Source organism: Mesoplodon mirus, assembly GCF_964341445.2.
Source record: "Mesoplodon mirus genome assembly, chromosome: 6".
NCBI classification, from domain to species: domain Eukaryota; kingdom Metazoa; phylum Chordata; class Mammalia; order Artiodactyla; family Ziphiidae; genus Mesoplodon; species Mesoplodon mirus.
Window position 1 is genome coordinate 50,927,254 of NC_138982.1, and position 118,641 is coordinate 51,045,894.

The window sequence follows — 118,641 nt, forward strand, 5'->3', positions numbered from 1 at the left end:
ACGCTCTGTCTTCCAGATGAGACTTCTCACAAGCTATCCCTTCTTTCTCCTTATTTTCTTCAAGTTTCAGCTTAAATGTTACTTCCCGATCCCTGAGACTAGGTTAGACATTGTTTGCCTTATGCACTTGTACCTGGCCACTAAAACAATACTGAGAGGTAAGCAAGTTAGGTTGTTCTCAACCTCATTTTATGGTTGAGAGACAGAGATAAGGAAACTGAGGCACAGAGTGGTGACATGATTTACCTGTGATCACACAACTAGTGAGTGACAGAACTTGATGAAATGTCTTCTGATGGTATATAGCAAGTCTTTTAAGTGAGCTAAATGGCTCTTATCCTAAACAATATTTCCTAAATAAGGTTCACTAAACTTCCAAAAGCAAACAAATCTAAGGAATTGTAAGAGTTTGATTTGCCATCTTATATTTGGGTTGAGACCAAAATATGATATAATAACTGTATAACTGAAATATAAGTTTTCCAAAGAGTAGGAGTAGTTTTCCCAGCACCACTTATTGAAGAGGCTGTCTTTTCTCATTGTATGTTCTTGCCTACTTTGTCATAAATAGGTGACCATATGTGCATGGGTTTATCTCTGGGCTTGCTATCCTGTACCATTGATCTATATTTCTGTTTTTGTGTCAGTACCATACTGTCTTGATTACTGTAGCTTTGTAGTATAGTCTGAAGCCCGGGAGCCTGATTCCTCCAGCTCTGTTTTTCTTTCTCAAGATTGCTTTGGCTATTCGGGGTCTTTTGTGTTTCCATACAAAAAGAATGAAATTAGAACACTACCAAACACCATACACAAAAATAAACTCAAAATGGATTAAAGGCCTAAATGTAAGACTGGACACTATAAAACTCTTAGAGGAAAACATAGGGAAAACATTCTTTGACATAAAGCACAGCAAGATCTTTCTTGACCCACCTCCTAGAGTAATGAAAATAAAAACAAAAATAAACAAAAGGGACCTAATTAAACTTAAAAGCTTTTGCACAGCAAAGGAAACCATAAACAAGATGAAAAGACAACCCTCAGAATGGGAGATAATATTTGCAAATGAAGCAACGGACAAAGGATTAATCTCCAAAATATACAAACAGCTCATGGAGCTCAATATAAAAAAAAAAAACCCAGTTAAAAAATGGGCAGAAGACCTAAATAGACATTTCACCAAAGAAGACATACAGATGGCCAAGAGGCACATGAAAAGATGCTCAACATCACTAATTATTAGAGAAATGCAAATCAAAAATACAGTGAGGTATCACCTCACACCGGTCAGAATGGCCATCATCAAAAAATCTACAAACAATAAATGCTGGAGAGAGTGTGGAGAAAAGGGAACACTTTTACCCTGTTGGTGGGAATGTAAATTGATATAGCCACTGTGGAGAACAGTATGAAGGTTCCTTAAAAAACTAAAAATAGAACTACCATATGACCCAGCAATCCCACTACTGGGCATATACCCTGAGAAAACCATAATTCAAAAGGGCACATGTACCTCAATGTTCATTGCAGCACTATTTACAATAGCCAGGATGTGGAAACAACCTAAATGTCCAACGACAGATGAATGATAAGGAAGATGTGGTACATATTACAATCGAATACTACTCAGTCATAAAAAGGAATGAAATTGGGTCATTTGTAGAGATATGGGTGGACCTAGAGTCTGTCATACAGTGTGAAGTAAGCCAGAAAGAGAAAAACAAATACCGTATGCTAATGCATATATGTGGAATCTAGAAAAATGGTACAGATGAACCTATTTTCAGGGCAGGAATAGAGACGTAGATGTTGAGAACAGACATGTAGACCCGGGGGTGAAGGGGAGGGTGGGACGAATTGGGAGATTAGGATTGACATATATACACTACCATGTGTAAAATAGATAGCTAGTTGGAGCATGCTATAAAGCACAGGAAGCTCAGCTCGGTGCTCTGTGATGACCTAGATGGGAGGGATGGGGGGCAGTGGGAGGGAGGTCCAATAGAGAGGGGATATAAGTATACATATAGCTGATTCACTTCATTGTACAGCAGAAACTAACACAACATTGTAAAGCAATTATACTCCAATAAATATATATATATATATAAAATTTTAAAAACAAAACAAAACAAAAAGAGTAGGAATAGCAGAAAGGGATTTAAGAGTCAGTGAGTAACAGCTTAAATATGAATTTAAAGTGATGATGTTTAAAGCACAGGAGACTGCATTTTATATGTTGGAAGACAATGCATTTCTGGAGTTAGAAGGGGGAAAAGGCACTCCACATGGTACTCATCAAAATGTTAGTGGAGAAGTATGTCCTGCTTTGTGTTTCACAGTTTCAGAAAAGAGCAGAGAACTCTAGTGGTGTCAAGGCATTTTACAAAGCTAATTAAATATTACTAGAAATATTATCTGAAATTTGGAAATAAGGGAAAGAGTTATCACATGTTCTTGCCGTCCAGTGCTGGTTTGACTTTCTATTTCCAGGCCTATTTTATAATTCTGCAGAGATTAACTTACAGATACAGTTGAGTCTCAGTACTCCCGGTAGTGTTCTATAAAGTCGCCATGAACACTGAATTAGCACTGCTTCTATGGGAAATACAACGTTAAGTTCCTGAGAGCTTCGGATCACATTTTCATTAACTGAGCAATATAGAACCTTGTTTTACGTGTGTTTCTGTTTGAAATACCTTATTTAATATATACATATGTAGTGTTTATTCATTAGCATTGAACTCATGGCCGATAGCATTATAACTCATGCCTGAACAAAGCTTATCTAATACACACCACACGCAAGGCACACCACCTCCTGCTTGCACTAGGAACACTAGACAGCACTTCAGCACTATGCCATTTTAAACAGTGAAATCACCAACAGAAAACCACAAAAATGTAAAAAACATGGCACTCAATAGACCACAAAAAAAGACACTTGTTTACAATGTGAGAGCTTCAAGAAGAAGGCAGAGTATCATTTTGTTTGACCTCAGCTGGGAACATGCACATCAGGCAACTCAAATTTTTCGCTGCTCTGTGCATGTTCTCGAACGACCACAAAAGCGTAGTGAGTATTAATCTGGGGGTTACAAATAAGTTTTAATGAGCAGAATTTCGCAGATAAGGACTCCGCAAATAATGAAGATAGAATTTCTTCATCCTGCAGAGATGCAAATAATTTCTAACCAGTGAAAAGAAACCAATAGTTCGTGGTGTATGGCACTGCTGGAGGGTTACCCAATTTTATACCTAAGACAGAAATCAATTAGTCTGCCTTTGTCAGTCCAGTTTCTCATTTGCTCTTTGAACTGATTTTAATATCTTCTGGTTCCTTTTTTTTTTGGCCGCGCTGTACTGCTTGCGACATCTTCGTTGCCGGCCCATGGATTGAACCCAAGCAACGACAGTGAAAGCGCAGGTCCTAATGAGTCCTAACCACTGGACTTCCAGGGAATTCCCTGGTTCCTTTATTAATTAACAAGTTGAATAAAATCTTTGACACGTGTTCATTTTTTATTTACCTGAGAGTCACTTTTTTTTACAGTTTGGAAATTGTACTTTATACATTTTCAGAGACTAAGACACTGAGAAAATATGCCCATAACTGCTGAATGAGGAGACAGAACAAGAGAAGTTCTAACGTCCTTTCTTTGGGGCCTGAATTCCACAATTTTGAGAGACTGAAGAGGCTTAAGAAGGAACAGGTGAGGGATAATTCAAAATTATTTAAACTATATTGATTGTAATAAAACTCGTTAAATATTTTTTACTTTAGTTAACATTTTCTAACCCTAATCTTTATTAGGACACTCTCAGAAAAGAAAAGAATTCTCTTAAAGTGAAAATGGAAATAAGCTATCTAAATAATGTACAGAGAATATCAAAAGATTATTTAAACCATTATCTGGTAAAAGGTAACAATTTTTTTAGTCTTAATAATAGAGGTTATATTTAGTATCATGAGAAACCATTGTCTGTTTGTCACAGGTTTTCTGCCATTTGTGATGTCAATAATTGCTTTATCATATAAATCTACCATAGAGTCCCCCACCGAATTAACGAAGGAAAATGAAATTATGCTGATTATTTCTTTCTTTTAGCTTTAATTGCCAGGCAGCTTAGAGTGAAATTTGAAGCTCCACAATAACAACTATATAGTTTTTCAAGACTTGTGCCTTTATGAGCCTTTTCTTCTTCCTAATCCTATTTGTAACTTATACTACTTACTTATAAATTGACTAAAAATATGTTTATAATATAGTATATATATGTTAATTAATTACAAATGTATTACTATTTATTTATAATTTTCTCAATCCTTGACTTTTTAACTCCTATTTCTATTTTACTCTTTCATTTTACGGGTCTTTTGTTGTCAGCCATACAACTCTGGCATTAGAAGGGAAAAAGTATTCTCTGTTGTGGAAAGAGACAGAGCATACACAGGACAACAGACAAATAAAGGAAATAAATAAATAAAAGAAAACATTAAATTGTCTTTGGGATAGAAAGAGGGTGAGCCCTTGTTTTCCAGCTGGCAGAACTATGTCTATGGCTTCTTATATATGTGGGCATCATGGTTTTATGATCATGAACCAGGGTTGGCCTTAACACACCACTGGCCCATTAGCTGATTGTTGCTAGAAGAAGGGCTTCAGGGTAAAGACTTCCTACACTTGACATGATAAAGGGTAAAAATCATAAAAGGCTCATTATCTTTTAGGGGGAGGAAGATAAGATACTTTATTTCTCAGGACTAACTTTACATCCCAAGGCCAGAAAAGTCAGACAAAAAATGAAGAGATTTCCACCTGTCAGATGTTACCTATACCACCTCCCTTGCTTGAAAAAGGAGGGTCATGAAAAGCTTTAGAATAATTGCAAACTTACTCAGAAACATAGATTATTTTAAGTTTGAATTGCAAAACTGAAGATTAACTGCATCGATGACAGGCAGTAGAAGTGGTTCTACCCTTGAAAACAGCAGGAATAATTAGTGTCTTAGTAGAAAGAAGAACTGCAGCCTCAATGCTTCAGGTTCTTGGTGGGAGTGGGGGCTTATGAGGAGATGGAGTGGAAAGAGAATTCAGTCTTTTTAAAAGTAAGTATTTTCATATTTCAAGAGCAGGGTGTGTTTATTTTTTAGAAAATTTTGAAAAATTTAGAAAAAGTCACAGAAGAACACAAAAATCACTTGCCACACTACCACTCCAGAGATGACCTATTTTGTACTAAGATTTTACTCTGTCTTTCTAGTCTTCTAATCTTTGTTTATGTATGCATACATTCCCTCTCTGAGGAGCTATGGCGTTACAAAAAGATCACTTAAAGAAGGGGACCATACTTTTACAGCAGATAATAAATAAATATTTGATTGAAACTTGATATTTAAAAGGAGCAAATTATGAAAATAAATTCAATTTATCTTATATTGAACAAAATTTAGGTTGGAGTTGAGACTATGCCCAAAGTCTTAGAATGAATCAAGTCTTAACTTTGTTTTGGAGCAATTGATTGAACAAAATATATTTGATACTTGTAGCATAATTTAAAAGACGGTTCATTGATTTTTAAATTAAATCATTCTTTTAAAAAATGCCTCTTGTGGTATGATTCTTGTCTACTTCTTTTGTTTAATTAACAAGTTTAATCTTCTTAAACTGTGTCAGGTCATCACTATCAATGACATTAGCTGTCTTTGAAAAATTAGAAGGAGAGAAGTAAGAAACTCTGTTTCTTAGGACTGATTTTAAAGCTACACACCTCATGGAATTATGGCAACTTTAACAAGATTTACAACTTCAGTTTTCAGTCAGTTTGCACTGTATTCCCATTCTTTTAGCAGATGTTGACCATATCTAAAAATCAGGTAGAGATGACTGACTGACCAAGTTGTAGATGCCATGGACAAGAAAAGACCAGTGTTAAAGATGTTGGAATTTGATCAGTGATTTCATTAGTGAGTATTTTCATGTAATAGTAAATTCTGCTTCTTTACACTATATCTCATCCGTATGGACTTGGATAATAAACACAAACCCCTCTGTACTTAATGACAGTATCAAGTAGTGGGTGGGATTGTGCATGGTATGAGAAAAGGGCTGTGAAGGAGACAAGCTGTTTCCCAGGCTTCTCCTAGAGGATACCAGGACCTTGGGAATGACAGGCTGGCTTATGATGGAGAGAAGGAAAAATAAAGACAGTGAGAGTTAAAGAGAGCTAGCATAAGGAAAGGTGTTCAGAGCTGTGCACCAGAAAATTGTTACTGCTGTCATTACAGGGGGTCAGAATATTTGGGTTCAGCTGCTAGTTGTATCCAATGCACTTAAGCAAGTCAATTCCACTGGGGCACTTGTTATCCTTTGTAAAATGAAGGGTTGGGCTGCACCATCCTTAGGATTTCTCATGTTTCTAAAATTCTGTTATTCTATGACCTGAGAACAATATTTCTAAGGGATGCTGGAGCACTTAAGAAGACTTGAAGACTGTAATAATCTGATACTTGCTACTTAAGAAGAGTTTGTAGCTATTTGAGTATTTTTTCTAACATGCGCTCTTATACATTGTGCACTTCAATGTTTCTTCTACTTTTTTTTTTTTGCGGTATGAGAGCCTCTCACTATTGTGGCCTCTCTCGTTGTGGAGCACAGGCTCCGGACGCGCAGGCTCAGCGGCCATGGCTCATGGGCCCAGCCTCTCCACGGCATGTGGGATCTTCCTGGACCGGGGCACGAACCCGTGTCCCCTGCATCGGCAGCCGGACTCTCAACCACTGTGCCACCAGGGAAGCCCTCTTCTACTTTTAATTGAGCTAATTAATTAGCTCATAGGATGCCTTTATGTGGATTAGGGAAATACTCCTCCATTAGCTTCGCAAAATGACAGGGATTTTTTATTTGTTTTTCAATTTTGGTACTCCTTCACTGGATAGACAAAGCCAAATTATCCCTGTCCTGGTCTCTTGGCCTGAAAAGTGGTGGCTTTCTGGTTAATAATCTCATTTGATTTTCTCGCAAATAATTTTTCAATTTCTACATAAAATGAACATAAAAATGTTAGGATGCCTGAATGTTTATGGGAGACAAACACAATTGTAGACAGGAAATTTGTTCAACTGGGCACCTGGAGATGTGTGTTGAGAGAAAAGAATTCCAGCCATTTAAAAACAAGTGGGTGGGGGGCTTCCCTGGTGGCACAGTGGTTAAGAATCTGCCTGCCAATGCAGGGGACACGGGTTTGAGCCCTGGTCCGGGAAGATCCCAAATGCCACGGAGCAACTAAGCCCACGTGCTACAGCTCAGTAGCCCACAGCTACTGAGCCTGCACTCTAGAGCCCGCAAGCCACAACTACTGAGCCCGTACTCCACAACTACTGAGCCTGCGCTCTAGAGCCCGTGCTCTGCAACAAGAGAAGCCACCGCAATGAGCCCGCGCACCACAACAAAGAGTAACCCCCACTCACCGCAACTAGAGAAAGCCCGTGCACAGCATCAAAGACCCAACACAGCCCCCCCGCCAAAAAAAAAACCAAACAAGTGGGGGAACTTCTATGGTGGTGCAGTGGTTAAGAATCCACAGGGGACATGGGTTTGATCCCTGTTCCGGGAAGATCCTACATCCCGCAGATCAACTAAGCCCGTGTGTCACAACTACAGAGCCTGCACCCTAGAGCCTGTGAGCAACAACTGTTGAGCCCGAGCACCACAACTACTGAAGCCTGCATGCCCTAGAGCCCGTGTGCCACATCTACTAAGATGAGTGCTGCAAGTACTGAAGCCTGCGTGCCCAGAGCCAGTGCTTTGCAACAAGAGAAGCCTCTGCAAATGAGAAGCCCTTGCACCACAACGAAGAGTAGCCCCTGCTCACCACAACTAGAGAGAAAGCCCATGCACAGCAAGGAAGACCCAGTGCAGCCAAAACGGCAATAATAAAATAAATAAATAAATAAATAAATAAATAAATAAAACAAGTGGGGACTTCCCTGGCTGTCCAGTGGTTAAGACTCTGCGTTTCCAATGAGGGGGGCATGCAGGTTCGATCCCTGGTCGGGGAACCAGTATCCCACATGCCACACGGTGTGGCCAAAAAATTAAAAAATAAATTAAATTAAAAACAAGTAGACACGTGATATTATATAGAATCACTTGCTAAAGGCGAAAATTGAATTGTGTCTTAGTGTCCTGTAAATCAACATTATCGCAGTACATATGCAACTTTATACTGGTTTTAAAGATTTCTTGATTCCTAGAAACATACAACCTACTAAGACTGAATCATGAAGAAATAGAATATCTGAACAGACTGATTCTTAGTAAGGAGATTGAGTCAGTAATCAGAAACCTCCCAACAAATAAAAGTCCAGGACCAGATGGTTTCACTGGTGAAATTTATCAAACTTTTAAAGAAGAATTAATACCAATTCTACTCAAACTCTAAAAAAAAAAAGGAAAGATTTCTTGAATAATGTGATTAAAGTGGGGTTGGTAATCCCAAAGAATGTGAATTCACTATTTATAATTTCTACAACAGGAATGATAGCTAATACTTCTTGAGTGCCTACTACGGGCCAGGAAGATAAAGAAATTGAGGAATAAGAAATTGCCCAGGGCCACGCAGCTCATAAGCGGCAGAGCCACAATTTAAATCTGGGCAGTGACTCCAGAGTGCCCACTTAACCATTGACTCCTGCCATCTCTGAGCCTCCGTGATTTTACCATTAACAATGGTTAAGAAAAGTAGTCAGATTTTGTCACTTTGTTTGGTTTGGTTTGGTTTTAATCTCATCATCAAGCAGATGTCTTTTAATAGGGTACTATTTTTTTCAATCCTCAATTTTTAAAAATTTATTTAATTAATTTTTTGGCTGCATTGCATCTTCATTGCTGCACGTGGGCTTTCTCTAGTTGCTGCAAGTGGGGGCTACTCTTCTTTGCGGTGTGACGGCTTCTCATTGCGATGGCTTCTTTTGTGGAGCACGGGCTCTAGGCACGTGGGTTTCAGTAGTTGTGGCATGCGGGCTTCAGTAGTTGTGCCTCATGGGCTTCAGTAGTTGTGACTCGCGGGTTTTAGAGCGCAGGCTCAGTAGTTGTGGCGCACAGGCTTAGTTGTTCTGTGGCATGTGGGATCTCACCAGACCAGGGCTCGAACCGGTGTCCCCTGTGTTAGCAGGCAGATTCTTAACCACTGCACCACCACCACCAGGGAAGCTCAATCCTCAATGCTTTAAGTTTCAGTTATGTTGAAGCCTCAACACATTAAAAACAATAGAGAAGTTTATATCAGTCAAGACTATTTTTTCCATTCTCTTTCTCTGCATCCATTACATCAATTTAGCCGAACAGAGTACCAGCAGTACCTGGTAATTCCCTATAAAGAGAGAAGCTCAGCGCAAATGCACTCTTGAACTGAAACTGCAACTAAGAGGTTACATTTACACATGGATTTGGCAGAAGAAATGATACAATATAACAGGCTGAGATTTCTTTGTAAACATCTATGACTCAGAGTCACCGTGGGAAGTTAAGAAAAAAGTTATTTCCCCGTTTTCAAAATAGAGAAACTGAAAGGACTGGACTTGCCTTAGAACTGACGACACAGCTGCTCAGCACTAGTCTCATGCTATAAGGATAAAGAAATGAAATCCAGCAAATAATTCATGTTTAAACGTTGCTTCAAGAGGGAATTGGGTGAAGGGCACAACACACCTCTCTGTATTATCCTTACTACTATATAGTAAGGATATATATTCCATCTATATTTATTCCAAAGTAAAACTTTTTTTAAAGTTCCTTCACTATGAGTAATGGACTTTTAACCTTGGATAAAATTACTGCTATATTCTTGAATTTAGTAGAAGAATAAAGGAAGGGATGTCTGTAGTCAGACCTTTGTCATTTTCAAAGGGTATATTTGTTGTCTGTGGAGGGTCATTTTCCAAATATATGGGCAGTAAGTAGAAAAATGATAGAATATTCCTTCAAAAATACACTTTCTTTTCCAACTCAAGACTTGAAATCAGAAGCACTAATCAAGGAGTACCGACTATACATTTTGTTGTTATTTAATTTTTTTCCTAATGATAGAAATAACACACTGTAAAAATTTTGGTAAATATTACAAATAATAAATACATAAATAAATAAAATATTCCCACAATTTAAAACTGAGCAATAACTACTGTTGATATTTTGATATATTTCTTTTCTACGTGTAAGTACTTTGTATAAAATTTGGATCATACTCCATTTTTATTTGGTGAGCTTACCTTTACATTTAAAATATTGTGAGCTTTTCCCAAATCAAAAATAAAATTTTATTAGCTGCATATTAATTCATCATGTGGCTACATCATCATCTAATTAATCATTCCATTATTGGGTTGAATATCTAAGTGACATAACTTTCACTAACATAAATAATGGCACATACAAAATTTTCAATCATTAATCGTTGTGTGCATCTTTGATTATGTATTTTAGCTAAATTCTTAGAAGTGGTATCACTGGGTCAAAGAGATTTAGTTTTCTTAATACCTATTGGCAAATTGTCCTACAGAAAGGGTATACTGACAATTATCCACCTGAATCTGAAATTCTGCTACAAGTGGTCTCTCCATTTGATTTCCTCAAAGTCTATTTTCACCTGTTCAACCCACAGCTCTTTTATGTGAGACTAATACTAACTCTCCTGAAAAGGTCAGGTATAGATGACTAGAAAAGAATTTCTGATTATTGACTGCATTTCCCTGGCCTCAGTATAGTCAAGGTGGAAAAGATGCCATCACTTTCAGAACCTTCTTGCAACCATATTAACATTAGTATGTTTTTGCATTTTTCAAACCCATATTAGTCCAAATCATAGTGGACACTAAAGAACCTCAAGTGACTAAGACAGAGGTGGAAAGAGAGAGGAAAAAACTGTTTCGTAATGTTAAGGATCTTAGAATCCTCATGGAAAGGACTTTATCGGTGCTTCACAAACTGTAGTGTACTTATGAGTTACCTGGGGATATTTTAAGGTATAATTGACATTCAACATTACATTAGTTTCAGATGTACAACGTAATGATTCAATATTTGTATGTATTACAAAATGATCGCCACAATAAGTCTAGTTAATGACCATCACCATAAGTAGCTAGAGAATTTTTTCCTTGTGATGAGAGCTTTTAAGATCTACTCTCTTAGCAACTTTCAAATATGCAATACAGTATTAACTATAGTTGTCATGCTGTACATACATCCCCATGACTTATTTATCTTAGAACTAGGAGCTTGTTCCTTTTGACTCCCTTTACCCATTTCACCACCACCACCACACCTCTGGCAACCACTAATCTGTTCTCTGTATCTATGAGGTTGGTTTTTTGGTTTTTTTTTTTTTTTTTTTTTTTTGCGGTATGTGGACCTCTCACTGTTGTGGCCTCTCCTGTTGCGGAGCACAGGCTCCGGACGCGCAGGCTCAGCGGCCATGGCTCATGGGCCCAGCCGCTCCGCGGCATGTGGGATCTTTCCAGACCAGGGCACAAACCCCTGTCCCCTGCATCGGCAGGCAGACTCTCAACCACTGCGCCACCAGGGAATCCCTGGGTTTTTTTTTTTAAGATTCCACATATAAGTAAGATAATACAGTATTTGTGTTTCTCTGTATGACTTATTTCACTTTAGCATAATGCCCTCGAGTTCCATCTATGTTGTAGTAAATCGCAAGATTTCATTCTTTTTTATGGCTGAATAATATTTTATTATATATACATACCACAACTATATGTATACATATACCACAACTTCTTTATCTGTTCATCCACTAATGGACACTTAGGTTGTTTCCATATCTTGGCTATTGTAGATAGTGCTGCAATAAACATGGTGGTGCATATATCCTTTCCAGTTAGTGTTTTAATTTTCTTTGAATAAATATCCAGAAGTGGACTTGTTGGATCACGTTGTAGCTCTATTTTTAATTTTTTGAGGAACCTCCACACTGTGTTTCACAGTGGCTATACCAATTTACATTCCCAGTAACAGTGCACTAGTGTTCCTTTTCTCCACATCCTTGCCAACACTCGTTAATTCTTGTCTTTTTGATGACAGTCGTTCTGACAGGCGTGAAGTAATATCTCATTATGATTCGTGATGTTTAGCATCTTTTTTTGTGCTTGTTGGCCATCTGCATATCTTCTTTGGAAAAATGCCCATTTTTAAACCACAATTTTTTTTTTTTTGCTGTTGAGTTGTATGAGTTCTTTATGTATTTTGGTTATTACCCCTTATCAGTATATGATTTGCAAATATTTTCTCCCACTCAGTATGTTGTCTTTTTATTCTGTTGGTGGTTTCTTGGGAATATTTTTAAAATGTAGATTCTATTCTATAGGTTGAATATGAGGAGCAGGACCTGTAATTCTGCATTTGTTACAAGCTCCATGGACCACTCTTTGAGTAGCAAAATTATTGGACTATTAAGCAAGACAACAGTTTTGGATACCAATTACTTAACGGGCTCATAATAAACACCTGACAAATGTTTAGGATTATTATTTTTACTATTATTATTAATGTGTATATTAATTCTTTTCCTCTCCTGCAGAAACAATGGCAAATTTATTTCAGGAAATTGTCCTTTATAATATGATAAATTTCTTCTGTTTTGTGAGACAAAGTATCTGATCTCCCAATATATGCCAGATGGCACTGTTTCTTTTCAATGTCTTGTTTCTGAAAGACATAGTAGAGGAATGACAGATTCAGAGAGAAATGAGTTTGACTTCTTTTTGATTTCCAGGGGCTTCTTTGCTTTGAGTGACTGCAGGTATTGCTCCCTGACTCAGTGAATGTAAAGACCGCTAATAAAATTTCTCAAAGAAATTGAAAAATACAGTCTGTCCTTCTGTTCTTTCTTTTCTCAGCTAAACACCCTTAATTATTTTTTTTTCAAACCTCCTTAGACTTTCTGTACAAGCTTTCTGTCTCTTTTTATTCATTAGCCTGTTTACTCCCTTTTATCTTTATCACTTTTTATTTTGGTACTGACAAATGGGGTTGGGTAAGGTGGAAAGAATCTTCTTTTTACTCACAATAATTTTGTGATAACTCAGAGCATGAGAAGGCAAGTGATTCAATGACTTTTCTATAAGTGAAAAAAAAAAAAGCTCAGAAGTGATAGAGGCACTATATGAATTTAGATTTTTTCCAACGTCATAGCTCGTGTTCTCTGCAGCATGCCATGCCTAATCTCAAATCTGGGAGATAAAATAAGCACACAGATGATTATAATTTAAGCCAAAGTGGGCAGTAGTGACAGAAGTACACAAGAGTAGTACAAACCAAGTGCTGCCGAGATCAGAAACAAGGAGAGATGTGTTCAGTTGGGAGGATCGGATGTGGCTTTGTGGATAGGTTCCTATATGAAGCCCTCTAGTTAGTGAGAATAGCACAAGAAATGTGGGAAATCCCAGGACCTCTTCTCAGAAGTAGGAAGAGCCAAGTTTCAATGGAAAATACCATAGAGAAAAAGCTGGAAAGGACAGGTTAGGGCTAGGTAATGGCAGGCTATGAGTGCCAGGTGTGACAGGGGCATTTAATTCAGTAAACAACATGAAAATGTTGTAGATTCTTATCCAAAAAGTTACTTAAGCAAAGCTCAACATCAGGAAAATGAATTTAACAGTAGTATATTGGATGGATTGGGGCCCAGAAAGTCAGAAAACTCTGTTTGGTGCCATAAGGGATACAAAGGTGGTTCAGACTTGATTTATATCTCTAAGACTCTTATTACACAATCACTTTTTACACAGTTATACAAATAACTTCAATAAAAGGCAGATTTTAATAAATGTCACTGGAATGTGTAAAATACCATCATAGTTGTAGGTTGAGGAAGAAAAAGATCTGGAAAGTTGTCATGTTTTAGTTGGCCTAGGTTAGACTTATTAGGCAATCATTGTCAATGTGGAAAAAAAAAAACTATGTCTGATTTCATGGAAAATAATTAAATTGGGGACATTTAAACTTTCTTGAAATTTGTATTTCAGCTCACATGTGGACCCAAGCAATTAGCACGCCATCTCCAAACCAAGAAATTCCTTCCAACTACTAATTCTTGGAGTCATTTTGTTAAATTATATATTCGTTAGGTATGACAAAGGGCAAAGTTAAGAGTTTTAAAAGAGAGAAAAAAGAACAAATGTACAGAAAGTTTTATTTTTAGAGCTGCTGCTTTATCAACTAAACCAAGATGAAACAGTTACTCATTAGATGACAAAGTTTCTTTTTTTTTCTCCTTAAGTTCATTTTTGAGTTAATACAAATCTGACTCATTGTCACCAAAGAAGAGGAACCTTCTTGCAGAGACTTGTGCAGCTGCCCTAGGGTTGATCTCTACAGAAACTATACTTAAATTTGGACATTGCTAATAATGTAAACACTAGTTAATTAAATTCTGGGTTTGGGTGTAACTAAATCAGATTTTGAAAAAATTGATAAATTGGACTAGAATTTTCTTTAAAAAATGAGATTTAAAAAATGAGGCAGCCTACTTGTTACTTGGGAAGATGCAAATTCCAAATCACTGACTCATTTGCAATGAGAAAGTCCATGAAATTCTCAGAAAGTAAGAAGGAGCAGTACAAGTATCTGTAATGAACAAAAATGCCACATGGCAGGAAAAGTAGGATTAATGTCATTCTGATTCAGAGCTTTTAAGCAGGAAATCCAAACAGCAGAAGGGATAAGAGCTCAAATTCATTTCAGTTAAAGCAAAACGGGAAGAGCAGTAAGTAGCTATCCTGATAAAGGGGCAGGGGTGGGGGGCAAACAAGAGCAAAGAAGTTGATGTTCTCTGACTGAAAGAATTTGTGAAGTCTCTTAGATTTGGGTGAGTGTTGGGGCAAGTCAAACTGGATGAGGGTGGAGTGGTTAAATTCTCTACCTGCCTGATTTTTATTTATGTAATACAACTGAAGAGATAGAAAAACTTCTGAGGCATTCATTAACAAGAGGTTTTGACCTAATTTATTTAGAAGGAAATACAATATCCAAAATGAAACCTAAGTGAGGGCAGTTGTGTTACTGCTGGTGAGTAGGCTTCAAAGAGCAGGGACGGGAACACACCCAAGCATCGGGTCAGAAAGTTCTGGCTCCATTTGAAAGCTCTATCATGTATTAGGTGTTTGATTCGGTACAGGAGAGGCTCAAGGGGTAGGGAACTGCTGAGGGAGGGGCAGGTTTTGCATAAAATTTGCATAACCCTTTCCTTAGGTAGTATAGTTATTGGGGTAGCCAGGAGGGCTGTTGGAGATGGAGGTTAGAGAGAGATAAGAAGGATGGGAGCCTGAACCCTTCCTACTCATCCCCTGGCACTACCTCAGGACATTGAGCAAGAGTTTACTGTCTCTGAGCCTAAATCTCCTCCTTTGCACAATAAGAATAATAATATCTCCTTTTAAGTCTGTTGTAGATAGTAAATGAGGTAAATAATGTGAAGTGCTGATTCCTAAATATTCAATAAATGTATATAAACCTAAAAGATACCAAAGGGGACATACTAACTTAGGATATCTGTTCCAAAGAAGATTGTTTCTGTTTTGAAAAAACCTTAACTCTGCCGTGTTTCTAGAGCATTTTAAATATTTATTTTCAGACATTTAGTCCTATTTGTTGATTTTTTTTCCTCTAAAGGTACTTTAAAGAAGAGAAAAGCAGCCCTGTTTAAACCATTATTACCCCCACTAATAGTCTGTCTCAAATGCAAAGGAGCTGGGCTTTCCCATAGAGCACTTAAAAACAGGTGATGATATCACACCCATTAGTGCACTCAGCACACCCTATGAGAACAGAAGCTGGCTTCTGCCCAGTAGTTTTCTCCCATCCTTGGTCCCTGAGGAGAGTGAATTGCTCCAGAAACCCTTATTAGCTGCTGTCCTTTGGATGACAAAAGTGTGAGAGCAGTCCCCTGCCCCTCCCCACATCACATTAAGAACTTAAAATGACAATAAGAGGGCTGAGTGAAGGAAAAGTGTAAAACTGTCCCAAGCCTTAGACCTTGTGCTCTGCTTCCACCTCAGCTTGACCACCCATCTGCCAGGAGAAGACTCCACTCCTAGAAGCATTAATGTTGAATCAAGCATTTTGTTAGTCTGATTCTATTCATTCCTAAATAGCTATGAAGGTACATTTTTGTGTGAGAACTTATTAAATGCTTGCAAATGAATGAATAAATGAGTGGATGTATGTATGAATGAATGAGTGAAACTCCCAGCAACCTCTCCTTAGATCTCTGTATTGTTTCATTCATTGAGCAAACATGAGAGATCCCTGCTATATGCAGGTACTGTGCTAAGACTAAAGATACAGTGGTAAGATGTGAGTCCCAGGAGTGAGATTGTGGCATGGAATAGTCATATAATTGTAAACCTCTAGCTCATACAAAATAATATATTATGCTCTAGACACTATAATTATGGGCATAATTATAGAAGAGGGAAGTTATGTAGAATGTAACTTGAATACATCTTACTCTTGACCTGAACTGAATTTGCTATCATTAACAATTTCACTTAACTTTCTTAGAATTTATATAGGCTTTTGAAAACATGATTTAGATGTCCTGGTCCACTTAGAGAATATGGTGAAGGGAGTCTCAACACCTAACTCTTTTTCTCTTAAATAATCCTTGGAGCAAGCGAAGGCTTTCAAAATCATTCCTTTAATCTTAGAGGTTTGTTCGAAAGAGCAGGTTCATTAATATTTGTTGTTACTGAGAATGGTGTCTCTTCAACATTCAGATAAAAATGTTTAGCGTAATAGTTGATTTATATATCATCTTTTCACTTTTTTTTTAACTTCCTAGGTAGAGTTTGAAGTCCAGGCTAAGTGACTTGGTATCAGACCAAAGCAATTGTTTCTATCAGGAAACAATTAATGTTATTAAATTATTCTTTCTCAGCTTTCATTGCTGAAGGGAAGTGATATATTGTTGACAGCTATCAGAGCTCTTCATGCTTTATGGCAAAGTCAGTTGAAAAATTACCATATCATTAATCTCAAATCTCAAAATTGGTTCAAAAACCTCTCAGAGAACTGGTAAGATAGGCATGAGATAATATCATTATTTCCAAGTAGAATCACTTGGAAAGTAGTTGGTCTGTATCAGCAAAGGAGACTCATTCCCCAGCTGGATACCTGCCCGGTCCTGGATTTTCTGACCTGCCCAGGAGGGTGCTCGAAGAGCCTGGGAAGAGTGTCTGGGTTAGATTGCATGGTATTACATGGTGGTATTCCAGGCACAGAGGGGCAAGGACAGTCCCCTCAAGTTCTTGGTTCTTGAGAGATACAGAGAGAAGGACAGAGGAGACAGTTTGGGGAACAACACTGACAAAGATGAGAAGGCTACTCTCAGAAGAGCAAAAAGGCTAGGTGGAGAGAAAAATAAAGGAGTAAAAGATGAACCTGGAAATGTAGGTTGGAGTCAGATTATGTAAGGCCTTGAAAGCCAGTGCAAGGCAGATATATTCAATTCAGTAAGTAATTGGAAATTGTTGCAGGTTCTCTGAGCCAAAAGTGAATCTAATCACTATTGTGTTTTAGGAAAATTAATTTGACAGAAATGCATAGACTGGATCAGGGTAGGGGAAGGCAGGAGTTAACATGTATATGTGATGCTGAAGAAGATACAATAATAAACCACCATTGTGAGATACCACTACACATCTATCTGAAAGGCAAAAATTAACAAACAAACATTGACAATATCAAGTGCTGACAAGGACTCAGAGCAACTGGAACTCCCATACATTGCTGGTGAGAATGAAAAATGGAGTAGCCAGTCCAGAAAATGATTTGGCAGTTTCTCATAAGGTTAAACATACACTAACCATATAACACTACACTCCCACTCATGGTTACCTGCCCTAGAAAAATGAGAACATACATTAACATAAAAACCTGTACATGAGTGTTTATAGAAACTATGTTCATAATTGCCCCAAACTGGAAAACATCCCAAATGTCATCGAGTGGGAGAATGGGTAAACAAATTGTGGTACCTCCATACCATGGAATACTACTCGGTTATAAGAAGGAACAAGGTACAATGTTGACTGAAAGAAGCCAGTCTCAAAATGTTTCATATGATATGATTCCATTTATATAATATTCTCGAAAAGACAAAGCTGTAGGGATGGAGGACAGATCAATGATTGCTAGGGCATAGGGAGGGAGGTGAGATAATAATAATAATAATAATAGGATAGCATGAGAAATTTTGGGGGGATGATAGGACTGTTCTGTATCCTGATTGTAGTGATGGTTACATGGATCTGTACATGTGTTTAAAATCATAGAACCATACACCAAAAGAAAAATATCAATTTCACAGTATGATAATTTTAAAAATGAAAAAAAGCCAAAAAAACCAAATTAGTAAGGAAAGCAAGATATTTTCCATTGTTTGAAATATCTGTTAGACAGAGCACATTAGCATAAATAAATAAAACAATGCTAAATGGGAAAAAGGAATGGAAAAACAGAATCTTAGATCATTAGACTCATAGATTAACCCAGGGCCAGCAAATATGCTTGTGGCAGCTTGTATTTCCAAAAATGGCTGCAGAAATAGGTGTCAGCCTACATGCTCTTCTAGAACCTTGCTACTCCTCCATCAAGAGTTTTATGTCCCTATGACTTGAATTTGTGACTGTCTAGACCAAGAGAGGATGCTGGAAGCTACAGTATGTGCTTCCCCAAGTTAAGTGATGAAAATGCTATGCACCTCCTCCCTGTTGTCTTCGAGCACTTGCTCTTGGAACTCAGCCACCATAGTGTGAGGAATTCCAAGTAGCCCATGGAAAGGCCAAGTGAAGAGGAACAGAGGTCTCTGTCCACAGCCCTGGCTGGTCTTCCAACAAATAGCCAGCACCACCTTGCCAGCCATATGACAGAGCCATCTTAAAAGTAGAATCAAACTAGCTGACACGGCCCAGAGCAGAGCAGAGTGTGTTAGCCAAGCCCTGCCTAAGTAGGTTATAATGAGCAACATAAACGATTGCTGTTGTGCTAATCCATTAAGTTTGGGGGAGGCTTGTCCCACAGCAACAGATAGCCAATTACAATGTTTTTACTCACTTATCAAACCAATAGATCAGAATGCCTTCCTGGAGTGTGGTATAGGTTTCCCCTGCTATCCAAAAGTAGAACCTTCCTAGGAAACAATTTGTAAGCTGAAATGGCCTAAAGTGAAGAAGTAATTACCTTAGGACCCATCTTCCTAATGGAAGCACAAAATAAATCGAGATAAAGCCCAGATGCTCACAGACATAGTTCAAAGATATGGCGGCTGGATGCTGAGATGCTGAGTGCATTTCCCAGGGAAGGAGCTGGGTAGTGCTGCTCTCCTTGCTGCTCTGGGTGTGCAATGCCTCTGTAAGGGCTGTTAAAAAACAAATGCTGAATGCTATTCTCGCTTTTGGTCTTTTTGCTTTTCCATAAAAGTAAAATCCTCTTTAGATTTCTTTCAGTTAGTAAAAACAGGTTCTAATGTAGGTCCTTCATAAATGTGAAGTGGTGTAAAGTGAACTGCTGAAGCAGGGGGAGGATACCTGTGTTCAGAAGAATTTGGGGGATGGTAATGAGGCTTAGAGGGGAAGAGTGCATTTCTGATTAGTGAAGTTATACATTGGGCATAGTACTGAGGGATGACATCAGTGCTATTTGCCAATCCTGTTAAGATCCAGCACTCCAATTGTATATATTGAACAAGACAGAATGTAGGCAGGTTGTGATCTGCTCACACAGATATTTAGTACCAGAGCCAAAGCTCTAAATCACGTCTTCTGATGTGTAGTTTAGTATTCTTTCCACTTTGCCTGTCCCTTCCCAATAACAGATTCCAGAGAAATGAACCACAGGACCTAGAGAGGCAAATATATATTCCCCTCCTATGCCTGAGACAGACATCATTAGTCAAGTACAGTGCTCTCCTAAGGTCACTGATGTGCATGTAGGTGACGGACCCAAATTGCCGTTAGAGAACCTGAGCAGAAAGGTGTAAGAGCTATAACTGATATGTATTAGGAGTGTCACAAGAACACAGCAAAGGCGGGCTCAAAATATAAGCTGTAGAAAAAGCTTGTATCTAAATGCAATGTGCATAAGCAAGAGGGAAGTGTTTGGACATGACTTCTTGGGATTAAGGATGTCTGAAACAACACATAAACTCAATTCTTAGAGTCTACTAAGGAATCGTTTCCCACATCCTTAAGGAACTCTGCTGCATATCCGATTAGAAAATTTCCGTTTAATATTTTTGAACTATTTTGTTGTAGTTGGAAGAAAACCTGTTACTTTAGTTCTATAAAGTATATTCCATGTATGTAATTTGGTCTCATCCTGAATACAATAGAATTGGAATGTATACAACTTATTCTATATGTATAGTTCTATAAAGTATATTCCATGAATGTTCTATAAAGTATATTCCATGTATGTAATTTGGTCTCATCCTGAATACAATAGAATTGGAATGTATACAACATATACAACAAGGTAGTACTGGAATACTGTACACTTTGACGGTTCTGTTCTTCATAACGCACTTGGTGTTGTCTGACAGCAAAGCAGGCTCAGAAAAAAAATAGACTATTTCTAGGGTATGAGTTATTTATTTTATTTTATTTTTAATTTATTTTTGGCTGCTTTGGGTCTTTGTTGCTGCGCGTGGGCTTTCTCTAGTTGTGGCGAGTGGGGGCTTCTCTTCGTTGTGGTGCACGGGCTTCTCATTGCGGTGGCTTCTCTTGTTGCGAAGCATGGGCTCTAGGTGCACAGGGTTCAGTAGTTGTGGCTCCCGGGCTATAGAGCACAGGCTCCGTAGTTGTGGCGCACTGGCTTAGTTGCTCCACGGCATGTGGGATCTTCCCAGACCAGGGCTCGAACCTGTGCCCCCGCATTGGCAGGTGGATTCTTAATCACTGTGCCACCAGGGAAGCCCTGGGGTATGATTTAAAAGCAGAGGTTATGAACCTGTGGCACTGTGGATTTTAGGGTAGCTTGCTGAGAACAGGATTCAGATTCATCCAATAGAGGACCGAGAGCAGAGCTTCTCTGAACTTGGTCATAAGAGAGCAAAACACCTTGTAGAAGCAACTACAACTGAGTCCCAGAAAAATAATGATCACTCTTCTCCTTTCTATGATTCTGAGTAGGGCCTGAGGGTGGTTGGTATGAAGGTTATTTGAGTAAAACAAGTAGCCAGGTACCTTTATTCATTCATCTGCTCACTGAATAATTAGTAGGTGCAAGGTATTCTGTTAAACACCACAAAGAACACAAGGATGAAACAGGGATTTTGTCTTCAAAGTTTCTCTAGCAGGGACCCCACCATCCTCTTTTTTTTTTTTTTTGCAGTATGCGGGCCTCTCACTGTTGTGGCCTCTCCCGTTGCGGAGCACAGGCTCCGGATGCACAGGCTCAGCGGCCATGGCTCACGGGCCCAGCCACTCCGCGGCATGTGGGATCTTCCCGGACTGGGGCACGAACCCATGTCCCCTGCATTGGCAGGCGGACTCTCAACCACTGCACCACCAGGGAAGCCCCCCATCCTCTTTTAATAGAATAGGATTTGACAACATGGGTGTAATGAGTTAGAAATCTAAATATCAGCCAGTGGCATCCAAACACATGAACACTGGGTTTAAATATTAGAAGCAGGCAGGATACATCATTACAATTGTCTACACAAATCTATGGGCTTCGAGAATATTAATAACACTTTCTTTCTTTCTCTTTCTTTTCTTTTTCTTCCTTCCTTTCTTCCTTCCCTCCCTCCTTCCTTCCTTCCTTCCTCTCTTTCTTTTTCTTTCTTTCTTTCCTTCTCTCTTTTTCTTTCTCCATGGATTATGCTATCACTTGAAAAATTACTAATTGCTGGGTCACTTATATGCATCACTGTGCTTTTAGGAAATTATTCCTGCTAATGAAATTCTTTTCATCAGCTCTACTTTCAGATTTACAACACAGGCTTGTCCTTTAACAAGTAAGTGTTCCTTCCAGAAAAATGTGCAGCAGATGTGGCAAAACAGAAATATAATATTCTTGGAAGTGAACTAGTTTGGATAATAAACTTTCCTTTCTTGTACTTTGACTTTATTCTTCTAGTCCACATCAAATTTTCAGGAAGGTTGAAGTGATCATTTTGTGTAATTTATTCTCAAGTCTTCAAATAATGGTCAGTAAAATTCTTGTAAACTATTTTCAGGTTTTTGTGTTTAGAAGCTGTTGATTTATATTTCCCCGAATCCTTTGTGGAATAGAATAACACAGTACTTTCCACTGGGTTTTCCTAAATACCAGCAACTTGTTTTTCAGCTAATAATCTTAACCCAACCACCTCTCAAAGACCTGTACAAGTGCCAGTGCACAAGAACAAGACAGAAAAGAATCTAAAAGAAAGTGGGCTTTGGAGTCAATCCAATCTAGATTCCATGTAAGGCTGAGACACTTACTGTGTATTCTATGTAAATTACTTAATCTCACTGAGCCTCAGTTTCTTTATCTGTAAAATGGAGGTAGAATGCACACTGTAAAGTTAGGATGAGAATTAAGTACAATATAAGAAAGCAGGGAGCCTGGTACGTAATAGGAGTTCCTTAAATAATAATTTCCCTTTGCTTCCTCCTAAAAATGACAATGATAAAGTTCAGGCTTTAATCATTAAAACATATAAATAGTTACAGCTGTAAACTATTCAGGTCCCAATCAACTTTTCAGACACTGATATGTAGAAGATTTGGCATTTCTCCTCTTTCTTCTTAATGGAAACAAGCACCCCACATTAAGGAAAATGAAAATTTTGGGGAAAAAAACACCTATAATTTCATCACCCTAGCACCACAGCTGTTTCCATCTTTGTCATGGTCTGGCTTTTAAACAAAACGGTCACATTTTTCCACAGCTGCAGTCAGGGTGTGCTCATCATGAAGGTACTAAAAGATTTATTCCAGGTGATGGTGGGACGCTGCTGAAGAAGAAATGGAAGGCTGCGGAGGTGTTAAAGTTCTCTTAAGATATTGTTCAAACGTTTCTCCAGCACAAAAACTCCACAAAGAACTCCTCTGCAGTTGTCGTTACCCAGGGCTGTTTCTTTAAATTGTTTGACGTCAGAGCAGGAATGCTATAGCAACAGTCTGTCAAACTGGAATTAACTCAGAAGAAAGATGGGGGTGGGGAGAGGAAAATTGCTCCCGGGCGGTACTGACTTCAGAGGAAGCAAATTGGGTAGATGCATTCATTTTATGACATTTTAAACATAAAACACCCCTAGAAATCTAGAAAAATTCGGTTGCATGTGATGTTTAACTCATGCAGAGATGAGCAACTTGACAGGGTTATCTGGAAGGCCCGGTTTCATCAGTGACAACAGTAACGATAACTTCCAAGCATTGATCATTTATTTAGAGGCAGGCTCTGTGCAAATGTTACCGCAGCTAAAATTTTCGCACCTTTTTGAGGCAGGTACAGTATCCTTATTTTGCCCATGATGAAACTGAGGCCCTGAGATGGTACACGGTCATACAACTAGGGACGGTAGAGCTGGGATTGCAATGCAGTTTTGTAAGACCCTGGGCTTCAGATTACTCTCTTACATTTAGAATTCCAGAATGTTAAACCTAAATGGGACCTTGAGGTCTTCTAAATCAGCCCCTCTATCCTGCCCACGAGCAAGCTGAGGCCTGTGCGGTGGCAGGAAGGAAACCGGCCACACCACTTGGGCGCTACTCAGAAGTGTGCTCCGGCGTCCAGGCGCCGAACCAAGAAAACGAAACTGCCCGGGAATAAATGTTTTTCTTCTTCTAGCAGGAAACGAGAGAGAAAATAGGAAGCAGACGCTCCGCTCCGCGCCAGCTGCTTTCGCCCCCCGCCCGGGCCGCGCACGCTCCAGGGTCTGCGCGCGTCCACGGCGCGTCCCCGCGGGCTCGCGCGCCTCGTGCCTCGCGCCTCGCGCCTCGCGCCTCGAGCCACGTCCCCGCCCCGGCCCCGCGCCCGGCGGAGTTGGCTGCTAGGAGGCGCGGGCCTGGGTGTGGTCGGCGGATCTCGGCGGCGCTGGTCTCGGCGGTACTCTGCGCTCTGCAAGCCGGCTCCGCGCGCCAGGGGCTGCTGAGCGCCCAGCTGACCTCCGCACGCCAGTCCACGCGGGCCCAAGCTCCCTCCAGGTAGGCGGCGGCCGAGCTAGCTGCGGCTTGTCGGTGCGCCCCGCGGGGGCATCCCGGGCTTCCCGCAGGGGACGTGAGGCGCGGCCGGCGGGGTCCTCCTGACTTGGGGACTGGGGACTCCGGGAGACGGACCCTGCCCGGGAGGGACGGGGCGGGCGCGCCTCGGTGGCGCTCCGCTCCGGTGCGGGGACCAGCCGCTCGGCCGCCGCTTCGGGCACTTCCTGGGCAGCGAGGAGGCGGTCTATGGTCCTTAGCCTCCAGACCCCCAGGTTCCTCTCCGCGCCCCGAGGCGCCTCCGGGGCACTGGAACGCGAGCTTGCGTTTGTCCCGAGAATAGCGGTTATTCAGGGCTTCCCAGAAGGGTTATTGGGTGGTGAGCGCTAGGAGAGATAAAAGTTCTCCACCGAGTGCTAAAAATGAGTCCAGTGGTTTCGTGTTAAATTTATTTTGTAAAGGATATGATGCCCAATATTTGGCGGGGGGAAGGAATTAAGGATTTTGAATACTTGTAAGTTCAGTACATGATAAAATGTTTTCCTTTTCTCTCCGCATTCTTTTTCTGCTTCAAAACACAAATGATTGCCTTGTATTGTATTTTGATATTTATTGCTCTTCGGCAGAGGAAGAATTTCCCAAAGTTTAAAAACAGACTTTCATTTGGTTATAGAAGCAGTGTTGTTATTTTGCATCTCTCTCCCCTTTTCTCCCACTCCTTTTCTCTTTTAGTAAAGGGTGTGGATGCATCTTTCCCCTTCCACAAGCAAAATAGCTCGGTCTGTGGATTAGCACCCTACTGGAAAGTTTTCTTAAGACGTTCGGCATTGAATTGTTGATGAATTCTAATCGTCTTGGTATTGCATACTGAGATTGTGACCTCTAAGTGCGTCTTCTAGAACAGAGGTAGAGCACACACTGCTTATTTAAGATGAAAGAGAAGTCATTTCTAGTCGGCGAGGAAAACGACGGGTAAAATTGTATGCTTTGTGTCTCATTGCCATTGCGCATTTTAAGGCTCTTCAGTGTGGGGCTTTGGCGTTATTACTGATTGTAGGCTCTGAAAGTTTATTGTATATTTCAGTATTTAGTTAAAGATCATTTTAAGACTTTCCATGTTGCATTTTGGTTTGTAGATTAATTTGAAAGTGAAATAGAAACTTTTAAAACATTGCTTTATTGAACGTCCTTAATTCTCTTGTGTATACACATTTATAAAATTATAAAATTGGTTAGTATGGCTTTTGATACATTTATGTTCATCTCTTTGTGAGCCATAGGCATTACTTAGGAGGTTATTCAGAGTCGTTGGTATTGCTTCTTTTATTATTTTCTCCAGTTTTATTGAGACGTAATTGGCATATAACATTGTGTAAGTTTAAGGTGTACAACGTGATGATTTGTTAGATATATAAATTGCAAAATGATTACCACAGTTAAAGTTAGTTAATACATCCATCACCTTTGTGTGTATGTGTGTGTGTGACATTTAAGATTATTCTTTTAGCAACTTTCAAGTGTGCAGTACAGTATTGTTAACTGTAGTCACCATGTTGTACATTAAACCCCCAGAATTTATTCATCTTATAAATAAATTAATTAATTTTTGGCTGCTTTGGGTCTTCGTTGCGGTGGCTTCTCTTGTTTCGGAGCATGGGCTCTAGGCGTGCGGGCTTCAGTAGTTGTAGCACGTGGGCTCAGTAGTTGTGACGCACAGGCTTAGTTGCTCTGCAGCATGTGGAAGCTTCCTAGACCAGGGCTCGAACCCATGTCCCCTGCATTGGCAGGAGGATTCTTAACCACTGCACCACCAGGGAAGTCCCTAACTGGAAGTTTTTAACATTTGATCAACATCTCAGAATTGTTTCTTTTAAATCATTGGCACTTTAGTATGTCAGCACATATTTTTACACTTTAAAAATAGACTCTGGGACATTTTGAAAATTGAGAATTGGAACTACGTGTTGGACATTATTTTTGCCCTTACCAAATACTGCCTGAGATGGTGTGATTTCACTTATTTCTTTTAGGCATGTTATTGAAACACACTGTATAATTTCTTTACCTTGTTAATCTGCATTTATTATAGGAACTACTTATTAAGCATATGTTCTGGGCCAGGGGCAATTCTATACATTATTCTGTTTATATTCTACATTAACTTGGCAAAAGAGACATATCCAGCTCTACAGGTAAGAAAATTGTGGCTCTGAGATGTTAAGTAACTTGCCAGTGGTTATGTAGCTGTTAGGTAACTCAGTTGGGATTTAAGGCCAGACTGCTTTGTCTCTAAAGTTCACGTTCTTCCCTCTGCCACACTGACTTAGTGCCAGGACATGAGGAATAACCCTCAGTTACTCAATAGCATATTTGTAAATTTTCCAAGACGTGCCAGAGATGTGGGTTTGATTTTCTAACACGATCATTACTATCCATCTGTGTTACTACACAGATCCTCGTGTCAGCCATTCCTTTCTCACCTCTCTATTCCTGCTTAAATGTCTAGCTCAAAGTTCAAAACCTCCCTCTTGCCAGGGCAGAATTTCTTCTACTAATATTAATAGGTAGTGATAGCTTAATTATCCTTCCAAAATAATAACCCCGTTTTATGTGGGTTCTCTAGAGCCATAGGTATAACTAATTTGGAAGGTTACAAACAGGATGGCAGTCTATTTTGGAATATGGGAACCTTTTGATAGCCCTCAAATTTAAACCAGAAGTTATTTTGATAGATATTTCTTTCTGCAGGTATCCCATCCCTTCTCCACCTTCAATTTCAGTTTCTGTGGAATCATTTACATTATAATACAAACATTCTGTTATGTCTTCCATCTTAAAATTCTTTCTTGATCCAGTATGCTGTCCCATTTCTCTGTTCCACATTGAGAAAGCATAATCTTTTGATAGAACAAAAATAGAGAAGAGGTAACCAGAAACTAATTAGCTACCTGTAGGGGGTGGGTAGGAACTGAGTAAAAGGGATGGTGGAGGGAATGGCATTGCTCTGATTATACCTTTTTGTGTAGTTATGAGCTTTGGAAACTTGGTAATGTTTTATATGTTCAAAAATGAAATTAACAGAGTTGGGAGAAAAAAGCCTCCAAAATTGAATACAAACAGCAACAGATGAACTAACTGTATTTTAGTGAATAACGTAAACTCTCAGAAGAAAAAAAATGAATCCAAGTAAGTTTTTAACACAGGACTTTGACCTAAAGGTGAAAGGACTGTCAACAACAAAAACAAAAAACCTTGAATCATGTGTAGTAGGCTGTTATCTATAGTGTAGAGATATAGCAGTTCTGAAACTATTTTGTGTGTATTGTAGGATTGAACAAATGAGTAAATTCATTGCTATTTTGAGAGATAGGGTTTTCACTGTGGGAGAAGGGAAATAAAAAATATGAAACAGAAGAAGGCAATGAAGACCTCTATGGTGTTGGATTGGAATTAGAGTTATACATATGAACTCATGATTAAAATGTACCTACATTCATACAGACATGCATATAATTCCTAGCTCTGTCTGATGAAAGGGCTAGAAGTAATGACACCCTAGTAGCAGTGAACACAACCAGTGCACAGACCTAAATGGCTGGTTTGAGAGCTGGGGAAGGGAAAGTATAAGATGAGCCTAGAACACAAAGTAAGGAAGGGTTCAAAAAAATAAGGGGGGCATGTCAAAGGGATGTAGGAACTAGCTTGAACAGCCAAATCTGGGAAAATTTGAGCATCAAAATGAATAATAATAGTAGTGTCTTATAACCCATTGAATGAAATCAGAATCCACAAGTCCATAATAAATAAATAAAATAAGAAAAAGGGAAAAACTGTTCCTGGTAGACCACCAATAAAAACTGTAGAAGGAACAATAGAGTTAGAAAAGTCACTAGTTTGCAACCATCATGATAATACTGATTCAGGCAAGTGTTACTAATAGAGAAAGGTCTATGAGGAAAAGGGTATTACTACCATTTCCAGTGATCTCTCTGGAGATTAACAACCAAGGGGAAGACAGTAACTTCACAGTGGAGAAATCTGGCAGATACCACTTCAGTCAAGTGATCAAAATTAACATCACCAGTAGTGGGATAAACATGTTCCTTTTAACCCTCTTGCCCTGTTGGTGGGAATGTACATTGATACAGCTACTATGGAGAACAGTATGGAGGTTCCTTAAAAAACTAAAAATAGAATTACCATACGATCCAGCAATCCCACTACTGGGCATATACCCTGAGAAAACCATAATTCAAAAAGAGTCATGTACCACAGTGTTCACTGCAGCTCTATTTACAGTAGCCAGGACATGGAAGCAACCTAAGTGTCCATCGACAGGTGAATGGATAAAGATGTGGCACATATATACAATGGAATATTACTCAGCCATAAAAAGAAACAAAACTGAGCTATTTGTAGTGAGGTAGATGGACCTAGAGTCTGTCATACAGAGTGAAGTAAGTCAGAAAGAAAAACAAATACCGTATGCTAACACATATATATGGATTCTAAAAAAAAAAATCGTTCTGAAGAACCTAGGGGCAGGACAGGAATAAAGATGCAGACATAGAGAATGCACTTGAGGACGCGGGGAGGGGGAAGGGTAAGCTGGGACAAAGTGAGAGAGTGGCATGGACATATATACACTACCAAACGTAAAATAGATAGCTAGTGGGAAGCAGCTGCATAGCACAGGGAGATCAGCTTGGTGCTTTGTGACCACCTAGAGGGGTGGGATAGGGAGAGTGCGAGGGAGACACAAGAGGGAGGAGATATGAGGGTATATGTATATGTATAGCTGATTCACTCTGTTATAAAGCAGAAACTAACACACTATTGTAAAGCAATTATACTCCAATAAAGATGTTAGAAAAAAAATGTTCCTTTTGACATGCTTGAAATAGGGATGTCATTACTTTTCTGTGGTATTTCTAAAATGCGTAACCAAAATCTAATCACAAGGAAACAGTTGAGGGACCTTAACTGAGGATTGTTCTACCAAGTAACTGGCTTGTACTCTTCCAACATGTTACTGTCATGAAAGACAAAGAAAGGCAAAGGAACTGTTCCAGATTAAAGGAAGTTCAGGAGACCTGTCAGTTAAATGCAATGCATAATCCTGGATTGGATCTTGGGTTTTGGGAAATCCAGTTACTTTAAGAACATTATGGGGACGTTGGCAAAACTTGAATATTAAATATTAAACTTGAATATGTACTGAATATTAAATAATATTGTATCAAATTTAACATGTTAAATTTCCTGAATTTGATAATTGTACTGTAGTTATGTAGGAAAATGCCCTTGTTCTTAGAAGATACACAGTGAATTATTTAGGAGTAAAGGGTCAAAATATCTTCAATTTACTCTCAAATGGATAAGCAATAATAATTATTACATACAGAGAGAGCAATAAAGCAAATGTGGCAAATGTTAACAACTGGTGAATCTAGGTAAAGGGAATAAGAGTATTCACTATATTAAAATTTTCAACTTTAAGTTTGAAATTCCAAAAACATGGGAAGTTAAAACTTCAAAAACTAATAAAGCTACTTAGTGTCCAAAAATCTTGGAAAGATTCCATGTAGGCTGTATCTACTTCTCAACTCCTCCTCTCCCTCTTCTTCTGAACCTACTCCAGGGACTTTATCCTTCCTATGCCACAAAACCATTCAAGGTCACCAGGGATGTCAGTCTTGCCAAGTTAGATCTCTCAGCCACGTTTGACACAAGTGATAGATAACTCCTTCCTTATTGAAGACATTTTTTCCCTTGACTTCCAGGACACTAACTCTGATTTTCATCCTGCCTCACTGGCTGTGGCTTCTTATTCTTTTCCAACTCAGTAAATGGTATCACTATCCACCCAGTTGCTCAGTTTAAAACTCCTTACAGTTATCCTGATTGACTCATCCTATATCTGTTCCTCCATTGGCAAGTATTAGGGCCTCTAACTTAAGAATGATTCCAAATTTGTCTGTTTTTCATCACCTCCACTGCCACTACCCTTGTGTCAAACCACCATCTTTCCTGGTCCAGACTACTGTAGTAGTACCTAGCTGGTCTTTCAGCTTTCAGTGTCTGTGTCCCCTAGCAGCCAGCATGAACTTTAAAAGGTATGAATCAAATCAGATTTTATCTCCCAGTCATCAGAACACATTACTGTTAGACGAAAACTGAAGTTTTTATTATGGTCAGGAGGTCTACATGATCACATGGTTGGGCTCTTGCCCACCTCTATTATATCTTCTGCTTTGCTTACTCCCCTCCAGCCTTACTCTACTCTCTCCCGTTGATTCAGTTTGCCAGGTTAATTTCTGCCTCAGGGCCTTTGCATTTATCAATACTATTTCTTGTACCTGGAATGCTCTTCTCCATTTAAGGCATGGCTCATTCCCTCATTTCATTCAGGTCTTTACTTAGATTAATTTATTTAAAAATAGCCTTCCTGGTCACCCTCTAACTTCTTGCAGGGTTTTTTTCCCCCTGCATAGTACTTATCTGTACTTGAAATTGTTATTTATTCACGAGCTTTATAATCTCCTCCTAGACAAATATAGAATAAAGCTCCATGACCACGGGAAACTCTGTTTTGTTTACTGCTGAAACCCTGGAGCCTGGAATGTGCCAGGCATGTGGTTGGAATTCAGATATTTGTTGAATGAATGAATAAATGCATGAATTAATATTTGCCAACTTTCTGGCTGTATTTTATTTAACGCTATTGCAATTGGAGAAGACTGTCTCAGAGAATCCCATAACATCGGTGCTGTTTTTTGGTGACACTGCTCCAGGTTTTCTGGAAGCTAACAAGTTATCAGCTTTGTGTTTCACGACTTCATCTTTCTTTTGTCTGCCCTCTGGTGGAGGGAGTACTACTAAGCAGGAGATAGTAGAGTAGGTCAGTAGGAAGAAATAAAAGTGGATGAGTCTTGATCACAAACTGGATAATTAACTTTTAAATTACAAAGATTTGAAAATTTAAATTTTAGGTAAGCCTCAAAATTAACCATAATAAGGTTGGAAATAATGAAAAGAAAACTGGCAGTAATTAGATTTAAAGAACTATCTGGCTTAGGATGAAAAATAAAACTAGCTCCAAAATGTTTTGATTACTTAAAATAATTTCTGCTTAAATATAATTCTTCTCTTAAAATATTTTTAACATGTTTCCATCTTTAGTTCAAAGACATCTTTTTCTCAACTGTACTAATAATTTCAGCTAACCTTTGTTGACTTTTCCAGTTGTCAGTTAACATATGCCAGGGGAAAAGCCAGTATTCAAACCCCAACAGTTGGGTACTAGAGGCAGCACTCTTAACTACTGTGCTTCACTACAGCCTTCCTACTAATGTCCTGTGAATGGTACAGGCACCAAAGAATTTCCTTTGGTGTAATAGTTATGAATAACGACAACAAAAATGCTTGATAAGGGGAATTCTCTGGCAGTCCAGTGGTTAGGACTCCGGTGCTTCCACTGCAGGGGGCACGGGTTCAATCCCTGGTCGGGCAGCACAGCCAAAAAAAGAAAAAAAAAAAGCTTGATAAGTTCACAGCATGTGTTCCTCAATACCACTTTCCTAGTGTGCATTATGGAGAGCTTTTTCTTACAGAATTTCTGACAACTATATCTTATTTAATCTGTTTTGAAGTAGAAATCACATTAAATGATTTCAACACTTGTGTACTATTGACTTGCTAAAATAATATAAAGTTTCTCTTAATGTTCATATTTAACATTTAAGGCAATATACAGTTTTAAAATTTATTCCCCAGTTTTGCCTTTAGCTCTCCAGTTGATTTATTTATTTATTAAAAAAATTTTTTTTTAATTAGTTTCTGCTTTATAACAAAGTGAATCAGTCATACATATACATCCGTTCCCACATCCCTTCCCTCATGCATCTCCCTCCCTCCCACCCTCCCCATCCCACCCCTCCAGGCGGTCACAAAGCACCGAGCTGATCTCCCTGTGCTCTGCGGCTGCTTCCCACTATCTATCTACCTCACGGTTTGGTAGTGTATACATGTCCATGCCTCTCTTTCGCTTTGTCACAGCTTACACTTCCCCCTCCCCATATCCTCAAGTCCATTCTCAAGTAGGTCTGTGTCTTTATTCCCGTTTTACCCCTAGGTTCTTCATGACATTTTTTTTTTTAATTCCATATATATGTGTTCTCTAGTTGTGGAGAGCAGGGGCTATTTGTTGCGGTGCACAGGCTTCTCATTGCTGTGGCTTCTCTTGTTGTGGAGCACAGGTCCTAGGCACGCAGGCTTCAGTAGTTGCGGCACGTGGTCTCAGTAGTTGTGGCTCACAGGCTCTAGAGCACAGGCTCAGTAGTTATGGCACACAGGCTTAGTTGCTCCATGGCATGTGGGATCTTCCCAGACCAGGGCTTGAACCCGGGTCCTCTGCATTGGCAGGCGGATTCTTAACCACTGCGCCACCAGGGAAGCCCCAGTTGATTTATTTTTATAATTTTTGGTTATATAAACAATTGGGTAATGACTGTCTTTAAACATTCATTCTTACCTCTTCAAAAATACCATGTTTTTATTATTTATTTATTTATTTATTTATTTTTTAAATTTATTTTTGGCTGTGTTGGGTCTTCGTTGCTGCACGCGGGCTTTCTCTAGCTGCATCGAGCGGGGGCTACTCTTCGTTGTGGTGCGCGTGCTTCTCATTGTGGTGGCTCCTCTTGTTGTGGAGCACAGGCTCTAGGCGCACGGGCTTCAGTAGTTGTGGCAGGTGGGCTCAGTAGTTGTGGCTCGCGGGCTCTAGAGCTCAGGCTCAGTAGTTGTGGCGTACGGGCTTAGTTGCTCCGTGGCAGGTGAGATCTTCCCGGACCAGGGCTCGAACCCGTGTCCCCTGCATTGGCAGGTGGATTATTAACCACTGCGTCACCAGGGAAGTCCTACCATGTTTTTAGAAGCCTTACTTTCTCTTCTTCATCATCTAATTTGTAATACATTTCTAGCTATAGAGAAATTTATAGAATCTGTATCATAAAGTGAGAACACTACTTTGGTAGGGACAAAGATGAGGACAGTGGTTCCTGTGCTCAAAGTGCTAATAACCTCTGGGCTCTTACATAGGAAGTTTTGGTATTTTTGTTATGATGACATTTACCAATGGCTTGACTCCATTTTTTTCCCCTTCAATTTTTATGAGTTCCCCACCTAAACACCGTTACTCAGGAATTGTTTAAAATATGAAAATTGGACGTTAACTCTTCAGTTTGTGAAATTAAAACCTCAGTAATACAACTTAAGCTGAATGAGGCTCTGTTGTACAACTGGCATGTGACATAGATTATATTGATACATTGTATTTAGGATAATTAACAAGGCTTATAATGACCAGTTTTATAAGGAAATAATTTGAAACATTTTTTACTTTCTAGGCTTCTGTAAATTAAATTATGTATTTAAATGGGAAAATGGTAGACAGCTAATTACTTAAGGAAATTGAAATTTGTCAACAAGGGATCTTCATTATGTGAATTGCTTACTAAATGTGCCCCTAGGGAAGTGGTTGGGAGAGAATAAACTTTTTGAAAAATGTGGTCTCCTTGTCATTTGGTGTAAAAAAGCAAAAGCAGTTAGTATTTTTAAAGTTTTAATAGATATTAGTTTTCATGGTTATATTAACCTTTACTTTTGGGAATTAAACTTTATCAACAAGGGATTTTATTATGTTTATTAATTATTAATGTGCCACTAAGGAAGATTTTGGGGGAAAATGAATTTAAAAACACACACAGGGCTTCCCTGGTGGCGCAGTGGTTGAGAGTCTGTCTGCCTGCCGACGCAGGGGACACGGGTTCGTGCCCCGGTCCGGGAAGATCCCACATGCCGCAGAGCGGCTGGGCCCGTGAGCCATGGCCGCTGAGCCTGCGTGTCCGGAGCCCGTGCTCCGCAACGGGAGAGGCCACAACAGTGAGAGCCAGCGTACCGCAAAAAAAACCCAAAAAACAAACACGCACACAAAGACTCCTCCATGCCTTAAGATATAAAAAAGGAGAGAAATGTTTGTATGTAAATTTCCCCCATGGTTATAACTAATCTTTCCATGAGGGAACATCTGTGTATAGTTTCTAGAGATGATAGAGAGACAGGTTATGAAGGGATTGTGAAGCGTCAGGAGCAGTGTGTGTTTCCTTAAGGCTGCTGAAGGGCAGTATTGGTGTATGTGATAGTGAGTGTGGCAGGATGAAAACATCAATAGGACAGTCTGAGCAGTAGACTAAAACTGTATGCAACTACAATGTAAATGTAACTAAAAGTGAGGACACTGTTCAAGCCACCTGGTGGAGATAAACTCTCTGTTGATTGATGGATTTTGAGGATATTAGTTGTAGGAGTAGGGAGCTGGGGATGGAGTGGAGTTGCAAATAGTTAGTGTAGGTTATTAATTAGCTGTTAGTCTAAACCCAAGAGAGCAATCAGATGACATTTTGGTAAAGAAAGTGTGATTCTGAAGTAGCATTGGTGGATATCTGTTCATCTCAGATCAACATCATATAAGTACACTTGCTTCTTAATTAGTAAAACTTCCAAAGTTTTACCTCATGCATAGGCATTATAGCTTTATGTTAGAAAGAATGAAATCTGCCCTGGGAGAAGGGCACTGAGTGCTATACTCTATTTCGACTTATTATTGGTAATTTTAAGATATTTTACTTTTATTAAAACTGAACATACGGAATTGTAGCTACCTTTCTATGAATATGTTAATTACACAAGTCACATTTTGTGCTATCAAGCCAACTCAGCAAATGAGTTAGATCATGATTGATGCCTGCTAGGCACTCATAAAAATTTGTTGGATGAAATTCTGATGTATCCAACATTCTATTTTCATCCTTTAGCAGTGGGATTAATTAAAAAAATTTTTTAGATATAATCAAGAGTAATATGTAATCAGGTCTGGTGAGTTTGTGTTGTTTCTGGTAAAACAAAAGCAAATTATGTGACTTTAAAGGGTATAAGACTTTGTGACTTAGTGGTACAGAGATGAACCATACATGGTCCTATCAAAAAAATCCAAGAGGTGATAACATTTGAGTGAAGTCATATGAGAAAAGACAGGCTGACAAGGATATGATCTGTGATGTACATAATCATAATTCATTTTCCTAATGTTTAGTTCACAAAGCTTTGGAAATACTAAAACTGGAGGTGTTGCAACTTAGAGAAAGTAGTTTGAGGACTAAGTAAAAGGAAATACCCTCCTATTTTACATCTCTGACAGCGAATTTATAGAACTGGTTACTTTAAGAGGTTGTACAGCTAAAAATACAAGCATACTGAAAGTGGTTTCAGTGGATTCACACAGTGGTTTTGGAATGTATTGCATTTAGTTTAAGGGAAATCCTTAGTATGTTGAGTTCAGTCACATTCTCATGAAACATTTGGTTTTGGTGACATAACACTCTAAATACGTGCAGTATTGTGGCACTTACATCCTAATGTAATTATTGTCTTTCTTGTGAGAAGATGAATTTTTCTGATTGGGATGGGTCAATTCTTGTGTCTGGTGCAGGGTAGGTATTAAATACATGTTTGGTGAGTGGAAGAATAAATCACATGATGATTTGAATTGACAGCAGTTGGAATAGTGCTCATTTATTATGTACTTCGGACTAGAGATAAAAATAATAGGAAATGCAGGAAGAAAACTCTTTTTTTGAAAGCCTTCCCAAAATGTTAAATGGAAAAAAGCTAAACCTATTCACTTAAATTTTCCATTGTATCTCTCTATATATATGTATGTGGGAATTTAAAAGGGATACACTAAAAAGAACAGAAGCATATATCCACTTTATATTTAAAACATGTACTCTGCATCAGGTTTTTATGTAGTACTTGATATTACAGTAGTTTTAGTTTTTGTTAGCTTTGCCTCAAGACTTCTTCCCCTTCTTTTCCCTTTCCTTGATTAAGGATAATTTTTTAATTAAAAATTTAATTTAATTTTAATTTAAAAATCAAACTCAAAGAACTTAGGGTTAAACACAGCTTTTTAAAATGGCAAATAGTCTTAAGACATTGCAGATGTCTCACATTTAATTTATAACACAAATGTAAAAAATGTGTAGGAATGAAACAACAAAATCCATTTGCTTTTAATTTCATGAATTTCTATTCTTTAAAAAAAATTTTATGCATGATACTTTTTGGGGTCATGGAATTTACCATCTCAGTTTAGATTTCTGCAACAATGACATGGCCTGTTCAATGATAGTGCCTCAAATTATTATCCAAGGTGTTCACCACAAGTGGATCTGTTTATGACACTTAGATAAAGAACTTGGTTTCTTGTTGATTGATTTATAACTATGTGTAGACTGCTCCTGTTATGCCTTGTTAAGAAAACTTAATCACAAGTGGGTTTTTTTTTGTTTTAAAGAAAAATATATAAAAGTCAGTTTTGGCATTTCATAATCCAAGTTCCTTTTTTAGTTAATTCCAAGGATACACGAAACACTGTTTTCTTCGGGGTATTTTCTCATATACTTTGCTACTTTAACAAAGATTAATACATTTAAGACTTGAATTTAAAAAAATTGTTTTCAAGTATCTGTCTTTTCAGGTGACATGGGTATTTCAACATAGAAGATAGCTTGGTTCTTAAGTTGTCCTTTTCAATCCTGGTGTTTATTTCATTCTTATATTTCTTAAAGAGTAAAGCAAGACCAAATACAAGTAGATTATTTTAAAGGAGGCAATGGCTGCCAAAAAAAAAAAGAAAGAAAATAAAGATTTTACCAGATGCATTGTTTCCCTTGAGGAAAGGGAAGATAACACCTGAAATACGTCAAGAAATTGTTAATGATTTCTTTGTAAAAAAATATTTTAAGGTGTGAGTGTTGAAATAGGAAATGTATATGTAAACTTCTGTTTTTTCCTGTTGCGTCTTTTCTCATTCCCAAGCTATCCTTCAGAAAAATAAAACTAAAAAATTTCATAATTCAGATATGGGAAATAGTTTTGCTCTATTATTTATTTATTTATTTATTTTTGTCTCTGTTGGGTCTTCTTTGAGGTGCGCGGGCTTCTCATTGTGGTGGCTTCTCCCGTTGCGGAGCACAGGCTCTAGGCATACAGGCTTAGCAGCTGTGGCATGTGGGCTCAGCAGCCATGGCTCGCAGGCTCAGCAGCTGTGGTGCACGGGCTTAGTTGCTCTGTGGCATGTGGGATCTTCCCGGACCAAGGCTCCAACCCATGTCCCCTACATTGGCAGGCGGATTCTTAACCACTGCGCCACCAGGGAAGTCCAGTTTTGCTCTACTTTTAAAACTAATTGGAATGGGAATGATTTCTTTCTGTAATTATGTATTCCATCTATTATCCTAATTTTTTTTAAGTATCTAGGTGTTGTGTTTGACCAGGAAGATAATATAAATGCCATTTAGTTTTTTAGGAACTTCTTAGTAAATGAACACACACCCTTGAGGTTTCCTCCAATCCAGTGGTTTTAGACAAGAGTTTAGACCTGTGGTTCTCAAACTCCAGGAGGCATCAGAATCACCTGGAGTGCTTGTTAACCACAGATTGCTGGACTCCACCTTCAGAGTCTCTGGTTCTTTAGGCCTGACAAAGGGCCTAAAAGTTTGCATTTCCAGCAAGGTCCTCAGTGATGCTGATGCTACTGGTCCCCACCTTCTGAGAACTAATGATTAGGCTATTTGGTTAAATTAGTGGTTATCAACCATGTTTCTTCCCTTACACACCTGATTGATATAACATTAATAATGCCCCAATCCAGGAGTCACGGCATTGGAGTGGGATGGGCAAGGTGCTGTTGGAGAGTCAGATATTGAGATCTTCAGGAGGTGGGTGTAGTTTGAGATAGCCCCCTTTTAAAAAAAATAATTTATTATTAATTTATTTTTGGCTGTGTTGGTTCTTCATAGCTGCACACAGGCTTTCTCTAGTTGCGGCAAGCAGGAGCTACTCTTCGTTGCGGTGCGCGGGCTTCTCATTGTGGTGGCTTCTCTTGTTGCGGAGCATGGGCTCTAGGTGCACGGGCTTCAGTAGTTGCGGCACGTGGGCCCTAGAGCACATGGGCTTCAGTAGTTGTGGAGTGCGGGCTCAGTAGTTGTGGCTCGTGGGCTCTAGAGCACAGGCTCAGTAGTTGTGGTGCACGGGCTTAGTTGCGCTGTGGCATGTGGGATCTTCCTGGACCAGGGCTCGAACCCGTGTCCCCTGCATTGACGGGCAGATTCTTAACCACTGAGCCACCAGGGAAGTCCCTGAGATAGCCCTTTAAATGATTGGATGTTTTATGTCCTATCCTCTCCCCCTCTGAATCTTCCTCCTCCACGCTCGTTAGAGAGTCCTAGTCTATAAGTAAGGGTGCAAACGGGGTAGAGGTAGTTTAGGTCCTCTCCCAGCAAACTTATACCTTCTAGAGTCAGGGAGGAAGCTTCAGTGCTTCTCAAGGAGCTGAGGAGAGAAAGAAGAGGTTACATTGCAGGAGAATTGGGATGCTGAGGCCATGAACAGAATTCTTTGTGGTAATAATTTTATTTTCCTTTTTTGTTTAAAGTATTATTGTGTTATATCTGTTGATCCATCAACAGATACAAATATTGGCCTGAGTCATGTTTATGATTATACCTTCTTCTATTTACCTTGTTGGGCCAAATTAGCTCTGACTTAAAGTTCCAAGGACGTTTTGTTAATGTGTGTTATTTAATCCCTAAAACAATCACTTGGGTGTAGACATTAGTGTCTCCACTGTACAGATGAGGGAATTGAGACTCAGAAGTTAAACAGTTTCTGGAATCACACAGTAAGTATAGTCATACTCCAACTCTCATTAGGTTGTGTGAACTTGGGTGAGGTTCATAACCTCCAAAACATGTAGTTTCCTCATCTGTAAAATGAGGATGATATTAGTACTTACCTTTTGAGGTTAATTTGAGATCGTTAAATGAGTTACTGTGAAGAGTTGTGAACAGTGCGTGACACATAATAAGTGCTTAATAAATGTCATCTCTTGGTTGGCTAAATACTAAGTATCTTTTAACATCAGGGGTCATCCAGGTAATCCTCCTCTTATATATTATAGGTCAAGAATCTCATACCAGCTTACGTGGTTCTGTGTGCCACAAGGGTTGAGAATCATGGATCAAGCTAAGTTTGTTTGGCTTTTGCAATGAGAAGGTGGAGGCTCAGAATCAGGATTGGCCGCTTATACTTGAGAAGTTGATTTGTGTTGCCATCCACATCTCTTGTAGCCATCAATTTTGTAGGAAATCATTTGTTATACCCTAGGAGATTTGCTTTAACTGTATAATGAGACAGTGATTAATCACTACATAATAGATTGTGTTTACTGGAAAAGTATTCATTTCTTGGGAATGCCTCAAACATCTTTTAGATAAACTGTTATTTGCTTAAAAAAAAAAGAAAAAGAATCTCTTATTCATAATTTGGAGATCCAGAATGCTTTGAAACTGCAATTTTTTTCATATATCATTTAGTGGCAAAACCTATGTGATTTGAACTCGTTTGGTGGCACAACCTAACTTGAACTAACGTGAAACTGTTGCTAGTCTACTTTTTCCCCACCTAGTTGTGACGACACTTACATTTTGCTGCAGAAATACTCCTTCTGGATTATGTGGATGCTGCCCCAGAGTCCAGTTGGTGTGGAATGAAATATGTGATAAATACCCCTTTTAAAATCTGAAAACTTGGGAATTCCCCAGTGGTCCAGTGGTTAAGACTCTACGCTTTCATTGCCAAGGGTGCGGGTTTGATGCCTGGTTGGGGAACTAAGATCCCACAAACCACGCGGTGCGACCAAAAATAAAAATCTGAAAAGCTTTTAAAAAATCTTTTTAAAATCTGTAGACTCCCAAATTCTGAAATGCTTTTGGCCCTTAGGGCTTAGGGTAATGGATTATATGGACTTCTGTGAATATGCCCTTAAACCTCTGTTTTCCTTCTTAGACTGTAAACCCCTGGAGAGCTGGGCCTATATCTAATTCATATGTAGCCCCGGTTCTTGGCACATAATAGGCATTCGGTAAATGTTTGGTGAGAGAATGAACTGTGCCAGAACAAACCAGTTAGGTGAAGGGAAACAGACTTGAGAGCAGCACCTTGTTTTTTCCTGGAACACAGACAAAACAGACTGCCTTCAGTTCACAAGAGGCTGAATCATGTTACTTTTGGGGCACTTAAAAATGTTCAGTGTAATGAGAAGTTTGGTAGCAAAATACAAAAGCAAAACTTAATGCCTATACTACAATGTCAGCATCTCTTCTATTTTCCTCTCTTATCCACTCACTCCATACAGCTTTAGATTTTTGGCCAACTTCTTGAGAAAGAAAGCCACATGGGAATATCTGTAATTGGAAGACTACTTGGGGTGGGTAAGCAAGTGTGTTTTTACATTCTTCTGAGAATGATCATAAAAGCTGTAAATACCTTAACTAATTCATTAAGGGTTTAGGGTTTTTTTTTATAAATAAAGTATAGAAATTATGAATCAGGATTGCAGAGAGAAAAACAGAACATTAGAGAATTTAATTATAATAATAGCAAACTTTTCTGATAGACTACTAGTAGGTAAAAGTAGTTTACATTTAAAATTTTAAAGTACAGTTTAAAATATTCTTTCATGCCTTACATGAGCTTTTCATGATCCATATGAAAATTATTAATAGTTAAGAAATACTTGTATGTCTTTGTCTTACATGGATTAAAATAACTGTTCACTAACACAGCAGTATAATTGTACAGGCTACATAATGCCTTGCTTTAGTAAAAATTCTGTGGACATTTTAAGAAGTGTAGAGAGAAGTCTATTTGAATTATGCAATTGTATTTTTTTCCATTTTATTTAATAAGTTGGCTTGGATACAATGACCCATTGATATTTTTTGATATTTGTAACTGGTACAGCTGAACTTTTTAAAGGATAATTGATATGCTGCCTTCTGCTCAACTAACAGTGCTTTCACTATATGATCAAGTTATTTAAAATGTGTTAAATGAATCAAATATTCATGTTGAGAAAGAATCTAGTCAAGAAGTTATAGTAATTAAAAGAGCACTATGCTTATATCAAACTAATTTCTGTTAAATTATTAGTTTAAAATTGCCTTAGTTAGTAATTTCAGTACAACTGCAGAGATTGTGATAAACAGCTCCAGTTGGATCTTGAGTAAAAATCACTGTTGGTGAAATTCCTTGACTGTATCCTTCTGATGATTTTTTTGTGTTTTTTCGTAAAGGAAGGTAGAGATGGCTCATATCTCATACACGTCTGTATCTTTCCTTCCTCCCAGGAGGGAAGTTTCTTAACTAGCTGATCGAAGATAGATCTGGAAAAACATAAATATTTAAGAAATGAATTGGGGGTGGGAAGGGGCGGGGGGAGGAGCCCACAATGATACGGATAAGGAATAGTCAGTGAAGTACAAGGAGGATCTAGGAAGTGAGGGGTCTGGAAAGCTACTGGAGTAAAGCTTGAATAAGAGGGAGGATCATTAGATTCAGTGGAGAGATCTAACAAAATGCCCTTCCAAGGAGGCAAAGTGGAGTGATTGAGAGACTGGGTTACAGAGTCATACACGCTTTGATTCAATTTCCCAACTCTGCTTCTAATCTTAGGCAAGTTGTTTAACCTAACCTCAGTTTATTTTTAAATTTCATTCCATTCCATTTATTTTATGGTTCCCAGTGGACTTAAGGTGTGTTAAAAGGTAAACTGAGGGACTTCCCTGGTGGCGCAGTGGTTGAGAATCTGCCCGCCAATGTTCGACCCCTGGTCTGGGAAGATCCCACATGCCACGGAGCAACTAAGCCCGTGCGCCACAACTCCTGAGCCTGCGAGCCACAACTACTGAGCCCACACACCACAACCACTGAAGCCTGCATGCCCTAGAGCCCGCATGCTGCAACTACTAAGCCCACGTGCCACAACTACTGAAGCCCGTGCTCTCTAGGGCCTGCATATCGCAACTACTGAAGCCCATGTGCCTAGAGCCCGTGCTCCATAACAAGAGAAGCCACCGCAATGACAAGCCCACACACCACAACAAAGAGTAGCCCCTGCTCGCCACAACTAGAGGGAGCCCGTGCGCAGCAACAAAGGCCCAACGCAGCCAAAAAGAAAATGAAAACAAAGGTAAACTGAGACGTATTGGATTGGCCAAAAAGTTCCTTCGGTTTTAAAGTAAAAATAAAAGACACATTTTTCATTTTCACCAAGAACTTCATTGAACAACGTATTCACAGTTTTGTTCCACTACCTTCTGTTATTTTTCAGGCAACTTCATAATTGCATCTTCCCAAACCTTTTTCTTTTTGAGCAAAGCACTGTTCCAGGTGCCTTTTACAGTCTTCCAGGGAATTGAAATTTTTTCCATTAAGAGAATTTTGTGAAGACCAAAATAAATGGAAATCTGAAGGTTCAGTGTCTGGTAATGCAGTGGATGAATCAGAACTTCCCAGACAAGCTGTAACAGTTTTTGCCTGGTCATCAAAGAAATATGCGGTTTTGAGTTATCCTGATGGAAGAGTATGCGTTTTCTGTTGACTAATTCTGGACGCTTTTCTTCGAGTGCTGCTTTCAGTTGGTCTAATTGGGAGCAGAACTTGTTGGAATGAATCATTTGATTTTCCTGAAGGAACTCATAATAGAAGACTCCCTTCCAATCCCACCATATACGCAGCATCACCTTCTTTGGATGAAGACCGGCCTTTGGTGTGGTTGTTGGTGGTTCATTTCGCTTGCCCCACAATCTCTTCTGTTGCATGTTATTGTACAGTATCCACTTTTCATCACCCGTCACAATTTGTTTTAAAAACAGAACGTTTTTGTTACATTTCAGTAGAGAATCGCACGCAGAAATACGGTCAAGAAGGTTTTTTTTCCCTTAACTTATGTGGAACCTAAACATCAAAGCGATAAACATAACCAAGCTGGTGCAAATGATTTTCATCTCTTGATTTGGATATGTTGAGCATGTCAGCTATCTCCCACGTGGTATAACATTGATCGTTCTCAATTAATGTCTCGATTTGATCGCTCTCAACTTCAATTGGTCTACCCGACCGTGGAGCATCGATTTCCAGCAAGAAATCTCCAGCATGAAACTTCACAAACCACTTTTCACGTTCGATCAGTCACAGCACCTTCTCCATACACTGCACAAATCTTTTTTTGCGTTTCACTTGGTTTTTACCTTTCTTGAAATAATAAAGCATAATATGTGGAAAATGTTGCGTTTTTCTCCCATCCTCAGCATTAAATGGCTGCACAAAAATTCACCAACTTTGATAAGTTTTTTTTAATGCACACTGATGTGACAGCTGTCACAATACAGTGTAACAAAATCGTTTCGAATGAAGTTAAAGACAGTTAAGCGCTACTAGAGCCATCTTATGGAAAAAACCGAATGAACCTTTTGGCCAACCCAATATTAAAAAGCTTAAGTTTTCTGAGCAAAAATCGATTTGGATTGGGCACTGCCAAACCAGAGTGGTTAGGAGTGTTCCCCCAGCCACCTCTGGAGGTAGGGGTAGGACTTTTATAGAGAAGAGGAGGAAGTGAAGCAAGGGAATTATTTGATTGGCTGTGGTTTATGTGATTGCCTTATTGGTTTTGTTTGTTTTGTTTTGGCCGTGCTGTGAGTCATGTGGGATCTTAGTTCCCCCATCCCTAGCCCCCTGCAGTGGAAGCGCAGAGTCATAACCACTGGACCACCAGGGAAGTCCCCATTGGTTGTCCTTAGGTTTTGACTTCTTAACCTTGAGGCATTTACAGGCTTAGGTTTTGATTTGCTTACACAGGCTGCTAAGGTATTAGAATCACCTCAGTCTAATGGCCTCCTTGTTTAACTGAACATGTGCAAGAATTGGATTAATTGTAAATATAGTGTTCATGGATCCATGTATGACTCACTGTTATATATTTATATTTGCTTGCTTATTGATAATATATAAACACCTGTAAAGCAAATATCCAACTCAGGAATTTGGAAATTAACAATTACTTGCAACTCCTTGTGTGTTCCTTCCTTCTCTTTTATCATTCTCTTGCTTCAAAAAAGTCTTATTGCATATATATGCATTCCTAAACAATATATTATTTAGTTTTAGTTGGTTTTGAGTTTTGTAAAGAGTATTATGCTGGTATGTGTCTTCTGGAACTTGCTTTTTTCCTCTTAGCAGTATTTTTCAGATTCATCTATGTTGTATACATCTGTAGCTCATTCGTTTTCACTGCGATGTAATAATTTGCTGTGAAAACACTGTAATTATCCATTTTCCTATTGGCGGGTGTTATTTGATTGCTATTACAGGTGGTGCTGTATGAATCCAGCCCTTGAGCACAAGTACTTAAGTTTCTTTTAGGGCTCATCTACCCAGAAGTGGAATTAAATTGTCAGATTGAAGATACACATATCATCACCCTTGTTAGATATTGCCAGATTGCTTCCCAAAGAACTGTCCTACCAGAATATGTTACCATTTCCCCACATCTTTGCCAGCTCCTGGATGAGAAAAAAAAATCTGTTAATCTGATAGGTATGAAATTGTTTATTTGCATTTCCCTGATTGCTGAGGTTGAGTATCTTCTCATTTGTATATTGGCCTCTTCTGGTTTTCCTGCTGTGACCTGCTATTCGTGCTATAATTTGCACATTTTTCTTTTGGGTCATCAGCCTTTTTCATTATTAGCTTGTATTTTATTATTAGCTTGTAGGAATTTTAAATTCTAGGTTCTGTAGACCTAAAACAGATAGACTGCCAGATATTTCTCCAGCAAAGGTGGGTTTATTTGGGTTTATTGCAGAGAAGTGCAATTCAGGGTCTGCAACCAGGGCAAACCAGCTGCAAGTCTCGCAGGGCAAGGGAATGAGAACTCTTTTATAGAGATGAAAATGAAGTTGGGAGGGCTCTAGTAAGCAGAGTCCATGGCTTTTCATTGGCTGAGTCCTTGCCAGGAAAGAAGAGGCATCTTTCTTTTGGGCTGTATTATGTCACAGGGTGTGAGAGCTCCCTCTTCTGACCTCCCAAGTCTATTTAATTTTCTGTTCATTAATTTTTTATAAGGCTAATCCTTTCTTTGAATTTTATTTTATTTTTTTTCTTTTTTTTAATTAGTTTCTGCTTTATAACAAAGTGAATCAGTCATACTTATACATCTGTTCCCACATCCCTTCCCTCATGCATCTCCCTCCCTCCCACCCTCCCTATCCCACCCCTCCGGGCGGTCACAAAGCACCGAGCTGATCTCCCTGTGCTCTGCGGCTGCTTCCCACTATCTATCTACCTCACGTTTGGTAGTGTATATATGTCCATGCCTCTCTTTCGCTTTGTCACAGCTTACCCTTCCCCCTCCCCATATTAGCTTGCAGCTGTCTTTTTCCGATGTGTCTTCGTTTTTTTGTTTTTTTCTTTCTTGCTCTTCTCATCATGCATACACTGTACTTCCACAGCTGAAGATACTAGCTCTTATAGCTGACCTTTCCTCCTCCCCTCCGTCTTCTTGTACATAGGGATAATTGTGAAAATCATCATCGACTGTGTGTGTGTGTGTGCGGTGGTGTGCAACAGACTGCTGGGCTGTTTAGTAAGCCTGGAGAGTGATTCTGCTCCCACATGTTGGAAGCTTTTTTAAAAAGTAGTGTGTTTGTTGCCTCTTTGTTTTCAGTTTTGGGCCAGTTACCAGGTCTGAGTCCTTAGGAGAAGTTATACTCAATTTTCTGTTATGCACATAACCAGTGTACATGGTATACTTTTATTTCTGTCTATAATCACTTCCTTTTTTGGTCAATAACTTAGGGAAAGTCTGATCAGAGACTGTTTTTTGGTTTACTCCCTTCTTAGGTTGGGATCTAGATTATTTTAAAATTTAGATAAGACTCTTCCTTATCTAAGAAGTTAATTTATACTGCACTTAGTCTGCCTGGCTACACCCACTGAGGATTTTTTCATTCGTTGGTGACTGTCTTACTGGTGTTCTCCTGTCATTATTTTCCATATTTTTCTTTTCCCCACATAGAATTTACAATGCTTTATAAAATATTTCGCCACTTCCCTGATTTCTGTCCTTTATTAACTGTGGATGCAAAGGAACTGCAGGAGGGCAAGTAGTGAGATGACTTTGTTTTCTACAAGTCAAAAGAAATGCCCATAGAGACTTCACTTCTCTGTTTTGGAGCATGCTCTTAGGTGTATCGTTTGAGGGAGCTACTTTAATAAACTATACCTCAAGCAACAATATTTTTCTCAAGAATTCAAAGCCGTATTATATACACACAGACCATGGCAAATACACAGATGGGCTACTTCTTTAAATCCTCCCCTTCAAAGCATAATTTATTAGGATTTATCATATTAGGCTTCATCTGGGGGTATCCTGTTGCTTCTTTTTACCCTAATCAGCCTCTGGGCTTGTCTGGAAGTAGTTTATAATCTACTAGTCTGTGCTGCATGTACTTTTTTTTTTTTTTTTTGGTATTCTTGGGAATACAACAATTGTCAGATGAGAAGAAACCATCAACAGAAAGTCTGGATAATCAAAATGTTCTTCCTCCATAGTGACAGGACTAATGTAAGCAGATCAGGTAGCGGGTCCCCAAGAAAGAGCATCAGGAATGGCTTTCTTGACAGAGGAGAATCCATTTTGGCCTAAGCCATTTTGTGCTCTAAACCTGGCGGCAACACTTGCCCTTGAACGAGTCTTAGTAATTAATGATCTTAAGGGAAGAAAGAACAACAGGCAAGAGATGTAACAACAGCAAAGATAATATATCAGTCATAAAGACTCCCAGTTTTATTTCTGTGGTAAAAGATTAGCCTGAAGGGCTCAATCACCAGATCAACTGGAACCTAAGGGATGATGATGTTTGTTGACCTTTTCTGACCCTGGTAACTTCAATCAACTGCAGTTTAGCCTCTGTAGACTGGCCAAGCCCCTTCTTGAGTCTGCATGTATCTTTAGCTTAAAAATTCCTAAGTTTTGCTGCTGGGAGACACTGTTTTGGGAAAGATCCCCAGTGTTCTCCTTACTTGGTGCAAGTAATAAATCCTTCCTTCTCCCAATCTTTAGCTTGGTTGTGTTTTTTGGCTTGACACCCACCAAGAGGTGAACCCAGTTTTCAGGTAACACTAATAAGTTTTCAAATAAAGAGTGAAAAGTTAGTTCCTGTTTTTAGCAACAAATATGATAGGCGGGGAAGGCTGCTTTGACATTTTTCAGACATCCAGAGAAAGTTTGTGGTATTCAGTAGCGGAAGAAAAGTAATTTTCACGCTACCCTTCTGAGTTCTTGGGTGAGACCCCATGTAATAAAAGATTAACAAGAGAAAAACACACAGAAGTTTATTAATATGTATACCTCCAGTATACATGTGAAATACCCAGGGAAAAATGAGTAACTCCCTGAGGTAACCCCAGCCACCAGCTTAAATATTGGGTTGGCCAATAACTTTGTTCAGGTTTTCCCGTAACAGCTTAAGGAAAAGCCCGAATGAACTTTCTGGCCAACCCAACACCATCTTCAGCTAAAGACAAAAGAAAGGTTGGGAGGTTAGGGGTGGAGACTAGTCTTGGGAGGATCCTAAGAAAAGCAAGGGTAGGGTTTGATATGCAGATTTGAATCCCAAGACTCTTTGTCATTTATAGTCATCCCTCACTGCTGGTACCGAGAGGGAGACACCCTTACAAATGGAGATTTGCTTTGTAAATGTCACTCTCCATTGCAAAGGGGTAATTTCTACTCTTGTTTTCAGAGTTTCTCTTGTATCTGTTGTTTCTCAAGATAATCCTCCTGCCTAAGAGGCATATTTTGGGTAGGCATATTTTGCTACCCTTCATTGGGCACAAGCATCACAAGGATTCTGATTTTGCTGCTTGGAAACGTTTCTCAGACAATCCGTTGCCTTATAATTACCCGCTTCTTTTCCATTATGCCTGCTTAAACTTAGCTGAAGTCATTGGGCATGAGACTTGAGGATTCAGAATTCCATATGAGGAAATAGGGTCATGTAAAGGCAACTGTCTTTGAAAGTTCTTAAACATAGAAAAAGGACTGTAAGTGATGGTGAAATATAGAATCAAGGAGTTTTTTTTTTTTTCTTAAAGGGAGAGACTTGAGTGTGTAACCCCTAATGGAAAGGATACAGTTGAAAGTGAAATGCTCCCCAGAGGTTGTTTGCTGAATGAAACTGAATTACAACTTTACAGTAGATGTGAATACACTGATCAATCTTAGCTTCGCTAATAACGGCATAAACATTAAGTTCATTCTGATGTATTGTAATATGAAGTCTAGTCTCACCTAGAAGTATTCTTGCCAAATACATTGAACTTGAATATCATGTAGCCTGTAGGTCTAACTTCCTTCCAGTTCATAGGCAGTATAGAGTATAGAGAAACAAGTTAAACAATACCATGGGAAGTAAACAGAATGTTTCTGCAGGACAGCTGTCTCCAATAAGTAAATTAGCATAGAGGAGAAAGCAGGAGATGGATTCTTCTGGATGGAGAGATTTAAGAGATAAAACCAAATATATTATATAGTCCTTTAATTGGATCCTAATTTGAACAAATCTGATGTAGAAGACGTTGGTGGAATAATTGGGGAAATTTGAAAATGGACTGGGTATTCGCTACTAAATAGTTGGTGTTAATTTGGGAGGTTTGTTAATGGTATTATGGTTTAGTAGGAAAATGTCTTGATATTTTTGGATATGTGTACCTGAAGTGTTTAGGGGTAAAGTTATCTTTTTTCTTTTATAAATTTATTCATTTATTGGCTGTGTTGGGGTCTTTGTTGCTGTTCACGGGCTTTCTCTAGTTGTGAGCGGGGGCTACTCTTCGTTGTGGTGCATGGGCTTCTCATTGCAGTGGCCTCTCTTGTTGTGGAGCACAGGCTCTAGGCATGTGGGCTTCAGTAGTTGCGGTGCACGGGCTCAGTAGTTGTGGTTTGCGGGCTCTAGAGCACAGGCTCAGTAGTTGCTCCGCGGCATGTGGGATCTTCCCGGACCAGGGCTGGAACCCATGTCCCCTGCAATGGCAGGCGGATTCTTAACCCCTGCGCCACCAGGGAAGCCCTAGGGGTAAGGTATCTTGATGTCTGTGATTTTTTAAAAACTTGTTTTATTGAAGTATAGTTGATTTATAATGTGTTAATTTCTGCTCTACAGCACAATGATTGTTATACACACACACACACATATATATACACATTGTTTTTCATATGCTTTTCCATTATAGTTTGTCACAGGATATTGAATATAGTTTTCTATGCCACACAGTAGGACCTTGTTGTTTATCCATTCTATATATAATAGTTTGCGTCTGCTAATCCCAAACTCCCAATACATCCCACTCCACCCCTCTCTCCTTGGCAACCACAAGTCTGTTCTCTATGTCTGTAATTCTGTTTCTGTTTTGTAGATAAGTTCATTTGTGTCATATTTTAGATTCTACATATAAGCGATATCATATAATACTGGTCTTTCTCTGTCTGACTTCACTTAGTATGATAATCTCTAGGTCCATCCATGTTGCTGCAGATGGCATTATTTAATTATTTTTTATGGCTGAGAAATATTCCATTGTGTGTGTGTGTGTGTACCTTTATCCATTGATGTCTGTGATTGACTTTAAAATACTTCAGCAAAAACAAAAGATGGAACAAATACAGTAACAGTATTAACAATTTGTAAACCTTCACGGTGGACATTATGGATGTCTGTTATATTAATTTCTCTGCCTTTCTCTGTGTTTGACATTTTTCTTAATAAAAAGACTAAAACAGTCGAGAAAGAGTGAGAGGTTGAATGTACTAGATGAAAAGGGATAATCAGAAGTGTAAGATTACTGAAAAGATAGGGAGAGATAGGATTTAAATCTCAGGAGGAGGAATTGACCCAAATGACAGAAAAGTCAGCTTCTCTATTCTAACAGAAGGGAAGGAGGAGCATATGATGAGTCAGTCCTGTATGTATCATTTTGTAAAACTAATAGTGGGAAATTGAAAGAGTTCATGTCTGGTGGCTTCTGTTTTTTCTGTGATATAGAAGGTAAGCTCACTTGCTGCAAAGAGGGGTTGTGAGAAGATCAGAGGCTGGCGAAGGATGCAAAGGAGCTGAAATCGTTGATACTGAGTGGACATGATGGGTAAAAGGCTGCATATGGTAGCCAGGTGGTTTTGAGGGCCCAGCTAGTTTGCTTATATGAACTTGTAGTAGAACTAACTTGCCCCGCTGTTTGACTTTTCAATCCGTGTTTGATAGATTGAGTGCTGGCTGAAAGAAAGTACAGAGTTGGGTTCATCGAAGTTGTGATTTTTGTCGGTTGAATGTGACCAAATAGAAGGGCAGGGGAAACTAGGGTACTGGCAGAGTTGTTGATGAAGTGCTGGACCTGAAATTCAGCCTGTATGAGAAGGGAGTGCAGCTTGCAACTAGAAGATGAATAAGTTCTGGAGATCTAATGCACAGTGAGTGTAGTCAGCCACGCTGTGTTATATACTTCAAAGCTGCTAAGAGACTAGATCTTAAATGTTCTCTCCACAAAAAAGAAATCGTAATTATGTGATGTGATAGGGGTGTTAGTTAACGCTTTGGTGGTAATCATATAGATATATAAATATCAAATCAACATGTATGTCTTAAACTTACACAATATTATATGCCAATTGTACATACCTCAATTTTAGAAAAGGGGGAATTGCCACAAACTCACTATATTTCACAATGGACCCCTTATCTTTCATATAAACCTCTCCCTGTCATGGACTGTAAAGGGTCTGGGATTTTACCTACTTATAAGCTAATAAATTAGCCTGTTAGTGTTTTGTGGATGCTGGCAGAAGACATAAGACTCTTGGGTCAGAGACCAAGGACTTTATTACTCGCAGCACCCCATGTAGCATGGCCTGACGTTGGTTTTTGCCCGTTCCCCAGGCTCCTCAGTCCCATGGAGGTGACCCAGGTGTGCCTAGATGGATGCCACATATGCATTGGGTTTGCATCGCAGTCTAGAAACACTGAGCTTAGGGAATTTACCACTTTTACAGTAAGAAGCAGCAAGGTCTCTCTTTGTCTTGGGGCAGACGTTGTCTCATCCCTCAAGGTTGCTCACTCCAAATGCAGCTTTGAGAAATGGCTTAGGTAAAAGTAACTAGGGTCTTGTATTTTTGGCATATGCAGCAAGAATGTGCAGGGATGCTCAGGGCCCCATGGCCTCTCCTAGTATTCCCCCTCCACAGAGTAGTGCTGGTGATGAGGGAACTGCTTCCTCTTTGTCATTTCTATTCGCGGTACCTCCATCCTTTTGGCACCCAAGCTGGAAAATTTCATTCACTTGGAACAACTCATAGTCTTTCCTGAATAACTCTTGTTAGCTGCAGATAGCTCTTCTTTAGAGGGTCCCTTGTGTGTGTGTGGCTTTGGGGGTGGAAAAGCAGAAGAGTTGGGTAAGAGGTGGTTTTGAATGCCCTTAAAAGTTATATGAGACTTCTTTGAGCCCCTTGATATACCTACAGAAAGTCATTCTGTAGAAAGAGAAAAACAAAGCAGGTATGAAGAGAGAAGCAGGACAGGTAGAGAAAGAATACTGCCAGCTTCCAGTCTCTGTTTTCTTCTTGAGGTCATAACATCCTTGCCTTTTACTTCTAGGATTCATGCTAAATCCTTAGAATGAATTTTCCTTTAGTTCTTAGATTATTTTCAGGTTGGTTAATTTACTGGAGAATGAAGTGTCTCAGGTGCTAGAGATGTAGCAAAGAGTGAAGTGAGCAAAGTCCCTGCCTTAAGGAGCTTACACTCTACTAGGAGGAAGCAGACAACAAATAAGCAAATACATGTTAGATGGCATTGAGTATTACAGTGAAAAATAAGACAGGGTAAGGGGCCTAGTTGGGTACATATGTGCTATCAGTGAAGGTTGCTCTGAGAAGGTAACATTTGAACCGAGGTAAGGGTGCAAGCAGTGAAGATATCAGGGGCAAGAGGGTTCCGGGCAGAGGTAAGAGCAAGTGCAAAGACTGAAGCTGGAACCTGCTTAGGGTGTTCAAGGAACATCAAGAAAGCTTTTGAGTGGCTGGAGCAGAGAGGGGTAGGGGGAGGAGAGATACGAGGTCAGAGGGGGTGTGTGTAAGAGACTGTGTAGGGCTGTGTGGGTCAAGATAAAGAGTTAGATTTTGCTCTGAGTGGAGTGAAAAGCCATTGTAGGATTTAAAGCAGAAGAGTGACTTGTGTTTTAAAAGCATCTCTGGTTACTATATTTAGAATAGACTGGAGAGTGGGCAAGGGCAGTAGAAAGGAGACCAGGTGGATGATGGTGGCTTGGACCAAGGTAGTCAAAGTGGAGGTAATCAGAGTTGGTCAAATCCTGGATATGTTTTGAAGGAATGCCTGACATGATTTGCTGATGGATTAGATGTAGGGTATGAAAGAAACAGAACAGAGCCGTTAAGGATGACTCCCAGGTTTTTGGCTTAAACAGTTGGAAGGATGGAATTGCCATTTACAGAGATGGGGAAGACTTAAGGGTGGTGTGGGGTTCAATTTTGAAATAAGTTGAGGTGTCTGTTAGGCATCCAAGTGTGGATGTCTACTGGTGCCCTTGAAACTGTTGTAAAGTATTTCTCCCTGGACTCCATTCTAGTACTGATTCTCTATAATTAAGTCTTGAATACTACAACTCAAGCTGTCTCTTCCTTCCTCTGATCCCATTCCTCCATAAAGTCCTTTAGTAAATAATCTAGGTCTATATTTACTAAGCAGTTTTAAGTTCCAGTAATAATTATCTCACTTGAGTTTCAGAGGGACCAAAAGGAAGTTACATGTCAGTATTTAAAAAGCAGATTAATATGTAAATGGGGAACTGAGTCAGTCTGTCTCTCTTTCTTTTTGAATAGTGACTTTCATTTGTTAGTTTCTGAGGTAAACAAATTCAAGGATGAGTGAGCTGGAACAGTTGAGGCAAGAAGCCGAGCAGCTGCGGAATCAGATCCAGGTAAGAGCAAACTTTTTCATTTTGAAATTTTAACATTTTTATGTAATACCAGCGATGAACAAAATTTGTGCATTAGTTTATCAGTCTACATATATTAAATAATTTGTAAGGTGAGAAATGGTCGATTTATTTTTATCATGCCTCTGAAGAACTCTCCAAAAATCATTCCTAACAAATACCTATGTGGACCAACGGCCCCTGTGTCCCTAAGAAGTTAATAGTGTACATGTAATCTCTGCTGACATGATAATTCTCTTCTACTCACACACCTGGAATCATAGTTTGATTTTTGGTATGATGAGGCATGGTGTAATATCATAATGTTACATAATATCACATAATGTAATCTATTAGAAAATTAATCTCTAAACCATTAGATTGCAGAAAAACATTAAAAATTATGTTGATGTCTCATGAAGATGTCTGTCATCTTTACTCTTGGAAATAAATTCAAAACAGTAAAGAGCATAAGGAACAAATTACAAGCTTCATCTTTAACAAAATTAAAGACACTTAGAACTTCAAAACCTAATAGAGTGGGGAAAAGTTGTCAAATGTTAGGGTGTGGAAAGGCTCTGAGAGAGGGTTTCTGTGGCTGTAAATCTCATATTCCCTCAGGGACAACATCATTCCTTTCTTTTGGAGCAGTGAAAACAGATGCTTCCCTGGACTGAGAAATATCAAGGAGGGCAGAAATAAACATGAAAGGATATAGACATGCTGTCTTTTAGGAAGCTTCTTGGTGAGAAGGTAGAGGAGAGACTGAATTGTGTATAGCCTGCTGCTGCCTACTTCTTTTCACAGGGAAAATTAAGAGCTAAACAACTTACAAATATAAATGAAAAACTTCATAACAAAGCATGGAGAATCCAAGTTATTAGTAACTTGGAACACTGCTGTGATCTCTCCAGTATGAATCTTTTGCAGTAGCGATTTCAGAATTACTTATCTAATTTAAAAGTGAAGAATAAGAAAAAAGGAACAATCATAGGATCTATGCAAAGATATTACAGGAAAGAGAGGAAAGGAACAGGAAACTCGAGGGATGGGGGAAGAACACTCAGCAGAAAAATGTTGGTTCTGAGCGGATTAAAATCATAATCATTCTGATCACCAGGAATTCAAGGAAGTTAGTGATTTAAATGTGAATGAGAACTCTGAGTGGATACCTTAGGTGTCTGAATAAACCTGTCAAAACAAAGGAGGGATTTATTTTTTCTGGGATGATTAGAGGAGGCTTCATAGGCTAATCTCTGAGTTAGATGTTGCTACCACCACCAGAATGGATTCTCCACCATCTCTACTTTGTGTCACTTGCTCCAGATGTTGAGCAGGAATGACTGATTGGCCAAGCACATTGGTCACATGGCCGTCTCATTTTTAAAAATCTTTTCTCTGTATCTGTAAGCTTGGTTTTTTGTTTTTTGTCTTTCTTTAGCTTGCACATATAAGTGAGATTATGTGGTATTTGTCTTTCTCTGTCTGACATATTTCTCTTAGTGTAATGCCCTCAAGGTCCATCCGTGTTGTCACCACAAATGGCAAGGTAGTCTTTTTTATGGCTGAATAATATTCCATTGTGTGTATGTGTGTGTGTGTGTGTGTGTGTGTGTGTGTGTGTGTGTATCTCACATTTTCTTATCCTTTCATCTGTCAACAGATACTTAGGTTGTTTCCATATCTTGATTATTATAAATAATGCTGCAGTGAACATGGGGGTGCATATATCTTTTTGAGTTAGGGTTTTTGTTTTCTTTAGATAAATACCCAGAAGTGGAACTGTTGGATCATACGGTGGTTCTTCTTTTAATTTTTGAGGAACCTACATACTGTTTTCCATAATGGCTGCACCAATTTGCAGTCCCACCATCAGTGCCCAGTGTTCCCTTTTCTCCACATCCTCGTCAACACTTGCTATTTCTTCTCTGTCTCTTTTTTTTTTTTTTTTTTTGCTGTACGTGGGCCTCTCACCGTTGTGGCCTCTCCCGTTGCGGAGCACAGGCTCCAGACGCACAGGCTCAGCGGCCATGGCTCACAGGCCCAGCCGCTCCGCAGCATGTGGGATCCTCCCGGACCGGGGCACGAACCCGTGTCCCCTGCATCGGCAGGCAGACTCTCAACCACTGCGTCACCAGGGAAGCCCCCTATGTCTTCTCTTTTTGATGATAGCCATTCTGACAGATGTGAGTTGCTCTCTCATTGTGGTTTTTATTTGCATTTCCTTGATGATTAGTGATGTTGAACACATTTTCATGTACCTGTTGGCCATCTGTATGTCTCCTTTGGAAAAATGCCAGTCAGACCCTCTGCCCATTTTATTTATTTTTATTATTTTATTATTTTATTTTTTGGCTACGTTGGGTCTTCATTGCTGTGTGCAGGCTTTCTCTAGTTGTGGAGAGTGGGGGCTGCTCTGTTGCGGTGTGCGGGCCTCTCACTGCAGTGGCTTCTCTTTGTTGCGGAGTACAGGCTCTAGGCATGCGGGCTGCAGTAGTTGTGGCTCACGGGCTCTAGAGCACAGGCTCAGTAGTTGTGGCACACAGGCTTAGTTGCTCCGTGGCATGTGGGATCTTCCTGGACCAGGGCTCAAACCCGTGTCCCCTGCATTGGCAGGCAGATTCTTAACCACTGCGCCACCAGGGAAGTCCTCTTCTGCCCATTTTAAAAATCAGATTATTTGTTTTATTTTTCTGTTGAGCTCTATGAGTTCTTTATATGTTGTGGATATTAATCCCTTATACGATATACGATTTGCAAATATTTCTCCCATTCAGTAGGTTGACTTTTCATTTTATTGATGGTTTTCTTTGCTGTCAGAAGCTTTTTAGTTTAATGTAGTCCCACTTGTTTATTTTTGCTTTTGTTATCTTTGCTTTTGTGGTCAAATCCAAAAAATCATCACGAAGACTGATGTCAGTGAGCTTACTGAATATGTTTTCTTCCAGGAGTTTTATGATTTCAGATCTTGCATTCATGTCTTTGATCCATTTTGAGTTAATTTTTGTGTATTATGTAAGATAGTGGTCCAGTTTCATTCTTTTGCACGTAGCTGTTCAGTTTTCCCAACACCACTTATTGAAGAGACTGTCTTTTCCCCGTTTTGTATTCTTGGCTCCTTTGTTGTAAATTAATTGATCATATATGTGTGGATGTATTTCTCTGCTATCTGTTCTGTTCCATTGATCTATGTATCTGTTTTTGTGCCAATATCATACTGTCTTAATTACTGTAGCTTTGTAATATAGCTTGAAATCAGGGCATGTGATGCCTCCAACTTTGTTCTTCTTTCTCAAGCTTGATTTGGCTATTTGGGGTCTTTTCTGGTTTTATACAAATTTTAGTATTGTTTGTTTTATTTTTATGGAAAATGTTATTTGGATTTTGATAGAGATTGCATCGAATCTGTAGATTGTTTGGGGTAGTAGGGACATTTTAACAGTACTCTTCCAGTCTGTAAGCACAGAATATCTTTTCATTTATTTGTGTCATCTTCAGTTTCTTTCATCAGTGTCTTAGTTTTCAGTGTACAGGTCTTTCACCTTCTTGGTTAAATTTATTTCTAGGTAATTTATCCTTTTTGATGCAATTGTAAATGGGATTGTTTTCTTAATTTCTCTTTGTGATAGTTCTTTATTAGTGTATAGAAATGCAGTTGATTTCTGTATATTTATTTTGTATCCTGCAACTTTACCAAATTCACTTACTAGTTCTCAGTTTTGATGGAGTCCTTAGTGTTTTTTGTATATAATATCATGTCATCTGCAAGTAGCAATAGTTTTACTTCTTCCTATCATATTTGGATGCCCTTTATTTATTTTATTTCTTTTCTTTGCCTAATCACTCGGGCTAGGACTTCCAATACTATGCTGAATCAAAGTGGCAAGCATGGGCATCCTTGCCTTGCTCCTGATCTTAGAGGGAAAGCTTTCAGCTTTTCACCATTGAGTATGTTATATATGTCATATATGGCCTTTATCATGTTGAGGTACATTCCCTCTATATCCACTTTGTTGAGAGTTTTTATCATAAATCGATATTGGATATTGAATTTTGTCAAAAGCTTTTTCTGCATCTGTTGAGGTGATTTTATGATATTCATCCTTCATTTTGTTAATGTGGTGTATCACATTGATTCATTTGTGGGTGTTGAACCATACTTGCATCCCTTGAATAAATCCCACTTGATCATGGTGTACGATCCTTTTGATGTGTTGAATTCTGTTTGTTAATATTTTCTTGAGGATTTTTGAATCTATGTTCATCAGGGATATTGGCCTGCAATTTTCATTTTTTGTGGTGTTCTTGTCTGGAGTGACTGGCCAATCACTTGGTCATGTGCTGATCTCATTTAATGCTTGTAATAACCCTATGAGGTAGATGGTGTTACTTCGTAGCTGAGGAGACTGAGCCTCAGTGAGATTAAGTAACTGGCGAAGGTAACATAACTATGAAGTGGTAGATCAGGACTCAAGCCAGGTGTATTTTGGTTCCAGAGCCTGTGCCATAGGTACCCCTGTGGCCCTGCCTCCCCATCATGTCTGCTAAGATCTGGCTCTGTAGCCTGTGCTATAGCCACATGAATCTGGTTGTCATTCCCTGAACATGCATTGCTCTTTTCCACTTTGTTGCCTTTTTTCAAATCGTTTCCTTCGCGTGGAATTATACTACCTCTGCTCTAATTTTGTTCCTGGGACTTCTATTCATTGAATCCTAGTCTTCCTCTAAAAAGCCTCCCAGAGTCCTGCACTTGGATTTCTTATTCTTTTGTTGGAAGGCAGCATTGCCTGGTGGAAGGGACATGGATTCCATCTTTTAATTATTTTGTGGCCAGGACATGTTTACAGCTTTTTTTGAATGCTTAATGTCTTTGCCCACTATATAGGTTTGCGGAGAGGAGTAAACAAAATGACATGTAAAGGATTTAGATCAATGCCAGTAAGTGGCAGTTCCTTACTTGTACAACCCTTTGGATTTGTGTTACAAGGCTGATTACAGCCCACCTGATATTATGGTTCCTTGTGCACATTTGTCTTTACTACCTGTACTTGGCTGGGAAATTCTGTGTTTTAATTACCTTTGTATCTCACCAGCATCCAAGCAGAATGTCATGGGCATAGTTGCTCACTGAATCATCTTCCATGATTTCAAGTAACCACGTGTATGTAAAATACCATGTACTTATCAGTTTCATCATGTCATGCTATATTTAAAGACCACTTCTTCCTTCTTTCATTTTTCCCCCTTAATTCCAGAAATATAATTTAACTATATATTTAACTATGGTATAACACATGACATAATAGAAATGTATGCTATTTGGTGCAATACCAAATTTCCTTTAAAAAGTTTATTTTATTTTATATTGGAGTAGCATTGATTATTATCATTTTAAATTAAAAAAACAGAAATAGAGAAAATGTAGATTGTCTTTTGTAATTGTTACTTGTTTGATTTGGAGTGAGAAACACCACTTTTATTTTGCACAAAGATATTAATATCAGCTTTATTTCTTAAGGTGGGCAATAAAGAATTCAGCTGTTAATTGGGACTGATTCTCTTATATTCAGTTTTATAATGGATAAAAGTGTTCATAAGTTCAGTAATTTTAACTTGCAGTGTTTTAATTGTGTTGTTAATATTAAGGTAAGCTCTATGAGGGCAGGGATTTTTGGTTTGTCTACTGCTCTATCCATGGTGTCTAGCATAGTACCTGACACAGTGTGCAACAGACATTTTTTATTGAATGACTGAATTAAGAAAGATGATCTAAACAGTGATAGTTCATTTTCATAAAGCTTAAAATCAGAGAGCTCTTTTTATAGAATTGTCTTCTACCCCAGCATTTTTGGACATGGCTCAGGCTGTCACTGTCATTTCTGGAAATTCTTTTCATTGTAGGAAAGTGGGCTAAATTATTCCTTGCCAACTGAGGTTTCTAAACCCACAGTCTGAGAATGAGAGAATCAAATCATATGTTTGTGTAACTACTTATGAACACCCTTACATAGAAATAGTCTAAGTGCTTATAAATAGGTTGAAAAGGCCGCCAAAAAGATTGCATACTTATCCAGTCTTTGTTGCAGACGGTGGCAGGCATCCCCTGGCTGAATGGAACAGGTTGTCCTTTGGGGACAGTAATTCAACATATTGTGTGTGTCTCTCTGCACAGAAGCGTGCACAGCACACTGGGGAAGAACAGAGTTGAAGACAACACTACCCTAACCTTTGGGGGAAAAAATTGGAACAAATCTAGTAGGAAAAATTAATTGTGCTTCCCATGTATATGAATCCTCTAAATTTATCATTAACTGATAAACTTGATTTAAAACATTTTGTTGCTTATTAAACATGTTCTTTGCTTGCCGTTACTTATTTTGTTACATTCATTTTTGTTTCACTGTCTTCCGTTTAATAATTCTCTTCAGTTTGTGTAAAAATTTAAGGTCTTTTTGAAAGGCTACCCTATAATACTTAGGCAAAAACACCTGATTACATGTAGGGAATTTGCTTTTAATATAAAAATATAACTCATTATATAAAAAATTATTTTCCTGACATACTGTATCTTTTTATCATGTTAGATCAAAAGTATTTTATTTCTAATAGCACCTGTATACAGTATACTTGCAAAGTATTTTAAAGAAATGTTATTTTTAAATTAAATTTTAATTGAGGTATAGTTGTACAATATTATATAAGTTTCAGATGTACAACATAGTGATTCATAATTTTTAAAGGTTATATTCCATTTATAGGTATTATAAAATATTGGCTATATTCCCTGTGTTGTGCAGTATGTCCTTATAGCTTATTTATTTTATATGTAGTAGTTTATACCTCTTAATTTCCTAAGCCTATCTTGCCCCTCCCTCTTCCCTCTTCCCACTGGTAACCAGTAGTTTGCTCTCTATATCTGTAAGTCTTTTTCTTTTTTGTTGTATTCACTAGTTTGTTTTATTCTTTAGATTCCACATCTAAGTGATATCATACAATATTTGTCTCAACTAAAAGCTGATTCTTTGAAAACATAAACAAAATTGATAAAGCTTTAGCCAGAGTCATCAAGAAAAAAGGGAGAGGGCTCAAATCAATAAAATTAGAAATGAAAAAGGAGAAGTTACAATGGACACCACAGAAATATAAAGGATCATAAGACACTACTATAAGCAACTATATGACAATAAGTTGGACAACTTAGAAGAAATGGACTAATTTTTAGAAAGGTACAACCTTCCAAGACTGAACCAGGAAGAAATAGAAAATATGAATAGCAGAATCACAAGTACTGAAATTGAAACTGTGATTAAAAAACCTCCAACAAACAAAAGTCCAGGACCAGATGGCTTCGCAGGCAAATTCTATCAAACATTTAGAGAAGAGTTAACACTTATCCTTCTGAAACTATTCCAAAAAATTTCAGAGGAAGGAACACTCCCAATCTCATTCTATGTGGCCACCATCACCCTGATACCAAAACCAGACAAAGATACCACAAAAAAAAAGAAAATTACAGGCCAGTATCACTGATGAACATAAATGCAAAAATCCTCAACAAAATACTAGCAAGCCAGATCCAATATACATTAAAAGGATCATACACCATGATCAAGTGGGATTTATTCCAAGGATGCAAGGATTTTTCAATATCCACAAATCAATCAGTGTGATACACCACATTAAGAAATTGAAGAATAAACACCATATGATCATCTCAGTAGATGCAGAAAAAGCTTTGATGCAATTCAACACCCATTTATGATAAAAAAAAACTCTCCAGAAAGTGGGCATAGAGGGAACCTACCAACATAATAAAGACCATATATGACAAACCCACAGCAAACATCATACTTAATGGTGAAAAGCTGAAAGCATTTTCTCTAACATCAGGAACAAGAATGTCCACTCTCACCACTTTTATTCAACATGGTTTTGGAAGTTCTAGCCATGGCAATCAGAGAAGAAAGAAAATATAAGTAGGACTTCCCTGGTGGTCCAGTGGTTAAGACTCTGCCCTTCCACTGCAGGGTCTTAGTTGCGGCATGTGGGATCTTTTGTTGTGGCCCACAGGCTCTTCGTTGCAGCGTGCAGGCTTCTCTCTAGTTGTGGTGCACAGGCTCCAGAACACATGGGCTCAGTAGTTGCAGTGCGTGGGCTCTCTAGTTGTGGCACACAGGCAAAGTAAGTCAGAAAGAGAAAGACAAATACCATATGATATCACTTATATGTGGAATCTAAAATATGGCACAAATGAACCTATTTGCGAAACAGAACCAGATTCGCAGAGATAGAGATCAGACTTGTGACACAGAGATCAGACTTGTGGTTGCCAAGGGGGAGGGGGGGAGAGAGAGGGATGGACTGGGAATTTGGAGTTGGTAGGTGCAAACTATTACATTTAGAATGGTTAAACAACAAGGTCCTATTGTATAGCACAGGGAACTATATCCAATCTCCTGGGATAAACCAAAATGGAAAAGAATATTTTTAAAAAAGTATATATGTGTAAAACTGAGTCAACTTGGCTGTACAGCAAAGATTGGCACAACATTGTAAATCAACTCTACTTTGATTTTAAAAAAAAGTCTAATTTGTTTGATATGAGTATTGGTACTCCGGCTTTCTTTTGATTTCTATTTGCATGGAATACCTTTTTACATCCCCTCACTTTCAGTCTGTATGTGTCCCTAGATCTGAAGTGGGTCTCTTGTAGACAGCATATGTACAGGTCTTGTTTTTGCATCCATTCAGCCAGTCTGTGTCTTTTGGTTGGAGCATTTAATCCATTTACATTTAAGGTAATTATCAATATGTTTGTTCTTATTGCCATTTTGTTAATTGTTTAGGATTTGTTTTGGTAGGTCTTTTTTCTTCCCCTTTGGTTCTCCTGTGATTTGATGACTATCTTTAGACTTGTGTTTGGATTGCTTTTTCTTTTTTTGTGTGTGTATCTATTGTAGACTTTCACTTTGCAGTTCTCATGAGGTTTTGATATAGCAGTCTATATATATACAAGATTGTTTTGATTTGCTGGTCTTTTCATTTCAAATATATTTCAAATATCCTGCATTTGCATTCTCCTCATGATTGCTGGTTTTGATATCATATTTGTTTGGGGATGATTTTCTACCTTTACTCTATGTTTGCCTTTACTGGTGAGCATTCCTTTTTGTAATTCTCTTGTTTCTAGTTGTGGCCTTTTCTTTTCTGTCTAGAGATGTTCCTTTAACATTTGTTGTAAAGCTGGTTTGGTGGTGTTGAATTCTCTTAGCTTTTGGTTATCTGTAAAGCTTTTGATTTCTCTGCCAAATCTGAACGAGAGCCTTGCTGGGTAGAGTCTTCTTGCTTGTAGGTTTTTCCCTTTCATCACTTTAAATATATTGTGCCACTTCCTTCTGGCATGTGGAGCTTCTGCTGAAAAATCAGCTGACAACCATATGGGGATTCCTTTGTTTGTTGTCTGTTGCTTTTCCCTTGTTGCTTTTAATATTTTCTCTTTGTCTTTAATTTTTATCAGTTTGATTAATATGTATCTTGGCATGTTCCTCCTTGGGTTTATCCTGTATGGGACTCTCTGTTCCTTTCGCTCTCTTCTCCTTCTGGGACCCCTATAATGCAAATGTTGGTGCATTTAATGTTGTCCCAGAGGTCTCTTGGACTGTCCTCATTTCTTTTCATTCTTTTTTTCCTTTGTTCTGTTTTGCAGCAGTGATTTCCACCAATCTGTCTTCCAGCTCACTTATTCGTTCTTCTGCTTCATTTATTCTGCTATTGATTCCTTTTAGTGTATTGTTCACTTCAGTTATTGTATTGTTCATCTCTTTGTTCTTTAAATCTTCTAGCTCTTTTTAAACATTTCTTATATCTTCTCAGTCTGTGCCTCTATTCTTTTTCCAAGATCTTGGATCATCTTTACTATCATTTCTCTGAATTCTTTTTCAAGCAGATTGCCCATCTCCACTTCACTTAGTTGTTCTTCTTGGGTTTTATCTTGTTCCTTTGTCTGGAACATAGTTCTCTGCTGTCTTATTTTGTCTAACTTTCTTTTCATTTTGTTGATGGTTTCCTTTGCTGTGCAAAGATTTTAAGTTTAATTAGATTCCATTTGTTTATTTTTGCTTTTATTTCCTTTGCTTTAGGAGACATAGCCAAAAAAATATTGGTACAGTTTATTTAAAAGAGTGTCTGCCTATGTTTTCTTCTAGGAGTTTTATGGTTTCTGGTCTTACATTTAGGTCTTTAATCCATTTTGAGTTTATTTTTGTATATGGTATTAGAGAATGTTCTAATTTCATTCTCTTACATGTAGCTGTCCAGTATTCAAATACTATGTAATTTTAAAAATATTTCTGAAATGACTTGGGTTATACTGTAAATATTCTTCCCATCACCTCAATTTCTAGTTGCCAGAACAAATAGAAGGGAACTCAGAACTCTTGCTTTTTGGTGAAGCTTATTAACAAATATAACTCTGAATATGATGGGCTTATTAAATCAGTCTAGTTCAGTTTATTTGGGGAATGCAATTAAAAATCTTTTAACCATAAACCAAAAGTATATTTGTGCAATAGAATAGAATTGTGTGTCTATATATAAAGCCATATATCTATGGCCAATTGATTTTTTAGCAGGGGTAACAAGACAATTCAATAGAGAAAGAATAGTCTTTTCAACAAATATTGCTGGGACAGCTAGATATCCACATATAAAAGAATGAGTTTGGACTCCTACCTCATACCATATATAAAAATTAACTCAAAATGACACCTAAATATAACAGCTAAAAGTGTAGAATTTTTAGAAGTAAGCCTATTTGTTAATCTCTGTGACCTTGAATTAGGCAACAGTTTAATATGACACTAAAGGACAAGCAAGAAAGAAAAAAATAGATAAATAGACAAATTGGTCTTCATCAAAACTATAAAAACTTGTGTGTCAGAGGAAACTATCAAGGAAGTGAAAACTCAACCTACAGAATGGGAGAAAATATTTGCAAATCATAATCTGATAAGGGTCTAGTATCCAGAATATATAAAGAACTCCTATAACTCAACAATAAACACATAACCCAATTTAAAAATGAGCAAAGAAGTTGATAGACATTTCTCCAAAGAAGATAAACAAATGGCTAATAAGCACATGTAAAGACACTCCACATGAAAAGATGCTTAGCATCACTAATCATTAGGGAAATGCAAATCAAAACCACACTAAGATGCCACTTGACATCCACTAAGATAGCTGTAATAATTTTTTTAAAAAAGAAGAAGAAGAAAAACACAAGAACAGTGTTGGTGAGGACATGAAGAAATTGGAACCCTCATACATTCCTTGTGGGTATGTAAAGTGGTGCACCTACTGTGAAAAACCATTTGACAGTTTCTTAAAATGTTAAACATAGTTGCCATATCACCCACCAATTCCACTTTTAAGTATATACCCAGGAGAATTGAAAATGTATGTTCAAAGCATCATTAATCATAAAACCAAAAAGTAGAAACAGCATAAATGTCCATCATATTAATTAATGGATAAACCAAATGTTATATTTTTATACAGTGGAATATTACTCAGCCATAAAAAGAAATGAAATACTGACACATGCTACAACTGAATGAACCTTGAAAACATTACTCTAAGTGAAAGAAGCCAGACACAAAAAGGTCATATATTGTATGATTCCATTTGTATGCAATGTCCAGAATGAGCGATCCATTGGAAAGTAAATTAGTGGTCACCTGGGGATGGGGGAAGAGGGAATTGGAAGGTATAGGGTTTCTTTATGGAGTGATGGAAATGTTCTGGAATTAGGTAATGGTGATGGTTGCACAGCATTGTAAATATGCTAACCAACCCAACTACACACCTTAAAATGATTAAAATGGTTAATTTTATGTTATGTGAATTTTACATTAAACCTTTAAAAATAAAGATTGTGTGGTACAGTAAGAAGTATATTTCAAATCTATATTTCCAATGAAAATATTATTTTAAATCATATCTCGGGATTTCCATATCTAAATGTATAATTATGTTTCTTTACTTCAGGATGCTAGAAAAGCATGTAATGATGCCACGCTTGTTCAGGTAAAGTTTTTATTTTTCCTCAATTCATTTTATTAATTCCCATGAAACTGCTTGATACTGATGCAAATGACGTTCAGATTCTCTTTATTAGTGTTTAATTGAAAGAAATGAGATCTCTATTTAAAAACACTTTGTAATTTGTCAGATGCTGGTAGAAGTGCTTTTTAAAGCATACCTGTTAAAATGGAAGTCTGCGAAAAAATACAATAAAAATATGTACATTCATATAGTATGTGTTTCTTTTTAGGTAGCTTCTGATTCTTTTGATATGCCCTGGTTAAGATCTTTTTTCTTATGTAAACTATTAGGAAGGTTTCATTAGTTTAATTAATATTGATAATTTTTATTAAGGAGATATTTTATGTGTTGTTTAAATGTAAAATTGGCTTTCTTTAGATAGTTAAAATTAGAAATGTTTTACTATTTGATCATCTGCTATTAGATTTTTATTTGTGGCTGTTTTTTTTACTAAGGTTGGAAGGTATGTCTGTTCTTTTTACTTAATAGTCTACAGAAGATGTTCTCACTGGAAGGTGTGCAAATAAATCATACTTTTTCTTGAACAACATATTAATCCTATAATGACTCTAGGAATTATTTGTATTAAAATACCTTCAATAGCTATAAATTTGTCTTATGTCTGCTTTTTTGCCTATTAATTGTTTCTACTTTATTTTCTGAGCTATGTCTAAGGTAAAGAATGACATTCTCATCACTTCCTATAGATCACGTCAAATATGGATTCCGTGGGTCGAATACAAATGCGAACAAGACGTACACTGAGGGGTCACCTAGCTAAAATATATGCTATGCACTGGGGATATGATTCGAGGTTTGTACCTGCCATTTTCAGACTGTGTGCAGAATTATTTTTGTTGAGTCATCATTTGCATTTTCTTTTTAGAAACAACCTATATCTATGAAGTATTTGCAGAAAATGCATCTAATGTGAACGCTTTGCTTTTAATAAAAATACTCATTGCTACTTTAAAAGTTTAGAAACCTTTAATATGGAAAACAGATTTACCTCTCAGAAATATCCTTTATCAAATGATTTAGGCAAAGGGTTTAGGATTTCTTTTCTTTGCAGTGGGGTATTATACTTTGGTTTTTTTTTTTTTTTAACATGCCAAGGCAGCTTTATTGTGTATTAACATTGAAATTTCAGTTAATAAGGAAATATTTGTTGAATATTGCTATGTACAAGTTACCAGATATTGCCGTAATTATTTATTACCTAAATTCACAAAGGATGGAATTACATAAAACAATGACATTTTTGTTGAATACATCTTTTATTCCCCTAACCCCATCATACAAGTGTGTGTGTATTGAACACACACACACACACACACACAGAGCCACCATCTGGTTGCAGTTGTGTGGTTGGTCATGATGATTTACTTTGTTCATAGGGTTACAGTGTGGCCTGTGCTTTTTTCAGAGTATCTGGCACTGCTTCCATAGTGGTTGACTTGTTCCTTTGATTTGGTTCACCTAATTGGGAAAAAGTCTTAACTAAAAAATTACTTTTTAATAGAAGTTGCATATTTTTTCTCTTCTTCCAGGAGAACCTAAAAATGTTGCTACCTGTTGCTAATGCCTGGCACATCTTGATTTAAATAAGATACTTGAATACAGTAATATAGAACTTGTGCCTCTTAAGAGGGAATAAATAAAATTATATAACTGGCAACTGGCATAAAACTAGGCCAAATGTTTTATTCTTCTTAAAGAAGTTTAAGAAGTAATCTACCTATTGAGATAGCAAATGTGTAACTCGAAATACAATCACTTGAAACAATGTTAATGGTTCTTACTTTCTTATAGTTTTCTCAAAACTATTAATCTTAATAGAGAACCAAGAGTGTCAACAGAACCTATCTCACATTGTCTTTCTACCCATTCTGATTATCAACTTGTAACTTAATGTCCTTCTCAACTCAATGCTGATGATGCCAACTGATTTTTGAAGAACTTTAGGTTCCATCCCATACCCTGTGGTTAGATCTTCCCTTTCATAAAACTTACAGTAATTGCTATGTAAGAACCTGATGTTATTTACCTACAGTGAAGGGTGATAGGGACAGGAAGGTGATTCTTTTCACTGTATATCTATCCTTTTGTAGTTTTTGAATTTTATACCATAGTGAAAAATAAAATTCCAAAACAAAACAAAAAATTCAGTGGCAGGTAACTTAGTCAAGATTTCATATTTAGCCTGGCAAACAGAGCTTTTTGTAGTTTAGGCCCAGTCCCCTTTTCTAAACAGTTTTTCCCATTTCTTACAAACTCTGTGTAACTGGGCAATTCACAATTCCTGAAACACCTGTTGTATTTTTCCACCTCTTGCCATGGAACATACCCTCCTCATAGAACACAGACTTCTCTATCTTTAGCTTTCGAAATTCCATTTTTTCAAGACTTGTTTTCTTTTGCAAGACTACTTGAGTAACCCAGTTAGCACTTATTTGTCCCTCATTTGTTTTCCTATGGCCTTTATTTTATACCACTCCTCTGACTATTTTCATTTACCTAATTTATTTTATTAAATGTCTTATCCCCACCAGATGATGGAGGGCCCCAGGGTAGGTGGTATAGCCTGTATTATATCCATAACACTGCCTTGCATTCACAGGCTCTCAATTGATATTTTTAGATTGAATGAAACGTGGTTCGTAGGCTTATATGTACTCTACTGTCATTATATTTAAGTCAGTACATACTAAACCAGTCAGCAGAATCTTGAATAAGAACTAGAATGTTGTTACCATGAAAAAGTTGTTATAACCAGAGACATTTTTAGTAAAATGTCTAAAAAAATTTAATGTTGAAATTTTTTGGCATGCAGAATATATATTTTTTAAGTTGTGAGAATATTTTCTGGTATCAAGTTTTTAATTCGAAAAATTATTTTTGTCTTTTTGAACTGTTCTACATTAATGCAATGCATAACTAACTTAAACTACTTTTTTCCTCTAAGTGTCACATTATTTCTGTGTTTGTTCCTCTAGGCTACTAGTCAGTGCTTCCCAAGATGGAAAATTAATTATTTGGGATAGCTATACAACAAATAAGGTAGAGTTTCTTAATCATCCTCTTATATAACCTTTTATTTGGTTTGATGTCCACCAATTCTTTCCTTTATTCTATTACTTCAAGCTTTAATTTCTTTCCAGGATAAAATTACTCCGTTAATTTTAACTTAGATCCTTTCTTTAGACCTAGTGTTTGCTTTTAATATTTAACCTTTTTTTTATTCCCAAGGACAACTACAGGAATATATAGTTCAGTGTGTCTTATTTGAGTCCCATATTTCATACTTGAATATTAGAAGACAGTGTGCATCAGTTTTACATATAAATGATTTTTTTTAAAAGGTCCCATTTCCTAATGTGACAGCGACCCTGCAATTTTTATTTTTAGTTGTGGATAAGCTAGAATGTTTTCTTTGGTCCACACTAGGCATTGATTTGTGTTTCTGGACTGCTCAGAAGATACAGTAGATTGGAGGCAAATTACAACTTGTTTAGATCCCTTGGTGGTAAAAGCCAGTGGGTCTTCTTAATATGTCCACTGGAAGGAACCCCTTACATAGAGGTGTTGAGTGATCATGAAGAAGCTCCAGGAAAATGCTCACAAGTCAAATACTTCTAGATTCTGTGTGCACTTATACCACTGTTTCTAGTAAAGATTTAGAAGTACTATTTTGTGAAATAAACAGTAACTTCAGCCTGGTTGAGAATTTAAAGCTAGCTAAGACACATTTGTAATATAATAGTTTTTCTGTATCAATCAGAATTGAGTGTGTCTTTCAACTATATTTTCCTAAAACAGAAAAATATTCTTTTAGGTTATGTGAGAGCATAGTAATCCCTCAATGTGTTGATTCTGTGTATGGGCCACTTAGCCTTTATGTTCCCATTCACATTAAACTTTGCTACCTGACCTGCAAATGCTTGGTGTTGGGTAATAAGGCATCATACAATGGTATGAGTAGATCAGTGCAAACTATTACCATTGTTTGAATTCGAGCCCAGAATATGTGTTATTAGAAGGTCATAGTTCTTTGTGGAAGAACCATTCTGTTCAACTCCAGTACTTGTATTATTCAGTGTTATGTTAGAGGAAATTCATCTTTTGAGCACTAATGCAAAAACAAAAAATTTTATTAAGGTCTTTAACATTTACACTTAATATTTCAAATGGCTCTGTTAGTGTTGAAATGTCCTATGTCCTTGTTCTTCTTAAAAGAATACTTCCTGAAAAGAGCACTTAAATCCAAATGATTTGATAATAATACAGAAAATATAACAGGCATTTCAGTGTGCATTAGTATTTTATTTTATTATTATTATTTTTTTTGTGGTATGCGGGCCTCTCACTGTTGTGGCCTCTCCCGTTGCGGAGCACAGGCTCCGAACGCGCAGGCTCTGTGGCCATGGCTCACGGGTCCAGCCGCTCTGCGGCATGTGGGATCTTCCTGGACCGGGGCACGAGCCCGTGTCCCCTGCATCGGCAGGCGGACTCTCAACCACTGCGCCACCAGGGAAGCCCTGGCCTATTTTTAAAGTACATTTAAATTGCAGTAATATTTGCTTCATTGTAAATAGGTTTGAAAAATTAATGACTGTTTTTGTACTCTTGATTTAGTTTTTGTACTTAGTTTTGTGTTGTATTTGTCCTATAGATGCATGCTATTCCTTTGAGGTCCTCCTGGGTGATGACCTGTGCTTATGCTCCCTCTGGTAATTATGTTGCTTGTGGAGGACTGGACAACATCTGCTCTATATATAACTTGAAAACCAGAGAGGGAAATGTGAGAGTGAGCCGAGAGTTACCGGGTCACACGGGTGAGCATCACTACATATTGTCCTTTTCTCCTAAACCTGATTCCTCCTGAAGAATGAGCTGATCAAGGAGAAGGAGTGACAAAGTGAGATCAGCTGGCCAAAGGATGCATATTAATCAAGTGAGAGTAGAAATTACCATGAATCTGGGAAACACTGACTTTTTATAATTATACAAATGATGACCATACTTCTATTTTTCTTTCAAAAATAGTATTGTTTTTAATATTGTACATCAATGAAAAAGAAAGAAAATAAATAACTCCAAAAATAGTATTGTTTTCATAAAAATTATAAATTTATTGCAAAAAATTCAAATAATGAAAAATACAAAAAGAAAACAAATATAATTTTCTGTATTCTCTGCAAACCTATAACAATTATGGGATTTTGGTTCTTAATTATGTAATTGAAAGTGTGTATCAAGATACATTTATGAAGTATTTTTCACTATGTGATAGTGCATTCAATGTGCACGCCGTAGTTCAATAATATAGTATTTGGTTAGCAGTGTTAATTAGGAATTTATCACCACTCACCAGGTTTCAGCCTCTCTGGATTCTTGGAAGTACTATTTGACTGTGCTTTTTACACAATCTCAATAACGGTATTTTTCCTGACATTTCCATATTTTGAAGCACAGGTGAATTCTGAGCATTTGAGTGCCACCTTTCCTTCCCTGAGGTTTTTAAAGTATTTCTCTAAGGTACTTAACCTAGTCTGCTATAGATTATAATAGATATTTGTATTAAGGAGTATCTTTCTCTTAGGTAATTGTAGTAGGTGGAAAGGACTGTATCTTTTACTCAAGTTTGTAACTTTCAGAGTCATCAACACAGTAAATACCTAAGAGAGTTTGTTGATAAAATTCAATTGCAGGCAGCATAGAGTTGGAAGTAATTAAAAGTAGAACTATAGATTATACTAACAAACACTTGCCCAGGTATTATATTTTTTAAAATATGTATTACTGTTTCATACAGTAATTGAATTAATCAGTGATAACCTAACATTTGTTACTCTCTGTGCTGTAGGCTACTTGTCCTGCTGTCGTTTTTTAGATGACAGCCAAATTGTTACAAGTTCAGGAGATACAACTTGGTAAGTTTATTCCAGAAGATTACTGATTTTGAGGTTGAGGATGGTAGTAGGAACTAATGTAAGAAGAGAGAACAGTCATTAATTATTTCTATTTTTAATTATAGTGCTTTATGGGACATCGAAACTGCCCAGCAGACCACTACATTCACTGGGCATTCTGGAGATGTGATGAGTCTTTCTCTGAGTCCTGACATGAGGACTTTTGTTTCTGGTGCTTGTGATGCCTCTTCAAAATTATGGGATATTCGAGATGGAATGTGTAGACAGTCTTTTACTGGCCATTTGTCGGATATTAATGCTGTCAGTGTAAGTGAAGAGCATTTCTAAGGAAAATTTATTGTGCATATAAAGTGTTGAACTCTATAGTATGATTTTAACAACAGATTCCTTTCAAGGATTCTTATAAATAGTATGCTTTTATAACATTTAACCCCCAAATAACAAGGGTTTAATTTTTAAAAAATGGAAAGGTTTTAATCCATAGGCCTAGGTCCTTATTTGCAGGTAAACAGGAATAAGTGTTTTTTTTTCCAGATTTAGAGGGATAGATCATCTTGAGCAAACAAGCAGATCATGAGTATCAACAGTGTGTTCAGAGGAGAACAAAGTCCCATATCTCTGGGGTCAAGGGAACAACCCAAAGAGAGACAGTCAGGAAGACAGAGGCAGCTGTTTAGTATAGAGAGTATACCTTTTGAAGTCAGCAAACTCTGGATCTTAGTTCTGCTGGGAACCAGCTGTGTGAGATCAGGTGGGCTACTTAACCTCTGTGAGCTACACATTCCTCAGTAGGAATAATGCTACCTACATTAAAGAATAATGTGAAGACTAAATGAAACTATAGATTGGATGCTCAATAAATGGTATAAATTATTTATAATCTCCTTCATATTGAAAAAAAAAACCCTCAAACAGGTATCCACAAATAGATTAAGCCAGACAATAAGTACTTAGTATATGCGAGAATGAACTAGTCATATGTCTTTATAAATTAAAACTAAAATGGCATTTTGAATGACAATCAAAATGATTTATCAAACAGAATTGAGGAGAGGGATATTAAGAGGAGGTGGGATACCACTTGACTTGGGTAAATTGTCCTATGCGGATCAGATGCCAAAATGTATAGATACGACTAGAATTTCCTAAAGTACTGTAATTGCAAGTGTTTATGGGTATAAGATACACTCTAATTTTGCAAGAAGATCTTTTTTGGGAAAAATTGGTTTTTATTTATCATGTGCATATTGAAAGTCAATTTTATATAATCTTTAGAGAATATCAGAGAAAGTAAAGGCTTTGTTACCCCCACCCCCTATTAGGCCAACCTGGTTTGAAGAGTGGAATTTTGGAATAGGCAAAAGCAATCCTCTCCACCTCTCATCCCCACCACCTTTATCAAGTTGATGAGCTTCTCTTCTTTTCCTAGTTTGCTACAGATTTATCAGGAATGAGTGTTGAAGTTTATCAAATGTCTTTTCTTCATCTATTGAGATGATCATGTGGTTTTTCTTTTTCAGTCTGTTAAATGGTGAATTTATGTGGATTAGTTTTCAAATATTAACCCAACCCTACATTTCCAGGACAAACCTCACTTGGTTATAATGCATAATCCTTTTTAGTTACTAGTGGATTTGATTTGTTAAAATTTTAAATTTTGCATCCATATTGATAAGTTATTATATGATTTTTCATTTCTTGAAATGTTTTCTTCTGATTTTGAAAGGGTTCCCTTTTCTCTACATCCTCTTCAGCATTTATTGTTTGTAAGATTTTTTGATGATGGCCATTCTGACCAGTGTGAGATGATACCTCATTGTAGTTTTGATTTGCATTTCTCTGATAATTAGTGATGTTGAGCCATCTGTACGTCTTCTTTAGAGAAATGTCTATTTAGATCTTCTGCTCTTTTTTTGAGTGGGTTGTTTGTTGTTTTGATATTGAGCTGCATGAGCTGTTTGTGTGTTTTGGAGATTAATCCCATGTCAGTCGCATCATTTGCAGATATTTTATGCCATTCTGTAGGTTGTCTTTTTGTTTTGTTAATATTTATTTATTTAATTTATTTATTTTCTTTATTTTTTTGGCTGCGTTGGGTCTTAGTTGAGGCATGCAGGATCTTTCATTGCTGCACAGGCTGTTTGTTGTGGTGCATGGGCTTCTCTCTAGTTGTGGCATGTGGATTTTCTCTCTCTGGTTGTGGCATGTGGGCTCCAGGGCACATGGGCTCTGTAGTTGCGGTACGTGGGCTCTCTCATCGAGGCGCATGAGATCAGTAGTTGTGGTGTGCAGGCTTAGTTGCCCTGCGGCATGTGGAATCTTACTTCCCTGGATTCTTTACCACTGGACCGCCAGGGAAGTCCTTGTCTTTTTGTTTTGTTTATGGTTTCCTTTTCTGTGCAAAAGCTTCTAAATTTTATTAGGTCTCATTTGTTTATTTTTGTTTTTATTTCCATTACTCCAGGAAAGGATCCAAAAAGATATTGCTGCAATTTATGTCAAAGGGTGTTCTGCCTATGTTTTCCTCTAAGAGTTTTACAGTATCCAGTCTTACGCTTAGGTCTTTAATCCATTTTGAGTTTATTTTTGTGTGTGGTGTTAGAGAATGTTCTACTTTCATTCTTTTCCATGTAGCTGTCCAGTTTTCCCAGCACCACTTATTGAAGAGACTGTCTTTTCTCCATTGTATATTCTTGCTTCCTTTGTTGTAGATTAATTGACCATAAGTGTGTGGGTTTATTTCTGGGCTTTCTATCCTGTTCCATTGATCTGTGGATCAATGGAATCAAGTGTGTGTTTGTTTTTGTGCCAGTAACATACTGTTTTGATTACTGTAGCTTTGTAGTATACTCTGAAGTTGGGGAGCCTGATTCCTCCAGCTTTGTTTTTCTTTCTCAAGATTGCTTTGGCTATTCAGGGTCTTTTGTGTTTCCATAGAAATTAAAATATTTTTTGTTCTGGTTCTGTGAAAAAATGCCATTGCTAGTTTGATAGGGATTGCATTGAATCTGTAGATTGCCTTGGGTAGTATACTCACTTTGACAATATTGATTCTTCCAATTCAAGAACATGGTATAAGATTTCCTTTTTTATGGCTGAGTAATATTCCATTGTGTGTATGTATATGTGTGTGTCTGTGTGTGTGTACGTGTATATCTCACATCTTCTTTATCCATTCTTCTATCGATGGACACTGAGGTTGCTTCCAGATCTTGGCTATTCTAAACAATGCTGCATTGAACAGGGTGCGTGTATATCTTCTCCAGTTAGTGTTTTTGTTTTCTTGAGGTAAATACACAGAAGTGAAATTGCTGGATCATATGGTAGTTCTATTTTTAATTTTTTGAGGAACCTACATACTGTTTTCCATAGTGGCTACACCAGTTTACATTCCCACCAACAACACGAGGGGTATTTTCTCCACATCCTTGCCAACACTTGTTTTTTGTTGTCTTTTTGATAATAACCATTTTGACAGGTGTGAGGTGCTGTCTCGTTGTGGTTTTTATTTGCATTTCCATTTTATTTGCATCCTTAGTGATGTTGAGCATCTTTTCGTGTGTCTATTTGCCATTTGTATGTCTTCTTTGGAAAAATGTCTATGCAGTTCCTCTGCTCATATTTTAATTGGGTTGTTTCTTTTTTTGATATTGACTTTTGTGAATTCTTTGTATGTTTTGGATATATTGTTTGCAAATATCTTCTCCCATTCAGTAGGCTGCCTTTTCCTTTTGTCAGTAGGTTTCTTCACTGTGTAAAAGCTTTTTCTAGTTTGATGTAGTCCCATTTGTTTGTTTTTGCTTTTCCTTGCCTGAGGAGACAGATCCAAAAAAAAATACTACTAAGACCAGTGTCAAAGAGCGTACTGCCTGGGAACTCCCCGGTGGTCTGATGGTTAGGACTTTGCACTTTCACTGCTGAGGGAGGCCTGGGTTTGATCCCTGGTCAGGGAACTAAGATCCCACAAGCTGCGCAACGTGGCCCCAAAAAAAGAAAAGAAAAAAGCATACTGCCTGTGTTTTCTTCTAGGAGTTTTATGATTTCAGGTCTTACATGTAAGTATTTAATCCATTTTGAGTTTATTTTTATATATGGTGTGAGAAAGTCATCCAGTTTGATGCTTTTGCATCTAGGTGACCAGTTTTCCTGACACCATTTATTGAAGAGGCTGTCTTTTCCTCATTTTATATTCTTGCCTCCTTTGTTGTTGACTGTGTGTGCATGGGTTTATTTCTGGGCTTTCTATTCTGTTCCATTGATCTATGTGTTTGTTTTAGTGTCAGTAACATACTGTTTTGATTACTATAGCTTTGTAGTAGTTTGAAATCAGGGAGAGTGATACCTCCAAAAAATTGCTTTATATTTTTAAAAACGTAAACAATATTAGAAGGCAAATGACAAACTATAAAATATTTGCCACAAAGAAAACAAATTTATATTCTTCATTTTATTCCTACACATCAGCAGGTACTAACAGAGTAATACAGATGACCAATAGATATATGAAGTGATTTCCTCTTTGTACAAAGTGTTGAGTAGTGCCACAGTATCTGAGAAAGGGGATTCACAAACTAATGATGCATAGTTTTCTTTACTACTAGCTTAACTTTATAACCTAGCCTAACTAGATGATTTTTGTTCTCTTTTATAAAATGTTTCCTATTTATTTCTCATAATGAGATTATTGGAACATTTAAGAGTATACATACATATATAAATTCTATAAATAGTAATATGTGATTTAAACATTTTAGTAAGACATATGGAGGACCAGAGCCAGGGTGTTTTGAGAACTTGCCTTGTGCTGAACAGTGGGTTATGGGTACTTTGCATGTTATTTCATTCAGCCCTAACCAACACACTAAATTCTGAAACTAAGACTCAAGTGTTTAAGAATCTTTAGTGCCTAACATCATTCATCTGGTAAGAAACCAAGTTGGAATTTGAATCTAGGTCTGTCTTACCCCAGAGTCTATTATTACACTGCCTCACATAATTTTTGTGTATTTTCATGGAATAAATGTTTGTTGCTTTTCTTTCTAGTTTTTCCCAAATGGATATGCCTTTGCCACTGGCTCTGATGATGCTACTTGCCGACTCTTTGACCTTCGTGCAGACCAAGAGTTATTATTGTATTCTCATGACAATATCATCTGTGGGATCACTTCCGTAGCCTTCTCAAAAAGTGGGCGTCTCCTGTTAGCTGGGTATGATGACTTCAATTGTAACGTATGGGACACACTAAAAGGAGATCGTGCAGGTTAGTAAATAAGTACACATGAGGTTTTGATTTTGTCAGGAAATGTGAAAAGGTTCCCATGGGTTGTTTCTGGGGCCCCCATGGACACCCTGGGGAATGGCAACATGGCAGTTCTCATTCATGGTCATTGTTGATCTTTGAGTGCAGTTACAGTCCATAAACCATATTTATGTTTCTGTTTTCTGAAGAGTAATATCTGATTCTATATTTTCTTGTTTGGTAAGTTTTGACATAAAGATGAATATATTTGACATAAAGATGAATATAATTTAGTATATAATTTAGTATAATTTAGTATGGTCTTTTCCAAATTACAGTTCTCTTATAACCTGACAGGAAACATGGATCTTCTTTTTGGCTCAGATCTTGTATGGGACAGGACATGGAACCACTGTCTCCCCTTAACCCCATACTCTGTGTTCTCCCCTGCAGCTTCCAGAATATTAGCATCCAGTTGTACTGGGGACTGTCATTAATAACAAATTACACAGAGTGACTTAAAATTTTTTTAGAATCAAAATTATACTCAAGGAATCAAATAGGTCTACATGGCTTGTTACCAAAACACAGCAGTCCTCTGACCCCAGCCCATGTTCTCTGCTCCCAGTGGTAGCTACTTTTAAGTATTTACTTTTATATCTTTAAAGAACATCCTGTATTGATTTTTTTTTTTTTTTTTTTTTTTTAACTTTTAGGCATTATCTGTTGAGGGTTTGGTTTCAACATCCCTCCTCCCACCACAGCTTCCATCTTCCAGTTTTTCCCATGTAGTGAATTTGGTTTAGAACATCAGTCAGTGTTTATTACACAATTATGAATTTTTAAACAGTACTTACTGCCAAGCAGTGAGGTATATGCAGTGACTTCTTTTGCTGTGCTGCTTTTGAATATTCTCTAGGGTCAAATTAATTTTTTGGCGTACATTCTTAGTTTTGATGTACTTCTCACTAATTAATCTTCAAACTTTTTGCAAGTTTTGATATGTTTGGGAGTAGATCCATTTTCATCCCTCATTTGGGGCATTCAGTGGACCTTTTCAACCTGGAAACGTATACCCTGTAGTACTGGGAAGTTTAGGAGGCTTATTTAATTGGTTGCACTTTTTTCTCCATTATCATTCTGTTTTTAGAACTCCCATTATTCATTCATTCATTCATTCATTCATTTATTTTTGGCTGCACTGGGTCTTTGTTACTGCACACAGGCTTTCTCTAGTTGTGGTGAGCGGGGGCTACTCTTCGTTGCGGTGTGCAGGCTTCTCATCGCGGTATCTTTTCTTGTTGTGGAGCACAGGCTCTAGGCATGCGGGCTTCAGTAGTTGCAGCATGCAGGCTCAGTAGTTGTGGCTCACGGGCTCTAGAGTGCAGGCTCAGTAGTTGTGGTGCAAGGGCTTAGTTGCTCCGCGGCATGTGGGATCTTCCCAGACCAGGACTTTAACCTGTGTCCCCTGCATTGGCAGGTGGATTCTTAACCACTGCACCACCAGGGAAGCCCAGAACTCCCATTATCCTGATGTTGGACTTCTTGGACTTTATTAGTTTCTCTCATATTTTCCATCTGTCTTTTTTTGCTCCATATTCTGGGAGAAATCCTTGCCTTTTCTTTCCATGAACCTTCTGTTAAGCTTTGGTTTTCCATTTTTGCTACCGTCTTTTTGAGAGTTTTTTTTTAGGGCCCCCATTCTTTTTTTCATGAATAAAAGTCTTTTGTGTTTCTGGGGTCATTAATGAAAGCCTTTTTTGAAGTTTTCTTCTGAAAGCATAATCTTTTGTTTTCCAAGTTGCCTTTTCCCCCCCTTCTTTCTTATTTTTTCAGTGTCCTATCTATTATATTTCCTTAAAACTCTGATGATTCTTAGCCTCTTATTTATCCTTAAGAGTGAGGCACTAAAAGTGTTTGAAAGCCCTCTGCACATGGTTGGGGTGTACTGACTGTAGGCCTCACTGAACAGTGATCTGGCCAGGCTTTCATTGGGGAACCTCTGATATATCTTATGGCCTTTTTTCCCTTGGGCCAGCTGTCTTCTCTGAGGTGGATTGTTCCACTTTTCTACCTGAAGTAGAAAGCTGACTGACAGTTTGGGGGCTGATTTCTGGGAAGAAGCTGGGGTGCAAGACAATTAGCAAGTAAACTTACTTATTCCCCATTTTCAGCAGTTTCACCAATCTCAACTGTGCCTATTTTCTTCTAGTTGAGACCCTCTTTTACTCTCTCTAGCAAATAAGTCTCTAGTCTTATGTTCTGGTGCAGGATGATAAATCATCTGACTCTGCAGAGTGAAGGAAGAGACCTGGGGAGTCTGTTTCCTGGACACTTTCTAATGCAGCCCCAGTTTACCCCGTCTTTGCCCGTGTCTGGCTCCAGAGATACCTGGTTCCACTAGTATCTGACCCTTTTGGAGGTTCTGCAGTTTGCTTTTGTTTCTTGGCTTATCAGACCATTTGCTTTGAACTTAGCATTTTGGGGTCCACTAACACACTTACCACCATACAGCTCACAAAATTTTGTTGCCACTGCTTGCTCTCATATCCTTGCTGTCCTTGTGGGTTTATGTCCTTGCCCTTTTAAACACCTATACAGTTGTTGAGGTTTCTGAGGGAGTGGAGGCAATGTCAACATTACCAGGAATAATTTTCTACAACCTCTCTTGAGACTGCAGAAGGGTTAGCATTTTGCAAGTAAATTTTTGGAGATACTCTGTCGTCCAAAGCCAATTACTTTTTTGAGGTATTAGGTATTTTGCTTGGATCAAATGAATTAATATCCATAACAAAATAAAAACGTGTTTGTTTTCCATATTTTTTTAAACGTATGCTTGAGTTTAGTTTTGCTTTGCTTACAGCTATTTGGTTTCAAGTTGACTCAACTGGATACTTTCACCTTAAAATTGAAATGTGACTCATGAATTGCTAATTCATTCTTCTTTCCAACATGACTTGGAGTATTTAGTCACAATGGTCATTTTTTGTTATTTCAACCCATAATGGTAAATTTGCCTGTTGCCAAACATTGCCATACTGAAGGTACTGCACAGAATATTAAGGAGTTAGACAAGATGAACTTCTGTTCCTAAGATTGGGTGAAAATGATATGTTTAATTACATATGGAGATAATGAAAACTCAAACAGTATATTAAAGAAAAAATTCTTTTTGAGAATTTGATATATTCTAATTTTTCTTTTAAATCTTTACTTTTCTCATTTTCCTCCCAAATATTTGGGAATATTTAATTTTATCCTGTGTAGTGGTCAGAAGATCAAATAGGTTAAATATACACAAGAAAACTAAGACTAGATGAGTTTGATGGTTTCAGAAAGTTATGACCAAAACATTCCAGGGTTTGGTGGTTAAAGGAATAAAGTAAATAAATTATGTTGTTATTTTTGGAAGTGGTAGTATAAGTCAGCTTCATTCTTGTGTTTTTGTTGTTCTGGTGGTAAAAATTCATTGAACTTCATTTAAAATTCTGTTTTTGTTGAAAATAGTGTAGCTTATTGGCAAAATTTAGAAGTATTGTGAACTTATTAGAGATGTAAAAGTCTACATGTTGTCGAACAGATGATTTTGAACATAAGCATAATTATAAATAATTTTTCAAAAATGAAAAACACAATTTGATGCACATGTCAGAAGTTCATGGAATACAAAGAATTTTATTTTACCTACATGCCCAGCTTACCCCTGGCACTCAGTCTCTCAACTCAGGAGAACCTGTTAGCTTTTAAGTACCCTCCCAAATCTTTTATGCATACACTTGTTTAATTCTAAAACTTGCCCACTGCTAACTTTTTACTGAACTTTTGTTTTTCAGGTGTTCTTGCTGGTCATGACAACCGTGTCAGCTGTTTAGGTGTAACTGATGATGGCATGGCTGTGGCAACAGGGTCTTGGGACAGTTTTCTTAGAATCTGGAATTAACAGCACAAATTTTCTGTTCTCCACTGATACCTGGAGAAATCAGTACTACAGCCTATAGCTGTGAAAAAGAATTTACCTTATATTTGCAGGTGAAGATTTTTCTATTAAGATTATTATATACAAAAAGAAGCTTTCAGTAAACTACAAAACAAAAAAAGGTGAAAACAAGGTAAAGGTGCTTGCTGAGATCAGGACCAGTGTATTAATTTGAGGAGTGGAGCTAATTTAACCGTGATGAATTTTTGCTTGTACTGTCTAATTCTTTTTCTTTGTGTAGAACAGAATGTACACATTATAGCAGCCTATCATGTTTGAGAGTATGTGTTTGCATTTTTTAAGAACTACATTTTTAACCTTGTATACCTTAAAAAGTGTCATAGTTTTGAGTTTTGTAGTGGAGGAACCAGGCACAGTAATAGATGGAAGTGATACTATTGATGTGTGTACTGATATTTGAAGCAAGTCTCCTTGTATTCCGACCATTTTGATCTAAAAGAGATCCTGGTTGCTTACTGTTTAAGAATGCTGACAGGCCTAGGTACCACTGAGGGGAGTCCTTGTGAATATCATTAGTTTCTGCAATATCCTCTGCCATCTTATCAATTTAAATTAGTGCTCATGTTTAGTCTTTCGAAGGGGACATAATCTGATGGCCAGGGAATAGAGATCTCACTCTGAAATTTTAGACATACATAAGAAACTCATATTAATTGGTAGATAGCAGTAATCACATGAGAATGGTTCTTGTTATTTTAAAAAGCTGGTTATGGTCAAATGACACTTAGGTAGCATTCGAAATAGCTGGGCTTTCCTATTGATTTCATATTCTAGAACTGAGTTTGTAAGGTGCACTCATTTCAGAAGATTGATGAACATTTGGACTGTCCTTGCATCTGAAGGGTTTTTCCCAGTGTTCTCCATCAATGTGTATCTAGGTAGGAAAAATAATGTGATGGCATTGTTTTTCAAAGAAGTATAAAATCTAACCAATCACCAGGTCTGACTAGTTATAATCATTAAGGTTGCTTTATGAATTTGTTCACATAATATAAAATCTGAATTGATGTTAACTCCCCGTGCCTTAAAAAATTTAAAATGCAGACATTCAAGCTTTTTGATCTTCTATAATATTTCCTCCCATTAGCACAAAATATTGGTTTCTAAGTGGTTTTGCTTCAAAGGATACCAAGATCAAAGTGACCCCCACTTTAAAGCCAAAAGAAGATTCTAAGAGCAGTTCTTGAAGGAGTCAGAGGAAAATACTAAGCAATTCCTCTGCTTGTCAGTGATATAATAATGTGTGTATTACTAGAACAGGCCCCCTTGAACTTAAACAGAGATCCTTGCCCCTTGGATTTCTCTTAAAAATAATCTAAATGATTGACAGTAGAAGATTGTTAGTCTTCTTTGATGGTAAAGTCGTGGGGTTTTTCTGATGTAGAAGTGCATTGTGTTTTGTAACAGTAAACTGTGTCTGTCAGTAACTGTTGAGATAGGTCTGTTAACTTTTGATCACCTGTAACCCTAACCTAAATACTCCCAAATTTTACTTGTAAATTTTCATTTTTATATTGTGGATGTGCTAGTAAGTGCATCAACCATAATGAAATCAGTAAATGTTTTAAGATACTAAAAAGAATAAAATGGGAAAAGGAAGATTAAGATATAGGACCAAAAAAACAGACTTGTAGATGGCAGGCATGAATGTATATTTATATACACATTCAAGATTTCTATGAACTTTAGCTGTTAATGTTTGTGGACTATTTATATCACTTCATAAAGAGAAGCTCTTTGAGATAAGGCAAGAATACTTCAAAGGGACATATTCATTTCCAAAAATAGAGAGGGGTGAGGGTTTACCAGGTAGTTCAGCAATTTATTCCAAAATCCTCTTCAAGAAAGCACTTCTACCATGTGCAAAAAACAGCCTTATATATATAAAAAGAGAGTATCTCCTCTACTTTGAAAGTGGTTCTAGTAACAAGATACTTTAGTCAGAGGCACACAGACTATAAGAAGTCTGTGGTCTTCAAAATATTAATAAAAGTGATTTAATGTTATTAAAGTTTTTGTAGATAGTTAAAAAGCAATTCCCATAATTAAATATGTATTAGGCAACTGAAAATTAACCACTGCTATGGCTATTATGACCGTATTATACATATGACCGAATGGTGACCTCATTACCACATTAACTTACTACTTAAACCTTTGTTTAGTGATATGGGTTCCAGTTGCTAAATATTTGTTTCCTTGCAGTTTGAGTTCATCTGCTCATCTAATTCTTTTGTGCATAAGAACTTCCTAAAGTCAGTATAATTTGTAGAAGCACAGTACAGTTTGAATCTGTTTTTCAAAACTTAAAAAAAATATGGCCAAAAGTAGTTTTAAGGAATTTTATCAATATTGCAGTTCTGGTGCCTGATTTCTTTTTACCTAAGAAACATTTAAACGTCATGCGCCTCAGTTAGGTGTATTTGTAGAGTCTTTAATCACTTCATAAAGAACAGTTTTTTTTAAGATGTGGCAAGAATATTTTAAAGGCACATATTCTTTTCTAAAACAAAGTGGAGTGATTGCCATGTGCTTCAGCAAATCATCCCATAAACCTGCTCAAGAAAGCACTTTGTGCTATCAGCAAGAACATCACCTCCACTTTGATGGACAGGCCTCATTTTTGGCAGCTATGCTATCAGAGATTTAGACTAAATATCCAAGATCCCTCCCTAGCTCAGATTTTTATAGTTGAGTCTGTGGTTACAACAGCATATTGAATTCCATCTTCAGAGAGGCAAAGATTTAGGCTTAATATTTCATGAGATACTTAAGTATCAAGAGATACTTAATTCTTCAAGAGAGCCTAGTAAGCAATCTCCTTATTTTAATTTAGACTCAGTTGAACTGATTAATATTGCATGATGATAGTAAACTAGTTTCCTAGACATAACGGAGGTAGCTGCTTCTGGAATATGTTAAGTAATTTTAAAGTTAACATATTGAAAGAGAAATGGATCTTGGCTTCTCTAGGTGACAAAGTGAAATTTTTATTGTTGCTAAGACAAAAAATACTGTGCCAATATTATATAACTAACCTTCTCCAACACTTTTGATGTCTTAGATTTAGTAATATTATTAAGACTTTTAAAAATGAAGACATTCAGGGAAATTTATGCTTGATCATTGGTGAATGTCTCAGTTTAAAGTATAACAGTTGAATACTTGCGGCTTACCTGTTGATGTGTTTAAACGTTAATGGAAAGTGATTAAACAATCTCCCAAATGGACTTATGATTTTAGTAATAAAGATGTTCCTTCTAAAATCTTCACAGTGTGAGTCAAACTTAAAAACATTTTTAAATTAAGTACTATGTTCAGTTTCTAATTTCCCTTTTGCCACTGTGGAAAGCAAAATTTTAAAGTGTTTCCTACCTCCTGTTAGAATTTTTAAAACACCCACCAGTCAGACTATCTTGTGAGAAATGGTAGCACAGTGAATAAAATTGGTATTTTAAATTAGGTTAAGTAGAATGTGAAGTACCCTTCATATTTACTAGTTTTTCTCCCATTGTTCATTGTAAGTTGCCTTAAATTCAGTGCTGTATTTAAAAGTATTGGTTATAATAGGTACTCAGTAAAGTGGTCTGTAGTTGAATGTCTAAGCTAGCATTGTTTTAAAAGTAATTTATTAATCAGAATGATGGTACACCTTGTGTTTAGCAAATTTGTTTGCATGTTGATAAAATTTCCTAAGTCTTTTTTCTTAAATCCAATTGATCCTACAAAATAGTTGATTAATGCAGCATATGAAAAAGCTGGTTATATGTTTCAACTGGTGTTAAATGTGCCTGACAAAATCTTACATCATACAGTATTTTTTAATTAATAGAACTTCAGTGATATACTTGGTAGATATTTCAAGCCTTTTCTGTGTCTTACACAATGGTGCTCTATCCTATTGTTTTCTCTTTTCAAAGAAGCATCTGAACACTTGCATTTGCATATTTTTATCCAAAGGCATTCACATCTAAGTGGGTTTTTTAAGTTGATTAAAATGTTTTTCTTCACCTAGAATAGTTTCTACAACAGCTGTGGCCAACTGAATCTGAATATCAGTAGTTTGTGGGAAAGGTGAATGTATTAGATTAAAGCTCTTAGAAAAAAGCTTTAAACCAAACTATGGACTTGTATCATGATTTAACAGTATTCTTGAATCCTTCTTGCAGTAATTCGTTCCTTTAGTTGTACAGTAGCTCTGTGAAATAATGTTGCTGTGAATTGATACTGTAATCAATAAAGTGCTTTTAACAGATTTCATGTAGCATGTTTTGATTTTTAGTAGAATTACTTTTAAGTCCCAGAACTAAACTCCAAGCCCAATAATTCATGTTCAGTTCTAATTCCTTTATCTAAACATTGGTAATTATTTTCTTCATGAAAAATCAATGGGCTGCTGGAAGCAAGGAAGAGATTGGAGTGCCACTGACCTATTCTGTAGTACTGTGAATGTTAGCCTACTGTTAAAAGGCCACAGATTTTCATCAAAAAGCAAAATTGTCATTTTTTCCCTTAAAGCTCCCTTAGGAACAAGATGAGCCGGTCTCCCCAAGATAGCCATAAAAATCATTAAAAGATTAAAACTCACTAAATGCCAGTATAAATGCTACATTTATCAACTATCAGGCAAACAAATTTTATTTTCACCTTGCATACTTATAAAAAATCTAGTTTTGTAAAAAGTTGAAGGTTACACAAAGTTTATAAATAATCCTGCAAACATACATAGTAGACAGTCAAGTAAATGTGCAATAACTTTGAACAATAACAGCTACAATTCTTTATAATTCATGGGCTTGGTCATAGGTGCACTTATTATCCCTAAGCATAAAGGCTGGGCTTCATTATTTTAGTGTCCCATTTCCAACACTCATATTTTCAAGCTTGATCAGGCGGAACTGGATTCAAACTAGTGATGAAAAACTTAGTATAAACTTACTATACGAGAACCACTATTCTGTAGTTCCCAAACTTCAGCATGCATCAGATCACCTTGAGGGCTTGTTAAACCAGAGATTCCTGGTCCCCAAACCTAGTATTTGATTCAGTAGGTCTAGGATGAGACCCAAGAATGTAGTTCTTACAACCTCCCTAGTGTAGTGCTACTGTTGACTGAGGGACTAAACTGTGAGAACCACTGTACTATACTAATGAGGTGATACCAAACCACTATGCTATTTCGAAAGTTCAAGTACTTGCGTATAAAGATTAAGTCCAAAAAAAAAAAAAAAAAAGATTAAGGCCTTGAAATTGTAAACTTAATTAGCAGTACCCAGTCTTAGACATGTTTTTCATGTTGCAATTGTTACCTAATCCCACTTCTTGGTGGCTTGTATCATTTTTTGGTTATAAAGCAACAATATTAGCCATAAATGAATATTTATTTGGATTTGAATATTGCATTCTAATATCTGATTTGCATAAAAAATTTTTTTGAAAGGCTTCTGTGGCCTAAATGTTATTTTCTCCTTAAAATATCCTGGAAAACAGTGTTGCACCTGTTGTGAAAAGACTGAATAGCATCCAGGAGCCTTAAAGGCACAGAAAAAGAAGTACTGAGTATTAAAAGAAAAAAGCATGAAATGTTATCCCTCCCATGGAAAAGCAGCATAAACTATACTGGGCAAATGTGCTGTGTCTTCTGGGATTGTGCCTTTCTAACAAGCATCTAGGTGATGCTGATTTGGTGGTCCTCAAAACTACGTTTTGTGTAGCAAAGCCTTAGATTGTCAGTTTTTTAATGTTTCCATATAAGTTTTCTATTAGTTTTTAACAGAAACAAACAATACTTGAACTCATAAACATTTCATTAAGGTAAAAAACGTAATAATTTTTAACCGTGACCTGTCAAATTCATACAATTAAATGTTTAAAAGCCACTCCGGGGGACAACCCAGCAGTATCCTTGGCAAATACTTTCTAAAGAACAGCATTTGTACATGACTGTAGCCACCCAAAATTCAGATCTCCCATATCTCTGGCTATTTTTTAATCACTCAAACTTAACTCTTAAAACTGAGAAAGCTTTCCTTACTGGAATCAGAGTTGAAGCTGGAAGTGTTTCTTGAGAAACATGAGAAAACTATTTAGACCCAAATACCTTTATAAGGACTCTATAATAACAAACCTATGTACTGTTTTACATCAATTTTAATGGGAATAAATGAGGGAGTAGTAAAAAGCATTATTAGTGGTTTACATACCTGCTAGGATGGCAAAAGTGATTGTAACCTGCATAAATAATACACTCAAGAACATTCCACACTCCTTTGTGGTTAGAGCAATGCAGTTTATAAAACAAAATGTGACTATTCCCATTGAAATAGGCATCAAAAATTCGTTTTGAGAAAGAAGATGAAAGGAGCACTCTCTAACTCCTGGATGCCAGGAAGCAGAGTTTTTCAGAATCAAAAACAAAGAGAGCCCTAATTAAGAGCAAGGCCCCACCCCTCAGGGGTCAGAGAGTTGGTTCTTTAAACTAATTCATCATTTTCACATATCAAAGGATTTTTCTTTACCCAAAATTAAAACTAAAGAGACATGACAACACTTTTCAGAAATGCACACACCCTGAGATAGATCAATACCAGGATCTACTCAAGGATTTGCTATTTAGGTATAGTTAGTATAATTCATATTTAAAGTCACTTCATAAAAATAACTGTCCCAATCTTCCAAGTTCCATCTTCTCCTATCATGATCACCAAAGCAATCTCTATTGTTAAGATTCTTCTTCATTGCTTGAATGTAGAAACTGCTTAGTAAAATTCTCCAGCTCGTTTTCAAGTTGAACAGCTTTATTTCTAATTTAAAAAAATGAATAAAACACCAATCTAATTATCATAAAGGTCAATGAGAAAAAATGCATCCCATGCAAATCTTAAAAAAAAATCACTAGCCAGCTGTTGCTATATTTGTCTGAACTCAGATCATCAACTCTTTTTAAAGCATTTATTATATGTGCTACTGTAACTTTGCAATAAACACAGAATCCAATGGCCAGAAGAAAGGTATACTGAGATAAAATCTTTAATAAGAATGAAAAGCCTAAGAGACAGTGGAGTCATATCACCTTACATGGGAGTTACATCCTAAGTCACATAAAGACATAATTGTTCTTGAATTTCCATTAAGCATAAAGTGTAGAATAAGTGGCTTTATGTATACACAAAGTAGCTGGCAGATGTCAAAGGACCATAGTTACCAAAAATATTTTTTTTAAATATTAAAATTGTACTTGATGCAGCCAAATGCCCATAACAAGAGGGAAAACAGAATGTAAATTGACAGGGGAATGCAGGTTTGAATCTCCCATTCTCATACTCTGCCAGGGCACAAACACATACTTAAATGAGTTTCTCTCTTTTCTTGGTCCTGTTTTGTTTGTTGCTAAGTGCATATGGTCAAGGTCATAAGTTAAATGTTCATGTGAACTCCACTGTATATTTCTTCAGGTAATGCTCCTGAAGCATTAGTTAAGTTAAATTATATCTGAATGGCTAAGCCCAATTTAGTAACAAAGGAGATTCCAAATATTATGTTAATAATATTCTAAACTTATAATATTATGTTAATATTATTCTAAACTTTCCTATTAGAAGAAATAGCAGATCAAAAATACTGATACTTATTCAAGTCAGTCCTGCCAAAATTTGAAAGCTACGTAAGTACCAATAATCTATTTTATCAGTTACGGCTTTTTACTATAGCAAGATGAAAAAATATTAAAAAACCTACCTAGGTTAAAGAAAAATTTCTATTGGATATAGTTTCACCAAATTTGAAAAGCTGTATTTGGGATGAACTTAAAATAGGAGCAATGGATATGTGAAATTCATTTGGGTGTATTTGTGTGTGTGAAGTGATACTGGGGTTTAAGTGGTAGGCAGTCACCTTTTTCAGAGACCCTGAAATGGAGATGCAATGAGAATGTGACTGCTTAATCTTTTCAGATTAAGATACCAGGGATGGACACTATCACAGGTGTTTTAAGTATAATGTCCCAAAATCCATGTCATAAGGACAGCCTCTCCAATTTGCAGAAGTTGCAAACTGTTTTTATACAGGCAACTGTATGTAGCATGTGCCCTGGTAAGTAGCAGCAGGAAGTAAATGACGCTTAATGATTCTACCAGACTTGTAGGTGAGCCAGCTAATGGGTAATAAGCTGAAAGTTAAGAACTGCCAAGAAGTATAGATCTCGTGGTGACACTTCTGGTCTTGACCCCCAAAGCACAATTTATTTAGACTCCAAAGAATCCATGGCAAATCATATTAAACCAGAATTCCACATTATATTAGGATATCTTGTTTACTTCCGTTGCTTCAAATTTAAGTATACCTAACAGTCCCCAATGAGAAGAAAAGCTATGGGTCTTGGATATGTAGGACTGAAAATTCATACTTTTAATTACAAAACTTCTGCTCTGAAAAAGGACTAGTATAGCTTAACATAGAGCTATAAGCTTAGATCTAAAAAATTCCTTTAAATTCAGATTTGTTTTTTTGTTGTTCAAATTAGCTTTCATTGAAATTGCAAAATTACAATTAAGCCAATGCAGAAAGCCAAAAATTTTAACATAAATTTGCTAGTGATTTTACATAATTATATTTTGGTAATGAAACCAATAAATGTTCGTATTATTGAGGAAAAAAGGTTCAAATACCTTAAGCGCTTTGAATTGTTCTGTATTTTCTCCAGTTGATCTATCTCTTTGGATAATCTGGCAATTTCCTCTTCTAGATGTCTTTGTGTAATATCAACTTGTTGGCACAGGCGAGCAAAAGTGGTTGCCATTTCCCTTCAAATAAAAAATAATTTTATCAGCAGTCATGAATGTCTTTTAAAATGAATAAGCTTTAATTTGAAGCTTATATAAAAAAAGAGATCACAAGTTTAAAAAATTCCCCAAAATATAAGGTATCAAAGAACACGGCTAAGAATGGTATGAGGGAGGGTATGGCACTTGTAAGCTTAATATGACTGTGGGCTTAATTTCATCTGGCCTCAAGACAAATGCTCAAGTGGGTAATAATATTACTCTGCCATATTGCTGTGAATATGAATAAGCTATAAAAAGGCGAAGGATGGGTATATTTCTTCAGAAGCATAATAAGCCTTACTCTTGTCCCCTGCCTATAAATATAAATTACTGAGAACAGGAAAGAAAATTTCATGAACTTCTGTGACAGTCAAAAATACTTTAAACTATAGCAACATTTAACCACATTTCTAGAACAAAAGGGCTGTATTTAATTTGTGTGCTAGTTAATATGTTAACTTTGGCAAATATTATATTTATATTTTTGCAACTGGGAGCATGCCTACTAGGTGTGTACTGCTGGAATTTGATGAAGTGACTTGTTTTTCTCTGCAACTATTCTCCTGCGCATCTTCATCTTTCCCAGGGTCCTTTCCCCCTCCATTCTCTCCCTATCTGACCAAATACCAATATCAGACAAATGAAGCATCTTTTTATTTTAATATTTTATTACATTAATATTTAGCTAGTATTATTTTAACTGGAGTAATTATTTGAGGTTGCCTCCATTAGAGTGTAAAGTCCTCTAAGGAAGAATACAAGTTATCTTTAACTTTTAATTTCCCATAACTTGTAGCATAGTTATTGTCACACGGTAGGCAATTAATAAATGTTTGATGATGAAATGAATAGTAAGCTTCATTAATTCTCTTTTTATGAATGTGAACCTCAGCTGATTTTGTTTGGAGGTCCAGGTTATCCTCATTAAAGATATTAATATAAATAAATCAAAATTAACAGTTATATAAAATAGGAGCTCAATAAATATTTGGTAAATGAGTGAACTAATTCAGTGGTCTCAATTCTGTGCCCTCATTGTTTCCATTCCCTACAGCTCTAACATAACTACATTAGTACAGGCTCTGATCTTGTGTCTGAAACAGTTTAATCTCCCTGCCATTCTTGTCTCCTGAGTCTAAACCACTTTACACACCACACCACTGCAAAGTTACCTGTTCTAGAGCTAAATGTTAATGATACCACTCCCAGCATTCCTAATTATCCAAACCTCAGTCCTAGTGTTAGGCTTATACTTGAATGGACCCCTTCTTATGTACACATCTGCCACACTGAAATTATCTCACGTTTCTGAACACATTCCTTTTCCCCCAACGTTCTTGCCTTTGGTTTGATCTGTTTTCTCTGTCTCACTCTTTCTATTCTGATGTTCAAGTCTCATCAGGCTACCTCTCCTCTAGGAAACCTTTGCTGATCCACTATCCTTCGTGATTTCAGATTCTAGGAACTTCCCTGGTAGCAGAGTGGTTAAGAATCCGCCTGCCAATGCAGGGGACACGGGTTCGAGTCCTGGTTCGGGAAGATCCCACATGTCACGGAGCAACTAAGCCCATGTGCCACAACTACTGTGCCTGTGCTCTAGAGCCTGTGAGCCACAGCTACTGAAGCCCGCGCGCCTAAGAGAAGCCACCACAGTGAGAAGCCCACGCACCGCAATAAAGGGTAGCCCCCGACTCGCCGCAACTAGAGAAAGCCCACACAAAGCAACGAAGACCCAATGCAGCCAATAAATAAATATATAAATACATACTCAATGTGATTAAAAAAGAAAAAAAGATTCTAGAGCCTCACATTATGAAGCTCTCATTACTTTTTACTTTTCACCTTTTATTATAATTATATACATGTTGTTTCTTCTATTAAATTGCAATCATCTTTAGCTCAGAAAACTTTCTAATTCAGCTCTCAGGGGCACTCTAATACAGAATATTATGCATTGATTTGACTGGAGTTCTATATATTTTTACTAAATCAATGAAACATATTAAAGATACGTAAACTCGGTGGACATAGGTATTTATTATTATAATAAAATTCTCTTGAGTTTTAAAAAGTCATGCCTTTAAACCTACAAATCGGGGCTATAATAGTAAAAATAAATTACGTTTACCACCATGCATTTTGAGCCCACTTGTTTGGTATCATTCTATGTTTTCCACTTTGGTGGCAATTATAAAATGTGTTCATGTTGTGATAATTCTTTGAGCTGTACTCTTATTTATGCATTTCTGCATGTATGTCCTACTTCAGTAAAGCTTTAAAACAAAAATAGATGAATCTTTCAACTTACTGTTGTACTTGATGGCTGCAGTTGGCGCTTGTGAAGCTAACAATCAGTTGCAGTTTTTCAGTTGCATAATTCACAAATTGCTGTTTAAAGGCTCTCTCCTTGGCACGGGTGGTCCAAGTCAGCCTTTCATAAAGATACAAAGCTCCGTACATACTTAATGAAACAGATATGAGTTTCCAGCCTACAGTTTTCCAAATCTGTAAGATAAATTCACAGCTTACTTTGAGAAAGAAAAATACCACTAGGGAGATTGTACTAAAAGGCATTTTAGAAAACTCATTTAGAAAACTCATTTTAGAAAAGCTCCCTACAGATCTTTGAGTCAGATCCATTTTTTAAACATGTATATTCCTTCTCTATGAGAAAATATGAAATTACCAGAAATCAAGCCAAAAAAAGGAGCAGCACATAAATACCAGGCAAGAACTTTTATAACCTGCCAGGCATTTGGTAAGTTGATTTAATGTATCTCAAAAAGGGATGTTAATTTTTTCAGGTCAAAGGTTTAAAAAACCAAAATGAACTATATATAAAATAGTTAACTGGGAGTTCCCTGGCGGTCCAGTGGTTAAGACTGCATGCTTCCACTGCAGGGGGCACAGGTTCGATCCCTCGTTGGGGAACTAAGATCCCACATGCCGTGTGGTGCAGCCAAAAGAGAAAAAAGAAGAAAAAAATAGATAACCAACAAGGACCTACTGTATAGCACAGAAAACTATACTCAATATTTTGTAATAAACTATAAGGGGAAAGAATCTGAAAAAGAATAGAGATATATATAGTTGTGTAACTGAATCATTTGCTGTACACCTGAAACACATCGTAAATCAACTATACGTCAATAAAAACAAAACAAAAACCCAAAATAAACCTATGCTGTTAATGATATGAAAAAAACTTTTAGCATATAAGAACTACTACAAAAAATAATATTTAATACTTTAAGGCAGATCCCTTTGGTATTTGGAGAAGGCTAGATAAGGGACCTGGATCATTCCTGTTACTCCAATGCACAAATATTGTTTCTTCGTGTGCTATGATGTAAAAGTAGGAAGTATTATTTATGTTGTGGTAATCATTTCACAATATATACATATATTAAATCATGTCATACACCTAAAACTAATACTATTTTATATGTCAATTATATTTCAATTAAAATTTTTTTAAAATATTTATTTTTAAGATTAGACTTGTGAAAGCCAATTCACTAATTTTAACTTACAACTTTTCATGTCATCTTATAGATCCCGGAAACTGAAGTAAATATATCTTTCTTTTCCTGATCTAGCAGGTAGCTTTGCAATAATTTCAAATTCAATTACACTAAAAAATACTGTTTCAAAAAAAAAGGTATTATTTCTTACCACTCCTCCAACAACAATGATGCCCATAGAAGTTCTAGACGTAAGAGAAGCTAATGCTGTTATTAAGGTAACCATGAGTTCTTCCTGTGACGCATTATCTGGTGTTGCTGGATTGGCAGGAGCAGTGGGAGTAGAAGCTAAAGATCTGGGGAGCTAATAAGGTTGGGGGGGGAGGATTAATTCAATTAAACCACTACAAATGGAATAGTTACATTTACAAAATTCGACTGTATTCTCTTTTAAAATTACAGTAGTAAATCTACAAAAAGAATGACTCCAATTAATGAGTTTACCATAAATACATGAAGAAAATAAAAATGGTCTGAAAATTATCTCCTGTGACATGTACCAATGATATCATGAAGAATGAATTTTCATAACGTACAATGAGTCTACCTAAAACAACAGGCCTTCAACTCTCAAATGAAATTAAAACTGTATATAAAAAAAATTTTTTTTACACCAAAAACACAATCCTTTAAAAAAAACTGGACTTCAAATTTAAAACCTTGGGAATTCCCTGGCGGTCTATATGCTTTCACTGCCGAGGGCCCGGGTTCAATCTCTGGTTGGGGAACTAAGATCCTGCAAGCTGCGTGGCCAAAACAAATAAAATAAAAAATAAAAATAATAATAAAAGCAAAATTAAAATCTTTTACACTTCAAAATACACCATAAGAAAATGAAAAGGCAAGCTACAGACTAGAAAAACATACGTATTTGGAAATCATGTATCTGATAAAGACTTGTATCTGGAATATATATATATAAAGAACTCCCACAAGTTGATAAGAAGCCAAATAACCTAATTTAAAAATGGACAAATGATTTGAATAGACATGTTACAAAATAAGATACAAAAATAAGCACATGAAAAGATGTTCAAAATCATCAGTCATTAAGGAAATACAAATCAAAACTACAATTAGGTACAACTTCACATCTGCCATAATAAAAAAGACGATAACCAGTCTTGATGAGCATGTGGAGAAAGAGAACCTTAATACACTGCTGGTGGGAATGTAAAATGGTGCAGCTGCTTTGGAAAACAGTTTAGCAGTTCCTCAGAAAGTTAAACATGGAGTTACCATGTGGTCCAGCAATTTCACTCCTAGACATACTCAAGAGGAATGAAAACAGATGTCCACATAAAAACAGTCTATGAGTATTTAAAACAACATTATTCATAATAGCCAAAAAGTACAAACAACTCAAATGTCCATCAATTGGTGAATGGATAAATAAAATGTGTGATATCCATAATGGGATATTATTCATCCAAAAAAAGAAATGGAGTATTGATACATGCTACAACATTCATATACCATGATGACAAACCTTGAGAACATTACGCTAAGTGAAAGTAGCCAGTCACAAAACGCCACATTTTGTGTGATTCCATTGATATGAAATGTCCAGAAGGGTAAAAATGATAGCTAGAGAAACCTGAATAGCAGTAGGGCTGGAGGTGGAAATGACAACTGACTGCAAATGGGCACAAGGGTAGCCTTTGGGGTGACAGACATGTTCTAAAAGTGGATTGTGGCAATGGTTTTACAACTCTGTAAGTTTTCTGAAAACTTATTGAATTGAGGGACTTCCCTGGTGGCGTAAATGGTTAAGAATCCGCCTGACAATGCAGGGGACACAGGTTCGAGCCCTGGTCCGGGAAGATCCCACATGCCGCGGAGCAGCTAAGCTCATGCACCACAACTACTGAGCCTGTGCCCTAAAGCCCATGAGCCACACTACTGAGCCCGCGTGCCTAGGGCCCGTGCTCCGCAACAAGAGAAGCCACCACAATGAGAAGCCCACGCACCACAACGAAGAGTAGCCCCCGCTCACTGCAACTAGAGAAAGCCCGCACGCAGCAATGAAGACCCAATGCAGCCAAAAGAAAAAAAAATTAATTTAAAAAATTATTGAATTGATAAATTCAACAAAGTTTTTAAAAAGAGACTCTAAACTGGTAGAATCAGATACATACCTGTATAGTACAGCAATAACCACCTAATAAAAAGCCTACTCAAAAAAAAAATATATATATATACCTGAAAGATAGGTTCCGATAATCCTAGAAGCACCCGCTGAGCATTTGTAGGACCCAAGAAACGATGGACAAGGGAGGACCAGCCCAAGGAAAAATGAAATACAATATCCTCTTGAAAATCTGAACATAACTTATGGCAATTTAGGTCATAGCTGAGATCAAATTTCTTGCAAGGAATCAGTGTATGTAGTTTATTCTGTATACCAGCTGGAAGTAATGGCTTCAAATTTTCTAGAAAGAACCGAATTATGATATTTTAGTTAACAACAGTAAATAATATTTTATAAAATATCTAAAGGATTTTATAATAAATCTTTTAACAAAGACATAAAGAAAAAACTACACACGAACTTGCAGACATAAATATTACCAATAATTTCTTGCTGGGATTGAAGCATTGAAGCATTGACTTCATTGGTGCACCGATCAGCCAAATTTCTTCCCATTCCATCTTCTATGTGCTTATTTAACTCCTGTTAACAATGGTAAATGTCCACATTATTTTTTCTCTAGAATATATGCAGATTTTATTAAAATGTCAAAAAAGTAGTAAACACTAAAATGATCTTATTCTTTTCTAAGATGATAATTCTTCTGTGTACTTTATAGTTTAGATTTATTACAAGAGTGCACAGGAGATGTAATAGTTTAATCATGTACTGATTGCCATGAAGACACTAAAATGGCCAAACCACTAAAGAGTGGAATAAGAGTCAGAATAAAATAAGGAAACTGTATCTGAATAACATTTAACTACAATTTAACTTACATTTTTATATACTTTCAATACACTTGGAGTAGGATGAAACTCAGAACAAAATTCATCAACCAAAACAGAGAGTCGACAAATTTCATCTGTCATTGCACATGAAACCTAAAAATATTAAAATATTTAAACAAGATTACCAACTACTCAAAAAAATTAAATTGAAAAAAAACTTAAATATTCCTTTAAGGTAACAGATAACATTTTTAGCATTATCAAAAGTATTTCCATTCCCAGATATTATAATCACAAAGACAAAGCTAATGTTACCCACCTTATTTGCAACCTCCTCTGTAACCTCCCTGATTTTTTTCTTAACATCTAGTGTTAAAAGGTTCATCTGGTTTCGGATAAAGTCCAGTCTATCAATTTGGTCTTCCCTCTCTTCTACTGAATAAACCCTATTATAGTATGAAAAGGAATTAATATTCAGGGTATATTAAAGTCCCAAAGAAATTAAGTACAAACACTCACTTATATATTGAACCATCTGTTAGCATGATAGAAGAAAAAAAATCTTGTATTTCAACATCTAAAAGGATTCAAATAATATTTCACTTATAAAATGTTTTACAGATGATTGGATATAAACTGTCTCTCTGCTCATGTGGTACCTGAATCCCACAAAGGATTAATAAGGATGCTAAATCTCCACCCATATCATAGATATGAACAGTCAAAACAGAATTAACTCAATATTAAGTCTACTTAATAAACAGGGGCCAGTAAACAGCACTCTGCAAGCCCAATCCAGCCATCCGCTAGTTTCTGTTAAAGTTTTCTTGGAATATAGCCACAAGCATTCATGAACCTATTGTGTATATGGCTGCTTTTGCTCTAAAACCACAGAACTGAGTAGTTGCCAAAGAGACAGTATGGCCTACAAAGCCTAGAATATTTACTATCTGCTAAAATTTGTCAACCCCTGGATGATATAGGAAAATAAAAGCCTGAGATCCTTTTATGATCATTTTTCCCAAGACATCTGTTCCCAAGGCAAGATTATACAAACCACCCTCAAATCACATCTTTTTTGTGCTACGTTTATTTCAATGTCCTATATTTTTATAAAAATTAAGGTCAATCCAGTGGACGAATACTTACTTTGGCTACCATAATAAAGCAACTGAGCTCACTATACAGAAACAGTGTGCACAGGGCCAGAGATCAGAATCTGGGTTCTGATCCTTGAGTTTTATATGATGTAAATTCTCTAATGTTGTACATAATGCATTCCTGCTAAAGTGTCAAAATTAGGCAACAGACCTAGATATGAGTGGAGTTTTGTTCTCAGCAAGATCGAATACATTTAAAATCCCCCATTTTATATCTTGGATTTAATCTTAGATGCTTTATATCTTCCCATTGATTGACTTAAACCCACTTAAAGGTCCAATTGAGGCTTAACATCATTATGCTTATAACATCTAATAACATCTTAATCTCTGTTTCAAGTATACCAAGTTTGTGAGAACTACCCTTTTCTTCGACTAGTGCTGGCACTTTCGTGTATTCATTTTCATCATTACAAGGTAATAAATGCAATAAAATACTGCAGTATAGAATGACATATAGAGTAATGCTTACCAAATTCACTTTCTGGCTGGCAGGTAGTATCACCTTGTTTGTTTACCAGCTGATATAAAACCACAACTGGCATAAAGAAGTGATTTCAAGGTTTCAATGTATGAACATATGAAAGATGAGTGATAGGTTGAATGTAAAAAGAGGGTCACCTGTTTTGGACTTCGAGAAATTCTGCTGGAAGAAATGGTTCTTTCACTGCTTTAAAGACATTTAAAGCCACTGAACATTTTAAAATCACAGCTCACACACGAGAATACTGAGATCCAGGGGATGTAAATGATGTATTTGTTCAAGGTTGTAAAAAAAAATTTACAGTTTCAAATATTCATTAAAAAACATGCCAGTAGGCATCAGCTAAACCTACAGGGTTGATGTTAGTGTGAAAGGTATTTAATAATATAAAAATTTTAAACCTTAGTCTAAAGAATTCATATTGACACAAAAATAATTTTTATTTTGCAATAAAATGAATTCATACCTTTTCTCTGCTGCTGCCACGTTTATTGAATCCATTATGTTTTTCACAGTTTCTAGTATCTGTTTAGCTCTGATAGTGTGCTGTTCAAACTTTGTTTTCACTGCTGACTGCGAGATACACTCCTGCGAGGGGCCCAAGCCATAACACATTACTGTAATTCCATCCCAACATTTTCAGGAATTTAAACACAAAAACTTGCTGTTTGGAATGTTAACCAAAACAGACATAAGGATAGAAAATAAATGGATGACAAACACAACTTAAAATTATAAAGGTAAAAAAAAATGTCAAAAATTTAAAAGTTAAAGGCTTTAACAGCAAGTTCATAGCTTTGTGTAATTTTACACAGTAATGTGCAATGGTTCTTTGACTATATTATTTTTTAAAATAAATTTAAAAAGGTGCTATTTTCAATGTTAAACAAGGCTTCCTATTAGGATTACTAATTTTATTTGGGTCACCTTTAATCTACTTCTAGTCCATCTATCTTGATTTTTCTCATATTTGCAATGAAAACCTCATGAAGTTCTTAAGCCATGAAATAGAATTCTACATTGAAAAAAATGAATGATATGATTCACATAAAGTTAGTAAAAAGGACTTCTACAGATTAAAGCTTGAACAAACTGAAAAATACTATTTAACAGCAAACAACCTAAGTAATATTTTAAATTGTTCATAGAAAAATATCTAAAGCTATTTCTAAGATAATCCCATTATTGTCATTGGACTACAGTGTGTGCATACAGGTCAGAATGATGCCTTATCTCATGCTTCACTTTCAAGCTAACTGTAGCTCACAACTTACTAACAGTTGTACAAATCAATTAGTGTTTCATGACCAGTGTTTTTTACACAGAGAATACATCAGAATGCACCACATATGATCATGGATGTTTCTTTTGTGAAATTTTATTTCAGTTTCAATATATGTGCATATTACTTGCTATTTAAAACATTTACTGTGATTCATCATTTAAGTGCTAGCAAAATTATTAAATTAAAACTGGCCTTTCACTTTTACATCATAGAAAAGTCAAATTCTGTACTGACATAACATTTGAAAACAACTGCAAGTGTAGAGAAATACTATCTGGTCTTTGAACAACCAAGAACACTCATCTGGGTCACGACATCAAATTAGGGATATACCCCCCAACTCTCCAATATTTCCATGAATTCATCTTCTTGAACTTAATATAAAACCAGTACAAATTGTGGTAATTACTTCTGAAAGTAATTACTATCCTTTATCAAAATAAATAGCTTTTAAGCTTTAAAAGGTAGTCACTTAATACTCTAGCACTATATTTGTTATGGTGAAATCATTAGTATATTATATATTCATTCAGTGTTCTATTTATAATCTATGCTGAGCCTTCACATCTCTAAAATGATTATTTCACTAAGACAGAAGAGACTTTTAAATTCTCTCTTTGGTATTTTTTTGAGGTACAGAAAACAAAGCAGATTCATTTCTTTAGCTATAGGGCACATGAGGGTAATTCATGTAGTTAACAGTTTATGTCTTAACTCAGAGCCCATTACTTTTTTTCAGTGCATAGTCTTACTTTTGCACATTGTCAAGCTCATTTATACATCACTCAATTATCACTAATCCTGAAGAGATTAGTAATAAGAAGTTACAGTATTCCTGTTCTGTATATGCCAAAGCAGAAGCCACCAATATCTACACAATATTAAACATTTAAAGTGCAAACTGCTTATTTTTTAATGACCAAAACAAAGTTTTAATTTTACTTTAAATAACTATCTCATAAATTGCCAAATTAACCGTCACAAAAACAATAATAAAAGAATAAAAATATTTTTAAAAGAAAAAAAAGTTAAAAGAAATTCTGTTCCTCGATGAAGCAGATCTAGATATCAGCAATGAAGACCCCAAATTTGTAGATAACAGCACAGTATTAGAGCTAGACTAGAGAAAAAGAAAAGACCTCCAAAAGTTATTAGGCAATATACAAGTTACTCCTTGATTCAAAAATATACATTGGTGAATAAGTATAAAGAAGAAAACAGGCAATCTTTTTCTAATTAAAAAGTATCCCACACTGACGTTCCCGCTGATCAGAAAAATATCAGAAGTCAACTGCAAAAGGAATACTCTATTCCAAACTAAGTACAAGGAATGCTAATTTATTTTTTTTTTAATATTTATTTATTTGGCTGCACCAGGTCTTAGTTGCAGCATGTGGGATCTAATTCCCTGACCAGGGATTGACCCCGGGCCCCCTGCATTGGGAGCACTGAGTCTTAGCCACTGGACCACTGGGGAAGTCCCAGGGAATGCTAATTTAAATAAAGGTTCTTTACTGAACCATTTCTCAGAGCCCTTTATACACTAATATACTTAAGAATCTCCATGGGAGAAATATATAGCATGCAGCAGTTCCCAGACTTATTTTAGCAGGAACTCTAATTTTCCAAGGAGAAGTTTAAAATACTACAACAGACAATTTAAATTCCATCTTGTCAGAGTATCCTGTAGGCTGTAAGATTTAGAACCAAAGCAATAATCACATTTCAATTATCATCATCTTCTGATTTTCTAATAACATCTACAGAAAACAGCTGATGATTTAGTCATACGTAGTTACAAATTTGTAAATATTAATATTTATGTGTAATTAAGACATACAGGGCTTCCCTGGTGGCGCAGTGGTTGAGAGTCTGCCTGCCGATGCAAGGGACACGGGTTCGTGCCCCGGTCCGGGAAGATCCCACATGCTGCGGAGCAGCTGGGCCCGTGAGCCATGGCCGCTGAGCCTGTGTGTCCGGAGCCTGTGCTCCGCAACGGGAGAGGCCACAACAGTGACAGGCCCGCGTACCACACACACACACACAAAAAGACATACAACCAGCTTGACAAGTCCCCTTGATTAAAGACCCTAAATACCCAATAACATGCTATTTACCACTCCCAACGTATTATTTGAAATATCTTAAACTGCAAGAAAGAACACCAAGATACAATATACCTTTCAAGTAAATATACCAAATGTTAACATTCAGCTTTGTTTACCTTTCCTTCTCTCTCTCCATGCAGATTTATATAGATAAGTCTATATAGATATTCATCTTTATACATACCTGTATATATTTCTTCCTGCTGAACAATTTGACAGTTCATTGTAACCACCACAGCCTTACTACTAAATATATTAACATGTGTCTCCTAAGAACGGGGACATTTTCCTATACAACCACAAAACAATTACTGTATTCAGAACTTTTATCACCGGGACAATCCTGAGCCTGCGCTTCCGGAACCTGTGCTCCGCAATGGGAGAGGCCACAGCAGTGAGAGGCCCGCATACTGCACACACACACAAAAAAAAACAAAAACAAAAACAAAAACCCCCAAAATACTATGTATCAACTGATAAATTAACCAAAGTCTTTGGAGGAAAAGCAAAGCAATCAGATAATTGGTAAATCCAATTAAGGTTTAAAATACACAGATATTTCTTGTATCCTTTATCCATCTATATCTACATATAAGTATATATATAGATATAGAAAAGGAATACAAAAATCTTTTAAATAAACAATTTTATACTAAACATAAATTCTCAGAAATGCACCAATTTATAGGAAATCATAAATTACCAAAATTAGTTTTAAAAGTAACATATTTTAGCTTTGGCAAAAAGTTGAAAAGAGTTGTCAGTGCAGTTACCAAAAAAAGGTTTGGCCATCCAGACAAAATTTTTTGCCATCTGATTATTTCTTTAGGTAAATTCAAATAATTTCTAGCTGATTCTCATTTTATATCATAGTTTTAAACAAAAATTTCAAACTCTAAAGCCTAACATTCTCCACTATATGAGCTCTTGCTCATATACAGTTTTTTCCATATATAATTTTTAGATGCTCAAATGAACTTTTACAATAAAAAAGTGAAATGCCAAGTTTCTTCTAAAAACATTAAAAAGAATAGTTCCTAAGTCTGCCTGATTATTGCAATCACTCAGGGAGCTTTAAATATATAACAGATTCCTAGGTCCATCCTAGCCCTACTGGATTAGTCTCTGAGATGAGTCAGGAGTCTGCAGTTCTCTAAAGTACCTCATCATCAGCCGGGTTTGAAAACCAGTGCTCTACAGCACATCTTTTATTCTTCTCATTCCCACCTCTTCAAGGAGATATTCTGGGAAATCAAATGCTGTACCAGGAACCAATATGAAAGAGGTATAAATGTATAACTGAACAGTATATGATTTGGTAGGAGAAATCAATGACAAACACACATGCACACAAACACACAGGAAGAAAGAAAAGCTCAGTAAATAAGAAAAGACAAGGGAAACAATGATACGCTCCCCAATTATTTTCTCCATGGATGAAACGACTACAACTGCTAAGAGTGAGGAGAGCATTGAATCTCTTGTGAAAGCAAAAGGGAAAGAAGATAAACAATGGTCTTTGAGTAACTGGGATATCATATATCCTATAGCTTAGCTTGACAAGACACCTACTGATATCCCAGGGGCCTCTGAACAATCAGAAACATCTTACCAAGATAGCAGAGAGTGAGTTTTCTTAAACACCTTGTCTTTATCTACCTAATGGTCTTTCTCTCTCTCACCAAATTAAAAATAGGGGATAGTGAGCAAATGGTTAATTTTTAAAAATTCTGCCAAGTACATTCAACATTTATGTCCTTACTATTAAGACAGTTACTACTTATAAGGAAGAATAATTACTGATGGAAGTTTTTGTTCAGTTCTGAAGTATTTGTGTTCATCTGCAGGTGAGGAGATATGCAATCTAATAAGCACAACTAAGAGATAAATTAGAGTCAAGAAGATTAACAGCTAAAGAATTTTTCAGTCAATGTAGAAACTTTTAATGTTTCTGAATAAAACACCTACACCAAAACATAAGAGTATCTTCCCTCCCCAGTGCTGCACACACATTATCTATTCATGCACCTCAGCAGTTTAGATTCCTAAAATACAGGACCTATACCTTAATTATTTTTGTATTCGTTTGTTCAGGACATTTGGCATAAAACACAGAGAATTAACAGGTGACAATACAGTTTAGAAATGTAATTAACTTTTGTCCAATGACATTAACTATGTTCTATCAAAAGAAAAAAAATCTTCATTTTGCTCTATTATCCATTCCAACAGCAATTACATTTCTTTAATCTTGTGCCTGACTATTGAATATAGAATATTTTACCCACTAAGCAACAAAATATTAGAAACTAGTGTCTCATTTAAATACAAATACATTAAAGAAAAAGAATAGGAAGAAATTACAATCTTTAATTTTCCATTCTTATGGATCATCCATTTTGCAGGGACTTTCTTTTTTCCAACTTTCCTCGTTTTACTTGCTGTGTCAGAAACTACACTAAATAACACCAGATTATTGACAAAGGTAAGTAGTGAAAACAGAAGATTATGATCACTCTCCAAACAATGCTATGGTTTTACATTAGTCAGTACATTCACAAAATTCCTACCTCAAAGATTTGTTCAAAATTCTGAAACTCCTGCAATCTTGCCTGAAATCCTTCTCCAAGTGCCCCACCTGTAATATAGGTGAAGATTTTAAAACCTAGTATATAGCAAGATAAGATTTCTAGCATGCTATTTTTATAATCTATTTGTATTTCAAAAGGATGAAATAATGAATACATACCACCTTCTGGCATCCCCTGGGCTTTGTGCTTTCTAGCACTAAGAACTTCCTTTGCAGAAACAAAAAAGATACGACTCCGTGCTTCTAAAGGATCCACAACTTTGAGCTCCTCCACCAAGAAATGTAGGCATCTTTCCATGTGCTGTCTGCGTACCTAGAGAAAAACAGGGTATTAAAAGAATTCGAATAATTAAACAAATATAACAGTTACCGGCCTATACTAAACTTCACTTATAGTGATATTATTATTATATGATATAGTAACAGTTGCCTTATACGTAACAAATCCAAAAATTCTAATAAATGAAGTTTGATACTTGCTGACAGGAAATCTTCCTCTTAACTTAATGATTCTTCCTTGAACATTTAAAATTCTGATGGACCATCAAATACTACACAACCATTAAGAAACATACTGTAGACAAACATTAGTGTTTAATGGCATGGGGAAAGGTTCCTAATTCTGTATTAAGGATATATGATGTGTACATATATTTATGTAAATTAATACGTGGCATGCAGGCAATACCCACAAAACTAGGTGGCATTTTAATTTCTTCCTTAAGCTTTTATTTTCCAAATTTTCTACAGTGAAGCTATTAATACCTTTAAAATCAGAAATTAAGTGCTACAATAAATTTGCTATAATGAAGTTATTTTTATTTTGAAATCAGAACACAGATGGTATATTTTTCTTCTAAAAAACACTGGGGGGACTTCCCTGGTGGTCCACTGGGTAACACTTCACACTCCCTATGCACGGGGCCCAGGTTCAATCCCTGATTGGGGAACTAGATCCCACATGCATGCCGCAACTAAAGTTAGCAGGCCACAACTAAGAAGCCTGCATGTTGCAACTAAAAGCTCCCACATGCTGGAACGAAGATCCCACACGCTGCAAATAAGACCCAGCGCAGCCTAAATAAATAAATAAAAATAAATAATAATAAAAAAAAAACTTGGAATTAAAATTGGGGAGAATGCATTAGCTAGGGATTGGAGCTCTAACATTAGGTTTAACAATAGCACTTGGGTATCTAAATTAGGAAGAAGGATTAGAAGTTAGTTAGGGTTTAGTACCAGCCTTTAGCATTATGGCTATGATAAGAGATCTCCATGTTAAGACTTAATAAAATTAAGCTAAATAGGAATGGAGAAGAACAATTTGTGGGTGATATTTCCTAATTCTCTGATGGTTAAATGAGACCCCAATTTGAAAGAGTATGATTATAAAGCAAGAGTTAATAACAACAGGATATAAATCGTCATATTAAGCAAAATTTCAATTTGGGGGGTGAGGGGAAGAATGAAAGCAAATAATCTAACATGTGAATAGTGATGGGATAGTGTAAATTTTATTTTTTAATGTATTTTCTAAGTTTTTTAAAATAATAAACACATACTACTATTAAAATCAGAAAAAGTAGTATCAAGCAAATTAAATATTATTTGTAGACCAAATATCAGATTCTCTACCCTTTTTAAAATGAAGTTTCTAAAACCACCAGCATGACTAAAATGAAAAACAAAAACAAAAAATACTAAGTGTTGGCAAGGATATAAATCACGTGGAACTCTCAGTCTGGTGGTAGGAATATAAACTGGTATGAGCACTTCAGAAAACACTTGGGCTGTATTTATTAAAACAGCATATTCTTGGGAATTCCCTGATAGTTCAGTGGTTAGGACTCTTTTGTTTTCACTGCCAAGGGGGCGAGTTCAATCCCTGGTCAGGGAACTAAGATCCTGGTAAGCCACGTGGTGAGGCCAAAAGACAAACAATAAACCCCCAGCATATTCTTAATCTGTAATCCAGCAATTCTACTCCTAGATTATACCCATGGATTACTGATTCCTGTGTTATTGACATTTTGAGTCAGATAAATCTTTGGTTTGGGGGCAGGAGCTGTTCTGTGTTATAGGATGCTTAACAGCATCACTAGCCTCTACCAACTAGATGCCAGTAGCACACACCCTCAATTGTGGCAACCAAAATATTCCCTGGGGGCCAAAATCGCGCAGCCACTTACATTGAGAACCACTGATATATACTCAGCAGAAATATACACCAATGTGCACCAAAAAGACATATACAAGAATATGCACAGGGACCTCTCTGGTGGCCCAGTGGTTAAGAATCTGTCTTGCAACACAGGGGATGCTGGTTCAATCCCTGGTCAGGGAACTAGGAACTCACATGCCACAGGGCAACTAAGCCCACATGCCACAACTACAGACCTCGCACACCACAACTAGAGAGAAGCCCATGCACCACAACAAGACCCAACACAGCCAAAAAATAAATAAATAAAAAAGAATATGCACAGCAGCATTATTCATGATAGCTAAAAACAGGAAATTTATCCAAATGCCCATAACTATCAGAATGAACAGATCAATTGTTATTCATAGGATGAAATACCACACAGCAATGCACTTCAGCTATGCACAACAGTATGCATACATACCACAAATGTAATGTTGAGCAAAAAACCTGACATAGAAGTAGATACTATGTGATCCCATTACATAAAGTTGAACAACCAGAAAAATTAATCTAGGGTATCAGAAAACATGGTAAGTGGTTATTCGTGGGTTGGAGGACAGAGGCTGGAAATGGGGGATACTGGGGTGCTGGAATGTTCTGCTTCTTGATCCGGATCCTTCTTGATCTGGATCCTTACACAGGTGTCAAATTTGTAAATTAACTGAGCTGGACACTTATGATTTGTACACTTTTCTGTCATGTTATACTTAAATAGAGAATTAAAAAAAACAGGGGACTTCCCTGGTGGTGCAGTGGTTAAGACTTCGCCCTCCCAATGCAGAGGGCCTGGGTTCGATCCCTGGTCAGGAAACTAGATCGGCGAGCTGCAACTAAGGAGCCTGCCTGCCTGCGACTAAGACCCAGCACAACCAAATAAATAAATAAATATTAAAAAAACAACAACAAAGAAACAGAAGGACATTTCAAGATCTAAAATGACTAGATAGTACTTTTATAACATAGCTTTCCTTCAAAGTAGCTTAATACTCTGTCTCTATCACATATCCACTTCAGGTTTTCTGTAACTATATTCTTCTCAAGAGAATAGCTGCTTATGATGTTCTATTCTATGAGGTGTATTGTTTCTTCAGATAGCAATGTACACGACTGTATTTCAAAACTTAAAGAAAAAAATAACTTACATCTTCCATATATTCTGGCTCTGATGCAGAGGCATCCCAACGATTATTCAGAATAAAAATATTAGGCTTGGAAAGTCGCTCATTTACCTTGTGAAAAAACTGTTTTTCCTGAAAAACATGAAATATCCAACAGTATGTTTACTTTTTAAAGCTCCTTTATTTTTACCTTTATACTTGAAACTTTATTTGAATCTCAAAGTTTGAACCATTTAAGAACAGTGATGAACACCCACTGATAAAGGATCCCAAAGCACTCTGAGTATTAAACTTTCAATGACAAAACGAAGATATAAGAAAGCAAAAGTTAAGATTTTCCTACTCCTCCCATCAGTCTTTTTTTGAAATTCAATTTAACCAATATTTATCTGTTTCTACTATACGCATGACATAAAAGATACTGCTAGATATGACAGTCCATATTTTCAAAAAGCTACCTCAAATCTTTTTGAAGATTTAGACTAAGTAAATAATAATGTAAGACACATGTACAACACATCATAATAAACAATAAAGGTATATGCCATAAATAGTATAAATATCCAATTGAAATTAGGAAATGCCCCATAAAGAAGGAAGTGGTGATAAAGAAGGGCTTGAAAAGTACTGACAACAGGGCTTTTTGAAGGATGAAAAATTGGGAGGGGGAAGAACTGTGCACAAAGAATAACATAAACAAAGGTACCAAAGTCAGGATGTGTATCAAAGTTTGTTTATCCAACACCTAAATAATGTAGTTACTCTAAAACAGATTTTAAACATTTCCCTATTTTTTATACCATCAGGTTGTAAACAACTGTCAGTGTTGTCACAGCAACACGGTGTATGTGATATAGATTGGGCCATATAAACACTAATAACACAGTGACAAAACAGGTCTTGCTGGTCACACCTAGGTTTTAATGGTGTTTGGCCATTTATATGCTTCTGATGAATAACATTTTTTAAGATTATACAATAGTTTTAGATATTAGATATTGAAACTCTGGAAAGTTATTTGAAATAAGTCTGGCTCTAGACATTCTGGATAAATAATCTTCTATGTTTGACAGCAGCTTACAGTGTACACAGGTAAGCTGAAACCTACAGTGCACACAGATAAAGCCGGAAAAGGCTGTCAAAACTCAAAGTATGAAAAGCCTTGCCTGACAGATAGGGAGGTGAGGTGGGAGTGTTATACTTTATTCAAAAGACTTAAGCCAACAGCCTAACAATTCTGATGCCTATTCCTTCAGAAACTTGTAAATAACCACAGTGAATGTCAACAACACACATGTATCACACCGTGAACTCCAATATTCACTAGAAGCTAGAGCCATCAAACCAGAATCAGCCCTTCCAATCCCACAGAAACACAAACCCCTTCGTTCACCTCTGATATTAGAGATTCTTTCTAATCCATGACTTGGACTTCCTTCACTTTTCAGAATTAAAACAGACATCATTTCATTTCCTATCATTCAAACAAAATAATCATTAGACCCTACCGTATTCATTAGAGTTGATTCAGAGTTTGCAACCAAAACGAAGACATCAGCATCTAAGCAAAACTTATCAATCCAGCTATCCAGCTCTGTAGTGACATCTGTACCTGGACTAATGGGAATAAAATAAGAATTGTATTATATATTCTTTAAAAAGAAAATTTAGATTACAGAGAGATAATTTTTTTAAACTTTTAAGAATTAGTTGAAGTCTAAAGGATAGGATTTCTACCAGTTATCAGTCTGAAGCCTAGGAGATTTAAATTACTTTCTCAGCTATAAGACAGCAGTTGTGGAAAGCTGAGAATCTGTGCTTTATATACTTCTATTCTGCTGACAACCCCCAGAGCCTGTCCAATCAACAACTTAACAAATGCTAAAAAAAAGTTTATTTACTAAAGAGAGAAAATTTCGTGATTTTTGACAAAGCAAGTAACATGTTCACTATTTTAATCTTTTAAATCTTTATGCTTTGGAAGACTGAAAATAAGCAATGGAAAAAAAGAAAATAAAACCTAGGCTAATATACAATCTATACTATAAAAAGTATAGTCCAACTGTCTATACATTGACTTGACATGTCCTGTGACAAATTGGCAAGTTAACAGGTTGGGGTCATGGATACAATCTGGCCATGAAATAAAGAAAAATTAATTAGTTAATATTATATTTAAACCAAATATTTAAATTTCCCAAGCACCTTCTCTCATCTGAACTATTTCTGTTGATTACTTGAAACTCGCTTTCAATCAAAAGGGAAGACCCTCAACCAAAAAAATAAAGATTTCCATAGAACACTGAAATTTTAACTGAAGAAAACAAAAGAGCACACCACAATTTAAAAAAATCATTTAACTACTTTTTTTGGTTAAGGACTATGCTAAAGAGATAGGCATTACCATTTTATTAAGCACCAGTGTAGTAGGATGATTTTTGAAAAAACATATTAAATGCAGGTTAATCAGAAGAGCCCGAATAAATTACAAAAGCATTCGATTAATTCTTGAACAATGAAAAGCTGTATGAACTGTCCAGTGGTGATTTTGGTAAACTAAGTCTCAAGAATAATTACTGATTAAAAATAATACCTATTTAGAGTTATCTATCTAGGTATCTAGAATGAGACAATCTCTAAGGCCCAACCAATTATCCAAACTACAAAGTCAGTCTAGAGAAAAAAGTGACAATTCTTGAAATTTCCTGTAATAGAATTAAACTGATAAATTGGCACTTTTATGAAACCATTAAAAAACAAAAAAATAATAACTTATCTATTCCATTACAATCTAGCAAATAAGAACAAAGCAGCAATTGAACATTTTTTTAAGCAATTGAACATTTAAAATTTTTACATACTACATGCTAAAAGCAAGCAGCATTTCTAAAAAAAAAATACAAATACGTATGTAGAAAACAATTCATATATAATTTTACCTATCCACCAAAACCAGGTCATCTCTCAAGAGGGCACATTTTGCCTTTGGCCAAAACACATGTACAAGACAGCCAGCTTTCAAGTCTTTGTCCATATGAAGGGCATGGGCCAGCTGATTAACTGTCTAAAGTGGGAAGGAAAGAAAAAATAAAACTCTACTTGTAACAAAATTCAATAAAAATTTAAAATATTATGATTTGGTACATTTATTTTTGCAAAACATGTAGAAAAAGCAGAACTTTAAATCTTTTGAAATAAAACCATCTGAGCAATCCTGAGAAACCTGAGGTTTAAAATTACCAAGTAAGAAAAAAAATAAGGCCTTGAAACAGTTTACTCATACCATTCTATAACGATAATCTGGGCTGGAAACATTCTAAATGTCCAAAAAATGGAACTCTGGCAATGAATCCCATGCAACCCCTGAAATTGATATTGTATGTATGAAAAGAAATTCACAATATATTAAGAGAAAAAAAGCAAATCAGAAAATAGCATATATGGGACTTCGCTGGTGGTGCAGTGGTTAAGAATCCACCTGCCAATGCAGGGCACATGGGTTCAATCCCTGGTCCGGGAAGATCCCACATGCTGCGGAGCAACTAAGCCCGTGCACCACAACTATTGAGTCTGCGCTCTAGAGCCCATGAGCCACAACTACTGAGCCTGCATGCCACAACTATTGGCCCGCCTGTGTGCCTAGAGCCCGTGCTCCACAACAAGAGAAGCCATCGCAATGAGAAGCCCGCACACTGCAACGAAGAGTAGCCCCTGCTCGTTGCAACTAAAGAAAGGCCACGTGTAGCAATGAAGACCCAGTGCAGCCAAATAAATAATAAATAAATAAAATTATTAAAAAAGAAAGAAAATAGCATATATGATATAAAACAATTTTGTTTTAAAAATACAGAGAAACACCAATTTAACTCTATACCAAAGAATTTTGGAAGTGTAAGAGTTTTGGAGTTTCTTCTCTTTTTGTCTAATTGTATTTTCTGACTCTTCTAAAATGAGTTTATTGCTTAGTAATAACGGGGGAAAAATAAAGGAACATCACTAGGCAGTTATTTATTCACACAAGCCTGCTTTAAATCAATGACTGTGTCTTCTCTTTCCATTTAAATTTCCTAAAATATTTCTATTTCTCAAGATGACTTCTGACATACATTAGTTCATTACCTTTCATGTATGTGTTAAACATACAATTAAGTACAAAGGGCTTAAGACAAAATTAATAATCATGGAAAGGGCATCAGTACACATACCTCGATGGTTCTTTTGTGACTTGTATGAAATTTTAAAGGGAAACATCTATTTTCAAATGGGCACAATAGTCCTGATCAGGCTTGAAGTGAATCTCCACAGTGACAATGTTAGGTAGGGGTTTTTCTGCTTGTTTTCATAAACTTTTTGATAGAATTATAAACTTGTATTAAAATCCTGATACCTGGGCTTCCCTGGTGGCACAGTGGTTAGGAATCCACCTGTCAATGCACGGGACGCGGGTTCAAGCCCTGGTCCGGGAGGATCCCACATGACGCAGAGCAGCTGGGCCCGTGCGCCACAACTACGGAAGCCCACATGCCTAGAGCCTGTGCCCCACAACAAGAGAAGCTACCGCAATGAGAAACCAGCGCGCTGCAACGAAGGGTAACACCCGCTTGCCGCAAGTAGAGGAAGCCCGTGCGTAGCAACGAAGACCCAATGCAGTCAAAAATAAATAAATAAATTTAATTTTAAAAAAAATCCTAATACCTTACCTATAAAATTAAAATAATAAAAGCACCCACCTGACAGAGTTGTGGTGAGGTTTGAGTTATTACAAGTATTTAGAATAGTGTCTGCTACTTATCTTGATTACAAAATAAGTGATTCCTTCATTTGTATGGCTTAAAAATATTTTCATAACTATCATCTTATTTATTGTTTGTAAGTAATCTGAAGGGTATTAGACAGATTGAGTTACTTTCTCTGATCAAACAGCAAACTCACAGAAGGAGGACTAGACCTATGAGTTCACCTACAGTTTAGCCAAAACTAAAATAGCATGGATCTTCACACACTGAACTTTTGCATTTGTGGGAGAAATCTTACAACTTAAGAGAAAGCGAGTATAGCGAGAAGCAGTGTCTTTTACCAATTGCTTTCATTCCAGAGTAAACATCTTGCATCCTAATTGCTTTTTATTTTTGTTTGGCTGAAAAAAATCTAGTGCCCCTGAATTCCTTAAGAAATTTATGAAAGGTAGGGAGCTACCACTGGCCTTTATCTGGTAAAGCTATAACATTTACTAATGAATATGCTTACCAAATATTCCAAAGGCAAAAACGATTTCTAAAGGCACAGATGTGTCAAAAACAGATTCCAGAGTCCAATTTTTTAAACAAAGTTTTCTTTAGAAAGACAAGATTTGAGATTAAACAGCAACAACACACTTCAATAATGTTCTTTTCACCAGGAACACTATTTTAAAAATTTTATAAACTTTTAATTCTAATTTACTTTCATTTAGGTGAGGACAGGTTTCATTCTTCCAGTAACTTAGCTCTGAAGCAAAAGAATTTTAGAAAATTCAAAATATTAGTGATGGTTTTAAAAGCTATGAATAGAAATACTAATGGTTCTTCCATCTCTAGCAATGCAGATATCTTGTAAAAAATTTTTTAAAAGAACAAGTTAAGGACATTATTTCAGGTACATTATGTTGCTAAAGATCAAACACTATACCTTCACATTCTTTTTTTCATCTGACCCTTCTGTCATGAGATAGGCTTTATCTCCATCCGTTCCTTCAACACTCAGAAAGCAATTGGTTGTATGGCCAATTCCACTAGGGAGGACTTTATCCCACAACATGGCATTGATAACAGAGCTCTTCCCACTGCTTGTCCTGAAGAATGAATACACAAAATCATGACAAAACATAACAGTAAAAACTTTGTTCTTTCACTGGGTCAAAGGCCAACTTTTTTAGAATGCAAATTTTGTAAAAAAAATTTCACCAGATTACAATCTGAAATCACAGCCCACTCTTCCCATCACAAGATGTGGTCTAACATCCCATCTTAAATCTGGGCTGGACCTTTTTCACATGCAAAGCTCATTCCTATTTCTTCTTCTCAAGCAGGACAACTGAGTCATCACTTCTCCAGGAGGTCTCTTCCCTCCCACTCCTATACCACCCTAACCTGGGGTAGGGCCTCTTTCATGGACCTACTTCATACTAGACTGTTTAAGGCCTTGAGAATATGGTCAAGTGGAAGAAGCAGATAACAACATAAAACAAAAAACAAACAAATACAGAGCTTTGAGAAAAGTTTTCAAGGACATAAACAGGGTGCTTTAGCAGAGAATAACTGAGAAGGAATAACTTAGAGTGGTCTGGAAAGGTTTCTGCTGTAGTAACATTTAGGATGAGATTTGAAGAGTGAGAAGGAGTCAGACATACAACAAGGCAAAGAGAATTCTAGGCATAGGAAATTCCAAGTGCTAAAGCCCAAAGATGGGAAATAGCTTAGAAGACCTATGAGGTTAGTGAGTAAATAAATGCTTCTATTGGTGAACAGCACATGATATCTGAACAACCAAGTGGGGGCCTCGTCATTTCTCTTTGCATCTCTAGTACCTAACAGAGTGACTGGTTCATAGGTAGTTAACAAATGGTCCTTAAATTAATGTATGAGCTGTGGCAGAAATCATTCTACCACTCCAGAAGTTTCATTAAGGAACGGAACTTCTTATTCTCCCTCTGGGAATCACGGAGCTGAAAATCCTTTTGGAAGGCACACCTGATAATCAATAGAAACTTAAAAAGAGTAAGTCACAAATTATACTTATCTGTTTTTCTATTCTTATAGCTGGCTAAGAAGCCAATGCTTAGAGATGAGCATCCTTAAAAAATAAAAATATGATTGACCTTCATAAAGCTTTATTTTATACCAGGAGCTAAAATGAACAAGTTCTTTTACATGTTAATAGCTTTGAACATTTAATACAGGCAGAAACTGTTGTGAAGAAAAGGGTGAAGAATATCACTTGCTGCAACATCAGCAACAAAGCTGCGGATAAGAAAAGCTAGTATCTGGAAACTACCCTTGAGAAGAAATAATATAGGATTACCTGCCAAAAAATGCCACTTTCATGTGTCTCCGAGACAGCACCTCACCAATGATGGAAAGCTTACTTTTATACCTCTGTATTTCTATCAGATCATCCTCAGTAGCTACTCGGTCAAGTTCTGGATTCTTGTATGTTGCTGTAAAATTGAAATGGTATTAGAGAAAGTAATATAGGTGAATATTAAGTTAATTATAAAACAGAATACTTAAGATATGCATATATTTGGGGTTTGTCCTATATTAACATGATATTTGAAAATAAAAATAACATGGTATCGGAATATTTGGTAAAAGGTGAGTGCTTCGTTGCAATGGGTCATAAGAATACTGCCCAAAAGAATTTCAAAATTATTAAAAATTACAGGGGTCCAGTCAAAAGGGTACTTATTATTCATCTAGGTCTCAAAGATACAAAATACCCACCTAAGACAAAAAAGCATTTCTGAACAGCAAAACTAGAACCTAATATCCACCTATTATTATTCCATCCTGACAGGAGCTTCAAATCTTGAACTGAGAAGAGGGATTCACATGCTAAGAGTGAGGTGTGAATGGGTAGTCCCCCCAAAATAAAGATATGGTTCAAGGAGGTCTTCAAGCTAGGTAATACCTTGCTATCTTACTACTTCTTGTCTGCTTCCCACAGGGGTGGAGCAAGACAGCTCCTTGAACATGAATGAAAAGAGAATTGCAGACTGTAACCCACTCCTGTCAGGTTTGGGAGTAACTGCCTACCCCAGTCCCAATCTCTCTTCATCCAGAGATGGCGGTAGCTGGGAAAGCAACGATTTGAAAAGTAGGAAAGTATCTCAGTTTTATTTATATTTCAGGAATATATATTTTTACATTTTTATCATCTCATTTTGAAGGTGAAAACATGAAGATTCATTTGGCTATCTGAATGGTCCTAATTAGAGACAAATACTGACACAACTTACTGAGTGACCATCTAATTAAACTTAAGCTTCACATCTCACCATACTTTTCAAGTACATTGAAAAAATATGTGCAATTTGGTGAATAAAGGCAAGACTGGCTTAAATACCATTACATTCATCTTTGTTTTTCATTTCATTCTTGCCTTCTATGTGCTTCCTGATTTACTTGCTTTGCCTCTTTTTTGCAACATTTTTTTCTGAGGTTTTAGAACCAGTAATGTAAGCAGATAGGTTACGGGGTCCCCGGAGAAAGAGAACCAGAAATGGTTTTCTTGACTTAAGAGAATCCATTCTGGCCTAAGCCATTTTGTGATCTAAGCCTGGCCACAATACTCGCCCTTGAACAGGTCTCAGTAATCGACGATCTTAAGGGAACAAAGGAATGCAGCAAAAGAGAAAAGGCAGTCAAACAATAGTGAGTGATAAAGGAGAGTCCCAGTTCCTCCTCAAGAAACATACATATATGTGTGTGTGTGTGTGCACGCGTGTGTATATCTATCTATCTATCTATCTATCTATCTATCTATCTATCTATCTATCTATCTATCTATCTATCTTTGGGTTCTGCAGGAACTAAAGTCCCCACCCAGGTGGAGAACTGAATGATGATGTTGACCCTCCTGACTTCAGTCAACTAAGAACCTGGACTCTGTTGATCTTTGCTCCAATTCTATGCTGAATTCTCCTCTGCTCAAGCCCCTTCATGAATACACATGTACCCTTAGCTTAAAACTTCCCCAATTTTGCTGTTTGGGGACGCACTGCTTTGGGAAAGATCCCGTGTTCTCCTTACCTGCTGCAAGTAATAAATCCTTCCTTCTCCCGATCTGCGGTTTGGTTGTCTACTGGCTCGATACCCACCAATAACAGTTAACAATGAATTCAGATTCTAAAGCTGAATTCACTAGCTCCTAGAGTTTATAGCTCCTAGCATCTATTACATGCTCAATACACAGAAGATGTTACATTTAACTTCATTTTCACTTCCCATCAACTTTTTTAGAATAAAATATTATTCAAAAGTCACCATGCCAGCTCAAATTCTTTCCACATTGAAACTAAGATTCTGAACCAGTATTTTTTTCCTCATTCAACAGCAAAACTTGTGTCAGATCTGGTAATACGGACAAAATAATAAGGCAGGATCCCTACTCTCAAGAAACTCAAAATCTGGTGAAAGAGAATTAGGAGGGACAAGGAAAAAAGTTTGATTCTACCAACCTACCAAATGTTTTCCCACTGTCACAGGAGTTTACAGAATCCCTCCCTTTTCACTGTACGCTTGAAGGTCAACAATTATCTCTAAAGTAGTATTTCCCAGTATGACATTCTCACCACCTTTGTTTGAACAATTACACTGTTTAAGAAAACTCCTTTTTCCCTTTTCCCACTGCATCCCAGCCTCATTTGAGAAGATAAGATAGGTCTCACATCTTGGCTTAACTGCTGAGTTGATGGGGGTGATAAGTATAAATGGCTAAATGTGGGCTGCCTGACTTTCAGTCTGGGCATTTACTAGCTGCGTGATCTTTGGTAAGCTGCTTACCTTTTCTGTGCCTTAGTTCCTTCATTTTTAAAATGAGTGTGATTAATATCCGCCTCAGTGTTGATGTGAGGATTAAATGAGTTATTAATAAAATAAAGTGCTTAGAATAGGACCTCACATATGCACTTCTTAGTTGCTATTAATATAATTCAATCTTCCTCCTTTGGAGGGCAGAAATGGGTTTTATTTTTTATGGTATCTCTCATAGAGCACAATCCCCTGTATGTGTTCAGTAACCAAGACTGAAAGAATAAAGCACCTTTATATATTTTCAAAAGTAATTATTTATAAAACTTAGAGGAGCTAACCTTCAACAAAATGTGATCCTTCAGTAACAAACTCCAGTAACTGGTCAAAGATTGCCGTAATTGTCTTCTTAGCCAGCACAAAGTGCTTCAGTGGAGAAGCAGTTTCTGCCATTATGCTGAAAATAAAAAGTTAGAAAAGTACAAATTAAACTGGATGATAAAGACATGTGAGTTAACAACACTTCCAGTAACATTAACTCCCCAACGAAACAAACTTCCAAACTTTTAGATATATTTCTGGGGGGAAGAAGTGTTTTATTTATATATTCACTTTTTGGCTGCGTCAGGTGCGGCGCGGGGGGGGGGGTCCAGAGTGCGTGGGCTCTATAGTTGGGGCACACGGGCTCTCTAGTTGTGGAGCGCGGGCTTAGTTACCCCATGGCATGTGGGATCTTAGTTCCCCAGCCAGGGATAGATTGAACCTGCGTCACCCCGCATTGCAGGACGGATTCCTAACCACTGGACCACAAGGGAAGTCCCTGGGGGAGAAGTGTTTTAGTCAGACAATTAAAGACTACTTTTGGGTGATATTCCACTGAATTCTATTGGCCAAAATCTTGATTGCAATTTCTACTTTAGTTCCCTTTGCTGATGATGAAACTGGCCAAATTATGATTGCATGTGACTCTTTTTTTTTTGTGGTACGCGGGCCTCTCACTGCTGTGGCCTTTCCCGTTGCGGAGCACAGGCTCCGGACGCACAGGCTCGGCGGCCATGGCTCACCGGGCCCAGCTGCTCCGCGGCATGTGGGATCTTCCCGGACCGGGGCACGAACCCGTGTCCCCTGCATCGGCAGGCGGACTCTCAACCACTGCGCCACCAGGGAAGCCCTGCATGTGACTCTTAACTACATGAGGGAACACGGCAGCGAGTGACATGAAGCCAAGTTCACGAACCGTAACTAAGTTATTAAGTTTTTCAACCTGGACCTCTAGGTGGGTGGAGGTGGATATGCAGAATGAGGAAATAAAATTCCAAGATCATAATACAATACTAACGTTTAGAAAGAAGTAGTTCTCATCGCAACAAATAAGGAGGCAAGTCTTAAAGCGAGTATTAACGTTTCCAGCCAAAGTACCAAGAACTTCAAGGTGTGTAAGTTAAGAAAAATAAGTTTTGGTGGCAGCTTCTCCTGAAAAGACACCAAACAAAAACGATCACACACCAGTCTAATCCTGGTATGCATGTGTGTCAAATGCAGCAGAGGGACCATAAAGAAGGCTGAGCCTTCCAAAGCGTCAGGAAATGACAGACCAAAGGGGACAAGCGGGAAAGCACGGTGGGGGTAACAACTCGGTTCAGCTGGTGGTGAACGCCGACCTTGGAGAAAGGCCTTCCCCGTCCTCCACACCAGGCGCTGGCGACCCGCCCGCAGGGCTCGGAGCCAGACCCCACCCCCGGCCCGCTTGCGCCGGCCGCGGCTACCGGTACCCCGGGCTCGCGGGCTCCGCGGGCCTACCCGGCCGCCAGCCCTACTAGCAACCGCAGCAGCTCCCTTCTTTTCCGCAGGACCGCGGCGGCGCCTCGTCACAGAGCGCCCCACTCACGACTCCCCGCCCCCTGCCCCCGGCAGGACGAAGGTCACCCGAGCAAAGTGAACCGGCCCGCGGCCGAGGCTGCGGGCACTCACCCTGTCCTGGCTCCGACTTGTCACCCAGCAACCGCACCTCAGGCACAGCCCTCAAGCCGCCTCATTCTCCCAAGAGAGGCTGGGAGACTGGGAGGCGGCGGGAGTAGAAGCAAGAAGGCGGTCACTTCCGGTCTCTTGCCCTTCCCGATTTGGTTTGCCTCCGTAAACGGAAGTGATCTACTCCGAGCGCCATTTTTCTTAAGGGCAGAAGGCAAGGAATTGTTGTGAGCAGGCAGTGCAACCAGAAGAATGCTTTTCCTTTCACCCCCAACTTCTGCATCGCCTCCCTCTCCCTTCAAAGTTTCCAAAGCTCTGCCCAGCCTAGGCGTAGCTAGCTGTCAGTGGCTCGTTTAGTGAGGGAGAGCTAAAAGGAGGAGGGGTGAGATGAGATGAGGTGGAGTTAGGGTGTCAGACAAGGATTCCTGCTTACTCGGCCAGCAGCAATAAAGGAAAACC

The 118,641-nt window shown here is 37.2% G+C and overlaps 2 protein-coding genes across 11 annotated transcripts; one reads left to right on the forward strand and one right to left on the reverse strand.

Annotated features, from left to right (window-relative positions):
• Positions 1 to 14,665: 14,665 nt before the first annotated feature.
• GNB4 (G protein subunit beta 4) lies at positions 14,666 to 84,741 on the forward strand (the record flags this gene model as incomplete). Of its 9 annotated transcripts, none has more annotated exons than XM_082625973.1 (11): positions 14,669 to 14,883; positions 23,856 to 24,211; positions 53,118 to 53,215; positions 65,261 to 65,299; positions 66,025 to 66,131; positions 68,314 to 68,377; positions 69,990 to 70,152; positions 71,184 to 71,250; positions 71,355 to 71,556; positions 76,294 to 76,510; positions 80,323 to 84,741. In XM_082625973.1, the coding sequence occupies exons 3-11, from the start codon at positions 53,159 to 53,161 to the stop codon at positions 80,427 to 80,429; spliced, it is 1,023 nt and encodes a 340-aa protein (XP_082482099.1). In that variant the 5' UTR covers positions 14,669 to 14,883; positions 23,856 to 24,211; positions 53,118 to 53,158. The 9 variants fall into 9 exon arrangements, with proteins under 9 accessions (XP_082482105.1, XP_082482099.1, XP_082482102.1 ...); XM_082625976.1 differs by having other exon boundaries at positions 53,135 to 53,215; XM_082625974.1 differs by having other exon boundaries at positions 23,859 to 24,211.
• A 364-nt stretch (positions 84,742 to 85,105) lies between these two features.
• Positions 85,106 to 118,287, reverse strand: MFN1 (mitofusin 1). Of its 2 annotated transcripts, XM_082625983.1 has the most exons (19): positions 118,186 to 118,287; positions 117,554 to 117,687; positions 116,556 to 116,671; positions 113,765 to 113,900; positions 112,373 to 112,535; positions 109,645 to 109,769; positions 108,214 to 108,322; positions 106,730 to 106,837; positions 103,541 to 103,694; positions 103,362 to 103,429; positions 97,865 to 97,986; positions 96,074 to 96,200; positions 95,803 to 95,907; positions 95,404 to 95,506; positions 95,035 to 95,264; positions 92,984 to 93,136; positions 91,617 to 91,813; positions 89,153 to 89,287; positions 85,106 to 87,289 (listed from the first exon to the last, which is right to left on the reverse strand). In XM_082625983.1, exons 3-19 carry the CDS (start codon positions 116,665 to 116,667, stop codon positions 87,208 to 87,210), a joined length of 2,229 nt encoding a protein of 742 aa, XP_082482109.1. In that variant the 5' UTR covers positions 116,668 to 116,671; positions 117,554 to 117,687; positions 118,186 to 118,287; the 3' UTR covers positions 85,106 to 87,207. The 2 variants fall into 2 exon arrangements, with proteins under 2 accessions (XP_082482109.1, XP_082482110.1); XM_082625984.1 differs by lacking the exon at positions 117,554 to 117,687.
• Positions 118,288 to 118,641: the final 354 nt, after the last annotated feature.

Bases quoted from the DNA above. Each gene is read 5' to 3' on its own strand.
- MFN1 (XM_082625984.1), bottom strand. From the start codon at position 116,667: ATGGCAGAAACTGCTTCTCCACTGAAGCACTTTGTGCTGGCTAAGAAG. The intron at 109,770-112,372 runs GTATAGTGTTTG...TTCCCACTTTAG, and splicing joins ATGAAAAAAAGAATGTGAAG to ACAGTTAATCAGCTGGCCCA. The intron at 108,323-109,644 runs GTAAAATTATAT...TATTCCCATTAG, and splicing joins GACCTGGTTTTGGTGGATAG to TCCAGGTACAGATGTCACTA.